General features: G+C 42.6%; 1 protein-coding gene and 1 pseudogene across 4 annotated transcripts; one reads left to right on the top strand and one right to left on the bottom strand.

Moving 5' to 3' along the window:
• The first annotated feature begins 45558 nt into the window (after nucleotides 1-45558).
• On the top strand, nucleotides 45559-136849 carry LOC121545591 (vitamin D3 receptor A-like). 4 transcript variants are annotated; one of them, XM_041856253.1, is made up of 10 exons: nucleotides 45559-45637; nucleotides 46048-46171; nucleotides 105589-105736; nucleotides 109728-109858; nucleotides 121984-122168; nucleotides 123986-124085; nucleotides 126384-126567; nucleotides 129706-129860; nucleotides 131114-131230; nucleotides 131953-136849. In XM_041856253.1, the coding sequence occupies exons 3-10, from the start codon at nucleotides 105591-105593 to the stop codon at nucleotides 132204-132206; spliced, it is 1272 nt and encodes a 423-aa protein (XP_041712187.1). In that variant the 5' UTR covers nucleotides 45559-45637; nucleotides 46048-46171; nucleotides 105589-105590; the 3' UTR covers nucleotides 132207-136849. The 4 variants fall into 4 exon arrangements, with proteins under 4 accessions (XP_041712187.1, XP_041712185.1, XP_041712188.1 ...); XM_041856251.1 differs by having other exon boundaries at nucleotides 123986-124091; XM_041856254.1 differs by lacking the exons at nucleotides 45559-45637; nucleotides 46048-46171 and adding an exon at nucleotides 78009-78043.
• Nucleotides 68283-69551, bottom strand: LOC123482283 (annotated as a pseudogene).
• Nucleotides 136850-144179: the final 7330 nt, after the last annotated feature.

Genomic DNA, 144179 nt, shown 5'->3' with positions numbered 1-144179 from the left:
TACCTATTGCAGATTCAGTCTTCCCAGCCTGGTGCAGGTCTACAATTTTGTTTCTGGTGTCCTTTGACAGCTCTTTGGTCTTGGCCATAGTGGAGTTTGGAGTGTGACTGTTTGAGGTTGTGGACAGGTGTCTTTTATACTGATAACAAGTTCAAACAGGTGCCATTAATACAGGTAACGAGTGGAGGACAGAGGAGCCTCTTAAAGAAGAGGTTACAGGTCTGTGAGAGCCAGAAATGTTGCTTGTTTGTAGGTGACCAAATACTTATTTTCCACCATAATTTGCAAATAAATTCATTAAAAATCCTACAATGTGATTTTCTGGATTTTCTTTTCTCAATTTGTCTGTCATAGTTGACGTGTACCTATGATGAAAATTACAGGCCTCTCTCATCTTTTTAAGTGGGAGAACTTGCACAATTGGTGGCTGACTAAATACTTTTTTTTCCCCACTGTAGCCTCCCTACTTATATTTATTTTACTGCTGCTCTTTAATTATTATTATTTGTAAATACTTAACACTTTTTTTCTTAACTGCATTGTTGGTTAAGGGCTTGTAAGTAAGCATTTCACTGTTTCACCTGTTGTATTCGGCGCAAATACAATTTCACATAGTCACCAGGATGCTGGACATGTAGCCTATGTTAAGTGTGTATTGGTACTGTCCACTCTCATCATTTGATTAACCAGAACAGAGCTGTCCTGACCTGCCCTCACAGCCGACCCCTCGGAATCCCAGGGCTGTCTCTTACAAATCCCTCAGACTCAAAATAAGACAATCAGACAAGGGCAAACCAATTCCACAATGGACTATAAGCAGACGACATAGAAAGACAGTTTTAACATGTGCAGGATGAATGGCTTTCTATCAGAAAACTTCAGGTCTAAGGTATACATGTATTTGTAGTGAAGAGTTTATCTATTGAATGTACTTAGACATACACTTACTGTTCATTAATCACGTCAGTAAACTTCCAGCGACTAGAAAGAAATAACAATTTCACACCCAAGTAAAAAAAAATTATGTTGTCATATGTAAAGGATACACATGGTATACACAGTCCAAATAAATACTTACTTGCAGGTTCCTCCTCAACAATGCAACAACAATAAGAAATAATAAAATATATGAATACGAACATAAAGTAAATGGCTCAGTAGAATAGATTAAACATTTTAGCTTAAGTATAATACAGGAAGGTACAATTTATTGTACAATATTTACACGTGTATCAGGGAAGGGGGGATTGGGGGGCAAGTGTTTAAATTGTGCAGTATTAGCAATAGTAAATAAGAGTCTGGTAGCAGCAGTTGTGATGTGTGTGTGTAGCATGAATGCATTTTTGTGTCAGTGTGTGTGTGTGTGTGTGTGTGTGTGTGTGTGTGTGTGTGTGTGTGTGTGTGTGTGTGTCGTGTGAGAGAGTGAGTGAGTGGAATAGCCAAAGGCCACCTGGGGGAGGAAATGGGGAGGGAAAAGGGAGAGCTAATCTGCAGAGTCTGTTACATAAGACCTAGTACTTGGGCACTGGAAATTATACCAGAACTCTGGTAGGTAGCAGTCACAAGGCGGCAACATCCAAAGGGACAAGATGGCGTATTGAATAGAAATCGGTACAAAACACCTCAAGATAAAAACATAATATTCAAAATCAGTAAGTTAGACTAAATATTAGCATTTCATATATTCACAGTTAATATAATTCAATCTGGATAATAACAGAAATAAGATCATAAGGCTAGAGAAATATATCGACAAATATTACTACAACAAGCAACACCCAAACATGACTGAAGACAAGCGTGGAGAGCCGATCCCCAAAAGGAAACGCGACTCATCGACTGATACAGATGATATATGCTTTTCACCACTGGGTATGGTAAGTGTGGAAAGCGACCTGTTGAAGTCGATAAATGACAAATTGGGCATATTAAAATTGGTCAGTAAAGACGTAAAAGAGTTGAAAGAGAATCTTCAAATGAGTGACGAAAAAGCTTTGGTAATGGAGAAAGAAACCAAAGAAATAAAAGTGACAGTCTCTAAAATGGAAACGGACGTTAGGGAATTAAAAAAGGAGAACAATCTTCTGAGAGAAGCCTTACTAGACATCCAAACTAGATCGATGAGGGAAAATCTAGTACTTACGGGTATTCAGGAAAAGGAGGGAGAAATAACAGAGAATATTATGAAGGACTTCCTGCATACAGCGCTACAAATCCCACTCGAGGCTGTCGATAAAATCCAACTCGAACATGTACATCGTTTCGGAAAAAGAGGACAGAAATATGAGCGCCCAATCGTTGCCAAATTTGCTTTTTTTAAGGATAAAGCTATGGTGAAAAGCCTGGGAAAAAGACTTGCTGGCACGAAAATAGGCATGAATGATCAGTTCCCGAAGGAGATTGTAGAAAGGCGCAAAGTTCTGTATCCAATCTTCAAGGAAAACAGATTAAAAGGGAAACGTGTTGCACTAGTGGTGGATAAATTATATATTGACAACCAAATGTTCAGAGACACAAAGACTACTCCATGGCTATTCTAAACGTTGTAATAGAGGAGTCAAATATTGGAGCACCTGATACTAGCAATGATAGGGATTGTAATATTAAATAACATTTATAGTAAGTATAGTATTTTATAAATGGATAAAACGATATAACAAGCAGAATAATACATCTTTAAATACAAATAATTAGAACATGGCTTTTTTGGCGGGAGGTTGTTGTTTTGGCGGATGGTTGTTGTGGTTGGTCCTGTGTTCTCACTGGCGTCCTTTCCCCCTTGCGGCAGATGTGGATGCGGGTGCGTTTGCACGCTCGGCCCATTTCTTCCGCAGTCAACCATGTGGTGTGCATTTTTGTGTTTGAAAAGGTGCGGCGTTAAGTGAGTGAGAGGGGAAATGGTTGCATATCCCAGAGCCGACCGGGGTCTATGAGCAGGGGTAGTGAGAGAGAGAGCTTTCAATTTTGTGTAGATGAGGGATATACATTTTTAAATATAGTATACATCTAATCTAATTATTCATTGTCCTATCATGATGGAAAGATCTCTAACCCTATAACCTGGACACCCACCTGAGCGACCCATACACCAAAGAGAAGTTCCCATCTATTTTATGGACCTGCTGTGAATATGCAGCCTAAACAGAGAAATAAATGCGGTCAGAGACCTACTTGAGCAGCACCGCCCCCTCAAGATTCTGAGCCTGCCTGGCAGGGTTGGTCCTACAAAGCCAGAGCCCCCTGATGGGAGAGCATAATATACAAGGAAATTCTCAAAGCTGCTAATGAGAACCTTGACGACCCTTTACGTAGCCGGTGGGGATTCCGGTGGGTTATGCCCACCCAGGTAGTGGCAGTGCTGGCAACACTGGCTGCAGTAACCCATGGGGAGGGGGGTCACACTCGGACAATCAGAGAGGGGGTTTATCATTGTGGCCCAGGTGGCACAAAATAATCAAAGGTCTGACCGCATGGAGATGCTTGGGAAAATGGTTACAACAGGGGATCAGAGTGTTTGTGTCTCAGGTGAAGAGGGTGGATCTGATCTCCATCACCTAGGACTTGACATAGATTAAGTAGATTAATCAAATCTCACATTGTTATCAATTTCTGCTCAATCTGCATGCTTTCTCAATCAGCTTTAACTGTATGTGCACTCGTAGATCAAGTTATTTCTCGAGTTGGGCTCTGGGATATAACAGCCGTTGAGTATCGGATTTTATGGTGGATTGTGGAGGAGGGGGGTTGAGTGTGTTGGAGTATGTGAGTATGTGCGTGTGTGCTTGTCTGGCATCTGTTGTGGGGGTGGGGATGTTGGGGGGTATGGGATGGACCGCAGGAATTATTTGCTAGGATAATAATTGCTTGTCAATTAATTAAATGTAATACAATGGCAATCCGGGTTATATGTTAGAATCCTATGCGTGAACTGCCGACATTATTACGCATATTAATTGATAATGATGGAAAATAGGATATGCATAATAAAAAATAAAAAATAGTTATATATACAGTGGGGAAAAAAAGTATTTAGTCAGCCACCAATTGTGTAAGTTCTCCCACTTAAAAAGATGAGAGAGGCCTTTAATTTTCATCATAGGTACACGTCAACTATGACAGACAAAATAAGAAAAAAAAATCCAGAAAATCACATTGTAGGATTTTTTATGAATTTATTTGCAAATTATGGTGGAAAATAAGTATTTGGTCAATAACAAAAGTTTCTCAATACTTTGTTATATACCCTTTGTTGGCAATGACACAGGTCAAACGTTTTCTGTAAGTCTTCACAAGGTTTTCACACACTATTTTGGCCCATTCCTCCATGCAGATCTCCTCTAGAGCAGTGATGTTTTGGGGCTGGCGCTGGGCAACACGGACTTTCAACTCCCTCAAAGATTTTCTATGGGGTTGAGATCTGGAGACTGGCTAGGCCACTCCAGGACCTTGAAATGCTTCTTACGAAGCCACTCCTTTGTTGCCCGGGCAGTGTGTTTGGGATCATTGTCATGCTGAAAGACCCAGCCACGTTTCATCTTCAATGCCCTTGCTGATGGAAGGAGGTTTTCACTCAAAATCTCACGATACATGGCCCCATTCATTCTTTCCTTTACACGGATCAGTCGTCCTGGTCCCTTTGCAGAAAAACAGCCCCAAAGCATGATGTTTACACCCCCATGCTTCACAGTAGGTATGGTGTTCTTTGGATGCAACTCAGCATTCTTTGTCCTCCAAACATGACGAGTTGAGTTTTTACCAAAAAGTTATATTTTGGTTTCATCTGACCATATGACATTCTCCCAATCCTCTTCTGGATCATCCAAATGCACTCTAGCAAACTTCAGACGGGCCTGGACATGTACTGGCTTAAGCAGGGGGACACGTCTGGAACTGCAGGATTTGAGTCCCTGGCGGCGTAGTGTGTTACTGATGGTAGGCTTTGTTACTTTGGTCCCAGCTCTCTGCAGGTCATTCACTAGGTCCCCCTGTGGTTCTGGGATTTTTGCTCACCGTTCTTGTGATAATTTTGACCCCACGGGGTGAGATCTTGCGTGGAGCCCCAGATCGAGGGAGATTATCAGTGGACTTGTATGTCTTCCATTTCCTAATAATTGCTCCCACAGTTGATTTCTTCAAACCAAGCTGCTCACCTATTGCAGATTCAGTCTTCCCAGCCTGGTGCAGGTCTACAATTTTGTTTCTGGTGTCCTTTGACAGCTCTTTGGTCTTGGCCATAGTGGAGTTTGGAGTGTGACTGTTTGAGGTTGTGGACAGGTGTCTTTTATACTGATAACAAGTTCAAACAGGTGCTATTAATACAGGTAACAAGTGGAGGACAGAGGAGCCTCTTAAAGAAGAAGTTACAGGTCTGTGAGAGCCAGAAATCTTGCTTGTTTGTAGGTGACCAAATACTTATTTTCCACCATAATTTGCAAATAAATTCATAAAAATCCTACAGTGTGATTTTCTGGATTTTTTTTTCTTAATTTGTCTGTCATAGTTGACGTGTACCTATGATGAAAATTACAGGCCTCTCTCATCTTTTTAAGTGGGAGAACTTGCACAATTGGTGGCTGACTAAATACTTTTTTTCCCCCACTGTATATATATATATATATATATATATATATATATATATATATATATATAGAGGTGAAAGCATTGGAAATGCTTTTGGCGGTTAATCTGCTTCTGTTTTGTGGGTGGCACTGTGTGCTGTTTTCGATGGATGGGTTCTGGCCTCACGGGGCCTTAGGGATACGGAGGGACGTGGGTGGGATGCTGATCACTGGGGTGACGGCTCAACTTGGGATGGGGAGGGGCTTTAGCGGGGGAATTAGTGGAGAACAATTGAAGGGTTACTCCGTAGCAATGCAAATATCACGGTACAGCTATATGGACACTCAATCATTACGCTATTTTTTATTGGTAAATTTACAAACATATATAATGATAAATAGACTTGAAACTTGTATCTCATTATGGTGTATGGTGAAATAAGTATAGCCAGTTATAATTGTAATGGCTTAGCTGATAATAACAAAAGAAGAACAATATTTACATGGCTCAAAGAGAAGGAATATAATATCTATTGTATACAGGAAACTCATTCAACAATTCGAGATGAAGTAGCGTGGAAAAAAGAATGGGGGGGGGGGAAATATACTTCTCCCATGGGCAAAGAAATTCAAAAGGGGTGATGATATTAATTAATAGTAATTTCGATCCGAATGTGCAAATTGTCCAAATAGATACGCAAGGTAGATGGATTATTTTAAATATGGTATTGGACCATAAACAGATATGGCTCATTAACCTTTACGGACCAAATAATGATGATCCACAATTATTTGACAATATATATAATAAATTATCAAGCCTGCAAGCAACTCCAAGACAATATTATTATGGTGGGGGATTATAATACTGTTTTAAATAGCTCAATGGACCGAAAAGGAAATCACACCACAAACAATCACCCACATGCTCTTAAGGAAATTGTGAATGTCATGGATACATTAGAACTAGTAGATATATGGAGGCTTAAATATGCTGATCTAGTGAGATATACATGGCGGAGACTGAATCAAGCTAGTCGTCTTGACTTCTTTCTTATCTCATTCTCGTTGGCACCAAAAGTAAAAAAAGTGTTGATAGGGGACAGAATACGGTCGGACCATCATATAATAGGCATATACATTACTCTGACCGAATTTCCATGTGGGCGAGGATATTGGAAATTTAATCAAAGCCTATTGGATGATAATTTATTTATAATTAGAACAAAGGAATTTATAACTGACTTTTTCCAACATAACATAGGTACAGCGAATCCCCTTATTGTATGGGACACCTTTAAATGTGCCTTTAGAGGCCATGCAATTCAGTACTCATCTCGAAAACAAAAGCAATTTAGGTCAAAAGAGTTTATACTAAGAAAGGAAATAGAAAGTCTAACAGAACAGATAGATGGCAATAAAAACTGTAACATAGAGGCTCAGAATAAATTAGAGGAAAAACAAAAAGAAATGGAAAAACTTATTCAAGAAAGATCAAGTGTAATATATTATAAAAATAAAGCAAACTGGATGGAATATGGGGAAAAATGCACAAAATTCTTTTTTAATCTTCAACATAGGAATGCTACCAAAAAGAACTTAATGAAACTGGTTACAATTGACGGAGTCACCCATAATTCACCAAATGATATTTTGAAGGAAGAAACAAAGTACTTTAAGCATATGTTTTCTTTTCAGTCGCCTCCATCTCCTCTAACTGAAGCTAATTGTAGAGATTTTTTTTTCTATTGATAATGTCAAATTAACAGCCACACAGAAATACTCATGTGAAGGTGAAATTACAGAGGAGGAACTTTGGATGCAATTAAAGACTTTAAGTCCGGGAAAACTCCAGGGTTGGATGGCATACCAATCGAGGTATACCAAACCTTTTTTGATATACTAAGAGGACCGTTAATAGCATGTTTTAACCACTCCTATGTAAATGGTAGATTATCTGACACTCAAGAAGAAGGTCTGATCTCATTATTACTGAAACAGGATACAAGTGGAAAATATAAAGATCCAGTCCATTTACAAAATTGGAGGCCCCTTACACTTCAGTGTTGTGATGCAAAAATCCTAGCAAAATGTATAGCGCATAGAATTAAAAAGGTATTGTCGGATATTATTCATTCTAATCAAACAGGTTTTTTACATGGAAGATACATTGGAGATAATATAAGGCAAGTATTGGAAACAATAGAACACTATGGAAAATATGGGAAACCAGGCCTGCTATTCATAGCAGACTTCGAAAAAGGCATTTGATAAAGTTCGACTGGGGTTTATATATAAATGCCTGGAGCATTTCAATTTTGGAGAATCTCTTATAAAATGGGTCAAAATCATGTATAGTAACCCTAGGTGTAAAATAGTAAATAATGGCTATTTCTCAGAAAGTTTTAAACTGTCAAGAGGAGTGAAACAAGGTTGTCCACTATCGGCATATCTATTTATTGTGGCCATCGAGATGTTAGCTATTAAAATCAGATCCAATAATAATATCAGAGGATTAGAAATACAGGGCTTAAAAACAAAGGTGTCATTGTACGCAGATGATTCATGTTTTCTTTTAGATCCACAACTAGAATCCCTCCACAGCCTCATAGAGGATCTAGATACATTTTCTAACCTCTCTGGATTAAAACCAAATTATGACAAATGTACTATATTACGTATTGGATCACTAAAAATACAATTTTTACATTACCATGTAGTTTACCAATAAAATGGTCTGATGGTGATGTGGATATACTGGAATACATATCCCAAAGGAAATAAATGATCTCACTTCAATAAATTTTAATAGAAAGTTAGCAAAAATAGATAAGATCTTACTACCATGGAAAGGAAAATACCTGTCAATTTGTGGAAAAATCACCCTGATTAACTCTTTAGTATTATCCCAGTTTACCTATTTGCTTATGGTCTTGCCTACGCCTAGCAAACAGTTTTTTAAATTATATGAGAAAAAAAATATTCAATTTTATTTGGAACGGCAAGCCAGACAAAATTAAAAGAGCATATTTATATAATGAATATGAATTCGGAGGACAGAAATTATTAAATATTAAAGCATTAGACCTATCACTAAAATCTTCAGTCATCCAAAAGTTATACTTAAATCCGAACTGGTTCTCAAGCAAATTAGTAAGATTGTCTCACCCACTGTTCAAGAAAGGCCTTTTTCCCTTTATTCAGATTGCAACCTCTCACTTTCAGTTATTTGAAAATGAAATAATCTCCCAAATGTCACTATTTCTAAAACAAGCCATAGAAAGTTGGTTGCAATTTCAATTTAATCCTCCAGAAACGACAGAACAAATAATGCAACAAATATTGTGGTTAAATTCAAATATACTAATTGACAAAAAAACTTTATTTTTTGACAGAATGTTTAAAAAAGGTATAATCTTCGTAAATGATATCATCGGTAGGACTGGTGGAGTTATGTCGCACATGCAGCTAACAAAAACATATGGAAATGTCTGCTCTACCCAAAATTACAACCAAATAATTGCAGCCTTACCGCAAAAGTGGAAGAGGAAAGTTGAAGGGGGGAGAAAGTAAGGAACTTGTCTGTCGGCCTTGCATTAAAGAACATAATTGGTTAAGGAAAACTGTGATAAATAAAAAAGTATATCAGTTTCACTTAAGGACCAAAGGATTGACAGCCGTCCCATATAGATTGCAAAATAGTTGGGAAGAGATCTTTGACGTACCGATCCCATGGCATAGTGTTTATGAACTGACACGCAAAACGACACCGGATTCAAAAATTAGAATCTTTCAATTTAAATTATTATATAAAATTCTTGCTACCAATAGAATGTTATTTATATGGGGGATACAATCTTCCCAGCTCTGCAGATTTTGCTGTGAAGAGACAGAATCATTAGATCATTTGTAGCTTGTTTTTGGACACAGGTCCAGGAATGGCTAAAGGATTGCAATATTTACCTGGAACTAACCTTGCAGATAGCATTACTGGGTGATCTGAAAAGTCATAGTCAATCAATAATATAATAATACTTTTAGCAAAAATGTTTATTTTTAATTCACAACCTGTAGAAGCAATGAGAATAGAAAGGTTCAGAACTTTTGTAAAACATCACAGTACGGTTGAAATATATATGGCAAATAGAAATCCTATATGGATGGTGTTAAGAGATAGATGGGAGGTATTGAATAGAGTTGAAGGATGGGACTAATAACAAATAACAACAAATAATAACAAAGATAGCTAATAATGTAAGCATACTGTGTCCATAATAAGTATTGTGACGTCACGAGAGGCTACACAGCTTTCAGCGGGATTGCTCAAGTAGTGCAAGGAGACAAGGTTCCAACAAAACAAGGATTTTATTATAGGTCTTGGGAAATTAACGAAAATATAACAAAATTCTGTTCTCTTGTGGCTCTTTAAGGGTTAACAGTTCAGGGATGTCTCTTCCACATCCAAAATCATAATTCTCACTCGCTCAGATAACTTTTCCCCAGCCTTACTGTAGTCCACGTTGCAGCTAGTGGCCAACCCAGCAAAAAGTCCTTCCAAATGTCTCTCACGTATTTCCACAGGTGCATATATCCAAAGGTGAGTATTTCCCAAAGGTAAGTATCTCCAAATCCTTATATTCCTCATGGAAGTGGACGTGCAGCACTCTTGTCCTCCAGAGAGCCCAGGTTGGAGACTGTGTCTCTTCCCTTCCCAAACCTTCAGCTCATCAGCTCCTCATTTGTTTCAGCTGCGTGGGAAGATTGGCCATAGAGGGGTGGAGTTCCCGACCATACCAGCAGATGGAGCCATAGCTGTCTGGGTTTGCAGCCACCTCAGGGGGATGTACCGTCCCTCCAGGACACAGCCTCTCGTGACATCACAGTATATAGGTTGTATGTTGGGAGCTTTTGGGAAAGAGCACAGTTAGAAAGATATGGCATTTAGAAGCAAACCGGATGGACATCATGAAAATGATCGGAGAGGTTGAGAGTAGAAGTAGTTCAGGAGCAAAAAAATAATAATAATAATATATATATACAGTGGGGAGAACAAGTATTTGATACACTGCCGATTTTGCAGGTTTTCCAACTTACAAAGCATGTAGAGGTCTGTCATTTTTATCATAGGTACACTTAAACTGTGAGAGACGGAATCTAAAACAAAAATCCAGAAAATCACATTGTATGATTTTTATGTAATTAATTTGCATTTTGTTGCATGATATAAGTATTTGATACATCAGAAAAGCAGAACTTAATATTTGGTACAGAAACCTTTGTTTGCAATTACAGAGATCATACGTTTCCTGTAGGTCTTGACCAGGTTTGCACACACTGCAGCAGGGATTTTGGCCCACTCCTCCATACAGACCTTCTCCAGATCCTTCAGGTTTTGGGGCTGTCGCTGGGCAATATGGACTTTCAGCTCCCTCCAAAGATGTTCTATTGGGTTCAGGTCTGGAGACTGGCTAGGCCACTCCAGGACCTTGAGATGCTTCTTACGGAGCCACTCCTTAGTTGCCCTGGCTGTGTGTTTCGGGTCATTGTCATGCTGGAAGACCCAGCCAAGACCCATCTTCAATGCTCTTACTGAGGAAAGGAGGTTGTTGGCCAAGATCTCGCGATACATGGCCCCATCCATCCTCCCCTCAATACGGTGCAGTCGTCCTGTCCCTTTGCAGAAAAGCATCCCCAAAGAATGATGTTTCCACCTCCATTCTTCACAGTTGGGATGGTGTTCTTGGGGTTGTACTCATCCTTCTTCTTCCTCCAAACACGGCGAGTGGAGTTTAGACCAAAAAGCTCAATTTTTTTTTTCATCAGACCACATGACCATCTCCCATTCCTCCTCTGGATCATCCAGATAGTCATTGGCAAACTTCAGACGGGCCTGGACATGCGCTGGCTTGAGCAGGGGGACCTTGCGTGCGCTGCAGGATTTTAATCCATGACGGCGTAGTGTGTTACTAATGGTTTTCTTTGAGACTGTGGTCCCAGCTCTCTTCAGGTCATTGACCAGGTCCTGCTGTGTTGTTCTGGGCTGATACCTCACCTTCATTGATGCCCCACGAGGTGAGATCTTGATTGGAGCCCCAGACCGAGGGTGATTGACCGTCATCTTGAACTTCTTCCATTTTTTAATAATTGCGCCAACAGTTTTTACCTTCTCACCAATCTGCTTGCCTATTGTCCTGTAGCCCATCCCAGCCTTGTGCAGGTCTACAATTTTATCCCTTATGTCCTTACACAGCTCTCTGGTCTTGGCTATTGTGGAGAGGTTGGAGTCTGTTTGATTGAGTGTGTGGACAGGTGTCTTTTATACAGGTAACGAGTTCAAACAGGTGCAGTTAATACAGGTAATGAGTGGAGAACAGGAGGGCTTCTTAAAGAAAAACTAAAAGGTCTGTGAGAGCCGGAATTCTTACTGGTTGGTAGGTGATTAAATACTTATGTCACGCAACAAAATGCAAATTAATTACATAAAAATCATACAATGTGATTTTCTGGATTTTTGTTTTAGATTCCGTCTCTCACAGTTTAAGTGTACCTATGATAAAAATTACAGACCTCTACATGCTTTGTAAGTTGGAAAACCTGCAAAATCGGCAGTGTATCAAATACTTGTTCTCCCCACTGTGTATATATATATATATATATATATATATATATATATATAGAATTATTGTAAAATTAACTCTGTCCATAAGGTGTAGATAGTAAGTATAGACCGGAAGTAGAGGCCTGGGCGTTGTTGTTCACTAATTTACTCCAAGTAGGGAAAGGATGGTGGGGTTGAAAAGTAATAAAGGGGAATATACACTGCTCAAAAAAATAAAGGGAACACTATAATAACACATCCTAGATCTGAATAAATGAAATAATCTTATTAAATACTTTTTTCTTTACATAGTTGAATGTGCTGACAACAAAATCACACAAAAATTATCAATGGAAATCAAATTTATCAAACCATGGAGGTCTGGATTTGGAGTCACCCTCAAAATTAAAGTGGAAAACCACACTACAGGCTGATCCAACTTTGATGTAATGTCCTTAAAACAAGTCAAAATGAGGCTCAGTAGTGTGTGTGGCCTCCACGTGCCTGTATGACCTCCCTACAACGCCTGGGCATGCTCCTGATGAGGTGGCGGATGGTCTCCTGAGGGATCTCCTCCCAGACCTGGACTAAAGCATCCGTCAACTCCTGGACAGTCTGTGGTGCAACGTGGCGTTGGTGGATGGAGCGAGACATGATGTCCCAGATGTGCTCAATTGGATTCAGGTCTGGGGAACGGGCGGGCCAGTCCATAGCATCAATGCCTTCCTCTTGCAGGAACTGCTGACACACTCCAGCCACATGAGGTCTAGCATTGTCTTGCATTAGGAGGAACCCAGGGCCAACCGCACCAGCATATGGTCTCACAAGGGGTCTGAGGATCTCATCTCGGTACCTAATGGCAGTCAGGCTACCTCTGGCGAGCACATGGAGGGCTGTGCGGCCCCCCAAAGAAATGCCACCCCACACCATGACTGACCCACCGCCAAACCGGTCATGCTGGAGGATGTTGCAGGCAGCAGAACATTCTCCACGGCGTCTCCAGACTCTGTCACGTCTGTCACATGTGCTCAGTGTGAACCTGCTTTCATCTGTGAAGAGCACAGGGCGCCAGTGGCGAATTTGCCAATCTTGGTGTTCTCTGGCAAATGCCAAACGTCCTGCACGGTGTTGGGCTGTAAGCACAACCCCCACCTGTGGACGTCGGGCCCTCATACCACCCTCATGGAGTCTGTTTCTGACCGTTTGAGCAGACACATGCACATTTGTGGCCTGCTGGAGGTCATTTTGAAGGGCTCTGGCAGTTCTCCTCCTGCTCCTCCTTGCACAAAGGCTGAGGTAGCAGTCCTGCTGCTTGGTTGTTGCCCTCCTACGGCCTCCTCCACGTCTCCTGATGTACTGGCCTGTCTCCTGGTAGCGCATCCATGCTCTGGACACTACGCTGACAGACACAGCAAACCTTCTTGCCACAGCTCGCATTGATGTGCCATCCTGGATGAGCTGCACTACCTGAGCCACTTGTGTGGGTTGTAGACTCCGTCTCATGCTACCACTAGAGTGAAAGCACCGCCACCATTCAAAAGTGACCAAAACATCAGCCAGGAAGCATAGGAACTGAGAAGTGGTCTGTGGTCACCACCTGCAAACCAGTCCTTTATTGGGGGTGTCTTGCTAATTGCCTATAATTTCCACCTGTTGTCTATTCCATTTGTACAATAGCATGTGACATTTATTGTCAATCAGTGTTGCTTCCTAAGTGGACAGTTTGATTTCACAGAAGTGTGATTGACTTGGAGTTACATTGTGTTGTTTAAGTGTTCCCTTTAATTTTTTGAGCAGTGTATATATAAAAAATAAAATAAAAACATGGGGGATTGGAAGTGATGCAGACAATTACATTGATAGAAGATACAATCTATCTGCAATATTAAGCTGATCCATTCCCCCCGAATAAAAAAAAAAAAAAAAAAAAATAAACATCCAAAGGGCCCCCTGTGACACAAATAGCAATGAGCGACACACAGTTAGTCAAACATTTACTCATCCCAGGCAATAAGCTAATAGCTTTGCCTGGAGAGTTTCATACAATTATTATATATACACACTAGATGACAACACCGTGCCTCCATCTTGGCACTCCCCCACCATTGTAAAATATTATTTGGAAGAAATGCATTTCTTAATGTCTATATTAGTTTTTGCCACATTTTATTCTATTACAGACACGTTATTGCATACTTTTAAATTATATTATGTGAGCCAAACATTAAAATAAAAAATGAAAAGATATATAAAAACATGTTCCTTAAAGTATAATTTTTAGAGATTACTAATCCCCACTACAACAACAACAAAAATACATGTAATTTTGTCCTTGAAACATTTGAAACATTTCATTGAAATACTGTAGAATTCCAGTCATTCCTATGGAGGACTGGAGTGCCAATATGGCCGACTGGCGGTTTCAAAGCCTCTCAATGGCCAGTACATAGAATAACCAATCCAGGGTTTATTCAGTGAGGGAAAAAAGTATTTGATCCCCTGCTGATTTTGTACGTTTGCCCACTGACAAAGACATGATCAGTCTATAATTTTAATGGTAGGTTTATTTGAACAGTGAGAGACAGAATAACAAAACAAAACATCCAGAGAAACGCATGTCAAAAATGTTAAATTGATTTGCATTATTAATGAGGGAAATAAGTATTTGACCCCTCTGCAAAACATGACTTAGTACTTGGTGGCAAAACCCTTGTTGGCAATCACAGAGGTCAGACGTTTCTTGTAGTTGGCCACCAGGTTTGCACACATCTCAGGAGGGATTTTGTCCCACTCCTCTTTGCAGATCTTCTCCAAGTCATTAAGGTTTCGAGGCTGACGTTTGGCAACTTGAACCTTCAGCTCCCTCCACAGATGTTCTATGGGATTAAGGTCTGGAGACTGTCTAGGCCACTCCAGGACCTTAATGTGCTTCTTCTTGAGCCACTCCTTTGTTGCCTTGGTCGTGTGTAATGGGTCATTGTCATGCTGGAATACCCATCCACGACCCATTTTCAATGACCTGGCTAAGGGAAGGAGGTTTTCACCCAAGATTTGATGGTACATGGCCCCGTCTATCGTCCCTTTGATGCGGTGAAGTTGTCCTGTCCCCTTAGCAGAAAAACACCCCCAAAGCATAATGTTTCCACCTCCATGTTTGACGGTGGGGATGGTGTTCTTGGGGTCATAGGCAGCATTCCTCCTCCTCCAAACACGGCGAGTTGAGTTGATGCCAAAGAGCTCGATTTTGGTCTCATCTGACCACAACACTTTCACCCAGTTCTCCTCTGAATCATTCAGATGTTCATTGGCAAACTTCAGACGGGCCTGTATATGTGCTTTCTTGAGCAGGGAGACCTTGCGGGCGCTGCAGGATTTCAGTCCTTCACGGCGTAGTGTGTTACCAATTGTTTTCTTGGTGACTATGGTCCCAGCTGCCTTGAGATCATTGACAAGATCCTCCTGTGTAGTTCTGGGCTGATTCCTCACCGTTCTCATGATCATTGCAACTCCCCGAGGTGAGATCTTGCATGGAGCCCCAGGCCGAGGGAGATTGACAGTTATTTTGTGTTTCTTCCATTTGCGAATAATCGCACCAACTGTTGTCACCTTCTCACCAAGCTGCTTGGCGATGGTCTTGTAGCCCATTCCAGCCTTGTGTAGGTCTACAATCTTGTCCCTGACATCCTTGGAGAGCTCTTTGGTCTTGGCCATGGTGGAGAGTTTGGAATCTGATTGATTGATTGCTTCTGTGGACAGGTGTCTTTTATACAGGTAACAAGCTGAGATTAGGAGCACTCCCTTTAAGAGTGTGCTCCTAATCTCAGCTCGTTACCTGTATAAAAGACACCTGGGAGCCAGAAACCTTTCTGATTGAGAGGGGGTCAAATACTTATTTCCCTCATTAAAATGCAAATAAACCTACCATTAAAATTATAGACTGATCATTTCTTTGTCAGTGGGCAAACGTACAAAATCAGCAGGGGATCAAATACTTTTTTCCCCTCACTGTATACATCATTGTTTTCACAAGGCCTGTTTGCTCATTTTACGAACCGCAATTTAAAGATTGAATGAGCCGACATTGCATCACTGGTTTGGCAGAGGCCATCTCTCTCTACTGCACTGTAAACAACAGGGTAAAGTAAATAAGACAGCAGAGTGCCCATTATGTTAGTCTTGTGTTTGATCAAATTGTGATGGGAGCCCTCTTGTTTTGCCTCTCCGTCGCATCTTTCCCTGGTACTTTTAAAGGGCAGTGTCAGAGGGGTTTGGCAGGGAAGTGTGTAATTTTCTAAGTATAACCCTGGCTAAGGTGGTAGATGGACATGGGTTGCCAGTTTATGTTAGCTTTTTTAAATTGGATCCAAACACTCAAATGGACAACCCAAAGTCCTCCTGTAGCAGCTAAACTCTTCCTTCCCACCTCGGTCTATTTTCTCTCTATGAAGGAAGTCTCAGGAGAAAAAAAGACATTTGAAGCTGACCACAGTGTTGGGAGGTGTAGGTGATCTCTGAGGGTCCAGCAGAGGAACGCCTCATCATATGTCAGCCCTGAGGAGAACATGGCTCACTATACCATATAATCTCATGTGCATAAATCAAGCAGTTCAAAGAGCCGGCCATCTACAATAATAAACATAATGTCCTGCATCTAACTGTGATACCATCTATGTGTTATTTCACCTGAAGCCTGGCTAACTACTGTTTAAACAAATGTTCTGTTCAACTGAGCCATATCAAACCATCCATTCAGGACATATTCAGATGTTCCATGATCACAGTTATGAGAGGCTATGGTGCCATGGTAACCAGAGACCATTTTTCTCAGCTGTTGGAGTGTTTCTGAAAGTGCAGCTGACAGTGTAATGATAACCCACTCTGTTTCACAAATCTCACACTTTATTATAAGGGATAAAGTTAGAGGTCTTTGGTTTACTAAACATTTGAACATGTACAGAATTTGCACCTGTTGTTTTGAGAAGGAAATAAAATGCATAGCTGCGGTTTGAGTTACGGGGGTGCCCAGGCGGGCAGGGCAATCCCATAACAAAATCAGGACACCCCCATGAGATATGCCCATTTCTTTCCACACGCCCATTACTCTCCGTGGCATAGACATTTACATTTTAGTCATTTAGCAGACGCTCTTATCCAGAGCGACTTACAGGAGAAATTAGGGTTAAGTGCCTTGCTCAAGGGCACATCGACAGATTTTTCACCTAGTCAGCTCGGGGATTAGAACCAGCGACCTTTCGGTTACTGGCACAACGCTCTTAACCACTAAGCTACCTGCCGCATAGGCCAAACGAAATACAGATATCAAAGTCGGTCCAGTCCAAAGTTTTCCAGACACCGTCAAGACTCAAGGTGCAACAAATATCCTACATAAAATACATTTAACAAGTCTCAATTAACATTTAAACATAATATCTTATTTTGATTTCACTTTTTCTTTAATCTTTTACTCAAGAATGTATGTTTTTCCCTATGGAAAACAGCTAGTGCAAAATTACTGCCAACGTGCTGCCAACGTATGTCAATATGAACATATGCAAACATACAGTAAATCGACCTCCACACAAGTAATCATGACTATCACAAAAAGTTAAATTTTCTGTAGTCATCAAATCAAAACAGCAGAGTACATTATAAACAGTAGAGTCCAGTGGTGTAAAGTACTTAAGTAGTACTTTCAAGTATTTTTATGTTTTAAGAAATTTATTTTTTTGACAACTTTTACTGCACTACATTCCTATAGAAAATAATGTACTTTTTACTCTATACATTTGCCCTGACACCCAAAATAAATGTTTTAATGCTTAGCACAACAGGAAAATGTTCCAATTCACACACTTATCAAGAGAACATTCATGGTCATCCCTACTGTCTCTGATCTGGCAGACTCACTAAACACAAATGCTTTGTTTGTAAATGATGTCTGAGTGTGCCCCTGCCTAGCCGTAAATAAAATAAAAACAAAACAATCATGCAGTCTTGTTTGCTTAATATAGAGATTTTGAAATTACACTTTTACTTTTGATGCTTAAGTATATTTTAGTGATTACATTTACTTTTAATACTTAAGTATATTTAAAACCAAATACTTTTAGACTTTTACTCAAGTAGTATTTTACTGAGTGACTCACTTTTATTTGAGTAATTTTCTATTAAGGTATCTTTACTTTTACTCAAGTATGACAATTGGATACTTTTTCCACCACTGTCTTTGATTGACATGTTTTCATTTGTGTCTCTTTCCTTTCCTTGCTCTCTTTTGTTCTCTTCCCTCTATATTTTTTCCAGGGATGATCACATTCCAGCCTGGTCTCACACACTAGACATAACATAGTAAATGTAAATCCGGGACACTGAAATTAGTATGATACAGTATGTTACGTTTGGTATGGTTACAGAAGACAGAAGGTTTCTTAAGGCAAAAACAAGGGTGGTTGGTCAGGGTGGAAGGATGGGCGTATAATGTGAATGTCTAGCAACCCAAAGGTTGAGCGTTCCAAACTCATCATGGCCAACTTTGCAACTACTTAGCATGTTAGCTAACCCTTCCCTAATTCTAACCTTAACTCCTTCCCTAACCTTAACCCTAACCCCTAGCCTAACTAAAGTTAGCCACCTAGCTAACATTAGCATTAGCTACCTAGCTAATATTAGCCACAACGAATTGAAATTCGTAACATATAAGTAATGAAAATTCGTAACATATTGTACGAATTGAAATTAGTAACATATCATTCGAATTGCAATTCGCAACATATTATGTGAAATGGATGATGGACATTGTCGTAGTAAATATATAATGTTATAGCTTGGTCTGACTAAAATCTTGTGCATGACCCATCTTGTGTTGGGCCTTTGTATTTAATACAATGCACAAGAGACTTCTATCTTGTCAGCCTTATCAGCAGGTGGCTATGGACAACACCCACGCCATAGGTCTCTCAGTTCTTCCAACTCACGAGTTCTTGCTCTGAGGACACACACACACACACCCACACACACACACACACACACATCATCACTGATAAACACACACACACACACACACACACACACACACACACACACACACACACACACACACACACACACACACCCACTGATAAACACACACACACACACACCACTGTTAAACACACACAAACACACACACACACAAAAACCCCCTTCTCTTAGGCTGAACATCTGAAGACAGAGAACCCGACTCAGAGCCAATGCAACAGTGACACTAGCCTGGAGGTGACCTCGCCCAACTCATCAGGACCAATCAGAAGATCAGAACTACTAGAATCAACCTACTTCATTTTATTGTATAAAATGTCAGCACACAATGTTTAGGGGCTCTCGCTCAGATATCTCCCTACGAGATTGACGAACGGGTCCGTGCACGCTATTTACAGATATCTTTACCTCTGAATAAACTGCCTTATATTATACAATTATCCACCTTGTCCGAAAGTCTCTACTTGGTCTCCGTTCTCCAGTAAACTTGTGATCATCAACAAAATTGGTAGCAGAGGATGGTTTTCTAACTCTGAATTCGGTCCATAAAAGTTGATAGAGACAGGAGACAAGTAAGAGACGGATCAGAAAGTACGGGTGACCTGTTCGCAGGAGCAGCCGGGGAATCCAGCTCGCCTCAGGAAACTGATCTAAACGGACGTCAATACAAAGGTAAGCAGAACCTGTTAAAGCAAAATCTGCATATTGTATTGTAGGATAAACCAAATTAAGATCAGTAGTACTGAGCGTGAGTATGGATTACCGTTAAATTTATAACATATCTATTATGACTCAAAAGGCATATATGTAAAGATATCTGAATTCTTTAGGTTTTTACTGTTGAAATGTGACTCTAGGTGAGGAGTCTAGTTACAGAGGTTGTGGTTCACGAGAGAAGGACCCTTTTATTTTTACTGTTGATATCTGAAATCTTAGGTTTTTACTGTTGAAATGTGACTCTAAGAGAAGAAGTCTAGTTACAGTGGTTCACAAGAGAAGGACCGACTTTTATTTTCTGTTGAATTGTGGCTTTCTAGTGAGGAGCCTATTTACAGAGGTTTGGTTCACAAGAGATGGACCCTTTTATTTGATCCACAAGAGAAGGATCTGGTGACTTGATAAAAAGATTCAGATAGTCGGGTTGAGTTAATTCCGTGAGAATCCAAGTCCAGAAAAGGTTCTCCCGACTAGACGCCAGTTGAATGGTTTAAACGACTGGGAGTCTCCTTGAGGAGAATCAATAAAATAAAATAAAAATACAAGTTCAGATAGTCGGGCAATGGTTGGCTTGGCACTCAACTAGATGTACTGTGAGGAACTCAAACTGAATTCGTGTGTTGATGTTGATATGTAAATGCTAAATGTAAATGTTGAAAGTGTTAACCTGAATGTTGTGTAAGATTGGCCGTTTCATGAGACTAACTAGTTGATAACTTTTAAGAGGACCACCGAGTCCTATTTTGCCTGTTATGCAGCCGCTGCGCTAAAAAGCTGACTTGTACTTTTTTCCCTCTTGTGGTGTTGGTATTTCCTTAGTTCCTAAAATTAAATTGATAATTATTTTGGAAGCGCTCGAGTTGGTTAATATATTGTTCCAAAAGGGCGATTCTGATACCTTTTGGGAAAATATATAATAACTCGAATACCTGAAAAACAATAATAACTTTTGCAAAATAATTCCCAAAATTAAATAGATAATTATTTTAGGAGCGCTCGAGTTTGCTAATATATTCTTCCAAAAGGGCGATTCTGATACCTTTTGGGAAAATATATAATAACTCGAATACCTGAAAAACAATAATAACTTTTGCAAATAATTTCTAAAATTAAATTGATAATTATTTTAGGAGCGCTCGAGTTTGCTAATATATTCTTCCAAAAGGGCGATTCTGATACCTTTTGGGAAAATATATAATAACTCGAATACCTGAAAAACAATAATAACTTTTGCAAATAATTCCTAGAATTAGATTGATAATTATTTTAGGAGCGCTTGAGTTTGTTAATATATTCTTCCAAAAGGGCGATTCTGATACCTTTTGGGAAAATATATAATAGCTCGAGTACCTGAAAGACAATAATAACTTTTGCAAAATAATTCCTGGGATTAAATTGATGATTGTTTTGGGAGCGCTCTGGTTTGTTAATATATTGTTCCAAAAGGGCGATTCTGATACCTTTTGGGAAAATATATAATAATTCGAATAATTGAAAAACAATAATACCTTTTGCAAAATAATTCCTAATAATAAAGTATTGAACATTTTTTGTGTACGAGGGTGGGACATCAGAGATAAGTCTCAGTCAGCGCCAAGAATACATTGCTGGATTCGGCCAGTGACGGGCTAAGTGCACCAAGATAGTCTAAAAACTGTATAACCATGGCAACCACTACCGTCCCAAAACTCAAATTTAATGAATATCTAGATCAAAAAATACAGGATAGAGCGGGAGGGAAAGAACAGTATAAGACAGTAAAGAAAGTGTGGGAGGGAGTGAAACTCAAATGGACACAGGCAGGTTACTTTAGCGGGGGTGCCCCAGCCACATGCTGCCCTACCAGCATATAACCACCCACAACAAGACCCAAACCAACAGCCTAACCAGCAGCCAGCTCCTACCTTCCAGGGCATGTCAGACGAATATCCTCCCTGGCCCTGAAGCTGCCCACCACCACAGAACGGGAATGGGGGTCAGCATTTTCCACTCCACACCGAACCAACTGTCATGTGTGAAGTGGAGGGAGTTACCCACCAATTTTTGGTAGATACAGGATGTACGTACTCTGCCATAAGATCTCGTCAACCACTCTCTTCGGAATCAATACAGGTGGTGGGGGTATCAGGAACACCCGAAGCACAAAACAAGACCATACCATTGCTCTTCCAATGGGGCCCTTCCAATTTGAAGCATCAATTCCTATATTGTCCCAACTGTCCAATCAACCTATTAGGAAGGGACCTATTGTGCAAACTGAAATGTTCAATCTACCTTACCGAAAAGGGTGTGGAGGTTTCCATTGATCCCATTACCTCCACACCAGTTCATCCAGTTAGGGTGCTGATGCTACCCATCATCCCAACCCCAGTGCTCTCCCTGACCCAAGAAATATACTGGTTGAAGTGCATCGAATCCGGCCAAGGAACCCCTGAGGTTCAATTCAAGTTCAACCAGCTGAGACAACTCATTTACACATTTCACCCATACAAGACTCCTCAAGCTGAAATCCACTGTACACTTAATGTGACTGACAATGATGTCAACCCATATACCGATGACTGGGATGAAAACATGATGCACCTGACACCAACAATCAGATGTTGTACCATAGTGTGTGGACAAGAAGGAGTGGCTGCTCCGGTTATCCTACCTTCCCATTTGAAATCCTGGTACCTACTGGGCGAAGAATCTGCTCCCCATGTTACACTGGCAGTTGGACACGGTTTTGAGGCAAGGAGCCTTGGGCCTATGATCAGAAGAGCATCCAAACTCCAGTGGGAACCCACCCAAACTCCAGGAATAACCAAAGCCACCACTGAGAACATGTGGAGGTTTATGACAGTTGACACAGAGGAACATTGCCTTCCTGAACGTTTGACTCTCCCAAGACACCATGGTAAACCTTACACAGACCACCCCTCATCACAAGCACTGCTTTCCACCGTTGATGAAGGCATATGGACACACACCCCATTTGATGTTGGACAACTACAGGTGGCACCAGTCACCATCACCTTACTCAACCCTGATCAAATTCCTATCTACCAAACACAGTACCGTCTGAAACCTGAACAGACCATGGGGATCAAACCAACCATAGATGGGTTGTTGGGAGCTCGTGTCATATATCGCACTGTGTCTCCATGGAACACACCAATCTTACCAGTCTTGAAAACAGGAGGCGAACCATACCGGATGGTACAAGACTTCCGAGCAGTGAACGACGTCACTGCACCCATTGACCTACCTGTCCCTGACCCTCACATTACACTGAGTAATCTCTCACCAAAACACCAATACTTCACCGTTGTGGATCTGGCTAATGCCTTCTTCAGCATTCCACTGGATGAGGCTTCACAGCCTCTCTTTGCCTTCACATATGAACATCAACAGTATACGTATTCGGTTCTTCCACAGGGTTACAGGTGTTCTCCCGGAATCTTCAATCATATCCTAAAGACACACCTGGCCGAATTGAAAATCCCTGAAGGAGTGATACTCATCCAATATGTAGATGACCTTTTGCTGGGGGCTCCCACATCTGATCTCTGTCTACAAATGACAAAAACCCTACTTGACTTCTTGGCTGTCAAAGGCTACAAGGTCAAAATGAGCAAAGTCCAGTCCTGTCGCAGAACTGTCCTTTTCCTTGGCAGAGAAATCTCAGGAGAAGGTGCTGGTCTCTCGAAATCCCACCGAGATTCCATACTCCATCATCCACGTCCCATCACAGTGTCAGGCATGTTGTCCTTCCTGGGGTTGACAGGGTACAGCCGTACCCACATCCCTGACTACACATCCAGGACTGAACCACTGAGAGAAATAGTGAGAGAAGCAGGACCAAGAAACTTACACTCCTCACTTACCTGGACACCTGAAGCATCAACAGCATTTGCTCTCCTAAAAACCGATCTCTCGGTGGCAGCAGCTCTGACAGCACCCGACTACAAAAACAAATTTCATCTTGATGTTTCTGAAAAGGAGGGGTTCACTTCTTCCATCCTTTTTCAGAAACAAGAGGGGGAGAGAAGAGTACTGATGTATCATTCCTCTAAGTTGGACCATATTGAAGCAGGTCAGACAACATGTTCCAGGTACGTGGCTGCAGTGGCAAAAGCTATTGAAAAAACCGCCCACCTGGTAATGTGCCACAAATTGGAAATCCATACGCACCATGGGGTTGCAGCATATCTGATGAGCAAGGAATTCACGTTCAGCGCTGAAAGAAAGAACAAATCCAGAATAAATGCACCCAATCACACATTACTTTTGTCAACACCGACAAAAACATGGCAGACGCACTCAATGCAGAAGAAGGGTTGGCACACTCCTGCGAAGAGAGGGCGGCACAGGAACTGAAACTGCGACCAGACTTGGGAAACGAACCCCTTACCAATCCTGATCTATGGTTGTACACCGATGGATGCTGCTATAGAGGAGAAGAAGGGAACATAGCAGCATATGCAGTGGTACAGCAGCTTCCAGACGGGTCACACGTGACCCTGGAATCAGACATCATCCCACAACCTGCCTCAGCCCAACTAGCCGAGATCATTGGTTTGACTCAAGCCCTGGAAAAGGCTGAAGGAAAGACTGTGAACATCTACACTGACTCAGCATATGCTCATGGAGCAGTCCATACAGATGGACCACAATGGGTCAGACGTAACTTCACCACAACAGGAAACCTTCCGATCAAACACAAGGCACAAATGGAGAGACTGATAAAAGCAGTCTCACTACCTGAGCAGGTGGCCATCATGAAGTGCAAAGGACATCAGCAACTCAAGAACAAAGTCAGCGAGGGAAATGACGCAGCTGACAAAGCAGCCAAGAAAGCTGGGGGCTACACTCCAAGACAGATGGTGCTGCAGACTCAACCAGCTAGAACAGAACTCACAGACCAACACATAAAGGAACATCAATTCACAGCGGGCCCGTATGAGCACTCGGTATGGGGACAGAATGGAGCCACCAAAGGACCTGATGAACTTTGGAGATGCCATGACGGCAGGTTGGTGGCCCCAGCTAATCTCTGTCCCGAGCTGATACGTGAGGCTCATGGGCCCACCCATGAAGGGAAACTCAAAACTTTACAGAAGGTTTCCCATATTTGGTGGCACCCACACATTAAGGACATGACAGACTTGTTTTGTGATGAGTGCAGCATTTGTGGCAGCCACAACCCAAAGAAACCTTTCCAAACACCCATGGGTTCATACCCAGTACCTAATGCATGTTTTCAGGACATTAGCATAGATTACACTGACATGGGGGCTGATAATGTAACTAATGGGAAAAGGTACTTATTGGTAATGGTAGATCGATTCTCCAAATGGGTTGAGGCAATACCAACAGCACGTGAGGATGCCAGGTCGGTCATTAAGTGGCTGCAGACTGAACTCATACCAAGGTATGGGGTTCCAAGACAAATCCGATCCGACAACGGGTCCCATTTCAGTAACCAACACCTGAGACAGGTGGAGGAGAGGTTCGGCATTGTGCACAAGTTTGGGTCTGTGTACCGGCCGCAATCTCAGGGCCTCGTGGAACGTGCCAATCAAACTTTGAAGGCTAAGATAGCCAAGGTATGTGCAGGTTCAAAGTTGACGTGGGTTGAAGCTCTGCCCCTGGCGTTGATGGCCATGAGAGCCTCTCCAGGAGCAGGCACCCATCTCTCTCCACATGAGATTATGACTGGTAGAGTCATGCCTGGTCCACCAAGGAGGGAGGTCATATGCCCGCCCTTGATGTACAACAAATTGTAATGTCTGATTATGTGAGAAAACTAACGGAACTCTCTGCAGCTCTCTCCAAACAGATTCACAAGGTCCAAGAGGGGAGCTGACGGGAGATCCGGCGCCGCTGAAGGTAAAGGTTGGTGACTGGGTGAGGGTTAAGGTCCACAAGAGAAAGTGGCAAGAACCCAGGTGGACTGGACCGTACGAAGTGAAGGAGGTTACTTCACACTCAGTCCAGGTCAAAGGTAAATTGGGCGCACCTTGGCACCACCTTACACATTGCACACCAGCACCAACTCCTTCCAGAACTTTGACTGAGGTCAGGGCTGACTTGAGCGCCCTAAATTCGGCACCAAATACAGAGGCTCCTAGTCTGTGAGAATGTGGAGGAGACTCTCATTAACAGAGACTGGAGGGCTTCGCCCTGGGAGGAGACATAGACCTCCCTGGGAGAGACTGGGTATCTCTGGTCCCTTGTTTGTTATTTTCATTATAGTCACTGGAGTTTCCATGGGAACTTTCACATGGCTAATACAGCAACTAGCACATCCATCTACTAATATCACTAGTCCTAATAATATCACATCTCACGCCACCGTCAGAACAAACACCCATACCTTACGAAAACGACATGTTTTAAATAGCGACCAAAACTGTACTACCAACCAAATTAGAAATACCACCCTATGTATCCCTATAAATACTACCACCACTGTCACCGTCCCTTGGGGAATGTTGGAAAGTACTGGGCAGAATGAAAACAGGAAGTTATGGCAAGTCCAATATCATTGGTACATGACATTGGGGGTTTGGATAAATGGTCCTGGAAAAACCTAGTCGCCGAGACAGGTCCTGATTGGTCAAGTTATTCAACAGGACGGAACGTCTTATTATGGCGAAAGGGACTTACATTGGCCAAAGAACAAAATGGCCTGAAGTTAATTATCCCACCAGGCCAGAGGGAGGGCTGCCAATATTTCATATTGGCTCCATATATGGACACCGGTCCATATAGTCGAAATAGGGCTCCATTTTATATTTACTATTTTAAATGGAACTTGATTGTTTGTTTTGTATCAACACCCGACCCTTCCACTTCTACAATTAAGGACGATAGAAAAAACATTGTGAAACCCACAGGTAGAGGTAGATGGGGACCAATTACCATGGTTACCACTCCACCTACTTTGGATGATGCAATCTTGACCGCTACAGGTGTCTCCGGCCTTTCTAACAACTGGCTTTTGTTGACTGAGGAAGCGGCAAGGGTGACTCATCAGAGTTGTGTGGTTTGTATGGGGGCACGGCCATTGCTTCGCATTATCCCTGCCGCCATTACGCCAGAATGCTTCCTGTCTGTCATGAAACATGACAACCCTTCCGCCAATTGTACACTATGGGACGTAGTTCATCCCTTGGTTACTAAAGCAACTAAGAAACCAATTTTTTTCCTATCAGGTGGCTAGAGCTAACTTTACCTGTGTTAATCTCACGAAAGGTCTACCATTGTTGGGTATGGTACCTGTTGGATGGTGTCGGTTTATCTATACGCCTAATGCTGAGTTTAAACCTGTTTCCAGGGCTGATGTCTGGTGGTGGTGTGGAGGCGTTCGTCTGTTTGATGGACTGCCTGGAAATGCCACAGGCACCTGTGCACTAGTCTCTCTTTTGCTACCAATTTCTGTGTATCCAACAGGTGTTCAGGAGCTGGTGACCCATGTGTCTGACTTAATTCCTACCAGGACCAGGCGCGCTGTGGGCCCTACTCATGGGGACCCAACCTACATTGATGCAATTGGGGTCCCTAGGGGGTACCAGATGAGTATAAATTGATTGACCAAGTAGCCGCAGGTTTTGAATCTTCATTTTGCTGGTGGTGCACGATTAATAAAAATGTTGACAGAATCAATTATGTCCATTTTAATGTTCAAAAAATTAGGCAATTGGACACAACAAGGTTTTGAGGCGGTGCATGGCCAGTTGGCTGCGACCTCTCTCATGGCTTTCCAAAATCGTATTGCTGTCGACATGCTCCTGGCTGAAAAAGGAGGAGTATGTGCTATGTTTGGTGAACAATGTTGTACCTTTATTCCCAACAATACAGCCACAGATGGCAGCTTGACTGTCGCCCTGGAAGGGTTACGAACTCTTAATGGCAAAATGAAGAGCCACTCAGGGGTGGATACTTCAATGTGGGACTCTTGGATGGATGCGTTTGGTAAATATAAAACGCTAGTTTCTTCTATACTTGTATCCATCTCTGTTTTTGCTGCAATTCTAGTGCTTTGTGGATGCTGTTGCATTCCATGCATACGGACGCTGACAACCAGGATTATAACCACCGCTATTGATCCACATCCTGCAGATAACGGTCAGATGTTTCCTTTGCTTGCTATTGACGATGCTGACCAAGGATATCTGGATGATGAATAGCATTTAAGCTTTTGTCACGTCTCTTGTGAGACGTGAAGAGGGGAATGTAAAACTTTATCTTCTGATAAAGTTTTCCCTATTTTGCCAATTGCAGCATTTAAGCTTTTTGTCACGTCTCTTGTGAGACGTGAAGAGGGGGAATGTAAAACTTTATCTTCTGATAAAGTTTTCCCTATTTTGCCAATTGCACTATTAAGCTTGTGTCACGTCTCTTGTGAGACGTGAAGAGGGGGAATCAAAACTTTATCTTCTGATAAAGTTTTCCCTATTTTGCCAATTACACTGTTAGCTTGTGTCACGTCTTAAGTTTTCCTTCTTTACTGTTACTTGGTCACGTCTCTGGGGAGACGTGAAGAGAGGGATTTGTCGTAGTAAATATATAATGTTATAGCTTGGTCTGACTAAAATCTTGTGCATGACCCATCTTGTGTTGGGCCTTTGTATTTAATACAATGCACAAGAGACTTCTATCTTGTCAGCCTTATCAGCAGGTGGCTATGGACAACACCCACGCCATAGGTCTCTCAGTTCTTCCAACTCACGAGTTCTTGCTCTGAGGACACACACACACACACACACACACACACACACACACACACACATCATCACTGATAAACACACACACACACACACACACACACACACACACACACACACCACTGATAAACACACACACACACACACACCACTGTTAAACACACACAAACACACACACACACAAAAACCCCCTTCTCTTAGGCTGAACATCTGAAGACAGAGAACCCGACTCAGAGCCAATGCAACAGTGACACTAGCCTGGAGGTGACCTCGCCCAACTCATCAGGACCAATCAGAAGATCAGAACTACTAGAATCAACCTACTTCATTTTATTGTATAAAATGTCAGCACACAATGTTTAGGGGCTCTCGCTCAGATATCTCCCTACGAGATTGACGAACGGGTCCGTGCACGCTATTTACAGATATCTTTACCTCTGAATAAACTGCCTTATATTATACAATTATCCACCTTGTCCGAAAGTCTCTACTTGGTCTCCGTTCTCCAGTAAACTTGTGATCATCAACAACATCCACAAATTAATACATACCATACGAAATGTAACATATTATACTAACAGGAGTGTCTCGAATTTACATACAGAATAATACGAAATGCTATGAGATCAGGTTGCAGCAGCGTGCAGTCAAAAGAAATTGAAATGAAATGAAAACGTGATGAAATTAGTCTGTTTTCAACAAATGAAGTGATTTAGATGATTTTTTTTTTTACCAAACAAGAGAAATCAAACGTGCAATCACTATTGTGGGAATTAACAAAATCATTTTGGAACAAAAGTGTCCTGTTATCACCAGACTGTCCATTAAAAAAATACTGTGAAGTTGCTGTGTTTATAACAAGGCTTGTAGCGTAACAGTTAGTGTCACTGCCTTTGGAACTGAAGGTCCTGGGTTTGCCTCTCGGAGGAAACATTTTGACCATTCTCTTTAGTGTATAGTTTTGACACAGTGCTTATTTGCATTGCTTAGGTGGCTCTTAAAAGAGCCTTTGGGTTCGTGGAGTGGCAGGCAAGTGACAGTGAGTATGGTGGTGTGTACTACTGTGTGCGTCTTGCTAGAACAGAGGAGAGACCAGCTCTCAGACTCTCAAGGAAGAAAAAGGTCGTTGCCCTCATCCGTGAGATGCACGCCATCCGGACAGTACTGCCCAGGGACAAAGTGCTTTATGGCAGAGTGGCAGATTGTGGGCATGCGCCTGTCACGGAGAAATGCAAGCTGGCCCATGTGGAACTGACAAACGACTTATGCCATTTCAAATGCACGCAGTACACATGGTACTTTGCACACTATCAATACTTAAAATGTATGTTCTGTTTCAAATCTGAGTACTCCCACCTGTTTTCATATTTATACTTGTATTTATAAATGAGGACTTGTGCTCTTTTACTGGAGTTGGACAGCTGTATACTGCATTACGTAGGACATTTGTAGCTGAAGTTTAGTATTCAAGGATTTAGAGCACTTATCCAATTTCAGATGCGTAAATATGTTTAAAAAAATTAAACAGTTTTGTACTTGTCTAATGACTATTTTACAGGTGTTTCTCAGCAGTTTTTCATTTGTTGTAGTGCTTGTATCAGGAGTTAGTAGGCCTCCTGTAGCTCAGCTGGTAGAGCATGGTGCTTGCAACGCCAGGGTTGTGGGTTCGATTCCCACGGGGGGCCAGTATGGAAAATGTATGCACTCACTAACTGTAAGTCGCTCTGGATAAGAGTGTCTGCTAAACGACTAAAATGTTATCAAAATTACTCTTGACGATCCACAGTTATGAAGTATTTTCTGTTCATGCCCAGTGCTACCACACCGGATTCTAGCTGTTCATCGAGACCATGAATAGTAGAATCAGGTGTGGTAGAACTGGGCTTGAACAAAAAAACCTGCATCAAGAGCAATTGTGGCCATCCGAGAATTGTATTTACAAAGTTGACTAGATCTGAATGTACATTTGGTTGTAAACTGTATATTTAAACAATATGGCCAGAGGAGGTGTGGTATATGGCCAATATACAACGGCTAAGGGCTGTTCTTAAGCACGATGCAACGCGGAGTCCCTGGACACAGCCCTTAGCCGTGGTATATTGGCCATATATCACAAACCCTGAGGTGCCTTACTGCTATTATAAACTGGTTACCAACGTAATTAGAGCAGTAAAAATAAATGTTTTGTCATACCCGTGGTATATGGTCTGATATACCATGGCTGTCAGCCAATCAGCATTCTGGGCTCGAACCACCCAGCTTATAATTAGTGGTAACTCACTTTTGTTTACAGGTAATGTAGTACTAGGCCTTTCTTCAGTAAACAACTGTCAGGTACATTTTCATTTAAATTGTTAATGGGTACATGAAATTATGTACAGTGCATTCGGCAAGTGTTCAGACCTCTTGACTATTCCACATTTTGTTATGTTATAGCCTTATTCTAAAATGGATTAAATAAAAAAAATCCTCATCAATCTAACTGGAAACAGAAGATGCTCTACAGGAATGACAGAGTCCATCAAAATCATCTTGGCTCCTGGACTCTGTCCACGCATTTCAAGGCTGCGTTGAAACAATGACTTATCAATGACCCAAAACCAGCTCAGTTAATCCCTACCATTGTGATAATGAGTCGCCATAATGCTGCAACAAATGTACATTATCCTAGGGGCGTTGGCAGACACAATGTAAGTAACTTAATTTATGTCCTCCTAATTGCCCTGAATACCTCTGTTGATCCTACAGCTATTGTATGCAGTAATCATGAGCCAATGAACCATAGTTACACTGTTAGCACTGAGGCGGTGTGCCCTAGTAGGAAGACCACGTTGTGCAGCTCACCCTGCACTATCAGCTCCAATATAAATAACATGAGCAAGTCTACTTCTGATAAGCATCCCAGTAAAGCATTAAAAACAATCAAGCAACCCAGAAAAGTGCTAAAAATGGCCCATTTTAACATATGCAGCCTGAGAAACAAGGTCTTGCTTGTAACAGATTACATTCATATTCTGACTCTCTCTGAAACTCACTTAGATAATACCTTTAATGATACAGTGGTAGCAATACATGGTTATAACATCTACCGAAAAGACAGAAATGCCAACGGGGGTGGTGTTTTGTTCTATATTCAGAACCACATTCCTGTAAAGCTTAGAGACGATCTCATGTTAAATACTGTTGAAGTAATACGGCTACAGGTTCACCTGCCTCACCTAAAGCCCATTCTGGTGGGAAGCTGCTATATACCACCAAGTGCTAACAGTCAGTATCAGGATAATATGTGTGAAATGCATGATAATGTATGTGATATCAACAGAGAAGTATATTTTCTGGGTGATTTAAATATTGACTGGCTCTCATCAAGCTGCCCACTCAAGAAAAAACTTCAAACTGTAACCAATGCCTGCAACCTGGTTCAGGTTGTCAGTCAACCTACCAGGTATTTAACAACAGCGCAGGAATGAAATCATCAACATGTATTGATCATATCTTTACAAATGCTGCAGAAATTTGCTTTAAAGCTGTATCCAAATCCATAGGATGTAGAGATCACAATATAGTAGCCATATCTAGGAAAACCAAAGTTCCAAAGGCTGGGCCTAATATAGTGTATAAGAGATCATACAATAAGTTTTATAGTGATTCTTATGTTGTTTTACATTTACATTACATTTTAGTCATTTAGCAGACGCTCTTATCCAGAGCGACTTACAGTTAGTGAATAATAATAAATAAAAAAAATTATACTGGCCCCCCGTGGGAATTGAACCCACAACCCTGGCGTTGCAAACGCCATGCTCTATCAACTGAGCTACATCCCTGCCGGCCATTCCCTCCCCTACCCTGGACGACACTGGGCCAATTGTGCGCCGCCCATGAGTCTCCTGGTCGCGGCCGGCTGCGACAGAGCCTGGATTCGAACCAGGATCTCTAGTGGCACAGTTAGCACTGCGATGCAGTGCCTTAGATCACTGCGCCACTCAGGAGACATGTAAATAATATTTGTTGGTCTGTGGTGTGTAATGAGGAGCAACCACACGCTGCACTTTACACATTTATGAAATTGCTTATTCCAGTTACTAATAAGCACGCACCCATTAAGAAAATGACTGTAAAAACTGTTGAATCAAAAAATGGTATGGTTGAGAGGGATGAGGCAAACGGTATGGCAAATAAGTCTGGCAGCCCAACTGATTGGCAAACGTACTGCAAATTTAGAAATCATGTGACTAAACTAAATAAAGAGAAACTATACTATGAAACAAAAATAAATGATATAAAGAATGATAGTAAAACGCTTTGGAACACCTTAAATGAAATTTTGGGGAAAAAGGCAAACTCGGCACCAACATTCATTGAATCAGATGGCTCATTCATCACAAAACCCACTGATATTGCCAACTACTTTAATTACTTCTTCATTGGCAAGATAAGCAAACTTAGGTATGAAATGCCAGTAACAAACGCTGACACTACACAAATTATGAAAGACACAAATTTTACTTTTGAATTCCGTAAAGTCAGTTTGGAAAAGGTGAAATGTTGTTGTTGTTGTCTATCAACAATGACAAGCCACCGGGGTCTGACAATCTGGATGGAAAATTACTGAGGATAATAGCGGACGATATTGCCATTCTTATTTGCCACAACTTCAATTTAAGTCTACTAGAAAGTATGTGCCCTCAGGCCTGTAGGGAAGCTAAAGTCATTCCGCTACCCAAGAATAGTAAAGCCCCCCTTTACTGGCTGAAATAGCCGACCAATCAGCCTGTTACCAACCCTAAGTAAACTTCTGAAAATAATTGGGTTTGACCAGATACAATGCTATTTCACAGTAAACAAACTGACAACAGACTTTCAGCACGCTTATAGGGAAGGAGTCTCAACAAGCACAGCACTTACACAAATGACTGATGATTGGCTGAGAGAAATTGATAAAATGATTGTGGAGGCTGTCTTGTTAGACTTCAGTGCAGCTTTTTACATTATTGATCATAGTCTGCTGCTGGAAACTTGTGTTATGGCTTTACACCCCCGGCTATATTGTGGATAAAGAGTTACCTGTCTAACAGAACACAGAGGGTGTTCTTTAATGGAAGCCTCTCAAACATAATCCAGGTAGAATCAGGAATTCCCCAGGGTAGCTGTTTAGGCCCCTTACTTTTTTCCATTTTTACAAACGACATGCCACTGGCTTTGAGAAAAGCCAGTGTGTCTACAGTGGCTTGCGAAAGTATCCACCCCCCTTGGCATTTTTCCTATTTTGTTGCCTTACAACCTGGAATTAAAATGGATTTTTTTGGGTGTTTGTATCGTTTCATTTACACAACATGACACCACTTTGAAGATGCAAAATATTATTTATTGTGAAACAAGAAATAAGACAAAAAAACAGAAAACTTGAGCGTGCATAACTATACACCTTATGAAACAACGGGGACTGTGAAGAGACACACACAAAAGGTACAGACACATGCATATGCACATATTGTGATATTGTTGTATGGTGGTATTAAAGATTTTGTATTGGAGATACAGTGGGGGAAAAAAGTATTTAGTCAGCCACCAATTGTGCATGTTCTCCCACTTAAAAAGATGAGAGGCCTGTAATTTTCATCATAGGTACACGTCAACTATGACAGACAAATTGAGAAAAGAAAATCCAGAAAATCACATTGTAGGATTTTTAATGAATTTATTTGCAAATTATGGTGGAAAATAAGTATTTGGTCACCTACAAACAAGCAACATTTCTGGCTCTCACAGACCTGTAACTTCTTCTTTAAGAGGCTCCTCTGTCCTCCACTCGTTACCTGTATTAATGGCACCTTGTTATCAGTATAAAAGACAACTGTCCACAACCTCAAACAGTCACACTCCAAACTCCACTATGGCCAAGACCAAAGAGCTGTCAAAGGACACCAGAAACAAAATTGTAGACCTGCACCAGGCTGGGAAGACTGAATCTGCAATAGGTAAGCAGCTTGGTTTGAAGAAATCAACTGTGGGAGCAATTATTAGGAAATGGAAGACATACAAGACCACTGATAATCTCCCTCGATCTGGGGCTCCACGCAAGATCTCACCCCGTGGGGTCAAAATGATCACAAGAACGGTGAGCAAAAATCCCAGAACCACACGAGGGGACCTAGTGAATGACCTGCAGAGAGCAGGGACCAAAGTAACAAAGCCTACCATCAGTAACACACTACGCCGCCAGGGACTCAAATCCTGCAGTGCCAGACGTGTCCCCCTGCTTAAGCCAGTACATGTCCAGGCCCGTCTGAAGTTTGCTAGAGTGCATTTTGATGATCCAGAAGAGGATTGGGAGAATGTCATATGGTCAGATGAAACCAAAATATAACTTTTTGGTAAAAACTCAACTTGTCGTGTTTGGAGGACAAAGAATGCTGAGTTGCATCCAAAGAACACCATACCTACTGTGAAGCATGGGGGTGGAAACATCATTTGGGGCTGTTTTTCTGCAAAGGGACCAGGACGACTGATCCGTGTAAAGGAAAGAATGAATGGGGCCATGTATCGTGAGATTTTGAGTGAAAACCTCCTTCCATCAGCAAGGGCATTGAAGATGAAACGTGGCTGGGTCTTTCAGCATGACAATGATCCCAAACACACTGCCCGGGCAACGAAGGAGTGGCTTCGTAAGAAGCATTTTAAGGTCCTGGAGAGGCCTAGCCAGTCTCCAGATCTCAACCCCATAGAAAATCTTTGGAGGGAGTTGAAAGTCCGTGTTGCCCAGCGACAGCCCCAAAACATCACTGCTCTAGAGGAGATCTGCATGGAGGAATGGGCCAAAATACCAGCAACAGTGTGTGAAAACCTTGTGAAGACTTACAGAAAACGTTTGACCTGTGTCATTGCCAACAAAGGGTATATAACAAAGTATTGAGAAACTTTTGTTATTGACCAAATACTTATTTTCCACCATAATTTGCAAATAAATTCATTAAAAATCGTACAATGTGATTTTCTGGAGAAAAAAATTCTCATTTTGTCTCTCATAGTTGACGTGTACCTATGATGAAAATTACAGGCCTCTCTCATCTTTTTAAGTGGGAGAACTTACACAATTGGTGGCTGACTAAATACTTTTTTCCCCCACTGTATGTAGTGGTATAATAATGTTATCTGATGTAATGTTTTATCTTTTGTTTAATATGTAATGTAAGTGCTTTAATATGTTTGGACCCCAGGAGGAGTATGGGGATCCCTAATAAATACAAATACCCCATAATGGCAAAGTGAAAACAGGTTTTTAGAAACAGAAATACCTTATTTACATAAGTATTCAGACCCTTTACTACTCTGAGCTACTGTGTCCAACAAACCACCACCTGTTGTTATGTTGGGTACCTTCTGACCGAAAAGGTTATTATTATTATAATTACTTTATGACGTATTGCTAAAATAAAAGGTTTAAGGAAATACAGGCATCCACCACATTACTACAAGACAAAACAGCTCAATCAAGCCTGATGGTCTTGTAAGTATAAAAGCAAAGCTTTCTTTCATTGAATAAAAGAAAGCATGAACAATTAGCATAATGTCTTACTGTGGTGTGTGAAGAATCCAATAGACTCCTTTCTGTGTTTGCAAATATTGCCGCACGAGGGCGATGTGTGCAAGTTGGTGGCAGAACATGGGGGAGTTCTTATAGAATGCCAGCAAAAAAAGCCTCTATTTACACGTTGCTTATGAGTGCATTTCACACTACTTTTTGATTATAATTGGATTTTAAGGCTCGTATGAATGTTCTGCTTAATATAATGTTTGTGTCATCATTGCAAATCAACTGCATTATACTTGTTTGTCTGACGGGTGTATCAATGTATGTAGGAGTGTGCGGTGGTGCCTGGGTCAGGGGTGTGTCCACTGTGTAAACACTTCAACTGAGGAACAGGAGACACTCTCTCCCTCTGAAATTTCACCCCATGCTCACACCCCCTCCATACACAAGGCATCCCTCTCTCCCGAATGCAGACTCCACTGGAACGCATAGCCACATTTCCTCTGGATTCATCTCCATCGGTGGAAATTCCCATTTGTCCAGTGCTCTTGATGGCTCTTAAAATCCTAATAGTTCACCTAATTTCAGTTTGTGACAAAACAAGCGGTGTAGCAAATCATTGTACCATCTAAACCGCTGTGAAATATATTTTCAATAACCAAAAATATTGTATTTTCAGCTGTTGGAAGCTGGTGTACAAAACTGAAAGTAAAAGATACAAAAACTAACCTTAACGGGAAGCATAGAAATAGCACACATACAGTGGGGGAAAAAAGTATTTAGTCAGCCACCAATTGTGCAAGTTCTCCCACTTAAGAAGATGAGAGAGGCCTGTAATTTTCATCATAGGTACACGTCAACTATGACAGACAAATTGAGAAAAGAAAATCCAGAAAATCACATTGTAGGATTTTTAATGAATTTATTTGCAAATTATGGTGGAAAATAAGTATTTGGTCACCTACAAACAAGCAAGATTTCTGGCTCTCACAGACCTGTAACCTCTTCTTTAAGAGGCTCCTCTGTCCTCCACTCGTTACCTGTATTAATGGCACCTGTTTGAACTTGTTATCAGTATAAAAGACACCTGTCCACAACCTCAAACAGTCACACTCCAAACTCCACTATGGCCAAGACCAAAGAGCTGTCAAAGGACACCAGAAACAAAATTGTAGACCTGCACCAGGCTGGGAAGACTGAATCTGCAATAGGTAAGCAGCTTGGTTTGAAGAAATCAACTGTGGGAGCAATTATTAGGAAATGGAAGACATACAAGACCACTGATAATCTGAGCAAAAATCCCAGAACCACACGGGGGGACCTAGTGAATGACCTGCAGAGAGCTGGGACCAAAGTAACAAAGCCTACCATCAGTAACACACTACGCCGCCAGGGACTCAAATCCTGCAGTGCCAGACGTGTCCCCCTGCTTAAGCCAGTACATGTCCAGGCCCGTCTGAAGATTGCTAGAGTGCATTTGGATGATCCAGAAGAGGATTGGGAGAATGTCATATGGTCAGATGAAACCAAAATATAACTTTTTGGTAAAAACTCAACTCGTCGTGTTTGGAGGACAAAGAATGCTGAGTTGCATCCAAAGAACACCATACCTACTGTGAAGCATGGGGGTGGAAACATCATGCTTTGGGGCTGTTTTTCTGCAAAGGGACCAGGACGACTGATCCGTGTAAAGGAAAGAATGAATGGGGCCATGTATCGTGAGATTTTGAGTGAAAACCTCCTTCCATCAGCAAGGGCATTGAAGATGAAACGTGGCTGGGTCTTTCAGCATGACAATGATCCCAAACACACCGCCCGGGTAACGAAGGAGTGGCTTCGTAAGAAGCATTTCAAGGTCCTGGAGTGGCCTAGCCAGTCTCCAGATCTCAACCCCATAGAAAATCTTTGGAGGGAGTTGAAAGTCCGTGTTGCCCAGCGACAGCCCCAAAACATCACTGCTCTAGAGGAGATCTGCATGGAGGAATGGGCCAAAATACCAGCAACAGTGTGTGAAAACCTTGTGAAGACTTACAGAAAACGTTTGACCTGTGTCATTGCCAACAAAGGGTATATAATGAGTAACTTTTGTTATTGACCAAATACTTATTTTCCACCATAATTTGCAAATAAATTCATTAAAAATCCTACAATGTTATTTTCTGGAATTGTTTTTCTCATTTTGTCTGTCATAGTTGACGTGTACCTATGATGAAAATTACAGGCCTCTCTCATCTTTTTAAGTGGGAGAACTTGCACAATTGGTGGCTGACTAAATACTTTTTTTCCCCACTGTATACAATTCATAACCATAAACACTTTATATTTTTGTATCCAAATTGTGAATGTCTCGATAGAATCATTACATTTACATTTTAGTCATTTAGCAGACGCTCTTATCCAGAGCGACTTACAGTTAGTTAGTTTTAATTTTTTTATACTGGCCCCCCATGGGAATCGAACCCACAACCCTGGCGTTGCAAACGCCATGCTCTATCAACTGAGCTACATCCCTGCCGGCCATTCCCTCCCCTACCCTGGACGACGCTGGGCCAATTGTGCACCGCCCATGAGTCTCCCGGTCGCGGCCGGCTGCGACAGAGCCTGGATTCGAACCAGGATCTCTAGTGGCACAGTTAGCACTGCGATGCAGTGCCTTAGACCACTGCTCCACTCAGGTCGCTGTAGAAATTCAACAACATTCTCTATGTCCCTTTTCAGTCATCATCAGAAATCCAAAAAGACACATCATTCCAAACTTCACAAATGCCAAATAGTTTACCTCGTCTTAACTGGTTGTCTCTGATGTCAGGACACACCCCTATGGCGCAGAGGCAATTTTAATATGTAAATCCTGGTGGGGCAAACTTAACCTTTTTGCTTTTTAGATGCATACCAGCAAAGCCACTACCCAACACTAAACAATACATGAATTGCACTATAACGGTGACAAACGGTGCCCACAAACTGTTAGGGACTACATAAAGCTGTTCCAACAGCAGAGCTTTCTTTTCAGCACCATGGAATGAATCCTTACCACTGCTACACCTGGCTATCAGCGGAGCCTTGTCTGGCAGCGAAACAGTTCATTCAACCTCATTTACTGCCTTTTTTAAAAACATATCTGATATGACTGACTTGCTTAAACAAATGTGGTTATTACTGACTCCTTGTGGATTTGTGTAAGTCTAAGAACCAAATTCTCCTTCAATAATAAATAACGCCAAAATGAGTTTTGACTTTTGAACCTCACACAAAGATTATTACATTTATGTTCTGTTAATTCATAATGTTTGTTCTTATATCATTAACACTTAGCTCTAAGTATAAGCAAATGCAAGCAAACGAGCTGCGACAAGGAAGGCCTATTCGTTCAGCACTTTCAAAATGGACACCGACAGAAATTCAGATAGATGTTAGTTCAGATAAATTCAGCAAGATGTTGAGGCCTTAACTTTACTCTTCTTTAAGTCATCACACAGAGAGAGAGATGGAGGGAGAGAGAGAGAGACTCGGCTAGCCTACCATTTGAAGTATTTTATTAGGCCTATGTTGTCTAAAAAAGAAGGAAAATAAAATCATGAGGATCCATTTCTAAATACAATATACCGACGGACAGACAGTGCATTGCGCAAACAAAACAACCCTCGCAAAATATCAACTGGAATTACATGTGTCTATTACTGAACTTTTTGTTGAAAACAAATATTTGAATGGGAAGAGACCTTCACTGGCAAACATGGTTTCAGACCCAACAACATTATATAGTATCTCCTCCTCATCAGGAAAAGCACATGAGCTAATTATAATACACAAAGTAAGCAAAACAATTAAATCATTCCAACATTGCGTAAAATGATTAATAAGATTCTAATGAGATAGACCTATATAACCAATAGGCATATAACAATTGAGATGTATAAACTATGGTATAAGGGAACGATGAGCAGATAAGAGGCAATCCGTAACTTCGATTAAGACATTAATGAGCGAGCTAAGATGGATGTAGTCAACATAACTATTTGTTCAGCACTTTTGAAATGTACAGCGACAGAATTCAGAACATGGGCCGTTCTTACAGTATTCTCCCTGTACACCAAGTCAGAACTGTAGGATAAATAAAGGGGGAATATAAGCAGACAATGAAAGCTCTTACAATATTAGATGATTACATTTCTCTAAAACAGGCTATAGGCTACATGTGTGCCACCAAGTCAGAACAGCAGGCTAAGTTCTGAGGGGGAAAGGGACCAAATTATTAGGGTGAGGCACATGGGATACTAACAGCTTACTACACAACATACACTTAGTATTACTTTCTTAGCTACAGTATACATATCTCCCTGGCATATTACATAATTTATGCAGCAGCATACAATACATTTTTGGACTCACCGTTGTTGTGCTGTGTTCATTTGAACAGGATGGTGGCGTGGCGGTCCTTGTCATCAAACTGTCATCAAAGTCTGGCATTCTCTGGATTTATGTTGCCTTCAAGACAACTTGGAACTCTGAAAAAAACAAGTTCGGTGATCTTCAGGTTGGAGCTCTAGAAAGAGGCCAGTTCCCGACTTGGAATTCCAAGTTGGATGACCGTTCAAAATGTATTTTCCCCAGTCGGAGCTCGTTTTTTCCTAAGTTCCCAGTTGTCTTGAACTCACTGAAGTCTCCCATTTCCAAATTTCCCATTTCCAAGTTTCCAGTTGTTTTGAACGCGGCAGAAGTCATGCTGGATTGACAGCATGGCCAATGTATTCAACTTTTTCTGGCCCATGGTGTTACGTGTGAATGTTTATCCTTTTAAGCTTGGAAAAGAGACCCTTTCAGACAGATGTTTTAAATCCTTGAACCCAAACTTGGACCACACGCTTTGCCCCACCTGCCCTGAATGACGGGTCGCCACTGCTATGGCGTCATCTTCAATGAATTTAGAGATACTTTTGAGGAGATGGGAAACTCCATTGGAATCGTATTAATGCCCATTGTGTACGTTGCCCATAGTGCTGAGCGATTAGTGCTTTTGATGTCTGTTCAGTTTCGGTTCGACTATGAAAAATTATCACGTTTTTTGAATTTTATTTTTAGAACATTGAATACATTATGAAATATATCTTTTTAATGGTAATTCCAAAGCCAAAAATAGTGGTGTTCAATTGCCAAAACATTGAAAATATTCCACTGTCTCTGTCAGGTCCACAATGGGTAGACATCAATACAAAAAAAGAAATTACTATCAAATAATAAAATATTTCAGTTGTGTATATTACTTAGTTTTTATATGATGACTTTATTATTTTTTATTCCGTAAAGTCATCTCATCTCTGTTCAGGCAGTAGCAGTCTGCCAGCCAAACCTAACGTTATCTATGTGCTCCCCATACTGTACTGTCTTTAGTCATCCTATTTATACTGAACAAAAATATAAATGCAACCAACAACTTCAAAGATTTTACTGAGTTACAGTTCATATAAGGAAATCAGTCAATTATAATAATAAATAATCATATGCCATTTAGCAGACGCTTTTATCCAAAGCGACAGTCAGGTGTGCATAAATTTTTACGTATGGGTGGTCCCGGGGATCGAACCCACTACCCTGGCATTACAAGCGCCATGCTCTACCAATTGAGCTACAGAGGACCACAATTGAAATAAATTCATTAGACCCTAATCTATGGATTTCACATGACTGGGAATACAGATATGCATCTGTTGGTCACAGACGCCTTTAAAAAAAAGTAGGGGTGGGGATTAGAATACCAGTCAGCATCTGGTGTGAACACCATTTGCCTCATGCAGTACATCTCCTTCACATAGAGTTGATCAGGCTGTTGATTGTGGCCTGTGGAATGTTGTCCCACTCTTCAGATTGCTGTGCGAAGTTGTTGGATATTGGCGGGAACTGGAACACGCTGTCGTACACGTCAATCCAGAGCATCCCAAACATGCTCAATGGGTGACATGTCTGGTGAGTATGCAGGCCATGGAAGAACTGGGACATTTTCAGCTTCCAGGAATTGTGTATAGATCCTTGCTACATGGGGTCGTGCATTATCATGATGAAACATGAGGTGATGGCGGCGTCACGGTATCTCTGTGCATTCAAATTGCCATCGATAAAAGGCAATTGTGTTCATTGTAGCTTATGGGATCTTTTATTTCAGCTCATGAAACATGGGACCAAAACTTTACGTGTTGCGTCTATATTTCTGTTCAGTGTAGTTAGCCTGCCTAAGTAGCCTATGCTGCAGAGCTGTCTGACGAAATAATTGTAATAGTTCTTCAAAGTAGATAAGGCAAACTTTAATGAACGGTCTCTGTTCCGCTTGTCGTTATGTTGTGTACATTCCCCTCTCAAGCAGTCTGTGTGTATCTAACCTAACGTAGCAGGCGTAAATGTGTATCCGTCCAGAGATCTGTATATAATGACAAGATACTCATGTCACCACCCTAACAATGTGAGTCTGCCCAAAGGCGGGAAGGCAGGCGACAAGTTTAGGTCCAAAATAAGCCCATAGAAATGATTTGGGCTTATTTTGGACAGATTTTGGCGAGAGTGAAACCTCTTGCTTTGCCGCTTCCTCTCTGATCCATCTCCATCCGAAAAGGAAAAAACTGGCGCAATGGATTATGGGATTGTAGTTAATTACCACGTTTATGAGTGGAACTATACTAAACAAAAATATAAACGCAACATGTAAAGTGTTGGTCCAATGTTTCATGAGCTGAAATAACAGATCCCAGAAATGTTCTATACGCACAAAAAACGTATTTTGTGCACAAATTTGTTTACATCCCTGTTAGTGAGTTGTTCTCCTTTGCCAAGATAATCCATCCACCTGACAGGTGTGACATATCAAGAAGTTGATTAAACAGCATGATCATTACACAGGTGCACCTTGTGCTGGGGACAACAAAAGGCCACTCTAAAATGAGCAGTTTTGTCACACAACAAAATGCCACAGATGTCTCAAGTTTTGAGGGAGCGTACAATTGGCATGCTGACTACAGGAATGTCCACCAGAACTGTTGCCAGAAAATGGAATGTTCATTTTTCTACCATAAGCCGCCTCCAACTTTGTTTTTTTAGAATTTGGCAGTATGTCCAACCGGCCTCACAAACGCAGACCACGCCAGCCCAGGACCTCCACATCCGGCTTCTTTTCCTGTGGGATCGTCTGAGACCAGCCACCCGGACAGCTGATGAAACTGAGGAGTATTTATGTCTGTAATAAAGCCCTTTTTTGCGGAAAAAATCTTTCTGAAGATCTTGGCCTGGCTCCCCAATGGGTGGGCCTATGCCCTCCCATGGCTGCTCCCCTGCCCAGTCATGTTAAATCCATAGATTAGGGCCTAATGAATGTATTTAAATTGATTTATTTCCTTATATGAACTGTAACTCAGTAAAATCGTTTAAATTGTTGGATGATGTGTTTATATTTTTGTTCAGTTTTGGTTTCATATTTGCTTAATGTAAACTACAACTCCCTTCACCCCAGCTTCCCACATAGTTCTCCACATGATTTCTGTCGTGAATGTTTTGCATTCTCTCTAGAGAAACGTCACGTTGAGCTCACAAAAAACCCGAACTAAATGGAATTCAAGTAATTGAACAGATGTTGGTCAATTAGTTGTTTAGTAACAGAAAAAACCTAAATGTCTGTTAATTGCTCAGCACTGGTTGCCCATGCGTTGTCAACAGGGTTGCCAAGTCTAGCTTAAATTTGGAGGCCAATAACCTCTGAAAACCAGCCCACAAGGTCTGAACACTAGAAAGGAGTTGGCACATTATCCATGAAACCCTTTTCCCATAAATTATCGAGCGAATTAAGAGGAATATCGACGTCATTTTTAACAACATAGGCAAAGAAGCAAAATTCTTGCGAGTTTAAGAATATGTTGCAGGAGAAAATATAAATCACTCTTATTTTCCATTAATGGATGTCGATTTAACTTGTTTTGACGGCTATGATTAAGCAATAAGGCCCGAGGAGGTGTTTTATATAGCCAATATACCACGGCTAAGTGCTGTTCTTAGGAAATTGCCCTTAGCCGTGGCTAATAACAGCCCTTAGGGGTTTGTGGTATATGGCCAATATACCACGACTGAGGTGCCTTATTGCTATTACAAATTGGTTAACAACGCAATTAGAATAGTAAAAAGTAATTTGTCATTCCCGTGGTACACAGTCTGATATACCATGGCTTTCCACCAATCAGCATTCAGGGCTCAAACCACCAAGTTTATAATTGTAAATAAATCCTGTTTGCGCATGTGCATAATTATATATAAATGAACAAACTAAATAGCCTACCTACAACTGGTAAAAAGTTGTCACTAACAAATGTATTTATAAAGACCTTTTTACATTTGCAGATTTCATAAAGTGCTATACAGAAACACAGCCTAAAACCCAAACAGACAGCAATGTACTGCAACTGCTGCTCTGTCTCCGTAACTCAGCTGACTCTGCTGCAGCACTCCCTCAACCAGTGCTCTAAACGTACACACACACTCCCAACGATTCACTCACCTACTCACTGCCTGAGTCAGCAGCAGCAGGTCACAGTGAAAATACATTTAAGAGAAATGCCAAGGCGGCCGCGGTGCAATTTCGAAGTAGCCCAAAAACCCGCAACCAAAATACTTTCACTCGCGACAACGTTTTCAATGTAGCCCAATTGTCAGAAAACAGCTAACATGGCAACCCTGGTCGTCAATGGGCCGCGCGCTGCATTTTGTACGATTCTGGGACAAGGGGCGCGCTCAAAGGAGTGAATGAGGGTCATTTGGGCGCAAGCTCAAAAAACCAACATTAGCATGAATTTCGTGAACAAGAAGTACAACATCACAAATCTTTTCAGAGATGTGAGATAATTAACTTGTTCTCTGTAATATCGTATAGCTTTGGAATCGTGACATTACGTACTTTCGAGGAAAATAGGCAGATGTCTCGGCTCATGCCGCGTTCAGATGGTAGTCGAAACTAGGAAAGTCGTTAATTTCCGACATGCTGATTCGTACAACGCAGCACGTGTACAACAACAACCAGTTAACAAGTCGGACATTTCCGAGTTTCTTAGTTCCGACATGCTCCTTAGGGTAGGTTTTGCGTGACGATTAGTTTAGCAACCTTGTGACGCACCATGACAACCGGAACGCGATTGGTCGACAGTCTGCAGGGTGGCGCGTTATACGCATTGAATTAGGATAGGAATTAGAATAGTTATACGTTCCTCCATTCATTGCCCAATGGGATTCCCCTCTCCTCCTTTCTCTAACATCTCTGGTTCTATTCGACCAGAAAAGGGAGCCTGTCATGCTCCTGTCCAATTAAAAGAAGATACTATTCTTACAAGTTAGTTATGATTGGTTGCTCGCGGTGATATATCTATAGATATGCATTTTCTGCTAAACTATGGGGCGGGACAAAGCAGAAGTGTTTATTCACGTCTGTTCAGGGATAGATTAAAGATGTGCCTCTTCGTACTGATTGATTAACGTGAGTTGTTTTGCGAATGAGCTTTCCATTTGGTCTTTATAACATGCACGTTTCAAATACATTTGATAATGAGGCGCTGACTGAGCAATGTGTTTTTGTTGCGTTTGAGACTGAAATTATTGGCTCGCGCAACGCTGTACGCTTTAACAGCGCGGCTAGCTCGCTTGCAAATTTTGACAAAACAATGTAGATAGTTAACTGTTATTTTAGTGCGATCAATTTGGTTACGTTAAATGGTGTATAGCATTGTAATATAGCTACTTTACAAGCTACTTAGCTAATATGGTTATTGCTAGAATATCACAGAGTAGCTAACTTTTGTTATGCACATAAATAGATGTTGCTTTGATTTATCGTCTCCTAGCCGATTGCCGTTAGCTTTGTGTAATCCATTGCCATTTCTTTCACAGTTAAACACCAGAAAAGTTTCCATTGAACGAAGAATACGTTCACCAGCTACCAAACCTTTAGAGAATTATTGACCTGCTAACAGTCCCGATACCCAACAAAGTAAAGGGTGATATGCCACATCAGGTAAGACATTTGCTTTGAAGCTAGCTAACGGTTAGTTACGCAACTCAATTCATTCACTCAGAGACTGCAAGCCAGCCACAGCTAGCTTTGGAGCTAGTACCTTGGGAGCTCTTGAAAACACTTGTCCGTATGTAGGGTTTGCAGTTGTTAGATTCACCCACGGTTGGCTGCGTGTGAAATTCTTCTTCGTGTGGCTTTCTGGCAGACTAGACGCTATTTTTTTTCTTCTGTGGGTTTTATGGCCGACTACAATCCAAAACGGTTTATTACCTCCACCAACTGGACGGGGTTGATAAAACCAAGACTTCTCGGGCTTCTTATTTTTAATAAAACCCATACGTGATAGGGAAAATCAACTTAATCCACCCAAAATAAAACAATAAAAAACCACATTGACAAAACACCAAAACTCTGTTCTTCCTTCCTTTAAATCTCCATATCTCCCTTCTCAGGCTCTATGAGCTGAGAGGGTGGTACGGCTTGTGACAATACTCCATGCAACTCCTCCACCAAGAAGTCTTTAAGTCCCAGGAACCGTTCCACTGTATCCACAATGATATCTATTTTCCTGGACTTTCTCTCCACCTTGGCAGTGCCATTAATCACCATATCTCCATGTCCCCTGTAGCTCAGTTGGTAGAGCATGGCGCTTGCAACACCCGGGTTGTGGGTTCGTTTCCCACGGGGGGCCAGTATGAAAATGTATGCACTCACTAACTGTAAGTCGCTCTGGATAAGAGCGTCTGCTAAATGACTAAAATTTAAATGTAAATATCTGTAAAAGCCACACACCTTCTTAACCTTGAACATATCTGGGTCCTGCTGTTGAACGGCAACCCCTGCAGCCTTCAGTGAAGGCTTATCCACCACCATGGACTCTTCAGGAGCACCATTCGAACCCTCAACCATTTTAACAGGTGCTGCATATGAAATGCTCTGGACAGCCCTGACTTTGGCCACCTCATTCTCTTTCACCCTTGTTGGGTATTCCAAAGCCGAGGCTTCATGGTTCCCACCACGATTGCAACATGTCACATATTCATCACTTTTAACGTGTAATTATTCCAGGGGATGTGTAATTATTCATACCCCTTGACTTATTCCACATTTTGTTGTTATAGCCTGAATTCAACTGATAAAATATTTTTCTCACCCATCTACACACAATACCCTATAACGACAAAGTGAAAACATGTTTTTAGACATTTTTGCAAATTGATTGAAAATGAAATACAGAAATGTCTCATTTCACACCCCTGAGTCAATACATTTTAGACTTTCGCTTGGCAGCGATTACAGCTGTGCGTCTTTCTGGGGGAGTCTAAGAACTTTGCAGACCTAGATTGTACAATATTTGCCCATTTAATTATTTTCAAAACTGTAACTCTGCCACTCAGGAACATTAATTGTCTTATTGGTAAGCAACTCCAGTGTAGATTTGGGTTTTAAGTTATTGTCCTGCTGAAAGGTAAGTTAATCTCCCAGTGTCTGGTGGAACGCAGACTAAACCAGGTATTCCTCTAGGATTTAGCCTGTGCTTAGCTCCATTCAGTTAATTGTATGGCCTGTAAAACTCCCCAGTCCTTAACAATTACAAGCATACCCATAACATGATGCAGACACCCACCACTGTGCTTGAAAATATGGAGAGTGGTAGTCAGTAATGTATTGGATTTGCCCCAAACATAACACTGTATTCAGGACAAAAAGTGAATTGCTTTGCCATATTTCTTATTATTACTTTAGTGCCTTGTTGCAAACATGATGAATGTACAGGCTTGCTTCTTTTTAATTCTGTCAATTAAGGTTAGTATTGTGGAGTAACTACAATGTTGTTGATCCATCCTCAGTTTTCTCCTATCACAGCCATTAAACTCTGTAACTGTTTTTAAAAGTCACCATTTGCCTCATGGTGAAATCCCTCAGCGTTTTCCTTCCTCGCCGGCAAATGAGTTAGGAAGTACGCCTGTATCTTTGTAGTGTATCGATACACCATCCAAACTGTAATTAATAACTTCATCACACTCAAAGGGATATTCAATGTCTGTTTGTTTTTTTACCCATCTACAAATAGGTGCCCTTCTTTGCGAGGCATGGGAAAACCTCGCTGGTCTTTGTGGTTGAATCTGTTCGAAATTCACTGCTTGACTGAGGAACCTTACAGATATTTGCATGTGTAGGGTACAGAGATGAGGCAGTCATTCCAAAATCATGTTAAACAATATTATTGCACACAGAGTGAGTGCATGCAACTTAATTATGTGACTTTTTAAGCACATTTTTAGTCCTGAACTTATTTAGGCTTGCCATAACAAAGGGTTTGAATACTTATTGACTCTAGACATTTCAGCTTTTCATCTTTAATTAATTTGTCAATTTTGAAAAACATAATTCCACGTTGACATTATGTGATCATCCTTGATGTTTCTACAACTTGATTGGAGTCCATCTGTGGTAAATTCAATTGATTGGACATTATTTGGAAAGGCACACACCTGTCTATATAAGTTCCCACAGCTGACGGTGCATGTCAGAGTAAAAACCAAGCCATGAGGTCGAAGGAATTGTCTGTAGAACTCCGAGACAGGATTGTGTCGAGGCACAGATCTGGGAAAGGGTACCAAAAAATGTCTGCAGCATTGAACGTCCCCAAGAACACAGTGGCGTCCATCATTCTTAAATGGAAGAAGATTAGAACCACCAATACTCTTCCTAGAGCCGACCGCCTGACTAAACTGAGCAATCGGGGGTGAAGGGCCTTGGTCAGGGAGGTGACCAAGAACCCGATGGTCACTCTGACAGAGCTCCAGAGTTCCTCTGTGGAGATGGGAGAACCTTCCAGAAGGGCAACCATCTCTGCAGCACTCCACCAATCAGGCCTTTATGGTAGAGTGGCCAGACGGAAGCCACTCCTCAGTAAAAGGCACATGACAGCCCGCTTGGAGTTTGCCAAAAGGCACCTAAAGGACTCTCAGACCATGAGAAACAAGATTCTCTGGTCTGATGAAACCAAGACTGAATTCTTTGGCCTGAATGCCAAGCGTCACGTCTGGAGGAAACCTGGCACCATCCCTACGGTGAAGCATGGTGGTGGCAGCATCATGCTGTGGGGATGTTTTTCAGCGGCAGGGGCTGGGAGACTAGTCAGGATCGAGGGAAAGATGACCGGAGCAAAGTACAGAGAGGTCCTTGATGAAAACCTGCTCAGGACCTCGGACTGGGGCGAAGGTTCACCTTCCAACAGGACAACAACCCTAAGCACATAGCCAAGACAACGCAGTGTGGCTTCGGGACAAGTCTCTGAATGTCCTTGAGTGGCCCAGCCAGAGCCTGGACTTGAACCCGAAAAAACCCCATCTCAGCCCACAACGCTTATCACATCAACTAGCTACTAGTGATGGGCATTCCGAGTCTTTTCTGTGAGCTGGATCATTTGGCGCCGTTCACCTAAAATGGCCATTCATTTGGCTCCCAAACAGCTCGTTGCTCAGTAATGCTTAGAAATTGACCTAAAACCATGAAAAAACTACATCTGTCTAATTTTAAAGCCTAAAATGTTGCCAACCATTATGTCAGATTGTGAAATGTGAGTTCAAATACATTTTTACCTGACCAAATTATTAGATAGCCTGCAAAAAAAAATGAAGACTGAATTAGGCTCTCTGCTCACTATATTGTTCCTCCATTGAGGAATGACCATCTTCAGAGACTGTTTTTATAATTTATCTGCAGATAATCGATGTCTGGAGCTTAAAAAGCAATAGTTAAAGTATGCAAATCAGGGAGCCAAATGAAGGGCTCTTTCGTCTATGCGATTTGGTTCCCGAAGTTCACCAAAAAGAGCAGTTCGTTCGCAAACGACCCATCACTACTGGCTACACACGGAGTAATAGAAAAATGGCCACAACACACAGACCGAAAGGGGCAATATTGCTGGAAATGAATTGGCAGATGGTGTTAGCCACTATTGGCTTAAAAAGCCAAACCTAACCAGGGGTGGGACAATGTCAATTTTTCGTTGGTTAGATAGTAGCAGGGAGCTTGCGGTGTCTGATCCTTGTGAGATTTGTTTGACTGTTTGAAATTTGCATGTACTTTCAGAATTGTTTGGCGAAATACTCCTAGGTGGTCTGCGAGCTACTGTTTGAGACCCATTTTCTAGTGTGTTGGGGGTCAAAATGAAACTTTGGTTCTGGTGTTATACTTTGTATTCCATGTTTTATAGAGAAGCTTCTCAGGAACACATAACACTATTTCATGAGGATGGGACTTACATTATTTTATTTTGTTGGGTAAAATAACTATGGTACTTGTAGTTAAATAATTATACATATTTCTAATTTCCTCTTTCTTCAAGTGCTGGATTTTCACTCACACAGGCCAATTCATCATTCAGTCTGATCTTAACTCCAACCCTCCGATATCCACAGATTAACCCATCTTTCCCAGTATAAGGCCATTTTGCTATTTCCTTTTACAATTCATCCCTCCATTTTAGTATGATGTTCTACGAGGATCCTGACCCTCCCTATTTGTAACACTTCTACCAGTATTGCCCTAAAAATAAATACTTTACCCAAGAGTATAATGATATTATGCCGTAACAACCATTCCTGGACCTGACTTCAAACGTGAGTCACTGATGGACAATACCAGTAAAGATGTTCTATTGATTCTGTTACCTCGTGGCAGAGTCTCTGCACAAGGCTGACCGTTCAATGGCCCATATATTGAGCATTATTTTTGTAATATGTATTCCATCTTATAGAGAAGCTTGTCAGGAACACATAACACTTTATTTCATGAGGATAGGACTTACCATTGCTGAGATCTTATTTCCAAGTGATCGGAAAAGGTAAAAAAGGTTGTGTACAGGTCAATGATAATCCCTTGTCAATAAGGCACCAAATCACCTGTCTGGAATCTTAAATTCGACACGTTTTGTCCAATATCTTAAGATCGGGTGGACATGTTATGACATTTTCAGAGCTGATGTAGAACACGGAGCGTGATGATTCAATTAAAAGTAGATTCATATGCTAATTTGTCTATGGAATAAAAAAAGACAGCATGTTAAAACCATTCATTTAAGGAAGGTGGCCATATTGTTAACATACACTACCGGTCAAAAGTTTTAGAACACCTACTCATTCAAGAGTTTTTCTTTATTTTTACTATTTTCTACATTGTAGAATAATAGTGAAGACATCAAAACTATGAAATAACACATATGGAACCATGTAGTAACCGGAAAAATGTTAAACAAATCAAAATATATTTGAGATTTCAGATTCTTCAAATAGCCACCCTTTGCCTTGATGACAGCTTTGCAAACTGAAGAGATTAAGTCAGAACATCATTGAAAATATTATTATTATTATTATTATTATAATCTTGTTTTTATTTATAAATCCTTAGCCCTTCTCTGAAGGCGTAGAAGGCCCATTGTTCCCCACTGTGTTTGGGTTAGAGTGGCTCTATTTTCCCTCAGCATGCATTTTTGCACCGTTTCCAGCAAATAATTAACCTAGGCTCAGAAGTGTGAATGGCCTTCTAGCCAGCTGCACAGCAAGATTTAGCTGTTTTTATCTATTGTAGGGCAGTAGCCACTGAATTCTGGTAGTTTTCACTTGAAAAAATAAAACCAATCACAAAATGTCCCACTGGCACAATACAGCTAATGCAGCGCAGCCTCTCACCTCAGTTGCCTCAAGCACTCCCACACAGCTAGCAAGCTAGCACTCGTCATGGAATGGGGGTGGCGGAACATGAATTTGGACCAATCCCCGACAACCCATACATCAAAACGTAGCTACGAAGCTTTACTTTGTAACCTGCTGTTTTTTTGTGTGTGTCTCTAACCACATTTATATCCACAGTTTTTATGCGAGTAAAGTCCTACCGTATATGTATAAAAAAAATCACAACAGCTGTGATGGAAACAGTTTAGGTACAATTTTATAAATGCAGACAGAATTTGTTTGTTCGACATGGTGGGGTCTTTTTGTGTCTGTGAAATTTATTATGTGAGAAATGGTGGTGGAAACACCTTTTTTATGCACAAATATTTATATAATAACCATCATATCGAAGTAAACATGGAGTCATACGATATGGTGTGTGGTCCAAATATAATATCTGTCTTATCCATAATAATCTCCTAATGTAGGCTAGCCTACCCGCACAGTCTACCCGCACTGTATCTACCAGCTGTTCGCTAGAGCGCACATGCCAAGACCAGAGTAGGCACATTTGCTACTTAACAGTTTTTGTGACAAAATAATCAGAGTTGAAAATGCGATGGAAACATATTGAACTTCTACTACTTCGGTACATTATAGGGCTGGGCGATATGGCCAAAATCTCATATCACAGTATTTTTCACATTTTTGAAGGTATTTTATGTTTTTGAATAATATAAAGTAGTGTGTGTGACCCTAGGGTGGCAACACACAGTGGTGGAAAAAGTACCCAATTGTCATACTTGAGTAAAAGTAAACATACAGTGGGGGAAAAAAGTATTTAGTCAGCCACCAATTGTGCAAGTTCTCCCACTTAAAAAGATGAGAGAGGCCTGTCATTTTCATTATAGGTACACGTCAACTATGACAGACAAATTGAGAATTTTTTTTCCAGAAAATCACATTGTAGGATTTGTAATGAATTTATTTGCAAATTATGGTGGAAAATAAGTATTTGGTCAATAACAAAAGAACCACACGGGGGGACCTAGTGAATGACCTGCAGAGAGCTGGGACCAAAGTAACAAAGCCTACCATCAGTAACACACTACTCCGCCAGGGACTCAAATCCTGCATTGCCAGACGTGTCCCCCTGCTTAAGCCAGTACATGTCCAGGCCTGTCTGAAGTTTGGGAGAATGTCATATGGTCAGATGAAACCAAAATAGAACTTTTTGGTAAAAACTCAACTCATCGTGTTTGGAGGACAAAGAATGCTGAGTTGCATCCAAAGAACACCATACCTACTGTGAAGCATGGGGGTGGAAACTTCATGCTTTGGGGCTGTTTTTCTGCAAAGGGACCAGGACGACTGATCTGTGTAAAGGAAAGAATGAATGGGGCCATGTATCGTGAGATTTTGAGTGAAAACCTCCTTCCATCAGCAAGGGCATTGAAGATGAAACGTGGCTGGGTCTTTCAGCATGACAATGATCCCAAACACACCTCCCGGGCAACGAAGGAGTGGCTTCGTAAGAAGCATTTCAAGGTCCTGGAGTGGCCTAGCCAGTCTCCAGATCTCAACCCCATAGAAAATCTTTGGAGGGAGTTGAAAGTCCGTGTTGCCCAGCGACAGCCCCAAAACATCACTGCTCTAGAGGAGATCTGCATGGAGGAATGGGACAAAATACCAGCAACAGTGTGTGAAAACCTTGTGAAGACTTACAGAAAACGTTTGACCTGTGTCATTGCCAACAAGGGGTATATAACAAAGTATTGAGAAACTTTTGTTATTGACCAAATACTTATTTTCCACCATAATTTGCAAATAAATTCATAAAAAATCCTACAATGTGGTTTTCTGGAATTTTTTTTCTCATTTTGTCTGTCATAGTTGACATGTACCTATGATGAAAATTACAGGCCTCTCTCATCTTTTTAAGTGGGAGAACTTTCACAATTGGTGGCTGACTAAATACTTTTTTTCCCCACTGTACCTTAAAAGAAAATGACTCAAGTAAAAGTGAAAGTCACCCAGTAAAATACTACTTGAGTAAAAGTCTAAAAGTATTTGGTTTTAAATATACTTAAGTATTAAAAGTAAATGTAATCACTAAAATATACTTAAGTATCAAAAGTACAAGTGTAAATCGTTTCAAATTCCTTATATTAATCAAACCAGACGGCACAATTATTTTAAGTTTATTTACGGATAGCCAGGGGCACACTTCAACACTCAGACATAATTTACAAATGAAGCATTTGTGTTTAGTGAGTCAGTCAGATCAGATGCAGTAGGGATGACCAGGGATGTTCTCTTGATAAGTGTGTGAATTAGACAATTTTCCTGTCCTGCTAAGCATTCAAAATGTAACGAGTACTTTTGGGTGTCAGGGAAAATGTAAGGATTAAAAAGTAAATTATTTTATTTAGGAATGTAGTGGAGTAAAAGTAAGTCGTCAAAAATATAAATAGTAAAGTACAGATACCCAAAAAAACTACTTAAGTCGTACTTGAAAGTAGTTTTACTTATGTACTTTACACCACTGGCAACACAGACATTCTTAGTGATTTCAATTGGTCTTTCTCCATTCTGATTGTTTTATACTGTTCAATTGAACTTCAACCCAAAATTATTTTCTGCATTTCCTGCACTCATTTGAGATAATTTCCACACTGCCATGCAGGGCTGCACGATATTGCCAAAACATCTAGGCCTTGTTTTTAACCAAATGTTGCAATTGCGATTTGACTTGCGATTTAGATTTAGATTTAGATTTAGATCAAGAATTGGGTGAACTGTTGGAATCATGGAAATAGAATGATTATCATAATTCTATAGTTAGAATATAATAGTGGTCACTTTGAATAAAGTGTTTTATGACATGACAACAAATGAAAATGCCAGGGAGGAGTTATTGTGAAAGGGTAGGAACCAAAGTGTTTCCGAGGAGACCCTATAATCTTTGGTACTTAGCTACTTCATGTAGCTAACATATTCATGCTTTGCTTAATCCTCTTCGGTTTAGAAGATACTGGCTGCGTTCCAAACACGTAAAAGACACACCCTCCTCCACTTACCCTTGCCTTATGCCCTTGGGGGAATCCCCGCGGCCATATTTGCCGTCAGTCCAAACAATTAGCCAAGCAAGGAAAGTTGGCAACGTAAGCCCCTCAGCCCTAATTTGTGATCGAGTGTACAATTCTGTTCACTCCGGGGCCTGAAACGCCCCATAATTCAATTTGCGATGATTGTACATCCACTAAGAAAAGTCTACCAAAACGTTAAACCAACATCAATATGGAGAAGTTAACATACAAGTGTAAGTAAAAATGAATGTAAAGAAGTTAGAAATTGGGCTACTAATGCACATGATGGCACAAACACGTCTCGTAAAAGTAATGATGTTTTTGTTTTGTAAGCTTTTGGAAACGTTAGCTAGCGCATACAACTTTCCCTGACATCACACTTATACATTATCATTTTCGAATGACCTGATATCGTCGGATGGCTACTTTTCGATGTCTGCGGATGCGTTGCCTTCTAGCCAAGATACGAAATGCAATCATAATTGACTATTGCACATATAAACCACACACAACTGCTACCGGTGGTTCCATGATGACTGAAAACACAACCGTGGGACGAACGAGTGACACATTTCCGGGAAAGGGCGGTCCATTTATAATTAATAAATTCTTCCCTTGCCCTGCAAGTGTCAACTCATCATACGTCATCAGAAGTGTCCACTTAATTTGAGGGATGAGGGGAGAGGGTGTGTCTATTTTTACGTGTTTGGAATGCAGCTACTGTTGCATAAACAACATACTGATTTAGGCCTACACCATCACTGGTATCAGGCTGTATAGCTAGCTATGTTTGCTCTGACTCAGTACATTTATTAGCTAGCTAGTGATTAGCATTAGCGGCTAACACGATTTAATGACAATAGCTGTTTGCAGATGTAAGAAACAAACTAATAGTATAATTTGAACACTTGTGGATTTATATTAAGACGCAAAGTGGAAACACCATCGATGTCATCAACATTGCTGCATGTGGTGCATTGACCATGCAGACTGAACGCAAGTGCGTAGTGGTCGAGCAACAACAAATGCGCTCCTTGAGTGACGGGGCGGGGCTAGGTCTGTGTTGAAAGCGGGTGGGGGGGATGGTTGACTTTTTTTTTTTTTTTTTACATTTCAGCCCAAGGATGAAACACCCTCAGGACTTTCCAATACTTCTTAGCAATACAATGTTACATCGATCTTACTCTGTTAGGTTAATGAATACCTTCCGCCAAGAGCAAATGTGAACACACCGATTTCGCGGGTTTCACAAAAAGGGCTGTCCCACAGAGTTGAACGTTCTTAGCACAGCACTTGCTTTACATTTGGGCTCATATCGTGTACATTTTATAACATTTACATCATTTAGCAGACGCTCTTATCCAGAGCGACTTACAAATTGGTGCATTCAACTTATGATAGCCAGTGGGACAATCACCTTTCTTTTCTTTTCTTTTTTTAGTGGGGGAAGAAGGATTACTTTATACTATTCCAGGTATTCCTTAAAGAGGTAGGGTTTCAAGTGTCTCTGGAAGGTGGTCAGTGACTCCGCTGTCCTGGCTTTGTGGGGGAGCTTGTTCCACCATTGGGGTGCCAGAGCAGCGAATAGCTTTGACTGGGCTGAGCGGGAACTGTGCTTCTGTAGAGGTAGGGGAGCTAGCAGGCCAGAGTGGATGAACGTAGTGCCCTCGTTTGCGTGTAGGATCTGATCAGAGCCTGAAGGTAAGGAGGTGCCGTTCCCCTCACAGCTCCGTAGGCAAGCACCATGGTCTTGTAGTAGATGCAAGCCTCAACTGGAAGCCAGTGGAGTGTGCGGAGGAGCGGGGTGACATGAGAGAACTTGGGAAGGTTGAACACCAGACGGGCTGAAGCGTTCTGGATAAGTTGTAGGGGTTTAATGGCACAGGCAGGGAGCCCAGCCAACAGCGAGTTGCAGTAATCCAGACGGGAGATGACAAGTGCCTGGATTAGGACCTGTGCCGCTTTCTGTGTAAGGCAGAGTCGTACTCTGCGAATGTTGTAGAGCATGAACCTGCAGGATCGGGTCACCGCTTTGATGTTAGCGGAGAACGACAGGGTGTTGTCCAGGGTCACGCCAAGGTTCTTTGCACTCTGGGAGGAGGACACAATGGAGTTGTCAACCGTGATGGCGAGATCATGGAGCGGGCAGTCCTTCCCCGGGAGGAAGAGCAGCTCCGTCTTGCCGAGGTTCAGCTTGAGGTGGTGATCCGACATCCACACTGGTATGTCTGCCAGACATGCAGAGATGCGATTCGCCACCTGGTTATCAGAAGGGGAAATGGAGAAAATTAATTGTGTGTCGTCTGCGTAGCAATGATAGGAGAGACCATGTGAGGATATGACAGAGCCAAGTGACTTGGTGTATAGAGAGAATAGGAGAGGGCCTAGAACTGAGCCCTGTGGGACACCAGTGGTGAGAGCACGTGGTGCGGAGACAGATTCTCGCTACGCCACCTGGTAGGAGCAACCTGTCAGGTAGGACGCAATCCAAGAGTGAGCAGCGCCGGAGATGCCCAACTCGGAGAGGGTGGAGAGGAGGATCTGATGGTTCACAGTATCAAAGGCAGCGTATAGGTCTAGAAGGATAAGAGCAGAGGAGAGAGAGTTAGCTTTAGCAGTGCGGAGAGCCTCCGTGACACAGAGAAGAGCAGTCTCAGTTGAATGACCAGTTTTAAAACCTGACTGGTTTGGATCAAGAAGGTAATTCCGAGAGAGATAGCAGGAGAGTTGGCTAGAGACGGCACGCTCAAGAGTTTTGGAGAGAAAATAAAGAAGGGATACTGGTCTGTAGTTGTTGACATCGGAGGGATCGAGTGTAGGTTTTTTGAGGAGGGGTGCAACTCTCGCTCTCTTGAAGACGGAAGGGACATAGCCAGCGGTCAAGGATGAGTTGATGAGAGAGGTGAGGTAAGGGAGAAGGTCACCGTAGATGGTCTGGAGAAGAGAGGAGGGGATAGGGTCAAGCGGGCAGGTTGTTGGGCGGCCGGCCGTCACAAGTCGCAAGATTTTATCTGGAGAGAGAGGGGAGAAAGAAGTCAAAGCATAGGGTAGGGCAGTGTGAGCAGGACAAGCAGTGTCATTTGACTTAACAAACGAGGATCGGATGTCGTCAACCTTCTTTTCAAACTGGTTGACGAAGTCATCCACAGAGAGGGAGGAGGGAGGGGGAGGAGGAGGAGGATTCAGCAGGGAGGAGAAGGTGGCAAAGAGCTTCCTAGGGTTAGAGGCAGATGCTTGGAATTTAGAGTGGACAGACAGAAGCCATCCTCAGTAAAAGGCACATGACAGCCCGCTTGGAGTTTGCCAAAAGGCACCTAAAGACTCTGACAATGAGAAACAAGATTCTCTGGTCTGATGAAACCAAGATTGAACTCTTTGGCCTGAATGCCAAGCGTCACGTCTGGAGGAAACCTGGCACCATCCCTACACAGCCAAGACAACGCAGGAGTGGCTTCGGGACAAGTCTCTGAATGTCCTTGAGTGGCCCAGCCAGAGCCCGGACTTTTACTCGATCGAACATCTCTGGAGAGACCTGAAAATAGCTGGTAGGGCAGTGTGAGCAGGACCCGCGGTGTCATTTGACTTAATAAATGAGGATTGGATGTCGTCAACCTTCTTTTCAAAATGGTTGATGAAGTCATCCACTGAGAGGGAGGAGGAGGAGGATTCAGCAGGGAGGAGGTGGCGGCAAAGAGCTTCCTAGGGTTAGATGCGGAGGCTTGAAATTTAGAGTGTACAGTAGTGGGCAACTTGCTAGCTAACTTATGCATGCAGTTTATGGTAGCCACTACTTGATTCGTAGCTAACACTAATGTATGTAGGTATATCCTATTCAGACTCATTGATGTGAATCTGGCTAAGTGACAGGTGGTAATAGGTTGATGAATTCACGACTAGCTAGCTCTTTCTTTTCATAATTCTAAAATCATCATAAAGAATTCTGGTAGCACTTTGTAATAAAGTGGTAACTAATAAACCTGGCAATAGTAAATGAGCACAGTTTACAAAAGATGTGTAACTACTTAAAATCTTTCTCAATTGTCAGGCCAGGTTGATGCATTATTGGTTAATCGGCTACATACAATGAGGGGGAAAAGTATTTGATCCCCTGCTGATTTTGTACGTTTGCCCACTGACAAAGACATGATCAGTCTATAATTTTAATGGTAGGTTTATTTGAACAGTGAGTGACAGAATAACAACAACAAACATCCTGAAAAACGCATGTCAAAAATGTTATGAATTGATTTGCATTTTAATGAGGGAAATAAGTATTTGACCCCTCTGCAAAACATGACTTAGTACTTGGTGGCAAAACCCTTGTTGGCAATCACAGAGGTCAGACGTTTCTTGTAGTTGGCCACCAGGTTTGCACACATCTCAGGAGGGATTTTGTCCTACTCCTCTTTGCAGATCTTCTCCAAGTCATTAAGGTTTTGAGGCTGACGTTTGCAACTCGAACCTTCAGCTCCCTCCACAGATTTTCTATGGGATTATGGTCTGGAGACTGGCTAGGCCACTCCAAGACCTTAATGTGCCCTCTTCTTCAGCCACTCCTTTGTTGCCTTGGCCGTGTGTTTTGGGTCAATGTCATGCTGGAATACCCATCCACGACCCATTTTCAATGCCCTGGCTGAGGGAAGGAGGTTCTCACCCAAGATTTGACGGTACATGGCCCCATCCATTGTCCCTTTGATGCGGTGAAGTTGTCCTGTCTCCTTAGCAGAAAAACACCCCCAAAGCATAATGTTTCCACCTCCATGTTTGACGGTGGGGATGGTGTTCTTGGGGTCATAGGCAGCATTCCTCCTCCTCCAAACACGGTGAGTTGAGTTGATGCCAAAGAGCTCGATTTTGGTCTCATCTGACCACAACAGTTTCACTCAGTTCTCCTCTGAATCATTCAGATGTTCATTGGCAAACTTCAGACGGGCCTATATATGTGCTTTCTTGAGCAGGGGGACCTTGCGGGCGCTGCAGGATTTCAGTCCTTCACGGCGTAGTGTGTTACCAATTGTTTTCTTGGTGACTATGGTCCCAGCTGCCTTGAGATCATTGACAAGATCCTCCCGTGTAGTTCTGGGCTGATTCCTCACCGTTCTCATGATCATTGCAACTCCACGAGGTGAGATCTTGCATGGAGCCCCAGGCCGAGGGAGATTGACAGTTATTTTGTGTTTCTCCCATTTGCGAATAATCGCACCAACTGTTGTCACCTTCTCACCAAGCTGCTTGGCGATGGTCTTGTAGCCCATTCCAGCCTTGTGTAGGTCTACAATCATCCTTGGAGAGCTCTTTGGTCTTGGCCATGGTGGAGAATTGATTGCTTCTGTGGACAGGTGTCTTTTATACAGGTAACAAACTGAGATTAGGAGCACTCCCTTTAAGAGTGTGCTCCTAATCTCAGCTCGTTACCTGTATAAAAGACACCTGGGAGCCAGAAAACTTTCTGATTGAGAGGGGGTCAAATACTTATTTCCCTCATTAAAATGCAAATCAATTTATAACATTTTTGACATGCGTTTTTCTGGATTTCTTTGTTGTTATTCTGTCTCTCACTGTTCAAATAAACCTACCATTAAAATTATAGACTGATCATTTCTTTGTCAGTGGGCAAACGTACAAAATCAGCAGGGGATCAAATACTTTTTTCCCTCACTGTAGCTAGTGTAGTAGCTAGCCTAAATATATATATATATATATATTGTGATGTCACGAGAGGCTGTGTCCTGGAGGGACGTTACATCCCCCTGAGGTGGCTGCAAACCCAGACAGCTATGGCTCCATCTGCTGGTATGGTCGGGAACTCCACCCCTCTATGGCCAATCTTCCCACGCAGCTGAAACAAATGAGGAGCTGATGAGCTGAAGGTTTGGGAAGGGAAGAGACACAGTCTCCAACCTGGGCTCTCTGGAGGACAAGAGTGCTGCACGTCCACTTCCATGAGGAATATAAGGATTTGGAGATACTTACCTTTGGGAAATACTCCCCCTTTGGATATATGCACCTGTGGAAATACGTGAGAGACATTTGGAAGGACTTTTTGCTGGGTTGGCCACTAGCTGCAACGTGGACTACAGTAAGGCCGGGAAAAGTTATCTGAGCGAGTGAGAATTATGATTTTGGATGTGGAAGAGACATCCCTGAACTGTTAACCCTTAAAGAGCCACAAGAGAACAGAATTTTGTTATATTTTCGTTAATTTCCCAAGACCTATAATAAAATCCTTGTGTTGTTTGAACCTTGTCTCCTTGCACTACTTGAGCAATCCCGCTGAAAGCTGTGTAGCCTCTCGTGACGTCACAATATATATATATATATATATATATATATATATATATATATATATATATATATATTTTTTTTTAAATATAACACGTTGTCAAGTGCTTCAGTGCTCAGCATTGTATCATTTGTGGGCACTCAACACCTGATGCAGCTGATATAGCCTACCTTTGTAAAATGTTTATAATTTCCCCCCATTTTATTAGCCATGAAAAGTAAAATATTTTATAATCTGTTGTGATACTCCATAATATAGAGAGATTCTCTTTTGCAGGCCAATTCATAGTGACATATGGCAGTTTTGGCTACCTTACCAGACTGTTGTAGTCTGGCCTTATTTGTGTTATAAAATGTGGGTCAATTGGACATTTTTGTTTTTAGCATCTTCAACCCATAGGCTAAACCTCTTACTGCTGTAAATCCGCAATAAGCAACTTTGAAACTAGGCTACTTTGTATGTGGCTACTGGCCATGATAAATTGGAGTCACCGTATTGTTTGAGGCCCTCAGATGTGCTACCATTTACCATGCAGAGATCTTGGCAAGCATGACTGGGCTGTTTCATGTGGTCAGATTGATGTAAGGTACTCCATGCTTCTCTGTCTGCGTTTACACAGGCAGCCCAATTCTTCTTCTTTTTTTCTCACTAATTGGTATTTTGACCAATCAGATCAGCTCAGCTCTGAAAAATATCTAATGGAAAAATATCAAAATACCAATTAGTAGAAAAAATATCAATTGGGCTGTCTGTGTAAACCACTTTACCCTTCACCTTAGCAGAAGCAGGACAGAGGTGCACTTCGATAAAGAGCAAGAATATTTAGAACGATTAACAGGTTTGCACTGCCAATGATCTTTGTTAGTCCACAAACAGTAGCTTGGAGTCATTACATTTACATTTTTCATACTGGCCCCCCGTGGGAATCGAACCCACAACCCTGGCGTTGCAAGCGCCATGCTCTACCATCATCAAAGAGATTTGATATGGATTAGCCAAGATTGCTTCATTCATCCTCGCTCTTTATGGAGTCCTGTGTGGATCCTCATTGTAGATTAATTTAATTCAGTCATTATTAAAGTTGAGTTTGCACAGTTTTTTTGTCAAACTTCTGGATTGGTGTAGCTACCACACACACTAGGTGATGTGTATGGTGCCTGGCATGCTGACTACACCTGTCACGCCATCACGCGCGCGTCCGCCATCGTGTGCATGTTTGTCCAGCAAAACCAGACGCGATCATGATACGCAGGTTACAATATCAAAATCAACTGTGCACCAACTATATTAATTTGGGGGCATGTCGAAACACATTAAACAATGGACATGTGGCTTTCTTGCTATTGCTGGCTAATTTGACCTGGGAGATGAACATTGGGTTGTTACTTTACCTGAAATGCATATGGTCCTTTATTTTTTTTATTTTTTTTGACTTTGTATAACTTTGACCCGTAGTCATACAAAAGCATGTGTTTCTCTCTCCGACTATTTAACACTAGAAAAACTGGGCATCGAGCGATCCCGTTCTGACCAATGCATTCAAACAGTCTAATAAATACATTTCATATATGCTATTGCAAAAATAATAATTTGGTTGTGTTTATGAATGTCTTAGAATACGAAAAAAGCATTTTCATTAGTTTTTTATTGTAGGCTATATGTAAAAACCACAACACCACAATTCAAGTAGGCTTGGGCGGTATACTGTATATCGGGGTATTTGGAAATGGACACGTGGTGGTTTTTCAATTCCATCAATGCTGTTGAAACTATTTATTTGAAGTTTTTAAAACAGTTTAATATTTGTAGCTACTTTTTAAGTAAATACGTGCAGGCAACTGGACAATACGTTAGGAGATTAAGTAGATTGTGTTCTTCATTTCACTTGTTACATTATTTTACATTATGAAGCTTACCGTAGTTCCCCAGAACAGTTGAACCAGTCACGTGTTTGTTTGTAAATAGCACAACGGGAGAAAGCGGGAGCAGGTGAGTCCAGCTGTGTATTGACAGGTGTTGCGTTTTATATTGAAAGTCACATTGTTGTTTTTTTGTTCAATAGAGTGATCAGGGATGTGCAGCTATAGTTTTTCTTAACCGAAAATATCAAATGACAGAAGTGCAACGCTATTTCACATGTATTTATAAAGCCCTTTTTACATCTGCAGATGTCACAAAGTGCTTATACAGAACCCAGCCTAAAACCCCAAAGAGCAAGTAATGCAGATGTAGAAGCATGGTGGCTAGGAAAAACTCCCTAGAAAGGCCGGAACCTAGGAAAAAACCTAGAGAGGAACCAGGCTCTGAGGGGTGACCAGTCCTCTTCTGGCTGTGCTGAGGGGAGATAATAAGAGTACATGGCCATTAAGGCCAGATTGTTCTTCAAGATGTTCAAACATTCATAGATGACCAGCAGTGTCAAATAATAATCACAGTGGTTGTGGAGGGTGCAACAGGTCAGCACCTCAGAAGTATATGTCAGTTGGCTTTTCATAGCCGAGCATTCAGAGGTCGAGACAGCAGGTGCGGTAGAAAGGCTGGCAGCCACACAAGTAAATTAGCTTACAATGAAAAAGCAAGGTATTATTTGAAAGAACAATGCATTGCCATCATATTTCCAATGTTTATCATAGAAAGAATGTAGCCAGCTACATTTCCTAATATTTTGCTAAAAGTTAATCTAGCATTTTACCGGGAAAAGTAGGCTGGCTACACCCGAGAAATGTACCGGAGAAAAGTAGCTCCACATCAGTCAGAGCACTGTCTGCTGATAGAATGCCCATTCATGAATTCTCATCTGAGTGGAGAAGTGCAACTGAAGCACTAAATTAGTCTGATGCCGAGCAGAAATTACAATAAGAAGCATTTTACATCTGCGTTTACCAAAACATATTTCTTATGCGTTTTTTCCTGCGTGAAAAACGCAGAATTCTGCATGAACGCGACCCCTAAGTTTAACTTGCTAGTTAATCTAAGTAAGTGGCTGAATTAATAAGGTGACGGGGCATCATATTGTATTGGCTGTCTGCCATGTTTGGGAAGTCAAAGCCCTTTGGATAAGTTATTTGAACAGCTGCCACTTGAGTTCCTTGTGCCGGTCTGCTCCTCCCCCATCTACGAGCAGAGCAGGCAGGCCCATTGCCCGAACTACTCCAGACTCCACACAGACTCAATGTGTAGCCTACACATGCTGCTCCAGAGCCAGTACTGTTCTTCCTTCAGACAAGTATGCGTCAACTTTGTTCATTTGGTCTCCCGAGTGGCGCAGTGATCTAAGGCACTGCATCGCAGTGCTAGCTGTGCCACTAGAGATCCTGGTTCGAATCCAGGCTCTGTCGTAGCCGGCCGCGACCGGGAGACCCATGGGGCGGCGCACAATTGACCCAGCGTCGTCCAGGGTAGGGGAGGGAATGGCCGGCAGGGATGTAGAGCATGGCGTTTGCAACGCCAGGGTTGTGGGTTCGATTCCCACGGGGGGGCAGTTTGAAAAATAAAAAAAAAGTGTAATGTAAGTCGCTCTGGATAAGAGCGTCTGCTAAATGACTAAAATGTAATGTAAAATGATTTGCACAATGTCTCTCATTCACATTCGCTTGTAAATGTCCAAACTCACCAAAAATGACATTCGGTAGCTCCTACCTATATATGTATAACTTTGAGCTGGATTGCCTGTCTTTGCAATTTAGTTTATTTTTGTTTCCGCTCGTTAGCATATTTAGCTAGCAGCCTCCATAGAAATTTACATATAGTTGTGCTAATTCTGTTAGCATTCTGGTAATACCTCCTAACTCTAAATTCAAGTGTTCTACACCATCAAAAAGAAATGCATATTTTTTTAATAAATATAAACTAATACATGTTTTTCAAAAGAGCAGAATAGCATATTTGAAGTTTTGTTACTAGTCTGTGCTTAGTAGCCAATGGCTATTCTGCCGCAAGTGTTCACATGTAGAATGGAATAGCGGATGGAATAACTACATAAAATAGTTATTTTGAAATAGAGACCATGCCTTCATTTTAAGTTTCACAAATGTATCTGTTTTAGAAACTTTAGAACCTGTTCTTTCCTATATGTTATGAAATAGAAACTTCTTACCTGCATGAAGAAAGATTTGAAAAAGTCGCTTTTTGGTAAGCTCTGTTCCTTTCTATGTCAATTACTCATGCTGCGCTGCAGTCTCTTCATTCACAAGGCAATCGATAAAATTGTCGCCTATTAGACTATTGTCAATATAATTGTCTTTAGGCCACATCTACAGTGCATTCGGAAAGTATTCAGATCCCTTGACTTTTCCCACATTTTGTTACATTACAGCCTTATTCTAAAATTGATTAAATCGTTTTTTTCCCTCATCAATCTACACACAATACCCCATAATTACAAAGCAAAAACAGGATTCCAGAGATGTTTGAGGCCGGGCCCTGGCTGGGCCACTCAAGGACATTCAGAGACTTGTCCCGAAGCCACTCCTGCGTTGTCTTGGTTGTGTGCTTAGGGTCGTTGTCCTATTGGAAGGTGAACCTTCGCCCCAGTCTGAGGTCCTGAGCACTCTGGAGCAGGTTTTCATCAAGGATCTCTCTGTACTTTGCTCCGTTCATCTTTCCCTCGATCCTGACTAGTCTCCCAATCCTTGCTGCTGAAAAACATCCCCACAGCATGATGCTGCAACCACCATGCTTGACCGTAGGGATGGTGCCAGGTTTCCTCCAGATGTGATGGTTGGCATTCAGATCAAAGAGTTCAATATTGGTTTCAATTCCTTCGACCTCATGGCTTGGTTTTTGCTCTGACATGCACTGTCAACTGTGGGACCTTATATAGACAGGTGTGTGCCTTTCCAAATCATGTCCAATCAATTGCATTTACCACAGGTGGACTCCAATGAAGTTGTAGAAACATCTCTAAAATAATAAATGGAAACAGGATGCACCTGAGCTCAATTTCGAGTCCCATAGCAAAGGGTCTGAATATTTGTAATACAAAACCTGTTTTCGCTTTCTCATTATGGGGTATTGTGTGCAGATTGAGGAAAAAACTAGTTAATCAATTTTAGAATAAGGCTGTAACGTAACAATGTGGAAAAGGTCGAGGGGTCTGAATACTTTGAGAGTGAGATCAGAAAACTAGTCAGTAGCTGGTGTGACCACCATTTGCCTCCATGCAGCGCGACACATCTCCTTCGCATAGAGTTGATCAGGCTGTTGATTGTGTCCTGTGGAATGTTTTCCCACTCCTCTTCAATGGCTGTGTGAAGTTGTTGGATATTGTCGGGAACTGGAACACGCTGTCGTACACGTCGATCCAGAGCATCCCAAACATGCTCAGTGGGTCTGGTGAGTATTCAGGCCATGGAAGAACTGGGACATTTTCAGCTTCCAGGAATTGTTTACAGATCCTGGTGGAATGGGGCCGTGCATTATCATGATGAAACATGAGGTGATGGCTGCGGATGAATGACACGACAATGAGCCTCAGGGTCTCGTCATGGTATCTCTGTGTATTGAAATTGCTGTTGATAAAATGCAATTGTGTTCGTTGTCCGTAGCTTATGCCTGCCAATACCATAACCCCACCGCCACCATTGGGTACTCTGTTCACAACGTTGAGATCAGCAAACCGCTCGCCCACATGACACCATACACGCTGTCTGCCATCTGCCCAGTACAGTTGAAACCGGGATTCATCTGTGAAGAGCACAGTTCTCCAGCGTGCCAGTGGTCATCGAAGGTGAGCATTTGCCCACTGATGCCGAATTGCAGTCAGGTCAAGACCCTGGTGAGGACGACGAGCACGGTTTTTGACAGTTCGTGCAGAAAGTCTTTGGTTGTGCTAACCCACAGTTTCATCAGCTGTCCGGGTGGGTGGTCTCAGATGATCCCACAGGTGAAGAAGCCGGATGTGGAGGTCCTGGGCTGGTGTGGTTACACGTGGTCTGCGGTTGTGAGGCCGGTTGGACGTACTGCCAAATCCTCTAAAATGACGTTGGAGGCAGTTTATGGTAGAGAAATGAACATTAAATTATCTGGCAACAGTTCTGGTGGACATTCCCTCAAAACGTGAGATGTGTGACAAAACTGTACATTTTAGTGGCCTTTTATTGTCCCCAGCACAAGGTGCACCTGTGTAATGATCATGCTGTTTAATCAGCTTCTTGATATGCCACACCGGTCAGGTTGATGGATTATCTTGGCATAGGAGAAATGCTCACTAACAGGGATGTAAACAAATTTGTGCTATAATTTTCTGAAATAAGCTTTTTGTTTCTGGGATCATTTTATTTCATCTCATTAAACATGGGACCAACATTGTACATGTTGGGTTTATCATTTTGTCCAGTGTAGTTTAGGTGGGCCATTGTCAGATGGGTCATTGTCAGATTAGAGAACGACCGATATGGAATTTTCTAGGTCCTATACCGATTTGTTTTTGGGGGTCAAGGATGCCGATGGAAACTATTCAATATCATTAAAAAAACAAAAAAAACATTTGAAACGATGACACAACTGCCTTTGAATGAAGTACTATTACTTATAAATTTAAGAAATTCAATTTTCAACAGTATTGAAACATTTAATAAAGTGTTTGGAGCCCATTAGTAGTTAATTTTTTTGTGCAGAACATTGAAAAATTATATCTGATTAATCAGACCCTGACCAGACCGTCCTTGAATGTACGATTTCTTTGTTTACCGCTTGCCTACCTACTGAAGTCTAGGGGTTACCATTATAGGGTTTAATAGTCCCAGTCCAGGAGCACAAGAAGCATAGTTTCTCTGCATTGTCCCCTGTGAGCCTGCTCCTTTTCTTCTCGTAGATGGCGCCAACTTCTCTATAGACCCGTTCATTTGGAACGGAGGAGGGTGGGGGACAGAGGAATTTTCTTGCAAGAGGAGCGAGCAGGCCAAAGCTTGCCTCATTGTATTTCCACCACTCAAGTGGATTACCCTTCCTTCGGTCTATCACTGGCTCTTTGAGATACATTTCCACATCAGCCTCAAGGCTGGCCACAACTCCTCGTAGCTGACTGGGTGTGGTGTCCAAGTAGAGTCTGGTACATTCTATCCCTGTCCCCGACTAGACTGACCATGTTCTCTCCATGGCCTTTTTAGGTACCTGCCTTCCTCCTGTGTCTCCGTGCCCTCTGGTGTCTCCTCCTCCATCTCTGCCTCGTTCTTCCCTTCCTCCCGTGTGGCAGCCAGCTCTCCTTGGTCAACCTCTTCTTTTAGCCATTCCTTGGCCTTGGTTAGAGTATTCGCAGAGGAGAAAGAGTTGCTCTTATAGCAAGGGTCTAAGAGACAAGCAATAACTGTCAGGCTCTCCAGCATCTCCTGCCTTATTGTCCTGATTCCCTGTGAGGAGGATCTTCATGTTGGACGAGCATCTTTAACACTTGGAAGCTCGGAATGATGCAGGAGGCGGAGGACTTGTAGTGGCTCCTCTCTAGTCTAACCTCTTCTATCTGTGTCAGTGTTTCCACTAGCTTTGCCACAATGCTCTATTGATCAGCGTTCAGGCTTGTGAACCCTCCGTTCTTCCCTGTGTAGAGGTTAAGAGCCCTCTTCTGTTCCAGCGATCTCTCCAGCATATGGAGGTTGGAGTTCCACTGAGTGGAGCAGTCTTGAATGATCCTATGTTCAGGGAGGCCAAGGTCCTTCTGGATATCAGAGAGGCGCTTTCTGGCAAGTATGGAATGGCCAAAATAGGTTGCACAGGATTTCAGCATTGCAATGATTCTCATCACTGCCCTCTGGCTGAGGCCATAGTTGACCACTAGCTGAAGTGTATGGGCACTGCAGCTAAAGTCTTATCTCAGAGATCCTCATCCCTTTGACCATGTTGGCCCCTCTGTTTCTGAAGACAAGAATCACGCGGTCCTTGGCTATGCCCCATTCATCCAGCATGCCCAGGAACATCTGACTGATGTACTCGCCAGTATGCGAGTCATTTATTGCTTTGGTATTTAGGACCACTTCCTGGCGTATCCATTTGTTGTCTATGAAATGACATTTCAAACTCATGAGTGACTCGGTCGTTCCTGACCAGCAGTCAGGGGTGAAGTACAGGTACTGGCCTGCATTACTTGGAGTCCGCAGAGCTTTGATTTTCTTAACTATCTTGCTGTGGATACTGGGCATCATTTCTGTGCGGTATAATTTTTCACTCTTCAGGGTGTATCTAGGTTCGGTGGTGGCCATTACATGCTTGAAGCGTACACCTGAAACAACGCTAAAGGGCTGGTTGTCTGTAGCGATCATCTCTGTTATCACTTTGTCAATGTTTTTGGACCGGTTGTCCGACTTCTGCCAGTTTGCCTGTCTCTCAAACATCTATGGAAGAGTGGGTTGAGCTGGAGTTTTGTTTTTAGCATCTTCTCTTTTCTTGTCTGCTGCATCAAACAAAGCAGGGTGATGACTCTTCAGATGGTACCACATACAGTATTTGTGGTGTTTTTACTTTTCGCTGTTGCCAATCCCATGCTGACTCTCTCATTACATGAATTACACAGTGCCACTCCTTGTGTTGGTTGAGTGAAATGGTCCCACACCACGCTTTGACTTCTCATTTCAGCTATCTGCAATGGAAAAAAACGAATCCTATTCATGCATACTGGTGTTGACTCCAATCAGAATCTCCAATTAGAATCAGTGCAGGCTTAAGCCTTCCCATAGACAGACGTGCGCATTCATTAATGATGTAATATGTTGTCAATATTCCTACAACATTAACAACTACAATAACAGCAATGATTTGTAATAGTAAATCCTCAAAGTAAACTCATAATGACACTAGAACCAAATTCTGCTAATCAGTTCAGCTTATTTATTTAATGCTCATTTGTTAAATTGGGTAAATAAAAAGGGCAAAGATTAACTTCCACACCAGTGTTTCCTCTGGAAAAATGTGGGGAGTGGGGGAATAGGTCACGAAGGGGGTTGAAGGGGGGTCCCCTACTAGAATGTTTATGTGGAAGGACTGAGAAGCTCAGCTCTGGTGATTAAAAAAAAAGGACATTCTACTCCAAAATGAATGAAAATAAAAGTATGCTGACACCATGAGCCCAATAACACATTAGTAAAATTATTTGTTGAAATAATGAGGTTGCCTATCTGCATTTACCCTATTGGGCTAATCATTAGCCAGATCCCAAATGTGATCTTTTAACTAGCTATTGATGAATTTTGTCCCAAAAAACTTGCATAAACACAGTGAATATAATGTAGGCCTACCTGTTAGGGTAACTTTGGCTAACTCGCCACCTGCGGTAAGACGCCCCCATGCCTGTACAACTTCATGTCACAATTTTTTCCCCCAACACTTTCCCTGGTTGCCACTACTCTTGCTCAACTAAAAATATTATGTTTCATCACAATTTAAGTCACTGCAAAACAAATGTGTTTGAGGTAGTGGCGTTTTACCTCAAGTTACCGTTTTATTGACAGGTGTTACATTTAGCCCCACTCTCCCCTATGCACTCACTGCAAATTGCAGAGTGGTAATGTGCTTAACCATGCAGATGCTAAAACTCCAGGTTTAAAATGGTGCAGTTCACGCATATTTAGGAGTATTTAGCAGCCTTTTGTTAAGCGGGATCTCCCATTTAAAACTGCTGTTTTCGCGAATGCAAGAATTGTTGTGCATTGACTGCTTGTCAGAATGCATGTTTCGTTCCCTATGGTACTCATTTATTTTTTCATGCTACATCTTTTTTTTGCATGGTGGCAATGATTTTGCCGTGGCGCGGTGCCACAGCAAAATGAGTGCAGCAAAAACACTTTGTTCCATACACAATATAGGTAAATGCATTATTCAATTGTGTGCGTGTGTTACCTTGTCTAAAATCCACAGCACATGAAAACTCAATTGGCTAGTTTAGCTATCTATCAAGAAATGGGCAGGTTGTAATCCTACTGCTATGATTGGAGAGAGCGAGGGCGTAACTCTGCTCACTTTCACATCTCTCCTTGCATGTTTTGCTCAGATCACTTGCTGCTACTACACAGTTGAAGTCGGAAGTTTACATATACTTAGGTTGGAGTCATTAAAACTCGTTTTTCAACCACTCCACAAATTTCTTGTTAACAAACTATAGTTTTGGCAAGTCGGTTAGGACGTCTACTTTGTGCATGACACAAGTAATTTTTCCAACAAATGTTTACAGACAGATTATTTCACTTATAATTCACTGGATCACAATTCCAGTGGGTCAGAAGTTTACATACATTAAGTTGACTGTGCCTTTTTAAACAGCTTGGAAAATTCCAGAAAATGATGTAATGGCTTTAGAAGCTACTGATAGGGTAATTTACATCATTTGAGTCAATTGGAGGTGTACCTGGGGATGTATTTCAAGGCCTACCTTCAAACTCAGTGCCTCTTTGCTTGACATCATGGGAAAATCAAAAGTCTGGTTCATCCTTGGGAGCAATTTCCAAACCTGAAAGGCCGCTCAGCAAGGAAGAAGTCACTGCTCCAAAACCGCCATTAAATAGCCAGACTACGGTTTGCAACTGCACATGGGGACAAAGCTCATACTTTTTGGAGACGTCCTCTGGTCGGATGAAACCAAAATAGAACTGTTTGGCCATAATGACCATCGTTATGTTTGGAGGAAAAAGGGGGTTGCTTGCAAGCCAAAGAACACCATCCCAACCGTGAAGCACAGGGGTGGCAGCATCATGCTGTGGGGGTGATTTGCTGCAGGAGGGACTGGTGCACTTCACAAAATAGATGGCATCATGAAGGAAAATTATGTGGATATATTGAAGCAACATCTCAAGACATCAGTCAAGAAGTTAAAGCTTGGTCGCAAATGGGTCTTCCAAATGGACAATGACCCCAAGCATACTTCCAAAGTTGTGGCAAAATGGCTTAAGGACAACAAAGTCAAGGTATTGGAGTGGCCATCACAAAGCCCTGACCTCAATCCTATAGAAAATTTGTGGGCAGAACTGAAAAAGCGTGTGCGACCAAGGAGGCCTACAAACCTGACTCAGTTACACCAGCTCTATCAGGAGGAATGGGCCAAAATTCACCCAACTTATTGTGGGAAGCTTGTGGAAGGCTACCTGAAACGTTTGACCCAAGTTAAACAATTTAAAGGCAATGCTACCAAATACTAATTGAGTGTATGTAAACTTCTGACCCACTGGGAATGTGATTAAATAAATAAAAGCTGAAATAAATCATTCTCTCTACTATTATTCTGACATTTCACATTCTTAAAATAAAGTGTGATCCTAACTGACCTAAGGCAGGGAATTTTTACTAGGATGAAATGTCAGGAATTGTGAAAAACTGCGTTTAAATGTATTTGGCTAAGGTGTATGTAAACTTCAGACTTCAACTGTATGTACAATCTTTGACTACTATGATAACTAGCTCAATGGCGATGGCATTGCTAGCAAGTCATAAATGTGCATAAAAGCTGTAGTTTGAGATGTGAGAACGCACGCAATTCCTGATCTGCTGCTTTCTTGGTCAATAAACAGGCAGGGCGATGCTTAGGTAAACCTATTGTCAACCTTTATTTAGGAATTTTAAAACACTTCCTTCTTTCCCTATTACAACAATCATCTTATTCGACTATCTGTACATTTACGGATAAGATTGCGGCTGGTCAGATCGGCACACCCTAGCAGTAAATGGTTAATGTTACACCGCAAGTGAGATGGCTCGTTGCTGAAAATTGTGCATGTTCAAATTGAGATAGCCAAATAGCCAACGCAGCTAGCTGGTTATCTGATATCTTAGCACCATGTTAATCTACCCAGCTAGATAGCATAGTAGCTAATATTGCTATCTAGTTAACACCACATATGTAAGGGTTAGTTATTGTAATCTTTGCTAACCGGTCACATAGCTAATGTTATCTGCTTAGCTAGCTAACTAGCTTGCTTATTGCATGCATGAACCAAGTTCTATTTTAGCGCCTGGCTACGCCGCCTGTTGATGCACACGCGAGCAATGTGGATAAATGATTGAATAATAACTCTGACATTTATTTTGCAATGCTCGCGCACGCATCGTGGCCAGTCTGGTTTGGGTGCGAGATGTTGATGCGCTCTTGGACAATGAAGTATTGTCTCCTAAAATGTTACCATGACCATTTTTAGGCTGCATAGGTGAATAACAGTAGTTGGGAATATTTTCAAAGTTCCTAGGCTATTGTATGGCAGGGATCATCAACTGGATAAAGCCGCGGGACTATTTTTTTCTTTTTTTTTCTTGAGCTGATGGTCAGGGGGGGCCGGAACATAATTATAAATAATTTGTAGACTGCAAATTGGCCACAAGAAGCCCAAACAGATATAATGTTGGACTAAAACATAATAATTTCAAACCTTGCTTAAATTTTGTATAGAATCACGTCTCTCTATTATGTATGGGAATACTTGGGAACAGATTTCCATAATTAATATCACGTGGAGCTGATTTCCTGGTGTTTTTAGTATTTTATGTCTAACAATGAAAATGCAACATTTTATTTTTTTTGCTCAGAAAACTTGGGGGGGCAAATAAAACCACCCACTGGCCAAATTCAGTTGGGGAACCCTGATGTGTGGTTTTGTTTATTATTTGATTAGGGTTCCCTTTTGAGTGGCTATAATAGGCCCCCATTCAGTCAAGTGTTCCCAGCTCATCTGAGTTCTTCCCTAGCAACTGTAAAAACAGTTGAGTAAGCTTAGGTTAGTTTTTACATTTACATTTTAGTCATTTAGCAGACGCTCTTATCCAGAGCGACTTACAGGAGCAATTAGGGTTAAGTGCCTTACTCAAGGGCACATCGACAGATTTTTCACCTAGTCGGCTCGGGGATTAGAACCAGCGACCTTTCGGTTACTGGCACAACGCTCTTAACCACTAAGCTACCTGCCGCCATTAGTTCAAAGTGTAGTACAAACTACAAAAATTTTTCAAACACTGTAAACAAACAGTTCAGCTATCTTGGCTATAGCTGAGCTATAGCAATTCCCTGGTTCGTGATGTGAGTTTACAGATGTGTTGTTGTACAGATGGTGAGCTTTCTCTTGACAGCTCCCAGATGGGCAAGGCTTGTGAAATATGCTGAAGGTGTATCGTTCGTTGTGTTCACTCCACCACACATTGGGAAATGAATGGCTCGCTGTGCTGGAGTGCCCCTGACTCGCAGCGAGTGGACCACCCAGCTACGAGTGACACGGGAGATCATTTGACAAGATTAAAATCGTTTAAAAAACGATGAGTAGAGACCCATGCCATTATTAGTTCTACATTATTGCCCTTTGCCTCACTATCTTTCACTATTTTCCTTGAAGATGCAGTTTAGGCGTAAGTATTTAACAGTTGTTAAATCACTACACCCCAGTAGCCTTGCAGCCTTAGTAGTGAATCACTTTTTTTAAAGGGGCTAATGGTTTCCACATGAGTGTAATTGCAATGGAACAACATAAGTGTAGGTATAATTCAGGCATTTAGAAAAAGCGCTGACATTATGGTTTTGTGATTAGGCCTAAGGGGCTTTGTAAGGAGTTGCCCGTGTTTGTAACAGGCAGGCCACGTGGCTTGCTGTGGCGGATGTGGACACCTTGACACTGTCTCCAAGCACATTGACAGAAGCCACATGGCTGGTTAATCATGTGCTAGCATTCAATGCTGAGAAAGAAAACAAGAAGTTGAAGTACTCCACTGAGAACAGTTAAGCCTTCACTTTGTCCACCTTGGCTTAGTGCTAGCTTGCTAGCTGACTGACATCTGGAATCTATCTATTTTGGATTTTTTTCACTATATATCTATTGGATTTCACTGACTCTCCCTCGGCCCAGCGACGCTCCTGCCTCCCACTCACTTTGGTAGCGAACTCAGCCTGCTCTCTTAAGTTTTACCATCGGATGTGCCCCAGCCATCAATCTGTAAGTCTTTGCTCTCTCTTTGCTTTTGATCTGCGGTTATGTTTTATTTATGCTGTTGGTTGGCTAGGCTAATAGCTAGTTGGCTAAATAGCTAACGTTAGCTGCCTGGCTCGCTCACTTGCTAAGATAACTGCATATACAGTGGGGAGAAGAAGTATATGATACACTGCCGATTTTGCAGGTTTTCCTACTTACAAAGCATGTAGAGGTCTGTCATTTTTATCATAGGTACACTTCAACTGTGAGAGACGGAATCTAAAACAAAAATCCAGAAAATCACATTGTATGATTTTTAAGTAATTAATTTGCATTTTATTGCATGACATAAGTATTTGATCACCTACCAACCAGTAAGAATTCTGTCTCTCACAGACCTGTTAGTTTTTCTTTAAGAAGCCCTCCTGTTCTCCACTCATTACCTGTATTAACTGCACCTGTTTGAACTCGTTACCTGTATAAAAGACAACTGTCCACACACTCAATCAAACAGACTCCAACCTCTCCACAATGGCCAAGACCAGAGAGCTGTGTAAGGACATCAGGGATAAAATTGTAGACCTGCACAAGGCTGGGATGGGCTACAGGACAATAGGCAAGCAGCTTGGTGAGAAGGCAACAACTGTTGGCGCAATTATTAGAAAATGGAAGAAGTTCAAGATGACGGTCAATCACCCTCGGTCTGGGGCTCCATGCAAGATCTCACCTCGTGGGGCATCAATGATCATGGGGAAGGTGAGGGATCAGCCCAGAACTACACGGCAGGACCTGGTCAATGACCTGAAGAGAGCTGGGACCACAGTCTCAAAGAAAACCATTAGTAACACACTACGCCGTCATGGATTAAAATCCTGCAGCGCACGCAAGGTCCCCCTGCTCAAGCCAGCGCATGTCCAGGCCCGTCTGAAGTTTGCCAATGACCATCTGGATGATCCAGAGGAGGAATGGGAGAAGGTCATGTGGTCTGATGAGACAAAAATAGAGCTTTTTGGTCTAAACTCCACTCGCCGTGTTTGGAGGAAGAAGAAGGATGAGTACAACCCCAAGAACACCATCCCAACCATGAAGCATGGAGGTGGAAACATCATTCTTTGGGGATGCTTTTTTGCAAAGGGGACAGGACGACTGCACCGTATTGAGGGGAGGATGGATGGGGCCATGTATCGCGAGATCTTGGCCAACAACCTCCTTCCCTCAGTAAGAGCATTGAAGATGGGTCGTGGCTGGGTCTTCCAGCATGACAACGACCCGAAACACACAGCCAGGGCAACTAAGGAGTGGCTCCGTAAGAAGCATCTCAAGGTCCTGGAGTGGCCTAGCCAGTCTCCAGACCTGAACCCAATAGAAAAGCTGAAAGTCCGTATTGCCCAGCGACAGCCTCGAAACCTGAAGGATCTGGAGAAGGTCTGTATGGAGGAGTGGGCCAAAATCCCTGCTGCAGTGTGTGCAAACCTGGTCAAGACCTACAGGAAACGTATGATCTCTGTAATTGCAAACAAAGGTTTCTGTACCAAATATTAAGTTCTGCTTTTCTGATGTATCAAATACTTATGTCATGCAATAAAATGCTATTTAATTATTTAAAAATCATACAATGTGATTTTCTGGATTTTTGTTTTAGATTCCGTCTCTCACAGTTGATAAAAATTGATAAAATTACAGACCTCTACATGCTTTGTAAGTAGGAAAACCTGCAAAATCGGCAGTGTATCAAATACTTGTTCTCCCCACTGTAGCTAACATTCTTTGATAACTGGTTAGATGGCGTTATGTATTTCCAAAACTTTGGTTTACTTGAATGTAGCTCTAGCTAGGTATTGATGGCAACTGGCTGACTCATGTAGTGCTAACAAAACTTTAGCAGGCTGATAGTGCTAACGTTAGAAGGCTAGTAGGGCTAACGTTTGTAACAATAAATTAAAAGTATTTGCTTGTAAGTTGGAAATTAAATTGAAACGATTTGGTTTAATTAGAAGTTATACATTTGAGGTTATTTCCATTGGAGTTTATATTATAGGGAATAGGCTGGCTTGCCGGGCCCTCCATATTACATCACACCCTGTAAAAACATTTTCCAACATGACTTCGGCATTCTTCTGAATTTTGATCGGTTTTATGTAGTAACTCGTAAATAGAAACATTTGGTGTAACTTTGTTTTGTTTGTTTTGTTGTTTTAGGCATTTAGCAGACGCTCTTATCCAGAGCGACTTACAGGAGCAATTAGGGTTAAGTGCCTTGCTCAAGGGCACATCGACAGATTTTTCACCTAGTCGGCTCGGGGATTAGAACCAGCGACCTTTCGGTTACTGGCACAACGCTCTTAACCACTGAGCTAGGGGAACTTTTGATGCGTATAGTAATGCAAATCCATATGTTACGTTTATTCTACCTACCTTTTTAATGTTTTTACTGCTACAATAACAATTTCTGGTAGTGCTACTACTGCTCATTAAGCCTTAATGGGCAGTGTTGATGTTCTGCTGTGTAAAGTGTGTCCTTGGGGCCTGCAGTGCAGTTGTTCACGTGCGTTTCCCCTGCGCAGTGTGTGATCCCTGGACTCGGAGAGAGCACAACAGTAGGGAGGGGCTGTGTTTTGTAAAGGACTCTGAGTTTAGCTGTGTCTGACCGGTTGTCATCTCGCTTGGGGGCTATCCACTCCTCCTCCCTCCGTCCCTCCGCTCGCTCGCTCTCCCTATCTTCTCTTTCGTCAGCTAGTGCTGCAGCGCATGGGTCGAGTGGATCAGGGAGGGACTGGGTGTAAACCGGGCCCAATGGATGGGATTGGTTTAGAGACTACAAGCCCCCCATTGTAGCCCCCTCCCCTTCCTGTTTGTGTCCTAGTCATCTGCTGTCATGCGCACCCCAACCCACTCCCCCTGCCACTGCTGCACAGAAGAGCTGCTGACTCCTGTGGATCCTACAGAACACAGGGGTAAGCCCATGGGACAGGACCGAGCATGTTTGGCTTTTCCTTCTTCTCCTGTCTCCTCTCCTTTCTCCTCTCCTGTCTCCTCTTCTGTCCTTCTCTTCTGTCCTTCTCTTCATCTTCTCTCCTCCCTTCTGTTTTTCATTTTGGCGTTTGTCTCAAATGGAGGTGTGTAATATGAGGTGGCTTGTTAATACATTCTCTCTGTCTCTTTCTGTCTCTCTGTGTCTCTCTCTTGCTCTGTGTCTCTCTCTCTCTGTGTCTTGCTCTGTGTGTCTCTCTGTGTCTCTCTCTGTGTTTTTTCCTGGTGTTCTTGGCCTTGGAAGCCTCTGTTTGGTTTTGGAGTGTGATTTGGGCAACACTGAGGTCTTCTCGGGTCAGATTTGTTTTAAGTCTGTGCTTGTAGTGCGCCAACCAAAGTATGCAGTAAAACACAACCCCCCCCCGCGCGCCTCTCTCACTTCGTAACTCTGTCAGATCGGACTGGGAAATTACCCAGTGACGCAGCCTGTATTAGTGAGTTAATGGGCTAGCTAGTTAGATATTATTTTTTGTGTTTGGTTTCCCCTTGACGTTATGCATTTGTCGGATGGCTGTATGTGGGGTTCCCTGTATTAGAGGTTACAGTTATACGCTCCCTGCTGTGTTCCTGTGTTCACCTTTCATCCCAGCACATGCATATGGAAAACCTAAGAACAGATACAATGTGCGATTGCTCATATTGTTAGAACTAAGAACATCTCAGACTTTTATGCTTATAGTTTGGTGCCGCTCGTTAGGCACAATAGAAACAAGGCAACATCAGCTCTGTGGATGGCTATTGTCTCTATCACATTTGTCTATAATCTCATCCCAAAGGAAAGGCATGTTATTTAATTGATGAGTGGTAGGCATGCACGCTATAGAAGGCACCATGTGAACAGAGAGGCAGTAAGGCCCCAGGATGGCTCTTACTGATGCAGCAGGGAAGTGAGGTATTTTAATTCCCCTTAGCCAGGAAATGAAAGCCTGCAATGGACCCACGCTCATAAGTCTGTCCTGCGTGCCAGCTGGGCCTGGTCAGCTTTAGATGTAGGCTACAGCAGTAGTAGTAGTCCAGTAGTAGTGGGTGACGTGATAGCAGCGCACTCCCCAATAGCAGTATCAGCCAAGAGCCAACACAACTTTGTGCCTATTTCTCCTGTGCACTCAGGGTTCTACACTAACCTTTTCCACTGGTGGTACTGGTACTACCAACTTTTTCAGTTGGTGGCACCAGCACAAGATTGATAATGACCTGGCTTGTGTCCCGTAATGTACCTGCATTCCATACAGAACCAGGCTAATAATAACTAATCATCTTTCAAATTAGCATGCCCTTTTGTTCTTACATTGTTTTGGATAGATTTACTGTAACAGCAAAGAAAAGAGACTGTTAAAATAAAGTGCAACATTTATTTATTGCAGATTTCAGAGTGCCGTGTTATTTTCTGCGAAATCCTCTGGAGGGCAGAATTTGAAAATATGAATACAAAACTATACCATGGCATGTGATTTCCCAAAAAATGTTCAGGTTATCATACTCAAAATCACACTTCATTGTTTTTTTTTAATAGAAAAACTAAATTGGATGTTCTAAGTCCACAACCGCTCTAGCTCTGCCACCTTTCACCGCAGATGTGGAAGTGCGACATCTGCGGTTTTTGCGTCCATATATACTGTCCCGGAGGTCTGCCGGAAAGCGAACATCATTTCATTAGCAGGTGATTTAATCTTTCATTTGTGAGCTGAGCAAGTAGCCTATATACAGAGTTCATACAGTCAAATTCAAGGATTTTCAATGACTTTTTCAAGAACTTAATTGTAGTTTTCAAGGACTTACATTTTATATTTAATTGTTGTAATAGCCTATAGAAAAATGAAACTTTACATAAAATGTATGCCAAAAGGTATGCATTACCACTTGGAGAATAATGACTTTTTTAAATAGGCCTACCATATGTCAGAATAATGTGGCCATTGCCTGACTAAATGGACAGCATGCTCCCGACATAAACACACTAGTGTCCACTGTCCATGTGGTAGCTAGTCAGTCTCACCATTTGAAATGTTGAAGAGTTTATTGAGGGGTTACTGTATCATGTTTTAAAACGAGAAAGCGACCAAAAACCGGGTTCCCTTTGTAATGGAATGCTTTGTATGGAAAACTAAGTTGAAGCCAACATTCGATGTTGTCTTGCTCATAATAACCACACAAGATTTTACCGCAACAGACTATAGCGCAACACTCTTCAATTGAAACGTCGGGAAACAAACGAAAGCGGCTACATCTCTCATAAAAACGGATCAGAAATGAAATCACGTAATAATTATATTGGAGCAGTAGAACTTCTAAATCGGCTACCATAACTTTAATGACTTTGAGGGCAAAAGGGCCTATAGGAAATATCTGATTTTCCAAGACTTAAATACCTGGTTTGCATACCCATTCTTGCCTTAGTATTTAGATATCATAAATTAGTACATCTTTCCTACCCCTACTGCTGTCGGTCTTCGCTCCACGCAACAACCAGCTGTTTGAGAGCTGCACGTGCTCTCTGCCCGACAGATTATCTATAGGTTATATTTGTGCAGCGCGCGTGTGTTAAATAATCGACACAACGAATAGCTTCGGGAATCCAAAATGTTTTTTGTTGCATTATTACAAACCGGCCACAGATGGGGTGATCAACTGGCCCAGAGGGTTTCCAAAACCTCTGCTGCATGTTGAGCCCAGACACACACAGACGGGGGAATTCCCATGCCGTTGTTGCCTATTCAGAAAGTTGGTTTATTATTGGTCATTTGCACATTACTGTTTGAATAAATCATGATAAAAAAGTACAAAATGTGAACCAAAAATTATTGTGACCTGAAAGAAAAAAAATCACTGGCACCCTTGCTACCAATTACAAATGTGTGCCGCACTGCCAAGTCAAGCGGTCGCAAATGCAACGGTTTTGTTCGCAGTATCGAACCCTGTGTGCACTGCTGTTGCATTAAAACAGACAATCAGTCAGTAGGAAAGAGACTCTTTGTTTCTGAGGGTGTCATTTCACTGAGGAAGGGAGAAACACTACACCAATACCAAATAAAAGTGAGGTAATGATTTTCGGAACTGCCTCTCCCTCTCTCATTCTTTTCCCCATGTGGACTCGGTTGTTGTATTTCCTCCCTCAGTCAGTAGCATGTGGGAGCGACTTCCTGGCTGAGGAATACAGAGTGAGAGAAACATCCAGCTCCTCCCTGGACTGGAGGGACAATGCAGCTGTGTGCTGTGTCCATTATCTCCATAAGGCCTTGTTGTTTACACTTCCATTCCATAGAGCTGGTGTACCAGATTTTGAGATCCGAAAATTCAGCCTGACTGTTTAAACATATTTTGTACTGTGACGTGTTGATAAGATTTTTAAAAAATATGATAGATAAATCTGATGAATGGTTCTGTTATAATTCTCAGTGATGGAGAACTCTTTGGCTCTGTGGCAGGCAGCAGTGTTAGCCCCCAGGACCCGTGGTCAGATCCACCTGTGTGTGTAGTTTGGGGCCTGGCTTTGTAGAGCAGATGGCAGCTTTCCCTGCAGGTACCACCCACACTGTACACTACTGCTGGCTCTGGCTGTGTGGGAGGTATTCTTCTGATGTACTAATCGAGTGTGGTATGTGCAGCAAGTGTGTCTTGTATTAGTGGCATTCATGTGCTTGCCCCACTTTTCCTCTTCACTGTTTTCCTATAAATCTGCATGTGAGCTGGCATGATGGCGTCTCTCGACTCGCTCACACTTGCCGTCAGTTCCTAGAACAGGCTGTAGATTTCTCCGTTTTTTTCATTTAACAGATGTAGCGGGGAGCGATGAATGAGTAATTTCCTCCGTTACATGTGAGCCTGTTGTTTTCTGCTTCTTTTTTTTATCATTAATTGACACCAGGGTTGCGTTGTGAAAGGGGGATTATTTTTCGGGTAATTTTGTAATGGTGAAGCTGTGTGGAGGGAGGTTCAGGGCAGGTTGAATCCCTGAACGGAGGGAGTGGCGGTGGTGTGTCTGTCCATGCTGGACATGTGGGATTGGACACGTGACTCCAGGAAAGGTTAATATCAGGTGAACTCTGCAAACTGAGTAGAAAGCAAAGGGGTGGGGGGGGTTAAGCTTTTTTTTTCTTCCAACAAACTCTATTTTGGCAGCCTCTGGTACATTCTAATGCTAGATTGTATTTTTAACCAGCAACTAAAGTGCCTTCAGAAAGTATTCACACCCCTTGACTTGTTCCACATTTTGTTACAGCCTGATTTTAAAAATATATATTTTTTTATATTGGCCTGTACACAATACCCCATAATATCAAAGTGGAATTATGGTTTTTGAAATGTTTACAAATTAATTTAAAATGAAAAGCTGAAATGTCTTGTCAAGTATTCAACCCCTTTGTTATGGCAAGCCTAAATAAGTTCAGGAGTAAACATAATAAAGTACAGAACATGCATCCTGTTTGCAATAATACAAGAAATGTGACAAAGCAATTCACTTTCTGTCCTGAATACAAAGTGATATGTTTGGGGCAAATACAATATAACACATTACTGAGTATCACTCTCCATATTTTCAAGCATAGTGGTGGCTGCATCATGTTATGGGTATGCTTGTAATCGTTAAGGACTGGGGAGTTTTTCAGGATAAAAATTAGCGGAATGGAGCTAAGCACAAGCAAAATACTAGAGGAAACCCTGGTTCAGTCCACTTTCCACGAGAGGAAACCCTGGTTCAGTCCACTTTCCACGAGACACTGGGAGATTAATTCACCTTTCAGCAGGACAATAACCTAAAACACAAGGCCAAATCTACACTGCAGTTGCTGTAATCCTGAGTGGCCTGATTACAGTTTTTACTTATCTACTTGAAAATCTATAGCAAGACCTGAAAAATGGTTGTCAAGCAATGATCATCAACTAATTTGCTAGAGCTTGAAGAATTTTGAAATGAATAATGTGAAAATAGTGCACAATCCAGGTGTGGAAAGCTCTTAGAGACGTACCCAGAAAGACTCTCAGCTGTAATTGCTGCCAAAGGTGCTTCTACAAAGTATTGACTCAGGGGTGTGAATACTTATGTACAAGACATATTTCTGTATTTCAATTTCAGATGTGCAAACATTTCTAAAAACATGCCGTTATCGGTATTGTGTGTAGATGGGTGAGGGGAATACATTTTTTTTTTTTGAATTCTGGCTGTAACACAACACAATTGAATACTTTCTGAAGGCACTGTATCTGGAAATAACACCCCCAAAAAATCACACTTTTACAGTGTTCGTTTCATCAGCTGTTGTACAATATGATATAAAACACAGGACAAACGTAATTTTGACTGCACTGGGCCTTTAAAGAATCCTGTAAGAGTCTGCTGATTTCCAAAGGCTTCAAGCTGACTTCCAAAGGCTTCAAGCTTCCTTTTTAAGAGGCATTTTCTCAGCTATCTGCAATACAGGTGTTAAACATGGCCTTTGCTACACAGAAAGCAACAGTTGACTATGCCATTGTCAACACTGATTAAATCAGTAGACCTATATCAATATCTTTGAGAATACCAAATAAGTATCATTTGTTTGCTTTTATCATATTTTGGACCAGAGTGAGGATCTCTCCACTAGCCTACTTATTGTTCCTGCAGTGAGGAGGATTCACCATCTTCATCGAATGTTTTCATAATTTGTCTGCAGATAATTGCCAGAAATCCTACCAGTATGCAAATTAGGAAGCCAAATGAACAGCTCTCTTACCAATACAATTCGGTAGGCTACTGACGAGTCACTCACTTTAACGTCACAGTCTGGCAAGTCCAGATGGACTTCAAATCGAAAATACAAACAAGATCTTTAGTTGACTTGTCCGGATGCAATACCAGGGACATAACTACGTTGTATGATTTATGAATGGTAAGGATATATGAGATTGACTTTATTCAGTCAGTTCCACACCTTTTATAAACTAGTCAAGCTTGCTGTTTGTCAATCAAAGCACAGTAAATGGCCTATGTGACACCACTCCGGTCGAGCCAGTTGGCCAAAAGTCTACTGGCCCGAACAGAATTTCTACTGGCCTGGATGTGGTGTATTTCTTAAATTCCTTGGGGTCATGCAGGGCCTATAGGTTGACATGCTTTCTCTCTATATTCAGCTATTAATAGGCTACATTTGGTTATGATATGTATTAAAAAGCGGTGTAATTTACAATAATTGAGCAATGCAAGTCATTACTTTATTCTTTAGGATTGCATTGTATTAATTGCTTTCATTTTTGTTTCTAAAGTATTTCATTTTGAAGATTTGAAAATCGGACGCTGCCCCTTTAAGACAAATGTTCCCAAAGAGATATCGATATGGCTACAGTAGGCTAGCCAAGACTAATGCTAGGTGTCTTTTGTAGCTTTCTTTTTGCAGACTTTCAAGAATTGCTAGTATGTTCCATAGACACTAAAACCAGTAGATAGTGATAGCGCTTACATCATCTACGTATTCCTATGGAAAACTCCCGATGAAGCTGGAAGTATTTGAATTTGAAGCGTGCCAAATTGCTGAATGGCATCAAAAATTTGCTATGGATCATGGTGAAAGTGGCAATAACTAGCAAAGGATCATGGTCGAAGTAGTCATTTCCATCCTGCATGAGGGGGCCTCTTCGTAGCCCCGTGATTGGTCTGTGTCTGCACATGGTTCTGTGTGACGACAAATGTAGGCGTCAGAATGGAACACTATTCAATTAAATATCTTGATTTGTAACAAACTTAAAAATAATTGACCGTGGGGATCGAACTTGATCATAATAAGCTAATTTTAGAGGCCAAAACGTCAGTCCCCAAAAAATGTTTGGGCCGTTCTGGCGATCGTAATTTACATAGGCTTTCTAGGACAGACCAGGGCTTTTGGCACCGCTAGGTTGCTATGCTGGAGCCAACCAGCAGAGCTCATGACTTCATGCTCCAGGCCAAACACTGGGGGCCTGGTATGTTCACTATTGATGGTTTACTCCTGTAAATCACTTTCCCTAAAATTAAATAAGCTCAGCAAGTAGATTAATGGGCGCTTCTTTTTGCTCTGGACAGCTCGGGTCAACTCGTGTACTGCTCGAGAAGTTGTGACTCGCAGGAGCGTGGTGGTGCTTGAATGAACGGCCAATCATATTGCACAATTACAAATGGCATGACATTTACGTGTGTAGTCTTCAATGATAGACTGTGACAGAGCAGGCAAATGTTGAACTGGAATGCAAAAATGCGCTGAAATATTACAGGGCCAGTGACTGACGAGATCCACTGGCCCGACATGTTTTTCTGGCCCCTGCGGCACATAGTTAATGTCAGACCCTGCATGTGAAAAGAAAAGAAATGTGCTAGAAAACAATAGGCTAAGTGGATTTCGACTCATCGTTACCAAATTATATGGGACGTGCAAATTGACTCGCATTATATGGATGTGCAAATTCATGCTTTCGCCCTCAGTGTAGAACTTGACTGCAACCACCGCGCATACAACACACACCCAGGTACCGAGAGGCGGGACAGACAGCAGACTGTCAAACCAGCAGTGTTTACCTGTCTTTACCTGTCATTGCTCACTTTGACTGACAGGCCCCTGACCTATCAATAGATTGCTAGAAGATGCATATCGCTCATTCTAGCGGGAGAGTGCTCGGCAGACTTTTTATTCTGACTAGCAAATTGAAAAGTAGCTTAGTTTTAATTTAAGTGGATAAAGTACCCGGCAGAAAATGTTTCTATGCTCTCCTCTCCTCTCCTCTGAGGCAAGCGCTTAGCTTTGTCTCTGGAGTACTCTCTCCCACTGCAACCCTTTTCATCTTCCCTCAAGACTTTCCCTCTCTCAGCCCCTCACTTTGATAAGCCGATTAGGTAGCGGCAGCCAGTTTCTGTACCATGCATAATGGCGAAAACACAGGTAGGCTATACACACACCGGACAGTTTATTAGGTACACCCATCTAGTACTGGGTCGGACCCCCTTTGCCTCCAGAACAGCCTGAATTATTCGGGGGATGGATTCTAAAAGTCGGAAACGTTCCACAGGAATGTTGGTCCATGCTGACGCAATGGCATCACACAGTTGCTGCAGATATGGAACGGCAGTACACCACCAGCCCACCAGCGTGTACCATTGACACCAAGCAGGATGGGTCCATGGACTCATGCTGCTTACGCCAAATCCTGACTGCCATCAGCATGATGCACCAGGAACTGGGATTCGTCGGACCAGGTGACGTTTTTCCACTCCTCAATTGTCCAGCGTTGGTGATCGCATACCCACTGGAGCCGCTGCTTCTTCTTGTTTTTAACTGATAGGAGTGGAACCCGGTGTGGTCGTCTGCTGCAATAGCCCATCTGTGACAAGGATCAACAAGTTGTGCATTCCGAGATGCCGTTCTTCACACCACTGTTGTACTGCGCCATTATTTGTGTGTTTGTGGCCCGCCTATTAGCTTGCATGATTCTTGCCATTCTCTTTCGACCTCTCTCATCAACAAGCTGTTTTCGCCCACAGGACTGCCACTGACTGGATGATTTTTGTTTGTCGCACCATTCTCTGTAAACCCTAGACACTGTCATGCATGAAAATCCCTGGAGGGCGGTCGTTTCTGAGATACTGGATCTAGTGGGCTTGGCACCGACGATCATACCATGCTCAGTCACTTAGGTCACTAGTTTTGCCCATTTCTAACGTTCAGTCGAACAGTAACTGGATGCCTGTCTGGCTGCTTTACATAGCAAGCCATGGCCACGTGACGCACTGTCTGTAGGAGCAATTTCCGTGAACGGGGTGGTGTACCTAATAAACTGGCCGGTGAGTGTATGCCGTTTGTAGATCTAAGATGACTTGTCCTGTTGTTTATCATCCAAGTGCGCTTCAGCTCTAAGGTAGAAAAGGAAGTCCAAGGGGTGTCAAATAGGATGGCTATTTTTGGAGATGGTGGGGATGGAGGCTCCATAGGCAGCCTATGTCCATTATGTCTCACTGGGCCTGGAGGAGCTCTCGGGTGCCACTTTTCACCATTAAAACTGCCTGGAACAGCTTTTATCTGGAATAGCAATCACTGGCCTGAGCTGGAATCACAACAATTTCCCTCCAAAAAGTATATGGAGAACAACAATTGTCAATGGCCTTTTCCACTTTTACCAGGCCTGCTGAACACAGCTAGTACAACATGGCTAGACCCTCTGATATGCGTAGCCTAAATATTGATTGCAATTTGGATAGACAAAAGTTTCCTTAATAGCTGATTGGCTATAAACCATAAACGTCTCACTCTTGAAGTTTCCTGGTGTGTGTGGTACCATAATTACCCAGCATACCACTCACTGATCCTAATCGCTCACCGTCATCACATGTTTTCCCAGCTGTGATTGAGGTATAGGCTAATGCCTGTGGGCCTTATCTGATAGAAACGCTATGGAACAAGTAAAAGGATCATAGTGCTCTGTTTTTCTTTAAATGTGTCTTGTTTGTGCCCTGTGTAGTGCGAGTTGAGTGATGGGTGGATATGGTGCATAAGGGGTAGAGGAAGGAGAGTAGGAAAGGGGGGCTTCGGTTACTCATTCCTATGGCAGCCTATATGCTAGTAAGGCTATGGTATGCTTGCTACTTAATGAAAGGGTAGGTAGCATAAACGTAACATGGATCTGCATTAGTATACGCAACAAAAGTCCCAATGCAAAGTTACACCTGACTTTTATTTTTCGAGTTATTACATAAAAATATCTGTATTCCGAAGAATGCCGAAGTCATACCTGGGAAATGTTTATCTGGGTGTGATATAATATGGAGGACCTGGCAAGCCAGCCTATTCCCTATAATGTAAACCCTAACAGAAATAACTTCAAACGTTGAACTTCAAATTTAACCAAATCGTTTGCACTCATGGTTTCAATTGAATTTTCAGCCAACTTACAAGCCAAATACTTTTAAATGTATTGTTACAAATCAACTTGCGAGGTTGCTAGCCAATTAGCCTGCTAACATTCGCCCTACCAGACTGCTAACGTTACGTTAGCGCTGCATATGTAAGCCAGTTGCTGTCAACACCTAGCTTACAGCTACATTGAAGAATGTGGTCCTCTGTAGCTCAGCTGGTAGAGCACGGCGCTTGTAACGCCAAGGTAGTGGGTTCGATCCCCGGGACCACCCATACACAAAAAAAAAAATGTATGCACGCATGACTGTAAGTCGCTTTGGATAAAAGCGTCTGCTAAATGGCATATTATTATTTATTATTATTATTATAAGAAAACCAAAGTTTTGGAAATATGTAACCAGTTATCAAAGAATGTTAGATATATGCAGTTCTTCTACATGACCTAAAGTATGTGGAATCCTGCTTGTCGAACATCTCATTCCAAAATCATGGGCATTAATATGGAGTTGGTCCCCCCTTTGCTGCTATAACAGCCTCCACTCTTCTGGGAAGGCTTTCCACTAGATGTTGGAACATTACTGCGGGGCCTTGATTCCATTCAGCCACAAGAGCCACATTAGTGAGGTCGGGCACTGATGTTGGGCGATTAGGCCTGGCTCGCAGTCAGCGTTCCAATTCATCCCAAAGGTGTTTGTTGGGGTTGAGGTCAGGGCTCTGTGCAGGCCAGTCAAGTTCTTCCACACAGATCTCAACAAACCATTTTTGTATGGACCTCGCTTTGTGCATGGGGGCATTGTCATGCTGAATCAGGAAAGGGCCTTCCCCAAATTGTTGCCACAAAGTTGGAAGCACAGAATCGTCTAGAATGTCATTGTATGCTGTAGCGTTAAGATTTCCCTTCACTGGAACTAAGGGTCCTAGCCCGAACCATGAAAAATAGCCCCAGACCATTATTCCTCCTCCACCAAACTTTACAGTTGGCACCATACATTCGGGCAGGTAGCGTTCTCCTGGCATTCGCCAAACCCAGATTTGTCCGTCGGACTGCCAGATGGTGAAGCGTGATTCATCACTCCAGAGAACGCGTTTCCACTGCTCCAGAGTCCAATGGCGGCGAGCTTTACACCACTTTACACCAACGCTTGGCATTGCGCATGGTGATCTTAGCCTTGTGTGTGGCTGCTCTGCCATGGAAACCCATTTCATGAAGCTCTCGACAAACAGTTATTGTGCTGATGTTGCTTCTAGAGGCAGTTTGGAACTCGGTAGTGAGTGTTGCAACCGAGGATAGATGATATTTACGTGCTTCAGCACTCGGCAGTCCCATTCTGTGAGCTTGTGTGGCCTACCACTTCGTGGCTGAACCGTTGTTGCTCCTAGACATTTCCACTTCACAATAACAGCACTTACAGTTGACCGGGGCAGCTCTAGCAGGGCAGAAATCATACCCCATTGATGTTTAAATTTTAAATGGTTATGGGTAGGAGTTAAGTGTAGGGACGTCCCAAGGTTCCCGGATAGCACTTACCCTCTGTGAATGGCGTAAAGTACTCACGCAGCTAGTTAGCTGACTAGCTAGCACTCGTCATAGAAATGGGGGTGGTGAAACGTGAATTTGGACCAGTCCCTGACAAGCGACAATCCATACACCAAAATGTAGCTTCGAAGTGCTACTTTGTAACCTGCAATGTTTTTTAGTGTCTCTGAAAACGTTTAAATGAAAGAGCTTGAGGAATACCCTTCACAAAGAGAAAATATAACAGACCAGATATTGCAGGCATCACTAAAGGGCTGTAGTCAACGTTACCGCAGAGTTGAACGTTTAGCACGGCACTTGCTTTACATTTGGGCATAGCATCCATTGTTTGTCACGGCACCCCACACCCTACCATGACACTTCACGTAACCTTAAATAGCCAGTGCACATTCTTGGCACTTTGTTGAGACTGGCAAGCTTCTATCTACCAACAGTTGGTTCACAGTAGTTCCCTCTTCGACTGTAGCGATGTGCAGTTCGCAAATGATTCATTCTTTTTTAATGACTCTCTTTACTGACTCGAGAGTCCTAATTCATTTTTCTGAGTGACTCGTTAATTTTTGTTGTTGGTTTAACATGCTGGCGAGCAATGCATTCTGCCAAGAATTCAGTCCAGTTACGGCCACTACTAGACCTAGCAATCACCAAATGTACAATGTTTAAAGCACACTTTTACAAGTGTCAGTCACATATGACAGCGCCATTAAGCCCTTTATGGCAGAGATCTGTATATAATGACGAGATGCTCATGTCTACGCCCTAACAATGTAGGTCGTTGTCCCGAAGGCGGGAAGGCAGGTGACAAGTTTAGGTCCAAAATAAGCCCATAGAAACGTATTGAGATTATTTTGGACAGATTTTGGCAAGAATGAATGCTCTAGCTTCGCCTCTTCCTCTCTGCTTATGGTGAACGAGAGGCTTGTAGAATCATGACTCTTTCGAGTTTTCAGTTAATTGTTCGCCGGTAGGGAGTCCTGTGTGCTCTGGGCATTACTGACTCAAATGAACGAAATTTGTCTAAATAAATGTTATTTTGACTGAACGCGTTAAAGATCAGTCAGTAAAAAGAGCTGAACTTCCCATCACTATCTGACTGGTGTAGTTGCCTTGGGTGGTAGTGTCCAGTCTTGCTGTAGTGCGCCAAGGCAAGATGGGCTTATAGCCATGTAAAGAGCGCACTCTTCAGGAAAAATAATGAAATGCAAAAAAACAACGTTTTCTACATCTTATATCGGTCCTTTTCGGTGGATGAAATGCAGACACAAATTAATCCATAATAGGCTAATATCAGCCTATTTTATTAATTTTTTATATCGGTCGACCGATAAATCGGTCGGCCTCTAATTGAGATGAGCAAGATGCAAGTCTTTGCTTTTATACAGTCACACACAGTATCTGCGCATGTGCATGAGTTTGCTTCACACTGTTCAGTGTGGTAGCCACAGGACCAAAACAGCGGAGAAGTTGAGCCTCACTCTTCAATGCTCTTAGTTGTTGCGGAAATTGACCCACTCTGCTGTTTACTTTCTGCATCTACATCATATCACTGATTCTACCTTTTTAAATGAGTTTATTTTGAGTGGCTGAAGTGAAGATTAATGTGTTCCTAATCATACATCTCATCACGTTGCCTGTAGGGCTATTACTGCCATATTAAGCGTCTTTTATTTCAGCTTTCTAATATGTTAGTCTTGGCTTGGTGCCTTTTTCGCTTAACATTAAGTTTTGAGAGAGTGCAAAGCTCAGATCTAAATATTTTCCCCTTTTAAACCTCTTAATGTTTTTGTTGAGTCCTCCCCCATTAGACAAAATGGAGGTCTTTGTGCTGTACAGACAATGTGACGTTGGGGAGTTTCCCAACATTTTATGTTGCTACCGGTATGTTTATAGAGACTCATAACCTGATTGTATCTTTTGAAGGGCTCATCCTCTGCCCTGTCTCGTCTTGAGATGAAGTGCACCCCTCTACACTTTCCATCACCTGTTTTGTTTTTCTAGTACACTACTGTAATAAAATGTAAACCTTCCTTTCGAGTGAATGTCAAGTACCTACTCTTGTTTTAAAGGCTTGTCTCTTAACTTTTGCTGTTTCACTACCTAGCCTTCCTTTGCCCATGGCCATTTATTTTGATGAATGGAATTACGTCAGAGTTTTATGAGCACATTTGTACGGTCTCCCTATGTTATGAGCACATTTGTAGACCAAGTCTCCTATGTTGGGGTAAAAGTGGGCCTCTCTATTTTCTCCATGCCAGTTCTGGAGTTTGCCCTGCTGACTCCATGAATATGTTAAACATTAGCTACCACCACTCACCTCTCTGGCTTCACTACCAAACAGGTATAGCGGGAGACATTACTTCAGCTGAGGGGAAAGAATGAGAGAGGGAGAGGGTGAACTAGAGGGGGAGAGAGAGAGAGAATAAGAAAGCCACTAAAAAGGTAACGAGGACTAGGGAGAGAGGAGAAGACAGGGTGATTTTCTGTCTGACCTTAGGGTATTTTGTCTGGAGCCTGTCTGTATTTTCTAATTCAGAGGAAATGGATCAACAGTCTCTGAGACGCTCTGGTCAGTGCTGCTGTGTGTTACCCAGTTTGACATTCTGACTGGCTTATCAATAATATGTTTATAGTATACTGAACAAAAATATAAACACAACATGCAACAATTTCAAAGATTTTACTGAGTTACAGTTCATATAAGGAAATCAATCAATTGAAATGAATTCATTAGGCCCTAATCCCATGGATTTCACATGACTGGGAATACACATACACTACCGGTCAAATGTTTTAGAACATCTACTCATTCCAGGGTTTTTCTTTAACTATTTTCTACATTGTAGAATAATAGTGAAGACATCAAAACTATGAAATAACACAAATGGAATCATGTAGTAACCAAAAAAGTTAAACAAATGAAAATATATTTGAGATTTTTCAAAGTAGCCACCCTTTGCCTTGATGACAGCTTTGCACACTCTTGTCATTCTCTCAACCAGCTTCACCTGGAATGCTTTTCCAACAGTCTTGAAGAAGTTCCCACATATTCTGAGCACTTGTTGGCTGCTTATCCTTCACTCTGCGGTCCGACTCATCCCAAACCATCTCAATTTGGTTGAGGTCGGGGGATTGTGGAGGCCAGGTCATCTGAAGCAGCACTCCATCCCTCTCCTCCTTGGTAAAATAGCCCTTACACAGCCTGGAGGTGTGTTTGGTCATTGTCCTGTTGAAAAACAAATGACAGTCCCACTAAGCCCAAACCAGATGGGATGGCGTATCACTGCAGAATGCTGTGGTAGCCATGCTGGTTAAGTGTGCCTTGAATTCTAAATAAACAACAGCAAAGCACCCCCACACCATAACACCTCCTCCATGCTTTACGGTGGGAAATACACATGCAGAGATCATCCGTTCACCCACACCGCGTCTCACATAGACACGGGGGTTGAAACCCAAAATCTCAAATTTGGACTCCAGACCAAAGGACAGATTTCCACCGGTCTAATGTCCATTGCTCGTGTTTCTTGGCCCAAGCAAGTCTCTTCTTCTTATTGGTGTCCTTTAGTAGTGGTTTCTTTGCAGCAATTCGACCAGGAAGGCCTGATTTCACACAGTCTCCTCTGAACAGTTGATGTTGAGATGTGTCTGTTATTTGAACTCTGTGAAGCATTTATTTGGGCTGCAATTTCTGAGGCTGGTAACTCTAATGAACTTATCCTCTGCAGCAGAGGTAACTCTGGGTCTTCCATTCCTGTGGCGGTCCTCGTGAGAGCCAGTTTCATCATAGCGCTTGATGGTTTTTGCGACTGCACTTGAAGAAACTTTCTTGAAGTTCTTGAAATGTTCTGTATTGACTGACCTTCATGTCTTAAAGTTTCTCTTTGCTTATTTGAGCTGTTCTTGCCATAATATGGACTTGGTCTTTAACCAAATATGGCTATCTTCTGTACACCCCCCCTACCTTGTCAAAACACAACTGATTGGATCAAACGCATTAAGAAGGAAAGAAATTCCACAAATTAACTTTTAAGAAGGCACACCTCTTAATTGAAATGCATTCCAGGTGACTACTTAATGAAGCTGGTTGAGAGAATGTCAAGAGTGTGCAAAGCTGTCAAGGCAAAGGGTAGCTATTTGAAGAATCTCAAATATAAAATATGTTTTGATTTGTTTAACAGTTTTTTGGTTACTACATGATTCCATATGTGTTATTTCATGGTTTTGATGTCTTCACTATTATTCTACAATGTAGAAAATAGTAAAAATTAAGAAAAACCCTTGAATGAGTAGGTGTTCTAAAACTTTTGACCGGTAGTGTATGTATCTGTTGGTCACAGATACCTTAACAAAAAAAGGTAGGGGCATGGATCAGAAAACCAGTCAATATCTGGTGTGACCACCATTTGCCTCATGCAGTGCGACACATCTCCTTCGTATAGAGTTGATCAGACAGTTGATTGTGGCCTGTGGAATGTTGTCCCACTCCTCTTCAATGGCTTTGCGAAGTTGCTGGATATTGGCGGGAACTGGAACACCCTGTCGAACACGTCGATCCAGAGCATCCCAAACGTGCTCAATGGGTGACATGTCTGTTGAGTATGTAGGCCATGGAAGAACTAGGACATTGTCAGCTTCCAGTAATTGTGTACAGATCCTTGCGACATGGGGCCGTGCATTATCATGCTGAAACTTGAGGTGATGACGGCAGATGAATGGCACAACAATGGGCCTCAGGATCTCGTCACGATATCTGTGTATTCAAATTGCCATTGATAAAATGCAATTGTGGGTTTGTTGTCCGTGGCTTATGCCTGCCCATACCATAACCCCACCGCCACCATGGGGCACTCTGTTCACAATGTTGATGTAAGCAAACCGCTCGCCCAGACGACACCATACAAGTGGTCTGCGGTTGTGAGGCCGGTTGGACGTACTGCCAAATTCTCTAAAACGACTGTGTAGGTGGCTTATGGTAGAGAATTATCTGGCAACAGCTTTGGTGAACATTCCTGCAGTCAGCATGCCAATCGCACACTCCCTCAACTTGAGACATCTGTGGCATTGTGTGACAAAACTGTACATTTTAGAGTGGCCTTTTAATGTCCCCAGCACAATGTGTACCTTTGTATTGATCAGTAACAGGGATGTAAACAAATTTGTGCGCAAAACTTGACAGAAATAAGCTTTTTGTGTATGGAACATTTCTGGTATTTTATTTCAGCTCATGAAACATGGGACCAACACTTTACATGTTGAGTTTTATATTTTTGTTCAGTGTAGTTTTAGGATTTCTTGTGGTGTCTGCCTAATAGTGCTGTACCTTTTTTATTTTGGGAGATGAACACTTAATCTTTTGAGCACTTTCTTTGGGAGTTTATCTTGTGTTTGTGCATTGGGCTGTTAAACGAGCCTGTGTTTGATGCCCGGCCAATGAATGTGTGAACACAAGCTGTCGTCCAAAAAAGACCACACGGTGAGCACTGATTGCTCATTGATAGCTCCACTCTGTGAATGCTTAGTGAGCCCTTCCAGTGCTTGAATGTAAGTGCCTAGCTTCTTGGGTTTTAATGGGCATGTTAAATGTGACTCTTAAAGGAAAAGTGATGGTGGCCAAAGTAAAATCTAGCGTAGTCTTATCATAGCTGGACTTTGCTGCCCCACATTAGCTGTCAGTGTGTCAGTTCAGTATATTTGTTCATGGACTGCGGCTGTCTGCTGGGTGTTTCATTGATGTTTGGTTCTACACTGCAATTCCGTAATTGACAGAATTCCATGGATCTTTGCTGGATCTCCACTCAGCAGATGAGTTGACTCACTGGGGTTGAAATCTGACGTGAAGAGACCCCACATGACCTTCCAGTTTAGGGGGCATTGTTGTTCCCCACAGGAGGATCACTTTACTACGGCATAGGCCTATTTGGGTATTTTGGCAAATCCATGTCAGGTGTTTTATGTAACATACAGTTCTGCACTACAGTATACGATCCTATTTAAAAACCTAAGCCGGGGGGGGGGCTTGACATCATGGGAAAATCAAAAGAAATCAGCCAAGACCTCAGAAAAAAATGTGTAGACCTCCACAAGTCTGGTTCATCCTTGGGAGCAATTTCCAAATGCCTGAAGGTACCACGTTCATCTGTACAAACAATAGTACGCAAGTATAAACACCATGGGACCACACAGCCGTCATACCGCTCAGAAAGGAGACACGTTCTGTCTCCTAGAGATGAACGTACTTTGGTTCAAATCAATCCCAGAACAACAGCAAAGGACCTTGTGAAGATGCTGTAGGAAACAGGTATCTATATCCACAGTAAAACAAGTCCTATATCGACATAACCTGAAAGGCCGCTCAGCAAGGATTATTATTCGGACATTTCTCATTCTTAAAATAAAGTGGTGATCCTAACTGACCTAAGACAGGGAATTTTTACTAGGATTAAATGTCAGGAATTGTGAAAAACAGAGTTTAAATGTAGTTGGCTAAGGTTTACGTAAACTTCCGACTTCAACTGTATATATAATATACAGTAGAATTCAGATTTACAGCCCACCGTGGTTGAAAGAGGGAGGGATGTGGACAGTCGGCATAGTTAAGCACAGCACTGCTATGCAAGTTTACTCTCCTTGTTATTCATCCCTGCGAAGGCCTCACCGAAGGGATTTGTGCGCCCCCCCCCCAAGCTGCTTTTCTCTCTCTTCCTTCTCACATTTGTCAGCCTGCCAACAACATGGGCGGCCTATTCATTTCCAGCCAATGGTGAAAACAAGGTCCAGAGTTCAGAGTGGCTGCAGTAGTGTGGATCTGGGACAAGGGCTTTTTTTCCCAGAGATAATGTAGATGTATTTTATTTATTATTATTAATTTTTTTGCTTTGATGAGCAAGAGAATAATATTAGTTATCCAGTTTTGGATGCCCATATCAGGGTTGCTTAGGGAAGCCTGTTGATTTCATTAGCATATCTGTTTGTAAAGCTGGGCATGTGTTGAACCCTGCCCACTGTGCCCATGGCGCCCATGGCTAAACAACCATATCTCTGCTGCAGAAGTACCCAGGATTGATGACATGGCCTGTATTCTAGGGCTGCACGATTAATCACATTCGGATCGAAATTGCGATATTGATATGTGCAATATCCATATCACGAGGCTGCGATTTTTCTCTTTTATTTGACACTCCGTTAAAGCTGCAATATGTAACTTTTTGGGCGACCTGATCAAATTCACGTAGAAACGTTTGTAATAGATATGTCATTCTCATTGAAAGCAAGTCTAAGAAGCGGTAGATCTGTTCTAAGTGCGCTATTTCTATGCTTCCCGTTCTTAAGTTTAGTTTTTGCATATTTTACTTTCGGTTTTGTACACCAGCTTCAATCAGTTGAAAATACAATATTTTTGGTTATGGGAAAGATACACTACCGGTCAAAAGTTTTAGAACACCTACTCATTCAAGGGTTTTTCTTTATTTTAAGTCATAAACTATGAAATAACACATATGGAATCATGTAGTAACCAAATAAGTGTTAAACAAATCAAAATATATTTTATATTTGAGATTCTTCTAATAGCCACCCTTTGCCTTGATGACAGCTTTGCACACTCTTGGCATTCCCTCAACCAGCTTCATGAGGTATTCACCTGGAATGCATTTCAATTAACAGGTGTGCCTTCTTAAAAGTTAATTTGTGGAATGTCTTTCCTTAATGCGTTTGAGCCAATCATTTGTGTTGTGACAAGGTAGGGGGGGTATACAGAAGATAGCCCTATTTGGTTAAAGACCAAGTCCATATTATGGCAAGAACAGCTCAAATAAGCAAAGAGAAACGACAGTCCATCATTACTTTAAAACATGAAGGTCAGTCAATCCGGAACACTTCAAGAACTTTGAAAGTTTCTTCAAGTGCAGTCGCAAAAACCATCAAAGGCTATGATGAAACTGGCTCTCATGAGGACCGCCACAGGAATGGAAGACCCAGAGTTACCTCTGCTGCAGAGGATAAGTTCATTAGAGTTACCAGCCTCAGAAATTGCAGCCCAAATAAATGCTTCACAGAGTTCAAATAACAGACGCATCTCAACATCAACTGTTCAGAGGAGACTGTGTGAAATCAGGCCTTCCTGGTCGAATTGCTGCAAAGAAACCACTACTAAAGGACACCAATAAGAAGAAGAGACTTGCTTGGGCCAAGAAACACGAGCAATGGACATTAGACCGGTGGAAATGTGTCCTTTGGTCTGGAGTCCAAATTGGAGATTTTTGGTTCCAACCGCTGTGTCTTTGTGAGATGCGGTGTGGGTGAACGGATGATCTCTGCATGTGTATTTCCCACCATAAAGCATGGAGGAGGAGGTGTTATGGTGTGGGGGTGCTTTGCTGGTGACACTGTCTGGGATTTGTTTAGAATTCAAGGCACACTTAACCAGCATGGCTGCATCAGATGACCTGGCCTCCACAATCCCCCGACCTCAACCAAATTGAGATGGTTTGGGATGAGTCAGACCGCGGAGTGAAGGAAAAGCAGCCAACAAGTGCTCAGCATATGTGGGAACTCCTTCAAGACAGTTGGAAAAGCATTCCAGGTGAAGCTTGTTGAGAGAATGACAAGAGTGTGCAAAGCTGTCATCAAGGCTATTTGAAAAATCTCAAATATATTTTATTTGTTTAAATCTTTTTTGGTTAATACTTAATTCCATATGTGTTATTTCATAGCCTTGATTTCTTCACTATTATTCTACACTGTAGAAAATAGTAAAAATAAAGAAAAACCCTTGAATGAGTAGGTGTTCTAAAACCTTTGACTGGTAGAGTATATCACAGCGGTTTAGATGGTACAATGATTCTATACACTATACCTGCTTGTTTTGTCTCACAAACTGAAATTAAGCGAACTATTACAATTTTAGCAACCAGGAAATGGCGGAGCGATTTCTGCATAGTGCATCTTTTAATACAACAAAAACTAGACTATGGTACCTCCTCCAATGAGATGCGCAACTAGACTCTGTTCATTCACTCTCTACATGCACAGAGGATGCTGACCAATCACAAGCGGGCTCTCTCACTCTGCATAGCACACGCATGCTGGCCAATCACAAGCGTCCCTGCTTAGAACGCGCAGTTAGGTGCTGGTGAGGAGAGAAAGGGCGTGTGTCGTGACGGAAACATGAGTGCTGCTAGTGCTAATTAGAACGTTGATTTGGTGCCAAAGAAGGGCGAATCTTCAGTGGAATGGCAGTATTTCAGCTACAAGCCGATGTCAGCCAAATGCAAGTGTTGTGCAACACGACAAATGTATTTAATCATTTGAAGAATAACCATGCCCTACTTTATGACGATTGCATGGTTTAAAAAAAGTGGCTGACAGCAGCAAAGCCCCTCGGCCACAACCAGCTACCTATGTTAAACAGGCATTGATTGCCGATGCGTTTTCAAGTGTAAGAAAAGGGATCAGAAAAAAATATTTTGGCCGCGCTACAGACTGCAATATCGGCGGTCCCCTAATACAGGACTAGTAAGGTCCCCTAATACAGGACTAGTAAGGTCCCCTAATACAGGACTAGTAAGGTCCCCTAATACAGGACTAGTAAAGGTCTAGTGCACTACTTTAGTGGAATAAAAATTCAGGGGGTGCTACAGCACCCTCAGCACCCCTACTTCCTGTGACTATGCAAGTCGCCATCCCAACACTATAAAACAATTAAGGGAGAAGTTGAAACGTTGCGTTGAATGACTGGACCAGACTCCAATGTTTTGGACACAGGCTGCACCTTGCAATCAGTAGGCTACGTATTACATGTTTTTAAGGCACTTTGACTTTTAATTTCAATTATAATAGTGATTGAGCCTACTTATAATTACACAATCATAAGCTTTCTAATCCATCTGCAGCCTATGGCTGCCTGAATAAATAATTAACTTAGGTTATTTAAGAACTCATAATGGTAAAATAGGAAATAGGAATTAATGTTATTAATTCATTAATGAGTAAGTGCTGCGCTTATAGCACACTGTATTTTGATGATAATGTTAAATGTATGTTTGTTAATATGTAGGCGTAATAATCCTATCTTATCATGTAATATGATATAATATTTGATATAATATTTGTTTCATTTGGTTTTGTGTTCAGTTAGCACAATATGTATTAATTCATATGATCTCATTTTAGAAGTGATATTCTCTACTTTTAACCATGTCTGATGGAATTACTATGCGTTTGAAAATCGCAATTCATAATCGCAATTGCAATACCTGGCCAAAGAAATTGCTATTAGATATTTTGTCCAAATCGTGCAGCCCTACCGTATGCCACCATGTGTTTTTTACCTGACGTGTCACGTGTGTGCATCTCAGCCTGTCTTACCCTCACCTGCTCCTCGCCTGCTCTTAGTTCAGTAAGAATAGGAAGCTGCCCACCTGCTTTTCTTGGCCCTTCAGCTCACTTCCGCCCCTATGATTGTTGCTTCGATAACATGCAAAACAAGCAAGGAGGCACAAAATGGTGCATTGACCTGATCTTTTTTTGAGAGTGTAACTAGAGAGCGGTTTCACCGACCAATCGGAGCAATGCGTCCATGGGGTGCGCTTTAGCTGCGTTAGCCAATCCAACAATGTGTGCATCTTTCGAAAGTCCTGGGAAAGGCTTTGGACCCGCTGTTGGATTTAGTCAGTGACTGTTTACAGGACCCAGCAGCCTATTTAGTTGGTGTGGAGCAGCAACCGTTGAGACTGAGTCATAGGTTTCGGGTGCAAAATAGGTGGAATTTATTTTACAGTGCAGGTGATGAAGACTGGCTCCAGAGTTGAGTATTGAAAAAATTTACAGACGAAAATACACTGCTCAAAAAAATAAAGGGAACACTACAATAACACATCCTAGATCTGAATGAATGAAATAATCTTATTAAATACTTTTTTCTTTACATAGTTGAATGTGCTGACAACAAAATCACACAAAAATTATCAATAGAAATCAAATTTATCAACCCATGGAGGTCTGGATTTGGAGTCACTCTCAAAATTAAAGTGGAAAACCACACTACAGGCTGATCCAACTTTGATGTAATGTCCTTAAAACAAGTCAAAATGAGGCTCAGTAGTGTGTGTGGCCTCCACGTGCCTGTATGACCTCCCTACAACGCCTGGGCATGCTCCTGATGAGGTGGCGGATGGTCTCCTGAGGGATCTCCTCCCAGACCTGGACTAAAGCATCCGCCAACTCCTGGACAGTCTGTGGTGCAACATGGCGTTGGTGGATGGAGCGAGACATAATGTCCCAGATGAGCTCAATTGGATTCAGGTCTGGGGAACGGGCGGGCCAGTCCATAGCATCAATGCCTTCCTCTTGCAGGAACTGCTGACGCACTCCAGCCACATGAGGTCTAGCATTGTCTTGCATTAGGAGGAACCCAGGGCCAACCGCACCAGCATATGGTCTCGGTACCTAATGGCAGTCAGGCTACCTCTGGCGAGCACATGGAGGGCTGTGCGGCCCCCCCAAAGAAATGCCACCCCACACCATGACTGACCCACCGCCAAACCGGTCATGCTGGAGGATGTTGCAGGCAGCAGAACGTTCTCCACGGCGTCTCCAGACTCTGTCACGTCTGTCACATGTGCTCAGTGTGAACCTGCTTTCATCTGTGAAGAGCACAGGGCGCCAGTGGCGAATTTGCCAATCTTGGTGTTCTCTGGCAAATGCCAAACGCCCTGCACGGTGTTGGGCTGTAAGCACAACCCCCACCTGTGGACGTCGGGCCCTCATACTACCCTCATGGAGTCTGTTTCTGACCGTTTGAGCAGACACATGCACATTTGTGGCCTGCTGGAGGTCATTTTGCAGGGCTCTGGCAGTGCTCCTCCTGCTCCTCCTTGCACAAAGGCGGAGGTAGCGGTCCTGCTGCTGGGTTGTTGCCCTTCTACGGCCTCCTCCACGTCTCCTGATGTACTGGCCTGTCTCCTGGTAGCGCCTCCATGCTCTGGACACTACGCTGACAGACACACAAACCTTCTTGCCACAGCTCTCATTGATGTGCCATCCTGGATGAGCTGCACTACCTGAGCCACTTGTGTGGGTTGTAGACTCTGTCTCATGCTACCACTAGAGTGAAAGCACCACCAGCATTCAAAAGGGGGCGGCAGGTAGGTTAGTGGTTAAGAGCGTTGTGCCAGTAACCGAAAGGTCGCTGGTTCTAATCCCCGAGCCGACTAGGTGAAAAATCTGTCGATGTGCCCTTGAGCAAGGCACTTAACCCTAATTGCTCCTGTAAGTTGCTCTGGATAAGAGCGTCTGCTAAATGACTAAAAAATGTAAATGTAAAAAAGTGACCAAAACATCAGCCAGGAAGCATAGGAACTGAGAAGTGTTCTGTGGTCACCACCTGCAGAACCACTTCTTTATTGTGGGTGTCTTGCTAATTGCCTATAATTTCAACCTGTTGTCTATTCCATTTGCACAACAGCATGTGAAATTTATTGTCAATCAGTGTTGCTTCCTAAGTGGACAGTTTGATTTCACAGAAGTGTGATTGACTTGGAGTTACATTGTGTTGTTTAAGTGTTCCCTTTATTTTTTTGAGCAGTGTATATAACTCGGAAAAACAATAAACTTACTTGGCCTATAGCAAGATCACCTTGACACAAAGAATAAGGCAAAACGCCTCAATGGCAGAGCTATAGTAACAGCATGTTACCTGACAAGCAGCTCTCCCTGAATGGGGAGACCGAGGATCCTATAAGGACTTGCCCCAACCTGGCAGAAACCATTCACACTGTTTTAACAGGCACATTCTCATTGACAGTGATGACACACTTGAATGGTGAAGTGATTGCGCAATTGAAACACATTAAAGGTGCAGTCAATTCTGTTTTTCCAGTGTTTTGTATCATATTGTACAGCTGATGAAACTAAAACAGTGTTGAAAATACAATCTACACAGGACCTAATAAGCCTGTTTGCATGGGTGGGAGTTTCTGCTTGCCTTGTGACATCACCAGGTGGTAAATTGGTTTATAGACCAATAACAAAGACTTCCAAACCTCTCTGCCAATAACAGCTAGTTTTAAGTTTTCCCCTACCCATTCAGACCACTCCCAGACAGTCATAGCCAAATTCTTATTTAATTGTTACCAATAAATTATTTGATATTGATATAAAAATGGCTACGTTGGCCATTTAATGCAAACAAAGACATAATTTGCATACAAATGTGGCTAATGTTTTAGATCAACAATGTCAACACGGGGATAAACCAATTACATTAAGGCGTGTAACCTGTGTCTAAAGTCGTGGAATTGTTCGCTCTCATCCAGGGCAGCAGAGGGTTGGGCCAGTAGCCGAAAGGTTGCTGGTTTGTATCCCCGAGCTGACTAGATGAACACAATGTCTGTGCCCTTGAACAAGGCACTTAACCCTAACTGCTCCTGTAAGTCGAATACGAAGGCTAAACATTTTCTAAATAAATTATATGATTACCAGACTCTGGCGTTTGTGTTCTTTACATGATACAAAGCATAAGGTTAGAAGGGGTTAGCGATTTCAATCTAGCAAGCAAATGTTTGGACCAAACAATCAGACCTTTAGTGTGGAAAGAAATGGAGGGAAATGTCCCGACGTAGCGATGGCTCACAGGCACATCATCAGTGACTTAATGCGGCTCACATTGCCCCCTCTCCTACGGCTCCCCCATCTTAATGGTTTCTGGGTTGTTTGCTCTGTGTGAGTGTCCGGTTAGATAACGTAAGCACTTTCTTCCCTTTCGTTTGATGTCCGGTAGCTGTACTGTACTGTGGAGGCTACTGTTGGTTGATTGATGTTTCTCAGGTCTGGAGGGACAGACAATGGGAAGAACCTGTACTTTCAGTGTAGTGACTGGTGACAAAACGAATCATTCTGATTATTAAGTAAGCATTTCACTGTAATGTCTGCACCTGTTGTATTCGGCGCATGTGACCAATACAATTTGATTTGATTTGATTAGCCGAATAGTTATGCCTGAGACTCTGAGTAGCAAGGTCTATTGCACAGCAACATGCAACCAGCCTTTCTTTTCATTGTCCTCTGAGTGAGGCTCCAGGCAGGCGGTCTTTTACTGTCATGTGTCTGTGGTGGAACATCAGATTTGTGATGGCAAGAACTCACAAAGACAAGACGGTCACAGCACTTTAGTATAGGGGGTATGTCTGACACGAGACAAGAGGTCATGGATGCAGTCAAGGCAAGGGTGGCGGATCCTTGTTTCGCACAGTCTCCTGACCTGGGTAGATCATATGAAACTACTGTAGCTTAATATTGTAGCTTTAGTGCACTTGTTCCATTTGTTTACATAGGAGCTCCCATCCAGTGAAACTTGCATAGCATGCATTGTTATTTCACATGTATAGATACAGCTGGCTATTTACTGGGTCTTGTTAGCATCTGCTCAAGGCCTAAATGGTATTGACCTGACTGAGATTTGTGTTCAATGCTCTATTCATTACACAACATTGTTGGCTGGTGGATCATGTTTAGAAAGAAAGTGATTATCCCCATGTTGTGGAGAGTTTAAAGATAGATTTGTTTTATGGGACAACTGCCACTATCCTTGTCAAAATTGCAATTAGACCAAGCTACAAGTCAAACAAACAAAAATACAACAGAGGAATGTTAGTCCTAGTTTCCATTTAGGTCTCTGCGATTGGGGTGTGATGGTGATCAGGAGCCCGTGTTTCAGTGGTTGCAACAATTACGTGAGACTGGCAATGCGGGACTAGTCTAGCGTTGGCGCAGCCTGGGCTTTTTATAAGGCACATCTGTCTCTATGCAACTCTTTGCCAGTCAGAGCAACAACCTGATGATTGGAGGGACTCGCCTTGCCTGTTTACATTATGTTTTCAGCTTCTCGCTAAGCGTGCAATCATCACTATTAATGAAAAACAACTTGTTTTCTGTTTTTCTGCTCTTGCCCTGTGGTGAGCCATGGACAAACACACTAAATGCTCCAACCAACCAGTGCCTTTGTCAGCAGAAATGGATAACAGCTGTTCAACTATTCAAATCTTGGCTAAACCTTGTTGGTTTCTCTAGTACAATGATGAATAATGTAATGGCCTGTGGTAGGACTGATTTTGATTAGGCTGTAGTGTGTAGCCCATGTCTATTAATCAACACCCCGCGTCGGTATTATTGAATCCCCATATATATGCATGCACACACACACACACACACACTGCCGGTGAAAAGTTTTAGAACACCTACTCATTCAAGGGTTATTCTTTATTTTTGCTATTGCCAAGAGTGTGCAAAGCTGTCATCAAGGCATAGGGTGGCTATTTGAAGAATCTCAAATATAAAATATATTTTGATTTGTTTAAAAGTTTTTTTGGTTACTACATGATTCCATATGTGTTATTTCATGTTTTCTCTGTATTTGGGGGTTATTGGGGTCTGGCATTTCTGTTGCTCTGACGGGAATAAGAGTCAGTACCAATCAGGGTGAATAGATTCATCCCACGTTCCTTGTCCCTGGTTGACCTGACATGACCTGTTCCCTGCTGCATCTAACTGACAATCAAAATATGGTACAAAGAATTCCAGAACTGATCTTTCTGGTTCTGTGTAGGTGAAAGGCAGGCAATGCTTTATATGGCATTTCTGCATGTAAATAGCTAATTCTCATTTTTGGGCAAACTGCCTTTCAGAACTTAATTTCAGTACCTGCTACTAGGATATCATTTATTCTGCTCTGGTCTGTCCAGACAATGGCAGAGGATATTTGGCTGTCAAAGGAAATGAGAGGCAGAGTTAGATTGAAAAGGCATTAGGCGTGTTACCTCTGGTGTGCATTACTTGACTGTTGTTTTTTTCATTGACAGGGACAGATGGTGTGTTCGTGTTGACTCATTACAGAGCCAATAACAGGCAGAATCATGGGGGTGTTCTTCTTGTCTTATGGCTTATGCTAATTTCCCCAACACCTGCCCCTATAAAATGAGATGCAACAAATGAAACCTGTCTGATACACCCTCGTTCACACATGGGAAGGACAAAGACTGCGCCAGACCACTGTTTACCAACCACTCTCTCTCCTCTCTCGTTGCAGTGATGGAGCCCATGGCTGTGAGCACCTCAGTGGTGGGGCCGGATGAGTTCGACCGCAACATGCCGCGCATCTGCGGCGTCTGCGGGGACAAGGCCACCGGCTTCCACTTCAACGCCATGACCTGCGAGGGCTGCAAGGGCTTCTTCAGGTGGGTACTGACCAGGACAGGGCATACGACGAATGGTGGAACAGGAAGGGTTGTCCAGGGTTGTGTTCATTAGGCACCAAACAGAAGAAGACGGGAGGGACTACCTGGAATTGTCTAATAAGAAACGCTAATTTTCCATTGCTTTGGCCTAATAAACATGATGTAGTGAAGAAGCCTGTCGGGCTCCAGGGCTTATTAAAAGGGCAATCTGCAGTTCAAACAATGACAAAGCCATCACACCGCCTCTGTTTTGATCATTAGCTGAGTGATGGGGCTGGAGCAATGTAACCACTCTCAAATTTCCATAGACCGAGCTATCGATGCAAGGTCTGACCATCCATGATATCAACATTATAGTTTTAACCATGTTTTGAGGCCATACAGTGTTGGTTTACAATTGCATCGTTTACAAACCCCCCCCAAAAAAAAACAGCTATTTGAACCAAGCTCATGAGGCATTTATAAGTTATATTCTTCAAGAATCAATGGGTTCTTGCATTCGGAAAGTATTCAGACCACTTTTTTCCCTCATCAATCTCCATACAATATCCCATAATGACAAAGCAAAAACAGGTTTTGAGATAAAAAATATATATATATATACAGTGAGGGAAAAAAGTATTTGATCCCCTGCTGATTTTGTACGTTTGCCCACTGACAAAGAAATGATAATAGTCTATAATTTTAATGGTAGGTTTATTTGAACAGTGAGAGACAGAATGACGTATCTCAAAAATGTTATAAATTGATTTGCATTTTAATGAGGGAAATAAGTATTTGACCCCCTCTCAATCAGAAAGATTTCTGGCTCCCAGGTGTCTTTTATACAGGTAACGTGCTGAGATTAGGAGCACACTCTTAAAGGGAGTGCTCCTAATCTCAGCTTGTTACCTGTATAAAAGACACCTGTCCACAGAAGCAATCAATCAATCAGATTCCAAACTCTCCACCATGGCCAAGACCAAAGAGCTCTCCAAGGATGTCAGGGACAAGATTGTAGACCTACAAAAGGCTGGAATGGGCTACAAGACCATCGCCAAGCAGCTTGGTGAGAAGGTGACAACAGTTGGTGCGATTATTCGCAAATGGAAGAAACACAAAATAACTGTCAATCTCCCTCGGCCTGGGGCTCCATGCAAGATCTCACCTCATGGAGTTGCAATGATCATGAGAACGGTGAGGTATCAGCCCAGAACTACACGGGAGGATCTTGTCAATGATCTCAAGGCAGCTGGGACCATAGTCACCAAGAAAACAATTGGTAACACACTACGCCGTGAAGGACTGAAATCCTGCAGCGCCCACAAGGTCCCCCTGCTCAAGAAAGCACATATACAGGCCCGTCTGAAGTTTGCCAATTAACATCTGAATGATTCAGAGGAGAACTGGGTGAAAGTGTTGTGGTCAGATGAGACCAAAATCAAGCTCTTTGGCATCAACTCAACTCGCCGTGTTTGGATGAGGAGGAATGCTGCCTATGACCCCAAGAACACCATCCCCACCGTCAAACATGGAGGTGGAAACATTATGCTTTGGGGGTGTTTTTCTGCTAAGGGGACAGGACAACTTTACCGCATCAAAGGGACGATGGACGGGGCCATGTACCGTCAAATCTTGGGTGAGAACCTCCTTCCCTCAGCCAGGGCATTGAAAATGGGTCGTGGATGGGTATTCCAGCATGACAATGACCCAAAACACACATCCAAGGCAACAAAGGAGTGGCTCAAGAAGAAGCATATTAAGGTCCTGGAGTGGCCTAGCCAGTCTCCAGACCTTAATCCTATAGAAAATCTGTGGAGGGATCTGAAGGTTCGAGTTGCCAAACGTCAGCCTCGAAACCTTAATGACACTGGAGAAGATTTGCAAAGAGGAGTGGGACAAAATCCCTCCTGAGATGTGTGCAAACCTGGTGGCCAACTACAAGAAACGTCTGACCTCTGTGATTGCCAACAAGGGTTTTGCCACCAAGTACTTATTTCCCTCATTAAAATGCAAATCAATTTATAACATTTTTGACATGCGTTTTTCTGGATTTTTTTGTTGTTATTTTGTCTCTCACTGTTCAAATAAACCTACCATTAAAATTATAGACTGATCATGTCTTTGTCAGTGGGCAAACGTACAAAATCAGCAGGGGATCAAATACTTTTTTCCCTCACTGTATAAAAAATAAAATACTTAAATATGACATTTCCGTAAGTATTCAGACCCTTTACTCCGTACTTTGTTGAAGCACCTTTGGCAGCGATTCCAGTCTCAAGTCTTCTTTGGTATGACACTACAAGCTTGGCACACTTGTATTTGGGGAGTTTTTCCCATTCTTCTCTGCAGATCCTCTCAAGCTCTGTCAGTTTGGATGGGGAGCGTTGCTGCACAGCTATTTTCAGGTCTCTCCAGAGATGTTCAATCGGGTTAAATTCCGGGCTCTGGCTGGGCCACTCGAGGACATTCAGAGACTTGACCCGAAGGCACTCCTGCGTTGTCTTAGCTGTGTGCTTAGGGTCATTGTCCTGTTGGAAGGTGAACCTGAGCGCTCTAGAGCAGGTTTTCATCAAGGATCTCTCTGGACTTTGCTTCGTTGATCTTTCCCATGATCCTGACTACTCTCCCAGTCCCTGCCGCTGAAAAACATCCCTACAGCATGATGCCAGCACCACCATGCTTCACCGTAGGGATGGTGCCAGGTTTCCTCCAGACGTGACGCTTGGCATTCAGGCCAAAGAGTTAAATCTTGGTTTCATCAGACCAGAGAATATTGTTTATCATGGTCTGAGAGTCCTTTTAGATGCCTTTTGGTAAACTCCAAGCGGGCTGTCATGTGACTTTTTACTGAGGAGTGGCTTCCGTCTGGCCACTACCATAAAGGCCTGATTGGTGGAGTGCTGCAGAGATGGTTGTCCTTCTGGAAGGTTCTCCCAACTCTGGAGCTCTGTCAGTGACCATTGGGTTCTTGGTCACGTCCCTGACCAAGGCCCTTCTCCCAAGATTGCTCAGTTTGGCCGGGCGGCCAGCTCTAGGAAGAGTCTTGGTGGTTCCAAACTTCTTCCATTTAAGAATGATGGAGGCCTCTGTGTTCTTGGGGACCTTCAATGCTGTATTGTGTGTAGATTGATGAGGAAAAACATTTATGTAACCCATTTTACAATAAGGCTGTAACATAACAAAATGTGGAAAAAGGGAAGGTGTCTGAATACTTTCCGAATGCACTGTATGTGCCTCCATCACCTGTATATCTTACAAGTAAAGTGAAAATAGAGTTTGCCATAAACAAGCTATCGCTGCTGAATTAAAAAGCTGAGCTGTTTCCCTTCGATTCTTTTCCGTCACTATTTTTTTTTTTTTACCATCAAGAACCTCAAGAAAACATCTTAACATCCAAATAACTCTAGGGTTGTAGTTATATCTAAAGGGTTCATAGTGATTTAAGTATTTATACGGCAGGGCAGAAACCACCCCAGTCTAGACTACTTGATGCAGCTTGGGAAAATGTAACCGACATATATGGATTACAGAAAGTGCCTGCAGGAAAGAAGGAGAAAATGCCAGGCTGTGTGTCTTTCTCAGGCATCATGTTCTCATTAAACAAAACTCTTAGTCAGCGGTCCTCTCATGTCTGCCGTTCCTAATTTGTTAGCTATTTGTGAGAAAGGGCAACAGACACCTGTAGAAACCCCAGTGTGTGTGTGAATGTGTGGAAACAAGAGGGACTCTAGTACTCTACTGATCTGTGTGTGTTTATCTATTTCTAAACTGTGTGCGCGCGCCTCAGGTGCTTCCTGTAAATGCTCATGAAATGTTTGTTTTTACTGTAAGAGGGGTAGTGTGGTGTTCTAATTCAGTGTGTTTCTGTGTCTGTGAATGTAATCCAGTTAAGTAATAATCCCATCTGCCTTCCATTTACTGTAAAATAGCAATATTAGCAGCACGGTTTTAATGTATCTTCCTCTTTTAATGTGCTAGTGAGCCAGGTCTGTCTATCTGCCCCTACCAGACGCAGCATGAAGCGTAAGGCCAGTTTCACCTGCCCCTTCAACGGCAGCTGCTCCATCACTAAGGACAACCGCCGCCACTGCCAGGCCTGCCGGCTCAAACGCTGCGTGGACATGGGCATGATGAAGGAGTGTGAGTGCTCAGAGACACTGATTGCTAAATGGTCATAAATACAGTAACTTCAGCCCTTTTTAAGTGCTTGGCTCATGCTGGCTGAAGACTATTTACATCCTGTAGGCCTAAGGTGAAAGAGCAATACAGATGTACAGTAATCTCTCTACTGTACAATATGTTACAACCATCTGTTTTACATAATCATCTTTGCCTGGACATGGTCTTTCATTTTTAGATGTCTGTATTTGTGTTGCATTCAGCCAGAAAAATAGACCAGGGTTGTACTGTATTTTACATTCTTTACCGATTTTATGGGGTTGTTTAAAAAATAATCCAAAAAATGTGCTGGCACTGGTGCAGACAAAGGTCATATAATCCTGCTTTATGAAATACCCTCCAGTTTAACATGCTTGAACACCAACAAGTCAGCAGGGTTATGAAAATAAACAAGCTGTGCATTTTGAGGTGACAGAGAGTGGGGAAGGAGGGGAGAGAGAAATAAAGACCAGTCCAACAATGCTCCGGCTACTGCCGTGTAGCCTAGCCCGCAAACAGTCACAAGCCTAAATGAGCCTCCTGGAAAAGAAAAAAGGATCCAAACAGCTAAAATGGCCTCTGTCTGCACCAGTGCCATAGGGTTATGGGGGGAGTGCTGCCTGGCACTGCATGCCCCAGTCGTGGGTACTCACTCATGTGAAAACAATAACGTGGCATGCACTGAAATATTTCAGACACGGGTGTGGCATGGAATGAGACTTACGATTGGATGAGTGCGGCGACTCTGCAACCAATTGTCGAGCTGGGTTCAGCTTGATGTGGACTCAAGCGGAGGCGGTTATGTAAAGTAGAATGTTGATGTTAATGCCCTTCGAAGTTTGCGTGTTGGTCCTCTTTTTTTTGGAGTGCTACAGTTACAGCATGTGGCTCCTATAGCACTGTACTGTATGTTCGCATGAATAAATCATGTTGAATGCTACACAATGTTTTGCACAGCTGTGTGTGTTAATGGCGGTAATGAGAGTTGAACTTCATAACCTGTGGGTGTTGTCTTAACGCTGTAATTGGTCAATCCAAAGCCTCGCCCCTATAGTTTGTTTGTTTGTTGCTTTTTCAAAGTATTGCCGCCTTGCTGAGGATCCAGCCACGTTGTCCGCAGTTGATAGTGTGTGCCAAGACAACAGAGCAGGCCTGCCCACTCTGCTGCCTGCCAAATCATTGAGGAGTACACAATTAACCACGCTCCCTTATGCTACAGGGTTAACAGGAGAGCAGCCAGAAATAGCGCCTCTGTGCTCATTCTGCAAAGAGGTGAAATTAAATTACCACTATTAAATTACTACTATTAAAATGAAATTACTACAAGACAAAACGGCTCACTCAATCAAGCCTGATGGTCTTGTAAGTTTAAAATCAAAGCTTGCTTTCATATAATGGAAAAGAAAGCTTGAAAAGGTAGTGGAATGGGATGATGTCTTAGTGTGGGTAGTGCGTGAAGAATCCAATACTTTACCTTGAATGCAGTACAAATCACATTATTGTGGGAGCACCTCCTCTATGAGTATGAATTAGGCTGTTTGAGAAGGTTTGAATTCTAAGCAACCTGCCTACACATTGTTTGATGTACAATAGACTAACATAGCTACTGTAGTAGGTCAAAGCTGTGTGCTGGAAAACCTTGGTAGAGCATGGGTGAAGTAGGTATGGTGGTGGTCATGTGAATTTCCATTCCTTTTCAATTTCAGATCAATGCCTACTTCTCACTTAAAACAATTTTTTGTTTCTAATTAACAATAGATGGGGATAGTAGTAGTTATTGATGATATTCTGACGCAGAGTATTACGATACCAAACTACTACATTCAGTAGACAGTCAGGGCAAATCAATTATGATCCTATGAAATATTCTCTGTGGACTTAATCTTTGAATTCCCATTGAGGATCACTCTCCCTCCCTGCATCTTAGTCCTCTGCCATGGCGATCCAGGCACAATACTAATGACTAAATGTGGACATATTTGTGGTAAACAGCGCTGTGCAAGCCATACAGTAGGCACTGTGAAATACTATCTAGACAGCGCAGCAGGCGATTGCTGGCAAATTCTGGGAAATCAACACAGTTGGCTAGCTTGGCTGTGTCGGCGGTCCTTTTGACTATGCCATGCTAGATGGGCTACTGAGTGTCCCATTCTGGCTTGATCTCAGCCCAGTCAACCAGCCAGTAACAGTAAGATGGAGTAAGGCTGGTCCACCTCTAGTTCTGAACTTGTCTCCATCGTGTATAATCCTTAAATATGGCAATAGATTAAATCAAATGTTGGCGACAGCAGCATAGTTCAATATGTAGCTACTAGCTAGCATACAGTGCATTCGGAAAGTGTTCAGACCCCTTCATTTCATTTCATTTAATTTCAGTCATTTAGCAGACGCTCCTATCCAGAGCGACTTACAGGAGCAATTAGGGTTCACTTTTTCCACATTTTGTTATGTTACAGCCTTATTCTAAAATGGATTAAATAACGTTTTCCTCATCAATCTACACACAATACCCCCATAATAACAAAGCATTTAGAAACAAAACATTTAGACATTTTTGCTAATTTATTAAAAATAAAAAACAGAAATACCTTATTTACATAAGTATTCAGACCCTTTGCTATGATACTTGAAATTGAGCCCAGCTGCATCCTGTTTCCATTGATCATCCTTGAGCTGTTTCTACAACTCGATTGGAGTCCACCTGTGGTAAATTCAATTAATTGGACATGATTTGGAAAGGCACACACCTGTCTATATAAGGTCCCACAGTTGACAGTGCATGTCAGAGCAAAAACCAAGCCATGAGTTCGAAGGAATTGTCCATATAGCTCCGAGACAGGATTGTGTTGAGGCACAGATCTGGGGAAGGGTACCAAAAAATGTCTGCAGCATTGAAGGTCCCAAAGAACACAGTGGCCTCCATCATTCTTAAATGGAAGAAGTTTGGAACCACCAAGACTCTTCCTAGAGCTGGTTGCCCAGTCAAACTGCGGATCCGGCTCCGGGTGTAACCACCACTTTCTCTCCACCTTCCTGTTGCGCCCCTGGTCTGGTCTGGCACCGCTGACTGGAGCTGGACCCGACGACGGTGGATCGAACTGTACAGGCTCCGGACTGGAGCCGCTGGCCGGAGCTGGACTGGGCACCGGTGGAGCGGATTGCTCTGGCTCCGGAGTGGATCCGCTGACTGGAGTTGGACCGGACCCCGGTGGAGCGGATTGCTCAGGCTCCGGAGTGGAGCAGCTGACCGGTGCCGGACCAGGCACCGGTGGAACAGGCAGGGGCCATGCCGGACTGGACACACGCACCACTGGCTTGGTGCGGGGAGCAGGAACGGGCCGGACCGGGCTGACGACGCGCACCACTGGCTTGGTGCGGGGAGCAGGAACGGGCCGGACCGGGCTGATGACGCGCACCACTGGCTTGGTGCGGTGAGCAGGAACGGGCCGGACCGGGCTGACGACGCGCACCACTGGCTTGGTGCGAGGGGCAGGAACAGGCCGGACCGAGCTGGCGACGCGCACCACTGGCTTGGTGCGAGGGGCAGGAACAGGCCGGACCGGGCTGGCGACGCGCACCACTGGCTTGGCGCGAGGGACAGGAACAGGCCGGACCGGGCTGGCGATGCGCACCACTGGCTTAGTGCGAGGGGCAGGAACGGGTCGGGCCGTACTGGGAACACGCAACACTAGCTTAGTGCGGGGAGCAGGAACGGGCCGGACCGTACTGGGAACACACACCACTGGCCTTGTGCGGGAAGCAGGAATGGGTCGGGCCATACTGGGAACACGCACCACTAGCTTAGTGCGGGAAGCAGGAACGGGCCGGACCGTACTGGGAACACACACCACTGGCCTTGTGCGGGAAGCAGGAATGGGTCGGGCCGTACTGGGAACACGCACCACTGGCTTAGTGCGGGGATCAGGAACGGGCCGGACCGGACTGGCGACACACACCACTTGCTTGGTGCGAGGAGCGGGACTGGGTTCCCTTATAAACCTCCGCTCCTTCTGCTGCCTAACCAGCTCCTCTCGCCGTGCCTCTACACTCTCCTTCTCCCTTATCGCCTCCTGTAGCTCCTCCCTCTGACCCAATAACTCCTGCTCCCTCTGGACCAATAGCCCCCGTAACCTGGTGGCCTCCTCTCCTAATCTGCAGATTCGCCCTGTCGCTGCCTCCTGCTGCCTCGTCGTCCACGCCGTGTGCCCCCTCAAACATTTTTCTTGGGGTTGCCTCTCGGGTGTCCGCCGTTTCTCCTCTCCTGCCTGGGCATTTACCTTTGCCCATGGCCCTTTCCCCGCGAATATCTCCTCCCATGACCACCATTTGCCCACCTGAGACGATCGTTTACGGATGAGACGGACCAAGGCGCAGCGTGATAAGCGTACATATTTATTAACGTACTGAACACGAACAAAACAAGAAAACAAACGATACGTGAAGTCCAAGGTAGACTAATAACATACCTATACGGAACAAGATCCCACACAGACTAGTGCCAAACGGCTGCCTAAGTATGGTCCCCAATCAGAGACAACGAGTTACAGCTGCCTATGATTGGGAACCATCCTGGCCAACATAGATCTACACGATCTAGAAACTCAAACATAGAAAACTAAACATAGAAACTACACACCCTGGCTCAACATTTAAGAGTCCCCAGAGCCAGGGCGTGACATCACCTGGCCAATAACATCCCTACGGTGAAGCATGGTGGTGGCAGCATCATGCTGTGGGGATGTTTTCTAGTAGCAGGGACTGGGAGACTAGTCAGGATTGAGGGAAAGATGAACGGAGCAAAGTACAGAGAGGTCCTTGATGAAAACCTGCTCCAGAGCGCTCAGGACCTCAGACTGGGGGCGAAGGTTCACCTTCCAACAGGACAGCGACCCTAAGCATACAGAAAAGACAACGCAGGAGTGGCTTCGGATCAGGTCTCTGAATGTCCTTGAGTGGCCCAGCCAGAGCCCGGACATGAACCCAATTGAACATCTCTGGAGAGACCTGCAGCGACACTCCCCATCCAACCTGACAGAGCTTGAAAGGATCTTCAGAGAATAAAGGGAGAAACTCCCCAAATACAGGTGTGCCAAGATTGTAGTGTCATACGCAAGAAGACTCGAGGCTGTAATCGCTGCCAAAGGTGCTTCAACAAGGGTCTGAATACCTATGTCAATGTGATATTTAATCTACATTTTCTACAAACATTTTCTGTTTTTGCTTTGTCATTATGGGGTATTGTGTGTAGATTGGCGAGGGGAAAACCCCAATTTAATCCATTTTGAATTCAGGCTGTAAAAAGTGAAGGGGTCTGAATACTTTCTGAATGCACTATAACACGAGCCAGCTGCCTGGTTGTGGTTAGTCAGCTCCCAAAGACTCTTTGTTTTATCACCTACGTTTCCTTCAATTTGCTGTTCACAGTGGGAAGACTTTTGGCAAATGATAGACAAAAACATAAAATACATCTACCACAGGCACAGCTGCTGTTAACTTGATCTGTCAGCATGTGAGCTTGAAACAGCCAACATTTGTTTTACAGTTGCGTAATACATTTTCTGACAAGGGTGGTCCGGAAAGCTTTTTGCATGAATAACGCAAAAGCCATTTTGTGCAAATGATGTGAGCAGGAGTTTTTAGAAAGCATCAGGCAAAACAGGATTGTCTTGCCATGAAGCTGATTCACATGTGACTCACTTAGAAAAGGCTTTTAGCTTTTAGTTGCTATTTATTTATAAGGCTAACTTACATTTACATTTACATTTTAGTCATTTAGCAGACGTTCTTATCCAGAGCGACTTACAGTTAGTGAGTGCATACATTATTATATTTTTTCATACTGGCCCCCCGTGGGAATCAAACCCACAACCCTGGCGTTGCAAACGCCATGCTCTACCAACTGACCTTAACTTGAAGCAGTTACATGACTACACTGGCCACGTGCATGTTGATTTTGTTCATCCACACCAGACGTGATCATGACACGCAGGTTAAAATATCAAAGCCAACTGTGAACCAACCACACAAAACAAAAATATAAACGCAACATGCAACAATTTCAAAGATTTTACTGAGTTTAAAGTTCATATAAGGAAATCAGTCAATTGAAATAAATAAATTAGGCCCTAATTTATGGATTTCACATGACTGGGAATACAGATATGCATCTGTTAGTCACAAATACCTTGAAGAAAAGGTAGGGGCGTGGATCAGAAAACCAGTCATTATCTGGTGTGACCACCATTTGCCTCATGCAACGCGACACATCTCCTTTGCATAGAGTTGATCAGGGTGTTGATTGGGGCCTGTGGTATGTTGTCCCACTCATATTCAATGGCTGAGCGAAGTTGCTGGATATTGGCGGGAACTAAAACACGCTGTCGTTCACGTCGATCAGAGCATCCCAAACATGCTCAATGGGTGACATGTCTGAGTATGCAGGCCACTAAAACAACGTTTCATGGTAGAGAAATTAACATTTAAATGATCTGCCAACAGTTCTGTTGGACATTCCTGCAGTCAGCATGCCAATTGCACACTCCCTCAAAACTTGAGACATCTGTGGCATTGTGTTGTGTGATAAAACTGCACATTTTAGAGTGGCCTTTTATTGTCCCCAGCACAAGGTGCACCTGTGTAATGATCATGCTGTTTAATCAGCTTCTTGATATGCCACACTGATCAGGTGAATGGATTATCTTGGCAATGGTGAAATGCTCACAACAGGGATGTAAACAAATGTATGCACACAATTTGAGGGAAATAAGCTTTTTGTGCGTATGGAACATTTTGGGGATCTTTTATTTCAGCTTATGAAACAAGGGACCAACACTTTACACGTTGCGTTTATATTTTTGTTCAGTATAGGTTTAGGATTTCTTGTGGTTTCTGCCTAATAGTGCCTATGTGAGGTGCTCTACCTTTTATTTTAGGAGATGAACACAGTTTCTTTGGGAGCTTATTTTGTGTTTCTGCATTGGGCTATTAAACGAGCCTGTGTTAGATGCCCGGCCAATGAATGTGTGAACACAAGCTGTGAACACTGAGTGGTGAGCGCTGAGCGCTCATTGACAGCTCCACTCTGTGAATGCTTAGTGAGCCCTTCCAGTGCTTGAATGTAAGTGCCTAGCTTCTTGGGTTTTAATGGGCATGTTAATGTGACTCTTAAAGGAAAAGTGATGGTGGCCAAAGTAAAATCTAGCGTAGTCTTATCATAGCTGGACTTTGCTGCCCCACATTAGCTGTCAGTGTGTCAGTTCAGTATATTTGTTCATGGACTGCGACTGTCTGCTGGGTGTTTCATTGATGTTTGGTTCTATACTGCAATTCCGTAATTGACAGAATTCGATTGATCTTTGCTGGATCTCCACTCAGCAGATGAGTTGACTCACTGGGGTTGAAATCTGACGTGAAGAGAACCCACATGACCTTCCAGTTTAGGGGGCATTGTTGTTCCACACAGGAGGATCACTTTACTACAACATAGGCCTACTTTTGTATTTTGGCAAATCCTTTCCATGTTGCGTTTTATATTTTTGTTCAATATACACTGCTCAAAAAAATAAAGGGAACACTAAAATAACACATCCTAGATCTGAATGAATGAAATAATCTTATTAAATACTTTTTTCTATTCATAGTTGAATGTGCTGACAACAAAATCACACACAAATTATCAATGGAAATCAAATGTATCAACCCATGGAGGTCTGGATTTGGAGTCACCCTCAAAATTAAAGTGGAAAACCACACTACAGGCTGATCCAACTTTGATGTAATGTCCTTAAAACAAGTCAAAATGAGGCTCAGTAGTGTGTGTGGCCTCCACGTGCCTGTATGACCTCCCTACAATGCCTGGGCATGCTCCTGATGAGGTGGCGGATGGTCTCCTGAGGGATCTCCTCCCAGACCTGGACTAAAGCATCCGCCAACTCCTGGACAGTCTGTGGTGCAACGTGGCGTTGGTGGATGGAGCGAGACATGATGTCCCAGATGTGCTCAATTGGATTCAGGTCTGGGGAACGGGCGGGCCAGTCTATAGCATCAATGCCTTCCTCTTGCAGGAACTGCTGACACACTCCAGCCACATGAGGTCTAGCATTGTCTTGCATTAGGACGAACCCAGGGCCAACCGCACCAGCATATGGTCTCAGAAGGGGTCTGAGGATCTAATCTCGGTACCTAATGGCAGTCAGGCTACCTCTGGCGAGCACATGGAGGGCTGTGCGGCCCCCCAAAGAAATGCCACCCCACACCATGACTGACCCACCGCCAAACCGGTCATGCTGGAGGATGTTGCAGGCAGCAGAACGTTCTCCACGGCATCTCCAGACTCTGTCATGTCTGTCACATGTGCTCAGTGTGAACCTGCTTTCATCTGTTAAGAGCACAGGGCGCCAGTGGCGAATTTGCCAATCTTGGTGTTCTCTGGCAAATGCCAAACGTCCTGCACGGTGTTGGGCTGTAAGCACAAACCCCACCTGTGGACGTCGGGCCCTCATACCACCCTCATGGAGTCTGTTTCTGACCGTTTGAGCAGACACAGTCATTTTGCAGGGCTCTGGCAGTGCTCCTCCTGCTCCTCCTTGCACAAAGGCGGAGGTAGCAGTCCTGCTGCTGGGTTTTTGCCCTCCTACGGCCTCCTCCACGTCTCCTGATGTACTGGCCTGTCTCCTGGTAGCGCCTCCATGCTCTGGACACTACGCTGACAGACACACAAACCTTCTTGCCACAGCTCGCATTGATGTGCCATCCTGGATGAGCTGCACTACCTGAGCCACTTGTGTGGGTTGTAGACTCTGTCTCATGCTACCACTAGAGTGAAAGCACCACCAGCATTCAAAAGGGGGCGGCAGGTAGCTTAGTGGGTAAGAGCGTTGTGCCAGTAACCGAAAGGTCGCTGGTTCTAATCCCCGAGCCGACTAGGTGAAAAATTTGTCGATGTGCCCTTAAGCAAGGCACTTAACCCTAATTGCTCCTGTAAGTCGCTCTGGATAAGAGCGTCTGCTAAAATGTAAATGTAAAATGTAAATGTACTGGCCTGTCTCCTGGTAGCGCCTCCATGCTCTGGACACTACGCTGACAGACACAGCAAACCTTCTTGCCACAGCTCGCATTGATGTGCCATCCTGGATGAGCTGCACTACCTGAGCCACTTGTGTGGGTTGTAGACTCCGTCTCATGCTACCACTAGAGTGAAAGCACCGCCAGCATTCAAAAGTGACCAAAACATCAGCCAGGAAGCATAGGAACTGAGAAGTGGTCTGTGGTCACCACCTGCAAAACCAGTCCTTTATTGGGGGTGTCTTGCTAATTGCCTATAATTTCCACATGTTGTCTATTCCATTTGCACAACAGCATGTGACATTTATTGTCAATCAGTGTTGCTTCCTAAGTGGACAGTTTGATTTCACAGAAGTGTGATTGACTTGGAGTTACATTGTGTTATTTAAGTGTTCTCTTTATTTTTTTGAGCAGTGTATATTAATTTGGGGGCATGTCAAACACACAAACATTCATGGACATTTAGCTCGCTTGCTATTGCTAGCTAGTTTGACCTGGGAGATGAACATTGTGTTGTTATTTTACCTGAAATGCATATGGTCCTTTTTTTTGCTGGATCTGTGTAGAATTTCTACCCATAGTCTTGGCATCTAGCATCAAGCTGGGCATCTAGCAATCCCGTTCTGAGCCAATGCATTCTAACAGTCTAATACAGGACTGCCAAACCCTGTTCCTGGAGAGCTACCGTCCTGTAGGTTTTTGCTCCAACCCTAATCTAGCACACCCGATTCTAATAATTAGCAGGTTGATAATATTAATCTACAACTTATCCAGAACGCTGCAGCCCGTCTGGTGTTCAACCTTCCCAAGTTCTCTCATGTCACCCCGCTCCTCCGCACACTCCACTGGCTTCCAGTTGAGGCACGCATCTACTACAAGACCATGGTGCTTGCCTACGGAGCTGTGAGGGGAACGGCACCTCCTTACCTTCAGGCTCTGATCAGACCCTACACCCAAACGAGGGCACTACGTTCATCCATCTCTGGCCTGCTAGCTCCCCTACCTCTACGGAAGCACAGTACCCGCTCAGCCCAGTCAAAGCTATTCGCTGCTCTGGCACCCCAATGGTGGAACAAGCTCCCCCATGACGCCAGGACAGCTGAGTCACTGACCACCTTCCGGAGACACTTGAAACCCTACCTCTTTAAGGAATATTTGTAAGTCGCTCTGGATAAGAGCGTCTGCTAAATGACGTAAATGTAAATGAATACCTGGAATAGTATAAAGTCATCCTTCTTCCCCCACCCCCCATACATAAAAAAAAAAAAAAAAAAAGGTGGTTGTCCCACTGGCTATCATAAGTTGAATGCACCAATTTGTAAGTCGCTCTGGATAAGAGCGTCTGCTAAATGATGTAAATGTAAATGAATCAGGTTAGTAACACCTGGGGTTGAAGCGAAAACCTACAGGAGGGTAGCTCTCCACGAACAGGCTTGGGCAACCCTGGTCTAATAAATACTTTTTTGCAATAGCATATATAAAAATGTATCATTTGGTTGTGTTTATGAAGGTTTTAGGTAGGTCTACCATTAGAATACGCAAGAAAAAATGATATTAGTTTGTTACTGTAGGCTATATGTAAAAACCAAAAACCACAACATCACAATTCAAGTGTTATACACTATCACAAAGAAATGCATTATTAACAGAATATCATATTTTAAGTTTTATTATGTTACTAGTCTGTGCTTAGTAGCCTATGGCTATGCTCACATGTAGAATGTATTGAATAGCGGCTGTAATGTTCTACAAAAATGTGATACTTTGCCGTATTTTTAAGTTATTTGGCAAATGTATGTTTTAGAAACCTTAGAACCTGTTCTTTCCTATATGTTATGAAATCAAAACGTCTTACTTGGCTGAAGGATAATTTGGAAAACGTAGCTTTTTGGTCATTTACCAACGCTGCGCTGCAGTCTCTTCACAAGGCAATTGATAATATTGTCACCCATCAGACTATTGCCAATTTAATCTGGTATTTAGGCTACATCTATTATTATAGGCCTATGTGTGAAATTAGTTTTGGTATAGTTTAGGTGTAGTTTTGATGGGCCATTGTCAGATGGCAGCCAACTTGTGAAGGAAGAGCAGGGGGAAATGACATGTCCTCCTAAAAACTCTGATATTGAAATTCTAACAACAGTGTGTTGAATAGACTTATTTAGGAAAAGTCAAGGACTGGTGGACATGACTTTGAGAATGGCAGAGTAATTGACCTCAAAATGATGCTCTCTGACTTTTTAGTTACCGTAGTTATCTATTATTAATCTCTCTTCGTTCATCTTTCAAATACCCACGTGGGGTTGTATGCTCCTGAAAACCAATGAGTAAATGGGAGAAGCGGGACTTGCAGCGCGTCAGGTGTCTCAACTAGAACCAAGTTCTGTTTTAGTGCTTGGCTACGCAGATGCTCGGGCACGCCCGTGAGCGGTGGCGCTGAAATTATTATATAACATGTATGTGTGTGTACATTTATTTTGCAACGCTTGCAAACGCAACGTGTCCGGTGAGTTTTGCATGTTAGCCTCTGTCTGGTACATTTTATATGATTATTTGTTTCATCCATTGAAACTAAAATTAGCTTCTAGTTTAGTTTCCATTTATTTTCTAATGTGTAGTTAGCCTCTGTCTGGTACATTTCTATTTTGATTTGATTCCTCCATTGCTTTGTGTATCATCTTGTAGTAGTTTACCGCAGTATGGAACATTGGCAGTATGTAAATTGAGTTTGTGGTTTGTGTCAGATTAGTTTGAGAAACAGAACAGCTAAGATGACACTTCAGTGCAATTGTGGTGCTAATGGTGGTTCTCATTGGAAGAACATACACCTACACGCATTCTACTGAGTCTTGTTTCAACCCTCTCTCATAGCTGCTGTTTGTGTGAAGAAAACTATCAGCAAGTGATAGAAACTCACTTATCGACCACTGTTGTCAGTAGATCTGAGAGGCTCCTGTGAAAGGCAATCAGGCTAGCTGTGTTACCTCTCTCTCCCACCACTCCTCTTCTCACCCGTCTCCCCCTCGCCTCCCTTTCTCCCCCAGTCATCCTGACAGATGAGGAGGTGCAGAGGAAGAAGGATCTTATCCAGAAGAGGAAGGAGGAGGAGGCAGCGCGGGAGGCCCTGAGACCAAGACTGAATGACGAGCAGAGCCAGGTTATCGCCTCACTGGTGGAGGCCCACCACAAGACTTACGACGACTCCTACTCAGACTTCTCATGCTTCAGGGTCTGTACTGATCAAACTAGCTTAGCCACTCACATTCTCACTTTTTTTGCTATATATACAGTGGGGAAAAAAGTATTTAGTCAGCCACCAATTGTGCAAGTTCTCCCACTTAAAAAGATGAGAGAGGCCTGTAATTTTCATCATAGGTACACGTCAACTATGACAGACAAATTGAGGGAAAAAAATCCAGAAAATCACATTGTTGGATTTTTAATGAATTTATTTGCAAATTATGGTGGAAAATAAGTTTTTGGTCACCTACAAACAAGCAAGATTTCTGGCTCTCACAGACCTGTAACTTCTTCTTTAAGAGGCTCCTCTGTCCTCCACTCGTTACCTGTATTAATGGCACCTGTTTGAACTTGTTATCAGTATAAAAGACACCTGTCCACAACCTCAAACAGTCACACTCCAAACTCCACTATGGCCAAGACCAAAGAGCTGTCAAAGGACACCAGAAACAAAATTGTAGACCTGCACCAGGCTGGGAAGACTGCATCTGCAATAGGTAAGCAGCTTGGTTTGAAGAAATCAACTGTGGGAGCAATTATTAGGAAATGGAAGACATACAAGACCACTGATAATCTCCCTCAATCTGGGGCTCCACGCAAGATCTCACCCCGTGGGGTCAAAATGATCACAAGAACGGTGAGCAAAAATCCCAGAACCACACAGGGGGACCTAGTGAATGACCTGCAGAGAGCTGGGACCAAAGTAACAAAGCCTACCATCAGTAACACACTACGCCGCCAGGGACTCAAATCCTGCAGTGCCAGACGTGTCCCCCTGCTTAAGCCAGTACATGTCCAGGCCCGTCTGAAGTTTGCTAGAGTGCATTTGGATGATCCAGAAGAGGATTGGGAGAATGTCATATGGTCAGATGAAACCAAAATATAACTTTTTGGTAAAAACTCAATTTGTCGTGTTTGGAGGACAAAGAATGCTGAGTTGCATCCAAAGAACACCATACCTACTGTGAAGCATGGGGGTGGAAACATCATGCTTTGGGGCTGTTTTTCTGCAAAGGGACCAGGACGACTGATCCGTGTAAAGGAAAGAATGAATGGGGCCATGTATCGTGAGATTTTGAGTGAAAACCTCCTTCCATCAGCAAGGGCATTGAAGATGAAACGTGGCTGGGTCTTTCAGCATGACAATGATCCCAAACACACCGCCCGGGCAACGAAGGAGTGGCTTCGTAAGAAGCATTTCAAGGTCCTGGAGTGGCCTAGCCAGTCTCCAGATCTCAACCCCATAGAAAATCTTTGGAGGGAGTTGAAAGTCCGTGTTGCCCAGCGACAGCCCCAAAACATCACTGCTCTAGAGGAGATCTGCATGGAGGAATGGGCCAAAATACCAGCAACAGTGTGTGGAAAACCTTGTGAAGACTTACAGAAAACGTTTGACCTGTGTCATTGCCAACAAAGGGTATATAACAAAGTATTGAGAAACTTTTGTTATTGACCAAATACTTATTTTCCACCATAAATTCATAAAAAATCCTACAATGTGATTTTTTTTTTCTCATTTTGTCTGTCATAGTTGACGTGTACCTATGATGAAAATTACAGGCCTATCTCATCTTTTTAAGTGGGAGAACTTGCACAATTGGTGGCTGACTAAATACTTTTTTCCCCCACTGTGTTTTATTGGGATATGAAATCACAGATGTTGCATTACATTCATTTAATGTTTTACCATTTTCACTTCAAGTGATTATGGGTCTGTTGTTTTGTCAGTCACTCCTATGTGCACTTTACAAGGCAGACGCACTGTGTTCTTGTTATATGTTAAATGCATGTGTTGTGTGTTTGTAGCCCCCGGTGCGAGAGGGCCCAGTAACACGCAGTGCCAGTCGTGCAGCCTCCCTTCACTCGCTGTCAGATGCCTCCTCAGACTCCTTCAACCACTCACCAGGTGAAGGTGCTTATACATGCTTACGCGCAGGCACACAGTATACATGCACCACAATCAAATGTTCCATCAACAAGATGTGTAAGACTACCCTAGTCGGCATTGACAAGTCTCTCAAGGGTCTCCTTTACTTTGCTGGGGTAGAACTGAAGGCCATAACTTAGTTATGGAAGAATTTACAATCACACACCACTGAGGTTTATTATGCAGCTGCTGTGTACCATACATTTGCTGGCCTTTTATAACATGCCTGCCTGGCTGTCTTTTGAACACGCGTGTCCCTGCCTTGCACCTACATTACAAAATTGCGTAATGTGCTGCAGCTTTCTTTACATGCTCTAGGAACCTCAATCACTCAGGGCCCGGTTTCCCAAAAACATAATAAGTTGCATGGACTCACTCTGTGTGCAATAATCGTGTTTTTATAACTACCTCATCTCTGTACCCCACACAAACAATTAACTGTAAGGTCCCCCACTCAAGCAATGAATTTCAAACACAGATTCAACCACAAAGACCAGGGAAAGAAGGGCACCTATTGGTATATGGGTAAAATAAAAAAGCAGACATTGAATATCCCTTTGAGCATGGTGAAGTTATTAATTACACTTTGGGTGGTGTATCAATACACCCAGTCACTACAAAGATACAGGCGTCCTTCCTTACTCAGTTGCCGCAGTGGAAGGAAACCACTCAGGGATTTCACCATGAGGCCAATGGTGACTTTAAAACAGTTACAGAGTTTAATGGCTGTGATAGGAGAAAAAAGAGGATGGATAGTTACTCCACAATACTAACCTAAATTACAGAGTGAAAAGAAGGAAGCCTGTACAGAATACAAATATTCCAAAACATGCATTCTGTTTGCAATAAGGCACTAAAGTAAAACTGCAGAAAATGTGGCAAAGAAATTAACTTTATGTCCTGTATACAAAGCGTTATGTTTGGAGCAAATCCAACACAACACAACACAACACATCACTGAGTACCACTCTTCATATTGTCAAGCATAGTGGTGGCTGCATCATGTTATGGGTATTCTTGTAATCGGCAAGGACTAAGGAGCAAGGACAATAACCTAAAACACAAGGCCAAATCTACACTGGAGTTGCTTACCAAGATGATGTTGAAAGTTCCTGAGTGGCCTAGTTACAGTTTTGACTTAAATCGGCTTGAAAATATATGCCTAGACTTGAAAATGGCTGTCTAGCAATGATCAACAACCAATTGGACAGAGCTTGAAGAATTGTAAAAATAATAATGTGCAAATATTGTACAATCCAGGTGTGCAAAGCTCTTAGAGACTTACCCAGAAACACTCACAGCTGTAATCGCTGCCAAAGGTGATTGTACCATGTATTGACTCAGGGGTGTGAAGACTTATGTAAATTCGATTTCTGTATATAATTTTCAATACATTTGGTAAAATTTCTAAAAATGTATTTAGCAGATGTTATTGCGGGTGTAGCGAAATGCTTGTGCTTCTAGCTTGTAATATCTAACAAGTAATTATGGGGTATTGTGTGTAGATGGCGGAGAAAAAAATAAATGTAATCAATTTTGAATTCAGGCTGTAACACAACAAAATGTGGATAAGTCTAGGGGTATGAATACTGTAAATGCAGTAGGCTATAGACCTATTTCAATCATATTGAAATACATTTAATGTTCAATAAATTGAGTTCTATTTTGCTACTTGTAGGCTACTGTCTGTAAATTGTCTCAATATATTTCATAATGTATAGCCTTTAATGTGCGGTAAGCATTAGAATTGTATTGGATAAGCATTAGAGTAAGCCGCCTCAATATTTTTAGCCGTAGGTGGTAATATCTCTCTAGGAGCTGATCAGTTGTAGGGATTGTGAAATAATACTAATGTTAAGGTAAGATTTGAATTGAGAAAGATGATCGGAGAGAAGCACTGCCTTTCTTTCGATCCTATCAGTATCGACACATGCTCCAACTACGCACTTTTAGTGTCTGTTCTCTTTGCATGTTACATCTTCGGCTGTTGTAGGAAAGATGCATCGTTAAAGCACTCATAAGCCTAAGTTCCATCGCTTCCGGGAAACCGGGCCCTGGAGGAGTGGACTGGCCTTTTGTACTATTTCATTGTAAACCTTTTGCTTCATTTAGCAACCATTTATTGCCACTGACATCTCTCACTCATTCACATTCCCCATTAACTCCTAAATTTCTCCTTTCTCTTTATTATTGAACGCCACTCTCTCTCCCATATTTAATCCCTTCCTCTCTTTCGACCATCTCCATTAAACACCTTTATTATCTCTCCCTGTGTAGAGTCGGTGGATACCAAGCTGATGAAATTCAGCAGTCTGTTGATGATGTACCAGGACAGTGCAGGCAGTCCAGACTCTAGTGAGGACGACGGCTCCAAGCTCTCCATGCTGCCCCACCTGGCTGACCTGGTCAGCTACAGCATCCAAAAGGTCATCGGCTTCGCAAAGATGATCCCTGGCTTCAGGTGGGACTCTAGCATATCATGTGCCTTCTGGTCTTGGGTCAGTTCTGCATTTTGCCCACTAATGGTTAAGGTTAGGATTGGGGAAGGGGAAGCTGATCCTAGATCTGTATGTAGTAGAAACTTCACCCTGGAGCCCTTCTATAGTAAATTAAAGGGATTGTGTAGGACCTACACAAATGATTGCTCCACCATATACTGTATCTTTACACAACAACATTTAGATCCGAGAGTGGATCTTTGTCAGGCTCCTACTATCCATTAAGTCTGTAGTAGTTATTTCTGTGGGTGGACGACTTCATTAATTGCATAGCTACATGCTTTGGTACAGTGTGTTATTGTGTGTGTGTAAGGCATTTCATAAACACTTAGGACCTCCGGCGGGTACGGCTCAGTGCTATTCCTGGAATACGCTGGAACAGAGTGAGTGCAACACATGACGTGTTCAATTAAGGTTCCCGATCCATCCCCTCCCCAGATGTATGCAGTCAGTGAACATGTTGTACAGAACATGCCATGATTGTTGACACTTTTTGAACTATAATAATTTTACATTTACATAAGCCCCATATACTTTAAAGGCAAAATTTGGATTTGCCACTGCTCTTGGTCCGTTTAAGCGACAAACACCCTCCCAACATTGACATAGTCCTCTTTAAAGTAACAGATCTCAGTCCTCTTTAAAGTAACAGATCTCAGTCCTCTTTAAAGTAACAGATCTCAGTCCTCTTTAAAGTAACAGATCTCAGTCCTCTTTAAAGTAACAGATCTCAGTCCTCTTTAAATTGAACTATGGGAGAGAAAGAAAAGCCAAATAACTCAGTTCTTTGTATTCACACTGCCCTGCTTTTGAATGAGGACTCAACCTTTTTGCCACTTCTTTTCTCCTATTTCGTAGTCCGAGTCCTCTTTGCGTTCACATTGCTGTGTTTAGAAAGGAACCAAGATCTTTTTCCAAAATTCTGTCAATGCACTCTGGGTTTTTACAAAGTGCAGGACAAGCCATTTAATCAGAACGTGTTATCGGACAGCTACATATACCTACTTGCATTTTGGAAGCTAATAGATTTCATTTAGTAAAAGTTGAGACATAATAGTTGTAATCGGAAGATATTATTATCATGTAAATATTATTCTTAACAGAATACATAGCAGAATAATAATTGCAGATTAAATAATGCTGTAAATGAAAATTGTAAACCCAATGGAGGCTACTGCCCCTTTAAGAGCTAGAATAGATTTTGTATCCTATGTTGTGATTCTCACCAAGTATGTTATTGTCTTCAAACACTATTCAAACCCCACAATCAAATAAACAGCTTATGATGCACTCTTAGCCTATAGATCACATATTGCAAACAAATAATCTGAACTAAAAAGTCTACACATATTTTGGAATTTCTGTGCATCCTTGACAATCGCTAATCAATATCCAAAAACAGCACACATTTTTTTCTGGGAATCTGCACATCGTCTTCTCTCTTTTGTGGCACTGATGTGAGGGGTTATGGCAGGAGAAAACAGTGTTTCAGTAGTGTGGTGTGGGAATAATATCAATCGAACCTGGGGAGCTTTGTGTTCACATTGCCCTAACAAAGGGAACCGGACCCCGGAATTCAAGTAAACTGAACTCCGACCACCTCTCAAGGTTTTGAGGGGTCAGAGTTCCTTTGGAGTGTTCACAGTGCACAAAAAATTAAGTGAACCACACAGTTCACAATACATTTCTGAAAGGGACCAAGTGTGAAAACACCTTTAACACAGCTTTTTGCTACCATTCATACTTTATCAACTATAAAGCTTGTTGTATCCCCATTCATTTCAATGGCGAAATGCAGGCTTCAGCATTCTAAAGTGAAATCACTGCCACAGAATGTTCAAACTAAAACATTTTGAGAGCTTAAAAACACATATGGCTTATGACGCTAATAGTATTCACTCATGCTTACTAAACTAGGCCACTATAATAACTCCACACCTACAAGCCACCCCAAAATAGCTCACTCTAACCAGAAGGAAGAGGCAAAGTGAGAACCTGTCCGCGTGAAAATACAGTGTTAACCAGTGGAAGTGGGGATATTTTTGTATGGGGTTCAATGGTCAACATTAAATCGAATTGCTCATTTGCTACGTGAGGCTTATTTGATCGAATATAATTTTCTCAATGTTTAGGTTTTTACGGATGTAGTGATAAGTGGACGAATGTACGCACGTGGCATTCCAGTAACTTTGAGACAAATGACTTTATATCGGAGTTGTGCCTGTTGTTCACGCGTGTATTTGCCCTCTCATTGGCTAGAATGTTCCCGACTGATCCCACCTTCTCCCGCCTGCCCTTCCGCCTTTGCAGACATGTATTCCCATTGTTAGAGCGGTCAGTCCAGTATCTTGTTAGTATATCATTTAGATCATCTTTGCCAATACTAGCCCATAGGCCTATGAAAACCCTATAATTACTGCAGTCACTACTACTACAGGGCTCTACAGTGCAACCATTTTACTCGCATATGCGCCTAAATATTTTGCTGTGCAACCGGAATTTACATTTTGGAGCACCAGTGTGCCTAGAAATATGAAAGATTCTAGCTTTATTACCTCAAATATTTTTCATTGTGCTCTTAAATTTCTTTGTGCGCCTCCATTTTTCAACTTGCACGACCACTACTCTTTCACAACCATATGCTTCAAGACTAGCAAGTACACACATTTACCTCAGGTAATGTCATTTTCTAGTTTGGTGTTAACCTTTGTACGGGTGTGTGAATATGGATGGGGAGAGGGAGAGATGTGGGTGGAGGGGATATGGTAGATAGAACAGCATGCCCCTGTGTGCTCATGCTCAATAGGAAACAGTGGAACGCAGTCGTCCCGGTAACCATAGAATGCATTGTACATCCAGTCCTTCCTGTTTCTCTCCTCCCCTAGAACATTCTAAAGAACAGTGCTGATTCACTCATCCTGCCAGAGATGAGATGGAAATAGAATTGTAGTTTTATTCAGACAATCCTGCAATTCCAGTTTCAAGGATAAGAACTAGTTTGTTTAGTTAGGAAATAAATGAACAGCATTGTCCAATCGGCTCCAATATTCCAGCCTTGGTATGGTGTCATGCTGATTCAATACATGTTATTGTGTTTCCAGAGGGCTGACTGCTGAGGACCAGATCGCCCTGCTCAAGTCAAGTGCCATCGAGATCATTATGCTACGCTCCAACCAGTCCTTCAACCTAGAGGACATGTCCTGGAGCTGTGGTGGTGGCCCTGACTTCAAGTACTGCATCAACGACGTCACCAAGGGTGAGACACAGAGACACACGGAGACAGAGAGAGACACACACACACACACACACACACATATATATAAATATACATACACTCTTCACACTACATAAAGTGCCTTCAGAAAGTATTCATACCCCTTGACATATGCCACATTTTGTTAGCCTGAATTCAAATTTGATTAAATTGATTTTGTTTCTCACCGATGTACACACAATGCCCGATAATGACAAAGTGCAAACATGCTTTTAGACATTTTTGCACATTTATTTGAAATAAAATACAGAAATATCTCATTTACGTAAGTATTCACACCCCTTTGCTATGACACTCCAAATTGAGCTCAGGTGCATCCAATTTCCTTTGATTATCCTTGAGATGTCACTACAACTTGATTAGAGTCCATCTGTGGCCAATTCAATTGTTTGGACATGATTTAGAAAGAAACACAACATTCTATATAAGGCCCCACAGTTGACAGTGCATGTCAGAAGAATCTATACGATGAAGTTCAAGGAACTGTCTGTAGATCTCCGAGATATATAATTGTGATGAGGCATATATTTGGGGAAGGGTATAAAACTATTTCTAGAGTGTTGAAAGGTTCCAAGAGCACAGTGGTCTCCATCATTGGGGATACTTTTCAGCTGCAGGGACTGGGAGACTGGTAAGGATGAAGGGAACAATGAATGGAGCCAAATACAGGCAAATCCTTGATGAGAACCTGCTTCAGAGTGCAAACGACCTCAGACTGGGGCGAAAAATTACAGGACAATGACCCCAAGCATACAGCCAAAGCAACACTAAAATGGCTTCAAAACAAGAATATGAAAGTCCTTGAGTGGCCCAGCCAAAGCCGAGACTTGAATCCCATTTGAAAATCTATGGAAAGACTTGAAGATTGCTGTTCACCGTCGCTCCCCATTTAACTTAACAGAGCTTGAGAAAATCAGCAAGGAAGAATGGGAGAAAATCCCCAAATCCAGATGTACAAAGCTGATGCAAACATACCCCAGACGACTCAAAGCTGTAATTGCCGCCCAAGATTGCTCCTACAAAGTATTGACTCAGGGGGCATGAATACTTATCTAAATTAGATTTCTGCATTTAATTTTCTAAAAAATGTTTTCACTTTGTTAGATATATTTAATCCATTTTTAATTCAGGCTGTAACACAAAATGTGGAATAAGTCAAGGGGTATGAATACTTTCTGAAGGCACTGTAGTTCACTCACTATGTCAAACGGCCCCCTGTCTGCCCCTCCTTGTAGCGGGTCACACTCTGGACCTGTTGGAGCCACTGGTGAAGTTCCAGGTGGGCCTGAAGAAACTCAACCTCCATGAGGAGGAACACGTGCTGCTCATGGCCATCTGCCTGCTGTCTCCAGGTATCTACCTGATCGCTGCCATGTGTGCTTGTTCGTGTATGCTTTACAAATGTTTGTACATGTATGCCTTGTGTTTGTGCACACAAGTTCAGCATGTGCTTGGTTATACACGGAGTGTACAAAACATTAGGAACACCTGCTGACCAGGTGAATCCAGGTGAAAGCTATGATCCTTTATTGATGTCACTTGTTAAATCCACTTCAATCAGTGTAGATGAAGGGGAGGAGACAGGTTAAAGAATGATTTTTAACACTTAAGACAAATGAGACATGGATTGTGTATGTGTGCCATTCAGAGGGTGAATGGGCAAAACAAAAGATTTAAGTGACTTTGAAAGGGGTATGGTAGTAGGTGCCAGGCGCACCAGTTTAAATGTGTCAAAAACTGCAATGCTGCTGGGTTTTTCACACTCCACAGTGTCCCGTGTGTATCAAGAAGGGTCCACCACCCAAAGGACATCCAGCCAACTTGACACAACTGTTGGTAGCATTGGAGTCAACCAACATGGGCCAGCATCCCTGTTGAACTCTTTCGACACCTTGTAGAGTCCATGCCCCGATTAATTGAGGCTGTTCTGAGGGCAAAAGGGGGTGCAACTCAATTTTAGAATAGTGTTCCTAATGTTTTGTACACTCGGTGTATGTTTGTATGGTGTTTTTGTGTGCATTCCCATCTCTTCATCACTACTTTTAATGGCCTCTCCCTCCTCCCCTCGATGTAGATCGTCCAGGGGTGCAGGACCACGCTAAGATTGAGGTTCTCCAGGACAGTCTGTCGGAGGTGCTCCAGGCCTACATCAGGGTGAACCACCCAGGAGGACGACTGCTCTACGCCAGGATGATCCAGAAGCTGGCCGATTTGCGCAGCCTCAACGAGGAACACTCCAAACAGTACCGCTCGCTGTCCTTCCAGCCCGAGCACAGCATGCAGCTCACCCCGCTGGTGCTGGAGGTGTTTGGGAGCGAGGTGTCCTAGCAGCCACACCGACCCCCACCACCACCCCTCTGGTTAGAAGAGATGGACAGACGATCCCCCCCATGAGGACCCCCAGGAGTTCATTTGTTGAGTTGCTGGATAGATGGCTCAGCGATGGGGGTGATGGAAGGGTCTCTGAGGGGGAATAGCGGAATGAACCGGAAAGTCACACTGTCACAGAAAAGGTTTTGGAGGGTTAATCAGGGTATTATGGGTAAAGAGAGAAGGGAGGGGCTTCGATAAGGTTGGAATTTCCCGTTTAAAAGAAAAAGGGAATTTCGAACAGAATGTATTTATAACTAAACTATAAATATATATACATACATATAAGCTAATATCTATATTTAAGGTTGTTTCTACTAAAACAAATGGATAAGTAATCCTCTGTATACTATAGGATTTGTAGGCCCTATTTGTGTGGATATGAATGTGTGTGCATGTGTTGACATAGTGTTTCAAAATGCACGCACACACACACAAATACACCCTGAGTAGAGTGCAAGGGGCCTTCTATTTTTTATGTTTCTATATGAGAATACTGAATGACCACAAAAGGGTGTTGAGTACAGGCTCTGACTGAGTGTTTAGTAGTGGGATCTGTGTTTAAGGCACCATTAATGTATCGGTTAAAGTGTAGGCTACACACAGGATATATGTGGGTAATCTGGTAACTATTTGGTTCTGTTGCCCCCTTTCAGACTTCAAAATATACACAATTAACACTTTAAAAGTTATTTCCTTCATAAGAGGAAAGAGCAACATGTTTCTATTTTATTATTCTGGATTATTGGTTAGCTAGCTAAAATAAGATGGCTAAACTAACCTAGTAAGGTTAACTGCCGCGCCTCAGGGAGAAGTTAGCCTGATATTGTTCATTGTACAATATACATTTTGAGTAATAGTACACAAACTTACAATCAAAAGGGAGAGTGTTAGAAAAACGGTTGTCATCGCCGGTCAAACCTGTCTGTCATGATGTAATAATTACTGTAGTAATTACTAAAACATTTTAATCAAATCTGCAGATGCTCTTAAGGTTAGATCAAATTCTATTCACGGTAAAATACAATTACAATGTCACCCCCACCAGTTTCTGTTTGAGAGCTGTATTATGGCCTTAGTAGGTCGAAGGTTCAGCACATCACAAGTGTGTGTTTCCTCGCTCAGTCTGCAGGTCTGGGTCGCGCTCTTGTGGTCATTGTCTGTAAATACCACTTGTTATTTCTGTACATTTAAGGAAAAAATAGGCAAATACTAAGATCATTCAATTGTTGGGAATAATGCTCTGGAGATATATGCAAATATGATATGTGCTATTTTCTTATGTTGTACCTCTCTTTGAGGTCTAGATAAGCTTTGACCGCTATATATACGTTTTGGGGGGGGGAGCAAACTCATTGGTTTTATTCAATTCGAGATTGTGTTTCCTGACATCAGCATTCGTTCCGCTGCACCAAAACCTTCTCACATACCGAGGAGACATTCTGACTCAACCTGCTGCTCTGTAAAGCTTCTCTGTAAAGCTACAATACCGTTAGAACCTGGAAAAAGACAACATAATCTTGTTCATGCTCTTTACTACTAACACTGCCTCAACTCAAACAGACAAGAATAAAGGCCAATCAATCAGTCACCGTAGCGACGGGCATGCCTCTCTCTTCAACACGCCAGCCAACGCCTCTTCTGCAATAGAACAGCAGCCAGCCTGGCAGGACTCTTCATAGCTTTAACGCGACAGCATCCATTCAGGCCCAACTCAACAGCTGTAGTGCACCAAGGGCTGATGGGACTGATTTTGTGAGCAACGGCTTTGGATATGTCACTCCGATGGAAGGTGTGACGTCTCTTACCTGGGAAGTGATTAACACTGAACTGATCCCGTGATGAGAGTTTGGGGAGGTGGGCTCTGGAGTGAATAAAGGAGTGACTGTATAGAAGTGTTTAAGAATCACAGAATAGCGGTGTACAGAGCTCAAGGCCCAAAGTCTGATATTTTCTCCCATTGCAGCAGATGTCCAGACCCCACTGCGTAGATCAGGTCTTGTGGAGAAAGCATCTTTTTTTTGTATTCTATCATATATACATAAACCCATGTAAAGGAATGCAGGAAAGATAGGGTCAGGGGTTCTAATGGGAGGAACTCCTCCAAGAGCTCTGCCTGCTGCCAAACTGGCTCAGAAAGACTGCCCCAAGAACTGCGCCCCTCTCTACCGCAGGTCAGCAACTCCACCTCAGTAGCCTTACAAAACTCTGTTAAACATTTAACAGATACCTCAATGAAACTGAAAACGTTCATAATAGCATAGAAGGGAACCAAACCTGTAACACAGTGGCACACACATTCATACATTCACACACACCATGACATTTCGTCAGCAACCTCTGGAGTGTTCTGTTTTTTATCAAGCAAAAAGTTGCCCGTTTCTTTTGAAGATAAACTGCCTAGAGGGCTGTGTTGCAGGCCCAGTATAGGGATCCCATTGTTTTTACACAGGGTGTCTGTCGGTTTTTCTTATCACAGCACGATAATCATGTGTAAAAGAGGCAGGCTACAACGGTCAATGGTTCCCGCTGCCACTGTGTCAAAAGTCCAGTCCTAATCAGTATTTGTATTTTTGAGGAATAAGCGATGCCGAGGAATGACTCTGTAATAATATGTAAATCATGCAGTCACCATGGCTGAGTTTAGGCAGCGTCTCTGTGATCAGTACCTTTTCAGGTTTACTGACTACGAAATCACCTGGATTGGCTAAAATAATACATAAAGGTAATATATTTATTCGTTCAAATGTAATGTTAAGATCAGTGAATGATTGCAGACAGGTTCCTGATAAGGCACTGATCAAAGCGGCCCTGCCTACGTTTTGGCCTGTATGGTTGCTGCTGGTTTTTGGTGGCTCTGTTGTATTGCTCTGGTGATGTGTGAAGCAAGCTGAATCCTGAATCCCTGTTAGAGTTTATTGTACGGAGTCGTGCCGCCAGGCACTGTTTTAACCAAAACAAACTACCTCTCCCACCCGCACATGTATTTTTGGCATGGTTGTGTTTAATCTGTTCTTATTTTAATACTAATTCATTGTATTTATTCATTTTACTTCTCAAATGCTGGATGATTTACCTCAACACACCTCAAAATAAGCCTACAGATCAAGAGGAGACTGTCGTCACTCCACGTCTCTGTCTGTTGGGGGGGCTGAAACGGCTCATCTTTGTATTAAGTGTTGCCTTCAACGCATTTATGCTAACTGGGATTGGACAGCTTGTAAACTGGGATATTATGACATAATCTCCTCAAGCTAGAGGCCTCAGTTAGCGTCAGTTAGCGATCTGCATAGTATGTGTATGATGTAGTAGTGTCAAGATTTAAGGATTTCTTTATGAAACGCTTCTGTTGAGATCCTGTTTTGATGTTTTAGCTGTCTGTGTCTGCTTTGCAGCCAGCTGCCCAGTCGCCTGCTCAGTCTGCCCTCAGCTCAGTGGTCTACTGCCCCTCTTACTCTTAGCTCATCGCTCTGGAACCCAGGTCTTTATTGTATCACATTGACGTACAGGACACAGCACCATTGTAGCACAGTGCATTACCAACAAAGCGTACTGTTTAAAAAGGTTTCTATAAAGGATTCAATGAAAATGTGTATATAATCAGTTCTCTGTAGTGATGACTGATGAAGCTGGGCAGTTTATATCTACCTACGTCTTTGATTTGTTCTTGAGAAGCATTTAAGTTTTTCTTTGGATAGAGAGAGATGAGGAAAGATTGAGTAGTCGCATGAATGTTGCTCACTGTTTTGGAATCTTTTTATTTTTGCTCTGATTGTTCTCTGCTACCTCTTTTTAATATGCTCTTGCTCACATACAGTACTACAAATGCATACAGTACTACAAATGCATACAGTACTACAAACGCATACAGTACTACAGTATGTGCACAGACTCAGTATGCACTTCTATTTCACCAACAGTTTTTGCCAATGATGCACTTGTTTGTCTCCGTGCTCTGGCTTTTGTCTGAAATCTATTACTGATGATCACTATAGCAAATCACCAATGGTTTCAGTCTTTTAACATGGAATGCACATTATAGCTCAGTTACCTTGGTGTGCCTACAACCCGGAGCCTGAACCTGGGACAATATCAGGGGTTTAACGAAACACATTTTAAAAAATCTTATTTAAGACCATGTTCAAATGGCTTTTCACATTTATTTTATTGTCAAATCAATCTTTATGGGTTAGGAGAACATAACCATCAGCTCACCTCTACTGGGAAGCACATGTCAAATGGTGATCCACCGGACGCAAATATGCTTCACATTTTTTAAGCTGAGGTGATGCTTTAGTTTCAGGGGTGAGAGATGGACATAAGGCCAACATAACACATGTATATATACACTGTCACACCTGACAGGTTTTATTCCATTCATATAGACGGTGCATTGCTCTGCAGAGAGGATTTGGTTCAGTATATTTGTGTGAAATATAACAAATGGCCATTCTTCCTCTTATTTATTATATTCAGTGCCATGCTATGCTGTGGTTGTTATTAAGGCCTATGTATACTCCTGGCTAACGGTTAAGAGCGTTGGGCCAGTAACTGAAAGGTCGCTGGTTCGAAACCCCGAGCTGACTAGGTGAAAAATCTGTCTGTGCCCTTGAGCAAGGCACTTAACCCTAATTGCTCCTGTAAATCGCTCTAGATAAGAGCGTCTGCTAAATGACTAAAATGTAAATGTCGGGAAGTGTTACTGGAATGGAAGGAGGTGTGAACTGTTCTGAATCTGGACTGCTTTATTCCTGTTGGAGGCCAGTACGTAGTTGTTAGCAAGCACTGTTGGTTTTTGAGTTCTCTGTATGTTTGTTTTTAATCCCAACTGCTATCCTTGATACATTCTCAAAGGTCAATATTATTGTATTTAGTTGAAGATGAAACATCAATTGATCTTGTGAACAGTTGGTCCAAAAACAACATACACTGGTGTACTCTTGGACTAGTTGGACGTGGATTTTTTTTGACTGACTTCTGGTAGACAGACCATTTCTCATTAGTAATCGATCATTGTAATTGATCTCAAAGTCTCAAGATAAGTTATTTTTTTATACATGCACACCATGTAATTCTCATGACTCGATGCTTCACACGGTCTTTCAACAACCTTGGCATTGTTGTTAATGATATCAATGCTCTAATTGAAAGTAATACCATTGTCTTTGTTCAATCACTGCCTGTTTTGTGTTTATTTTATTATTCTGAAGATGATCTATTGTACATTGATTATGTGCATTGTATGTAGTATATAATGTTTTGGAAAATCACAAATAAACCGCTGTACATAATGATGCAAAAATCCATGTCTTCATATATTCTCAAAAGGAAACCATACTAGATTTAGCTAGCATTATAGGGATCAGCAAGAGACTGAGTGGGGAACACAAGCATAGTTGGGTGGTGGTGGTGTTCATATGGCTTGGCTTGTGTGCTTAGTCCCCTCCTGTACTCCCTGTTCACCCACGACTGCGTGGTCGCGCACGACCTCAACACCATTAAGTTTGCAGACGACACGGCGGTGGTAGACCTGATCATGGATGACGATGAGACAGCCTAGGGAGGTCAGAGACCTGGCAGTGTGGTGCCAGGGCAACAACTTCTCCCTCAACGTCAGCAAGACAAACGAGCTGATCGTGGACTACAGGAAAAGGAGGGCCGAGCACGGCCCCATTCACACCGACGGGGCTGTAGTGGAGCGGGTCAAGAACTTCAAATTCCTCGGCATCCACGTCACTAAGGATCTATTATGGTCCAAACACACCAACACAGTAGTGAAGAGGGCACAACAACGCCTATTTCCCCTCAGGAGGCTGAAAAGATTTGGCATGGGCCTTAGGATCCTCACAAAGTTATACAGCTGCACCATTGAGAGCATCTTGACTGGCTGCATCACTGCTTGGTATGGCAACTGCTTGGCATCCGACCGCAAGGCGATACAGAGTGTAAACCACTGGGGCCGAGCTCCCTGCTATCCAGGACCTCTACATAACTATATCTATATAACAGGCGATGTCAGAGGAAGGCCCTTAAATTGTCAAAGACTCCAGCCACTCAAGGCATAGACTCGCCACATATGCTGCTGCTACTCTCTTATCTATCCTGTTAAAGTGACTTACCTAGTCACTTTACCCCTACCTACAGTGGGGAGAACAAGTATTTGATACACTGCCAATTTTGCAGGTTTTCCTACTTACAAAGCATGTAGAGGTCTGTAATTTTTATCATAGGTACACTTCAACTGTGAGAGACGGAATCTAAAACAAAAATCTAGAAAATCACATTGTATGATTTTTAAGTAATTAATTTGCATTTTATTGCATGACATAAGTATTTGATCACCTACCAACCAGTAAGAATTCTGGCTCTCACAGACCTGTTAGTTTTTCTTTAAGAAGCCCTCCTGTTCTCCACTCATTACCTGTATTAACTGCACCTGTTTGAACTCGTTACCTGTATAAAAGACACCTGTCCACACACTCAATCAAACAGACTCTCCACAATGGCCAAGACCAGAGAGCTGTGTAAGGACATCAGGGATAAAATTGTAGACCTGCACAAGGCTGGGATGGGCTACAGGACAATAGGCAAGCAGCTTGGTGAGAAGGCAACAACTGTTGGTGCAATTATTAGAAAATGGAAGAAGTTCAAGATGACGGTCAATCACCCTCGGTCTGGGGCTCCATGCAAGATCTCACCTCGTGGGGCATCAATGATCATGAGGAAGGTGAGGGATCAGCCCAGAACTACACGGCAGGACCTGGTCAATGACCTGAAGAGAGCTGGGACCACAGTCTCAAAGAAAACCATTCGTAACACACTACGCCGTCATGGATTAAAATCCTGCAGCGCACGCAAGGTCCCCCTGCTCAAGCCAGTGCATGTCCAGGCCCGTCTGAAGTTTGCCAATGACCATCTGGATGATCCAGAGGAGGAATGGGAGAAGGTCATGTGGTCTGATGAGACAAAAATAGAGCTTTTTGGTCTAAACTCCACTCGCCGTGTTTGGAGGAAGAAGAAGGATGAGTACAACCCCAAGAACACCATCCCAACCGTGAAGCATGGAGGTGGAAACATCATTCTTTGGGGATGCTTTTCTGCAAAGGGGACAGGACGACTGCACCGTATTGAGGGGAGGATGGATGGGGCCATGTATCGCGAGATCTTGGCCAACAACCTCCTTCCCTCAGTAAGAGCATTGAAGATGGGTCGTGACTGGGTCTTCCAGCATGACAACGACCCGAAACACACAGCCAGGGCAACTAAATGGCATATTATTATAAGGAGTGGCTCCGTAAGAAGCATCTCAAGGTCCTGGAGTGGCCTAGCCAGTCTCCAGACCTGAACCCAATAGAAAATCTTTGGAGGGAGCTGAAAGTCCATATTGCCCAGCGACAGCCCCGAAACCTGAAGGATCTGGAGAAGGTCTGTATGGAGGAGTGGGCCAAAATCCCTGCTGCAGTGTGTGCAAACCTGGTCAAGACCTACAGGAAATGTATGATCTCTGTAATTGCAAACAAAGGTTTCTGTACCAAATATTAAGTTCTGCTTTTCTGATGTATCAAATACTTATGTCATGCAATAAAATGCAAATTAATTACTTAAAAATCATACAATGTGATTTTCTGGATTTTTGTTTTAGATTCCGTCTCTCACAGTTGAAGTGTACCTATGATAAAAATTACAGACCTCTACATGCTTTGTAAGTAGGAAAACCTGCAAAATCGGCAGTGTATCAAATACTTGTTCTCCCCACTGTATATGTACAGTACATGGCTACCTATTCCTCGTGTCACAATTATTATTATTTTATCTTATCTTTAACTCGCCGTTGTTGGAAAAGGACCCGTAAGTAAGCATTTCACTGTTAGTCTACACCTGCTGTCTACGAAGCATTTGACAAATACAATTTGATTTGATTTATGCCTTCCTCACAAAAATAATTGCTCCAGTAGAGGGAGCTAGTGTTCTGCTCTGTCAACTTCCCTTTAAACTGTCCCGCCGCCCCAGTCATATTGGGACTAATGTGAATCGTGCATTATAGGGATCAGCAAGAGACTGAGTGGGGTACACAAGCGTAGTTGGGTGGTGGTGGTGTTCATATGGCTTGGCTTGCCTTGTGAATGTTTAACGTGTGAGACTGTTTTCTGTAAGTGCAATTAATTGTTTTTTATTCTCTCCTTACTTTACACTTAAATTGGGCCCCATTATAGCTGAGCAGATGCTCTCGGGGAGAAGGAGGAGGAGACCGGCTGTGTGGTAAATGTTTGGCGTCTTTGATGAAAGTCAGCCAAACGTCATTAGGTCAATCTCCTCTCTCTGGCATGTGACCCACTGGAGTCTGCACTTCCTGGAAGAGACTGAGATATAGTTGAAGGAAAGGAGAGGAGACCGTTCTGAGGTATTTCTTCTGAGGTATCAAAGAGATTAATTTCTTGCCCTAGACTTGGGTTCCCTGAAAGTGTTGAATTTAAACTGAAGTAGTAGATGGACTGAGTTTGAGTGTTGATGGCTATTGTAATCATTGTGTTGGCAAGAACTTCCTTTTAGAAGTACAACTTGCCATATGCTATAATGCACAATGTGTTAATTGCTAATTATCTCAGTGTGCTTCATGATTGCCTCATAAAGGACTTGCTACTCTGAAATGTTTCTTCAATCACATTCCTGCATGTTGCTTAACAAATGCCTCACAATCAAGTTATTGATTCAGCCCCCTTCTGAGAATATTAGTCATATCCTGATCTGCTCACAGATTCAGATGTTCCTTCCTGGAATAACACTAATTATAACAGCATAAATATATCCAGCATACCTACACTGGACTAGGCTACAATGTGAAAGTAATTTTGCAGTGAGAGCCAAAATACAATATATATATATATATATATATATATATATATATATATATATATATATATATATATATATATAAAAAAAGTATGTGGACAATGAGTGGATTTGGCTATTTCAGCCACACCTGTTGCTGACAGGTGTATAAAATTGAGCACACAGCCATGCAATCACCATAGACAAACATTGGCAGTAGAATGGCCTTACTGAAGAGCTCCGTGACTTTCAACTTGGCACTGCCATAGGATGCCAAATTTCCAACATGTCAGTTCGTCAAATTTCTGACCTGCTAGAGCTGCCCCAGTCAACTGTAAGTGCTGTTATTGTGAAGTGGAAACGTCAAGGAGCAACAACTGCTCAGCCGCGAATTGGTAGGCCACACAAGCTCACAGAACGGGACCGCCGAGTGCTGAAGCGGTAGCTCGTACAAATCGTTTGTCCTCGGTTGCAATACTCACTACCGACTTCCAAACTGCAACTGGAAGCAACGTCAGCACAATAACTGTTCGTCGGGAGCTTCATGAAATGGGTTTCCATGGCCGAGCAGCAGCACACAAGCCTAAGATCACCATGCGCAATGCCAAGCGTCGTCTGGAGTGGTGTAAAGCTCCCCGCCATTGGACTCAGTGGAAACATGTCCTCTGGAGGGATGAATCACGCTTCACCATCTGGCAGTCCGACGGACAAATCTGTGTTTGGCGGATGCCAGGAGAACGCTACCTGCCCCAATGCATAGTGCCAACTGTAAAGTTTGCTGGATGAGGAATAATGGTCTGGGGCTGTTTTTCATGGTTCGGGCTAGGCCCCTTAGTTCCAGTGAAGGGAGATCTTAATGCTACAGCATACAATGACATTCTAGACGATTCTATGCATCCAACTTTGTGTGGCAACAGTTTCAGCATGACAATGCCCCCGTGCACAAAGCGAAGTCCGTACAGAAATGGTTTGTCGAGATCGTTGTGGAAGAACTTGACTGGCCTGCACAGAGCCCTGACCTCAACCCCAACAAACACCTTTGGGATGAATTGGAACGCTGACTGCGAGCCAGGCCTAATCTCCCAACATCAGTGCCCGACCTCACTAATGTGGCTCTTGCCCGACCTCACTAATGTGGCTCTATGAATGGAAGCAAGGCCCCGTAGTAATGTTCCAACATCTAGTGGAAAGCCTTCCCAGAAGAGTGGAGGCTGTTATAGCAGCAAAGGGGGGACCAACTCCATATTAATGCCCATGATTTTGGAATGAGATGTTCGACGAGCACGTGCCCACATACTTTTGGTTATGGTAGTGTACCTCTGAGGAGAATGGGGTTAAAGGCTGTGGCTCCCCCTCCTGATCGCTCCTCTTGGTGTTGCCCAGATGGGCTAGTTTGAGTTTCTCAAAGAACTTGGCAGCTCTGAGCAGAGATGAGGAAGGAGGGAGGTTCTCCTTGGCCCCGAGCTGTGGAGAGGATAGAGAGAGGGGTGCTGGGGGGTTCTGTTCAGCTGAGAGGGGCTGGAGGGGAGGCGGTGGCCGTGGCGGTTTGGGCTAGACTATTATGGGAGAATGAGGAGGTTAATGGAGAAAAAAGCCTGTGGTAACAGTGCTGACGCACGAGGGAAACATTAAGGGAGGAGTCTCTAATCCCAGTGGCGACAGGGTCATGGAGCCGCTGGCGACAGCATGAATGTACTTTGCAGCCTGCTGAAGGGGGAGAGAATCTAGCACTCTGATAGCTGATAACTATCAGTTACCTATGAATTACTTACCTACGTCTAGGTGCCGGCCTCTACCCAAACAAAGTGTTCCTTGGACCAGGAAAAGGGATAGAATCTAGCTCTTGTTAAAGTTCTGATAACTGTCAATGTCTTATTAATTATTTACCTCTGTATATGTGCTAGTGACCCTCGACCCAGAAGAGTGTTCCATGGAGGGTTTATTAAGCTGTAGCTCCAGGAAGTATGATAGGTGACCAGGCCAAGCAGCAGGAGCTGGGGAGACAGACTCAGCAGTGGAAAGTAATGGAACTTTGGTTTCCTACCCCACAGCACAGCAGCCCCCGTCCGGCTTTCCCCTCTGTAGCTTGGGATGGCAGGACGCTGCTTGGTGGAAGTGTCTCCTTGAGAAAACAGTGCCAGAAATCTTTCCTTTAGTGTGACTGGTTAACATTTCCCTCTATCTATCTACCGTGCTCAACACTTCCTTGCTTTACTCATGTGTGTGTGGGATCCATCTGGATATTACATATGGGTAAATCCATTTCAATTCAATCACTTTTTCACAGCACCCCTTTTGATTTGAATGAAACCTTCCATACGTAAATGGCCATTGTAGAAGTGATCAGAAAGTGACTTTTTACATTTACATTTTACATTTTAGTCATTTAGCAGACGCTCTTATCCAGAGCGACTTACAGTTAGTGAGTGCATACATTATTTTATTTTTTTCATACTGACCCCCCGTGGGAAACAAACCCACAACCCTGCTCTACCAACATCCCTGCCGGCCATTCCCTCCCCTACCCTGGACGACGCTGGGCCAATTGTGCGCCGCCCCATGGGTCTCCCGGTCACGGCCGGCTACGACAGAGCCTGGATTCGAACCAGGATCTCTAGTGGCACAGCTAGCACTGCGATGCAGTGCCTTAGACCACTGCGCCACTCGGGAGTCCACCACTGCGCCACTTTTTGACATAAAGGTGCTCAAAGTTGACCCATTTTGCATATCACACCATACCATGAGACATCCATGTCTTCATCACTGGCAAAGATAAACAGTTGAGATTTATATAATTTAAAAGCTTGCAAACAGGGTTGTTAAAGTATTTTATAATAAAAACTCAAATACAAATATACAGTGAGGGGAAAAAAGTATTTGATCCCCTGCTGAATTTGTACGTTTGCCCACTGACAAAGAAATGATCAGTCTATAATTTTAATGGTAGGTTTATTTGAACAGTGAGAGACAGAATAACAACAGAAAAATCCAGAAAAACGCATGTCAAAAATGTTATAAATTGATTTGCATTTTAATTAGGGAAATAAGTATTTGACCCCCTCTCAATAAGAAAGATTTCTGGCTCCCAGGTGTCTTTTATAC

This window comes from Coregonus clupeaformis, chromosome 30 (assembly GCF_020615455.1).
Source record: "Coregonus clupeaformis isolate EN_2021a chromosome 30, ASM2061545v1, whole genome shotgun sequence".
NCBI classification, from domain to species: domain Eukaryota; kingdom Metazoa; phylum Chordata; class Actinopteri; order Salmoniformes; family Salmonidae; genus Coregonus; species Coregonus clupeaformis.
This window is presented reverse-complemented; position numbering and strand designations above follow the sequence as displayed.

Coding starts and splice junctions, on each gene's coding strand:
- LOC121545591 (XM_041856251.1), top strand. CDS start 105,591: ATGGAGCCCATGGCTGTGAGCACCTCAGTGGTGGGGCCGGATGAGTTC. Junction 122,169..123,985: donor CAGACTTCTCATGCTTCAGG/GTCTGTACTGAT, acceptor GTGTGTTTGTAG/CCCCCGGTGCGAGAGGGCCC. Junction 126,568..129,705: donor AAGATGATCCCTGGCTTCAG/GTGGGACTCTAG, acceptor TTGTGTTTCCAG/AGGGCTGACTGCTGAGGACC.